Here is a 144,179-nt window from a genome sequence, read left to right as displayed (position 1 = left end):
TGTTTTTGGCCTAATACAGTAGGAATATAAAACTGATAATCAGGGTAAGAACTGTAGAAAGTAGAAAACACTGTGAGTGTGTGTGGGTGTGAACACGTGTGCACATGCTGTTGGGGGGAGGGATTGCCAAGAAAAGTGAGTAATGCTTGAGATATGCTAAGCTCAGTTTCTTGCAGTACATCTTTGTGGCCATTTGGCTGTGAGCAAGCTAGCTTGCAAATTCAGAATTAAAGTCAGAGCTAGTCTCAAAGGCTTAGGTAACATCTACTTGGGTTAGGGGTGAGTCGTTGGAGCTGTGGGGGTGGGCAGTGTCTTCAAGGGAGAATTCAGAGTGAAGAGACAAAGTCTGAAGATCAAGCCTTGGAAATTATCAATATCTGAGGGGGTAAGGAAAAAATATATATATTTTTTTTTAAAAAAGGAGAGATTTCAGGAGCCAGAAGAATACAAAAAAGAATATGTTGTCATGGAAACCAAGGAAAAGAGGATTTCTGAGAAGGAAAGTGTGGACAATGGTATTAGAGGCTATGTGGGAGAGTCACTGGATTTGACTATAAATAGTGCAGTGGGGAAGCCTTAAGAAAGTAAATTCACTAGAGTGAGGGGCCTCTCATTTATTCACTCACAGCTATTTATTGAGTACATACTTGGTTATGGTCCAGTGCAAGGATTTGAGGAAATAAACTAAACAGGGTTCTCTGCCCTCCAGGAGCTCACAGTCTAGTGCTTATATCTGTGAATCAATACCCTGTAATGTGACAACTCATTGTTTCTATGATAAAAGCATGCACAGCGTATGATGGGGTTATATCAGGAAAGGATTCCTGGAAAAGGTGACTTCTGAGCTGAATGGATGAAGCTAAATAATGAAGGATGAATAGGAGTCAGCCATGTGAATGGAGGATGAGGGTTAATGGAAAAGGAGACAATTTTCTAGGCAGAAGCATCAGCATGAGGACAGTCTTAGAGCCAAGATAAATCATGGTGAGATTTCAAGGAGCCAGAGTAGTTTAGAAAGGTTGGAGGGGCAGATGAGTCCTGGTGAGCTGTGCAGGGTCCAGGCCAGGAGGTTCCTTTTGTGTTCCCATGTAGCATTTTGACTTTATCTTAAAATCCACCAGTAGCAACTAGAGCTATGTAGTAAAGAACTTCCTTAATGTGTTCAGCTTTGCAGTTTAATACAGGTGCATAGAGAAGCCCATATCTTTAAATCACTGTGTCTGCCATTTAGCAAATGCTCAAAAATATTTGTTGAATTAATGAAAAAATGTAAAAGAAATCTCAATCATTCATTCCAAAGTGAACTTATAAAACAGAAGTGTAGAACAGAGAGAAAGTAAGATAGTTCAATTTTTGTCTATTTCCCCATTTCAAAACCTAGTCACGTTTTAGAATTATATAAATACATATTCATTTTAGCAAATGTTAGCTCATGAAAGTATAAGAAAATTCAAGTCACTTAAAAACCTCTACTGAAACAACCACTATCAACACTTCTGTGACCATTTTTTTCTGCATTTCTTTATACACACTAGACATTCACATATTTACATTTATATGGATGAGATCATAGTTTATCTGCTTTATCATGGATATAATTTCTATTTCTTTTGTTGAGAGTGGAGTGGAGAAATACTGAGCACATTTATCTGTTGAAATAACTATCAAATGGAGGAAGACAAATGAGAGATGCAAGAGAAGAGATATGGAGATATAGTCAGCAAAATCCAGAATATGGAAATCTCTTCAGAACAAATTACCAGTTTCTTCAACAAATAAATTGCACAGGAAATTTGTCAATAGACATATCAACCAAATGCAATATGCATACATTGTTAGGATAGTGGTTGCAATAAATAATTTTTAAAAATTAGAATAATATAGAATATTTAAGTCCTGACAGGATAATTTACATAAAAGAAAACTATTACATAAATGGCCCGATGGAGCTGAAAAACACAACACGAGAACTTCACAACGCAACCACAAGTATCAACAGCTGAATAGACCAAGCAGAGGGAAGAATTTCAGAGCTTGAAGATTATCTTGCTGAAATAAGACAGGCAGACAAGATAGAGAAAAAAGAAAAAAAAAGGAATGAACAAAACCTCCAAGAACTATGCGATTATGTAAAAAGATCAAACCTACGACTGACTAGGGTACCTGAAAGAGATGAGGAGAATGGAACCAAGTTGGAAAATGTACTTGAGGATTTCATCCAGGAGAACTTTCCCAATCTAGCAAGACAGGCCAACATTCAAATTCAGGAAATACAGAGAACACCACTAAGATACTACATGAGAAGGTCAATCCCAAGACACATAATTGTCAGATTCTCTGAGGTTGAAATGAAGGAAAAAGTGTTAAAGGTAGCCAGAGAGAAAGGCCAGGTTACATATAAAGTGAAGCCCATGAGACTAACAGTGGACCTCTCAGCAGAAACCCTACAAGCCAGAAGAGATTGGGGGCCAATATTCAACATTCTTAAAGAAAATAATTTCCTGGCAGTGCGTGGTGGCTCACGCCTGTAATCCCAGCACTTTAGAAGGCCAAGGCAGGTGGATCATGAGGTCAGGAGATCGAGGCCATCCTGACTAACACGGTGAAACCTTATCTGTACTAAAAATACAAAAAATTAGCTGGGTGTGGTAGCATGCACCTGAGGTCCCAGCTACTCGAGAGGCTGAGGCAGGAGAATCGCTTGAACCCAGGAGGCAGAGGGTGCAGTGAGCTGAGATTGCACCACTGTACTCCACCTGGGCAACAGAGTGAGACTCTGTCAAAAAAAAAAAAAAAAAAAAAGAAGAAGAAGAAAGAAAAGAAAAGAAAAGAAAAGAGATGAAAAGAAAAGAAAATAATTTCCAATCCAGAATTTCATATCTGGCCAAACTAAGCTTCATAAGTGAAGGAGAAATAAAATCCTTTCCAGACAAGAAAATGCTGAGGGAATTCATCACCACCAGGTCTGCTTTGCAAGAAGTCCCGAAGAAAGCACTAAATATGGAAAGGAAAAACCATTACCAGCCACTATAGAAACACACTGAAGCACACAGACCAGTGTCATTGTGAAGCAACTACATCAACAAGTCTGTAAAATAATCAGCTAGCATCATGATGACAGGATCAAATTCATATATTACGGTATTAACCTTAAAAATAAGTGGGCTAAATGTCCCAATTAAAAGACACAGAATAACAAGCTAGATAGAGCGAAGACCCCTCTGTGTGTTGTACTCAAGAGACTCATCTCACACGTAAAGACACAAATAGGCTCAAAATAAAAGGATGGAGGAAAACGTATCAAGCAAATGGAAAGCAGAAAAAAGCAAGGGATGCAACCCTAGTTTCTGACAAAACAGACTTTAAACCAACAAATATCAAAAAAAGTCAAAGAAAGGCATTACATAATGTAAAGGGCTAAATTCAACAAGAAGAGCTAACTGTCCTAAATATATATGCACCCAATACAGAAGCACCCATACTTATAAAACAAGTTCTCAGAGACCTACAAAGAGACCCATGCAATAATAGTGGGAGACTTTAACATACCACTGTCAATATTAGACAGATCATCAAGACAGAAAATTAACAAAGATATTCATAACTTGAACTCAGTTCTGGATCAAGTGGAACTGATAGGTATCTACAGAACTCTCCACCCAAAAATAACAGAATATACATTCTTCTTGGTGCCACATAGCACTTACTCCAAAATAGATCACATATTTGGAAGTAAAGCACCCCTCAGCAAATGCAAAATAACTGAAATCATCAAAAACAGTCTCTCAGACCACAGTGCAATTAAATTAGAACTCAAGGTTAAGAAACTCACTCAAAACCATACAACTACATGGAAATTAAACAATCTGCTCCTGAATGACTCCTAGGCAAATAATGAAATTAAGGCAGACATCAAGAAGTCTTTGAAACCAATGAAAACAAAGAGACAATGTACCAGAATCTCTGGGAGGCAGCTAAAGCAGTGTTAAAAGGGAAATTTATAGCACTAAATGCCCATATTGAAAAGCTAGGAAGTTCTGAAATCAACATCCTAACATCGCAACTAAAAGAACTAGAGAACCAAGAGGAAACAAATCCCAAAGCTAGCAGAAGACAAGAAATAACCAAGATGAAAATGGAATTGAAGGATATAGAGACATGGAAAGCCCTTCAAAAAACCAACAAACCTAGGAATTGATTTTTTGAAAAACAAACAAACAAAAACAACAACAGCAACAAAAACAACATAGACTGCTAGCTAGACTAAGGAAGAAAAGAGAGAAGAATCAAATAGGCACAATAAAAATTATACTGGGGATATCATTACTGACCCCACAGAAATAAAAATAAAAATCAGAGAATGCTATAAATGCCTCTATGCAAATAAACTAGAAAATCAAGAAGAAATGGATAAATTCCTGGACACATATATTTGCCTAAGACTTATCCAGGAAGAAATTGAATCCTTGAATAGACCAATAACAAGTTCTGAAATTGAGGCAGTAATAAATAGCCTACCAACCAAAAAAAAGTCCAGGACCATATGGATTTACAGCTGAATTCTACCAGAGATACAAAGAGAAGAAGAGAAGCGTACCATTCTCCTGAAACTATTTCAAAGAATTGAAAAGGAGGGACCCCTCCCTAACTCATTTTATGAGGCTGGCATCATCCCGATACCGAAACCTGGCAGAGATACAACAATGATGAAAATCTTCAGGCCAATATTCCTGATGAATATCAATTTAAAAATTCTCAATAAAATACCAGCACACCAAATCCAGCAGCACATCAAAAACCTTATCCACCACGATCATCAAGTTGGCTTCATTCCCAGGATACAAGGCTGGTGCAACATACACAAATCAATAAACGTAATTCATCACATGAACAGAATAATAGAAAAAAACCACAAATGATTATTCCACTAGACAGAGAAAAGGCCTTCAACAAAATTCAACATCTCTTCATGTTAAAATCTCAATAAACTAGGTATGAATGGAACATACCTCATCATAATAAGACCCATTTATAACAAACTCACAGCCAATGTCATACTACATGGGCAAAAGCTGAAAGCATTCCCCTTGAAAACTGACACAAGATAAGGATGCCCTCTTTCATCACCCCTGTTCAACATAGTATTGGAAATTCTGGCCAGGGCAATCAGGCAAGAGAAAGAAATAAAGGGTATTCAAATAAGAGGAGAGGAAGTCAACCTGTTTCTATTTGCTATTAATATTTTATGTATGATGATGTTGTGGTTATTTTTAATAGTCCTTTATAGAGACATTATAGTATATAGGGATGAAATAATAATGTTTGAGATTTGCTTCAAAATAATCTGGTGGAGGTGTGTGCTGGGTGTCTATCAATAAGACAAATGTGGCCATGAATTTGTGATTGTTGTAATTAGGTGATGGGTATATGGAGGTTTATTGAATTATTCTCCTTACATTTGTTTTTGTTTAAAATACTCTCTCATAAAAATTGAAAAAAAGAAAGAATTTTAAGAAAGGAAAGAAAGGAATAGTAAAAAGAACTCAGTAGAAATCACACACACACACACACACACACACACCCATACACACACACGTACACAGAAAGGGGACTTTTTGACCATGCGGCTGATCAGGAGATAGGCAGTGGGTTTCCATGGATGAAGCTGGAAACCATCATTCTCAGCAAACTAACACGGGAAGAGAAAATCAAACACTGCATGTTCTCACTCATAAGTGGGAGTTGAACAATGAGAACATATGGGCACAGGGAGGGGAACATCACACACTGGGTCCTGTTGGTGGGTCAGAGGCAAGGGGAGGGATAGCATTAGGAGAAATGATGGGTTGATGGGTGCAGCAAACTACCATGGCACATGTATACCTATGTAACAAACCTGCACGTTCTGCACATGCATCCCAGAACTTAAAATCTAATACAAAATAAAATAATATAAAGCAAAAAAAAAAAAAAAAGAATGGGAATAAAACATCCTCTTCAGAGACATGTGAGAGGGGTGGACCCTGGGAACGTGAGATAGGAGATAAGTAGAAGGATTTAGTCTTGCATGAAGGCAGACAGCACAGTCCTCAGCTGAAGTGCAGGGAGTGGTTACATGTGGGAGCTTAAGTAGAGCAGGCTCAGAGAATCCACTGTCAGGACAGCAATAGGATGTCAATTAGGCTGGAAAAAAGGATTGTGAAACAGCACTGGAGGCTCCTGCTGCGGTGAGGCCGTGTGGACTGGAGATAGATGCAGGCAGCACAGTTATGACTTTAGTACCAAGTCCTAAAGTTAGCAAAGGAGAGTAGAGAAAACAGCAATTTTTTTCCACTGTTTTTATTCTGAACAACTTTTCCATTTCCTCGGTGTTCCTAGTATTTAGGCTGAACCGTAAAATTTGTCAGTAGTATATACACTGCTACTCAAAAAATAGCTACAATTCTCTGAGTGCTTACTATGTGCCAGGCACTGTGCTAACTGCATTGTGAGGATTAACTTGTTGAATCCTTACAACCGTATAAGATGTGGTATCACCCTCAGGAATAAATTCAAGACCTCCTGTATGCCTGGCATTGAGCACATTGAGTGTACAGAGGTAAAGAAGACATTTACGAACTTCTGATTTTATAGAGCTTGCCATCTAATAAGAGTGATGAAGTAATCACAGAAAATGTATATTTAATTATATTTGTGATAATTGTAAAAGTGAAATACAAAGTGCTATGAGAGTGAACAATAAGAAGATGACTTTCTCCAAGGTTTCCCTGAGAAAATAATACTGACAGAGACCTGAAGCATGAATATCAGTAAATGGGTAAAATGGCTTGTGGGAAGAACATTCTAGACAGAGAGAATTGAAAGACCAGGGAGCTCAAGATCCCTGAGGTAAGACTAGTGAGTGTAGGGGCCAGCTCAGATACCTTTAGAGTCCTTTTTAGGCTTTGGGACTTCAGCCTAAGGGCCAGAGAAAGCCAAGGAAGAAAGTAAAAATATCATATTTACAATGGATAATAATCCGAGAGAGAGAGAGAGCAAAGAGTGGGTGAAGTCTAAATATATTTAGGATACAAACACAGCCATCAGGACTTGGCGATTGACAGATTTAGGGGTTATGGAAGAGAAAGAGAGAGAGAGAGATCTCAATAATGCCTCCCAAGTCTGGCATGAGAAATGAAAGTTCAGAATGGCTAAGTCCCATGTTGAAAGTCATGTAGGTGGCTAGGCAATGAGAAAGGAGAATTTGAAGCCTAGGTTCTTAAGCAGTAGTTTCCATTACTGGCTATCAGTGAATACTTGTGAAATGCTTATGAGACCAACATTCCACAGTGTTTTCACTGAGCCTTTATTTCTTGAGGGAAATGACAAGCAAGCTCCTTTGAGGTGATCAATTCAAGACCCACAAATGACAGCATGCTACGGTGAATAGACAGCACTAAATTGTTTTTCTATTGAGTTGGCCTGCAGCAAATGAATCATGGTTTGCGTTGAAAACAACCACCTCCATCCATGCAGAACAAGTAGCCTCGTTTGGTGATATGGTTAGAGTTTAAAAATTCTGGTTTGAATCCTGGGTTTTCTTTTAGCTGACTTACATGCTAAGATAAGATAGGATACAAGTTGTTGAGAAAAGCCAAAGATTTAGCTACATAACAAAGTGAACCAAGATCCAAAACTTGAGTGAGGTAGTCTGGAATTTCCAGGTTGGTCTATGCATAGAGCTAGCTGATGAAACAAATCAGGGATTAACATACAAATGAATTTCTAATGTGCCTACTATAAGCCACATACTGCAAATACTGAAAATTTCTAGAGCATACATTATCTCCCAAAATCCATGCAAAAATGACCCATCTATTCCTTTAACTTTCTCATTCTCCTACCTATTGAGCTGAATGGAACACAGGAAATCATCCAATTTAATCCTCTCACATTACAGATAAGAAAACAGACATCTGCAGACAGAAATGATTTCCCCAAGAGCACATAGCAAGTTAATAAGAGAACAGGGACTCAATTTCTGGTCTCTTAGACTCCTACATCAGTGTTCTTTCTGGTAGACCAGGCAATTCCTTATAGTGTATGGTTGCCTAGTGGTGCACCCAAAGTAATATTCCTAAAAACAATTGATTCATGCAACAAACATACATTGAACAGCTAATTTATGTCAAACACTATTTTACCAGCTCAGGAAACAACAATGAATAAAACAGACAAATATGCTTGCCTTCATAGAGTTTATATTTTAGTAGAAGAGGCAATAAACAAGATACATAGGTATAGTCTAGATTATGTTAGACAGTGATATATTTTATGGACAAAAATTACCACAAGATAAGGGGATATAAAGTGTTAGGAATAGAATGAAATTTTAGATAGAGTAGCCAAGAAGACCTCATTTTGAAGATACATTTTGAGTAAAATCCCAAAGGAAAAGAGGAAGCCAGCCACGCAGATGTCTAGAGAGAGTATCCCTGACAGAAGGAAAATGAGAAAAAGGGCTCAGAAGTGCAGGCAAATCTAGAGTGTTGGGGAATAGCAAAGAAGTTTTTGTGGGTGACCTGGAGAGAATGAAGGGGAAAGGATCAAGATATGAGATCAGAGAGAAAATAGGGTCCAGCCCATGCGTGGCCCTGTAAGCCAGAGTAAGGACTTGGGTTTTAATTTTTGTTACAATAAAAAGTAATGGGGAGGGGGACTAAGGGTCACTGGTCAAGCCAGTATATTGGAAAGAGGCTAAAGGGGGTAAGGGCAGGAGTTCAGAGACTAGGTAGGCAACCACTGCAATAATCAAAGAAAAAGCTGATGATGGTTTGGAATAGAGTGGTAGCAGGGAGGTTGATGAAAAGTTGAATTCTGGGTATATTTTGAAGGCAGAGCAAATGGGATTTGTGGAAAGGCTGGATGTAGGAAATCAGAGAGGCATCAAGGAGTACAACAAGGCAACCAGAAGGATGAAACTGCCATTAATAAAGCATGCTTTGTGGGGTGGGGAGAACTTTGTGAGCTCATTTTTAGACGTCTATTTAATTTAAAATGCCCATTAAACGTTCAGGTGGAGAGGTCAGGTAGGAAGTTAACTATGAGTCTAGAGATTAGGGAAGAAATCCAGTCTAGGGCTGTGCATTTGGCTGCATATTGATGGTATTTAAAGTAACGAGACTGGCTGAGATAACAAAGGAGTGAGTATAGATGTAAAAGCGAAGCAGTCTGGGGACTGAGCCACAGAGCGTTTCAACATTCAGATGTCAGGGAGATGCAGATGATCCAGCAAAAGAGACAAAGAAAGCACTCAGAAGCGTGGGTTGAAACCAGGTAAGTGTGGCATCCTGGAAAGCAAAGGAACAAAGTGTTTCAATCCTTTGTATCAAATGCTGCTGATAGGAAAAAGGTAAGCTTAGGTCTGAGAAATGTTCATGGACTTAACAACATAAAAGTCGTTGTTAATCTTAATGAGAAGAGTTTTTGCAAGATGGTTGAGAAGAAAAAATAAACCTGATTGGTGTGAACTGAAGAGAGAATAGAAAGAAAGTGAAGACACAGTTTAGACACATCTTTTAGGGGGTGCTGCTATAAGGAGAAATAGAGTAAAGGAGTCATTGATGACAGGGAAGATAGGAGTAATAACAGTTTGTCTGTATGTTGCTGGAAGTGATCTAATTGAAGGGGGAGGGAAGAGTACAGAAAGTTTTTCTGGAATAAAGCTATTAGGTAGGTGAGAGGCTCATGATGTTCTTTTCCAAATACTTCATTCCTGTCAAGTGGGAAGCAAGGTCAGAAGCTGTGAGTGAAGATGAGGGAGAAGGTGTTGAGGTTTGAGAAGAAACGGAGAGTGTGAAATAATTATCTGGGAGAGTGGGAAAGAGAAAAAAACCTGGGAAATACAGTATGATTGTATTAAGAACACACTTATTGATCACACATTTAAAGAGAAGTCAGAAATTTGGTTGGGGGTTATTTTCTGGCTCTTTGTGTTGTGCATGTTCTGTCCCTGAGTGGATGAAGAGTTAAATTGATTTAGTATTGTAGTTTTGGCAAGTAAATATGATGCATTTTAGTGTTCAGGACACAGGGAAGGAAATGAAGGAGTGTCAAGAAGAATTATTATGATGGTTGATCATATGATTTAAGCTGGATAAAGTGAGGCCATAGCACAAAGGACTAAGGACAGTATAATCATGATAGAACCCAAGAGAACTGGGTTCAGAGAGCTTCTGGATAGATAGCTGAACACGTGGAGGCTCCTGGAAGGTGGTACACCCAGGGAGTGCATGGAAGCTCCATGCCCCTGCTCCATACCTTGCCCTATGTGTATTTTCATCTGTATCTTTTGCAATATCCGTTACAATAAACCAGTAAGAGTAACAAAAATGTGGTAGGATCAATGGATTGAAAATACAGGTGGGGGACAGGCATGGTGGCTCACACCTGTAATGCCAGCACTTTGGGAGGCCAAGGTGGGCAGACCATTTGAGGTCAGGAATTTGAGACCAGCCTGCCCAACATGGGGAGACCTCGTCTCTACTAAAAATACAAAAATTAGCCGGGCATAGCAGCACATGCCTGTAATCCCAGCTACTCGGGAGGCTAAGGCAGGAGAATCGCTTGAACCCAGGAGATGGAGGCTGCAGTGAGCTGAGATTGCTCCACTGCACTCCAGCCTGGGTGACAGAGTAAGACTCTGTCTCAACAAAGAAAAAAAAAAAAAAAAAAAGAAAAAGATAATACATGTGGGGTCAAAAGTTTGCTGGAGATAGGGAGTCCAGGGAATGAACGGGAGATATAGGAGGTGATAAGTTGGCTTAAAGTTGATATTTTGGAAGATTTGAAATAATAGGACCTGGCCAACCATGGTGGCTCACATCTGCAATCCCAGCACTTTGGGAGGCCAACGTGGGTGGATCATTTGAGGTCAGGAGTTCAAGACCAGTTTGCCAATATGGTGAAACTTCATCTCCACTAAAAAATACAAAAATTAGCCTGGCATGCTGGTGGGCCCCTGTAATCCCAGCTACTCTGGAGGCTGAGGCAGGAGAATAGCTTGAACCTGGGAGGTGGAAGTTGCAGTGAGCCGAGATTGCATCACTGCACTCCAGCCTGGGCAACAGAGTGTGACTCTGTCAAAAAAAAAAGAAAAGAAAAGAAAAAAAAAAAACAGAAAAAGGAAATAATAGGACCTGATGAAGCCTAGGTTATGACTATAAGAATGAGAAGATGAGGAGGGACAGACCTATGAGAAGAGAAGAGGTTAAGAAATCGGGTTGCCATAGTGCTGGGATGACAGTTCCCTATGGTGACTGTGCACTGTTCAGCTCTGGAGATCCTGGGACACTAGAATTAGAATGGCACTCCTTTCCAGGCAATCTGTATTCCCTCCAGAGCAAGGACCACTTAGCACTATCTTTTAAAAAATGGAATGGTTTACTTTGCCTTCCACAGACAATTGTTGTCTTGTTTTGATCCTCTTTAAACAATAGTTTTATGATCAGCTGTGAAACTCTCACAGGTGCTCTTAGATGCATGTTTCTGATTGATAACTCTGGAGATTTGGCTTTTCACTTAAAATGTTGCTGATCCTTTTGTTCTGTTTTTCAGAGTCAAGGAAACTTTTCTTTGAGCTATTTACAGCTTTTAGCAATTGAGTAAAGTATACTTCTGTGAACAAAATTTGGAGCATATTTGTTTCTCTCTACCTGTTTTCTCCGGAATTTTGAAACTATCTGTGAGTATTCTTAATTTACAGCAATAGTTATTTGTGTAAGTGCAATAAGAATGTGTCTTCTCTTGCAACAGGACACAATTAGAGAAACTGGTTATTTTACCAAGACTTTAACTGGAATGGCATGCTTTCCTTTAAGGAATCAAACTTATAGAGTCAATAAAAGCCCTTTGGGAAAACTGGCCTCATACCTTGTCTACAGAGTCCTTGTACAGGGTTTCTGATCTGTGGTAAGTAAAGATTGTTACTTTCTGATGCCCAGAAGCCCCAAGTTACCTTAGGACCTCAAGAGGAGAGAAATTTATTCAACTCATAGGTATTTGAGGGCATAAACCCATGGCTGGGATTGGCTTTTAAAAAGTCTCATCTGACATTCCTTCTATGGAACAGAGTTCCAATGAAGCCAATTTAAAAAGCCTGTGTGAAAAAGAATTATTCTTGCTGCACTTTATACAAATAATTAGGCCAAGTATAAAGCTAAAATTTATTTTGCAACCAAATCAATCTTATCATGATTTGCCTTTAGTAAAAATGGGAGAGTGGAGAGAGAAAAATTAGGTTTCAAAAATTATGGTATACCTATTCTTAAATTCTAGTCTCATCAATTGTTTTTGAGGTTTCTTTTTTTCTGCAATTTAGACTAACCCTGCTCATTCCTGTAAACCAACCAGTGATCTCTGGCTGCTGCTCAGAAGAAACAAGAGGAATGGGTAATGTAAAAATTTGGATCAATATTCTAATTCTAGGCATGTACTGGATTTAGCTAGCAACCCCATGTAAGCTTGGTTCCAACAATTGCCCAGTTCATGGAAAGCCTTCCAATTCAGTTTACTTGGAATAATTTTGCTTATTTTGCTTTACTGTTGTGGAATATATTACAGTTGCACTTTTCATGTAGAAATGCAAAATAAAATTACTAAATAATTTTCTTAAATTGAACACGTATTAATCTTCCAGATGTCACCTTTTGTTCGAACTCAGAGTTATGAGAGGCTCTCACCATACTGACACTTTCTGACAGAATTCCTCTCTACCCTGAATACAAGACATGCATCTGATATTCCAGTCAAAGCCTTGGCAAAATTGTTTTACCATGGCATTCACCCCTATTCATCCTGAAGAGGTTATAAAAGATGGATCTTTGTCCCTTTACAACCCTTAGGATTAAGGATTCTGTTATAAAAGGGAGGGGGGTGGGAAATGTCAGAGGCATTTGAACCAGAGCAACTGCATCTTGAATAGGGGCTTGGTAAAATAAGACTGAGACATGCATTCTCAGGAGGTTAAGGCATTCTTAGTCACAGGATGAGATAGGAGGTCGGCACAAGATATAGGTCATAAAGACTTTGCTGATAAAACAGCTTGCAGTAAAGAAGCCAGCTAAAACCCACCAAAACCAAGATGGTGATGAGAATGACCTTTGGTCATCCTCGCTGCTACATTTCCACCAGCAAGATGATAGTTTACAAATGGCATGGCAATGCCAGAAACTTACTCTATATGGTCTGAAAAGGGGAGGAATCCTCAGTTTCAGGAATTGCCCACCTCTTTCCTGGAAAACTCATGAATAATCCACCTCTTGTTTAGCATATAATGAAGAAATAACTGTAAAAATGGGCAACAAGTAGTCCTCTGGGCTGCTCTGCCTATGGAATAGTCATTCTTTATTCCTTTACTTTGTTAATAAACTTGCTTTCACTTAAAAAAAAAAAAAAAGTCCCAGAGCAGTGGCTCATGCCTGTAATTCTAGCACTTTGGGAGGCTGAAGTAGCTGGATCACCTGAGGTCAGGAGTTCAAGACTAAACTGGCCAACATGGCGAAACCCAGTCTCTACTAAAAATACAAAAATTAGCCAGGTGTGGTGGTGGGTGCCTGTAGTCCCAGCTACTCAGGAGGCTGAGGCAGGAGAATCGCTTGAACCTGGGAGGCGGAGGATGCAGTGAGCTGAGATCGCACCACTGCACTCCAGCCTAGGTGACACAATGAGACTCTGTCTCAAAAAAAAAAAAAAAAAAAAAAAAAAAAAGAAAGAAAGAAAAGAGGGATGGTTTATTTATATGTTCATGTCTGGGGCATCCATTCCTACTATTTACTAATAGCCACTTCTCCATTTCTAGAAAAATGGAGAATTTCATATATGTTTTTGTCTCCCTGAAATTAAGCATGGCCATGTGAATTGCTTCGGCTGATGAAATGTAAGAGTGATGGGGTCAGTAGACGGGTACACTTACTTGCTCGAGTTTGTTCTGCCAAGCTTACTCTTCTTCTGTCATTTTGAGCTTGGAAGCACGTGTTGACATGGAAGTTGTTGTCACATGTATTTGACCATGGCATGGAGACCAGCTACGTTGGAGAACCAGTTGCATTTGCAATGAACTTTGCATGAGCAAGAAATAAACCTCTGTTGAGATTTGGGTGTGATTTTTCAATGTAGCATAACCCAGGCTAGATTGGCTGATATTTGCAACACTCTTTAGCTAGCCCTGTGCCAGTCGTTGAGGATACAGAGGAAAACAAATCATTGTGTGTGCCCTTGACATGGCAGGGAGTGAGAAACAAGATGGCGGAGAAGTCTCATATCAGGAGCAATGAAAAAGAGAGCAGCTGCAAAGGGGCCGTGGGAAGGGTTTGCAGATATGTTTTGGGTTTCAAGTTTTCTCTCCTTTGCTTGGTATTTGGAGCCCTCCACAATTAGATCTTATTCTCATTTTTCTGACTCTTCATTTTAGTTCCTGGGTTCCTCCATGCAACAAATATGTGTTGACTGTCAGGTACCATGCCAAAAGTTAAATGCAGCAGTAAATGAAGCAGACAATCCCTGTCCTCATGGGATTGACAGTTTAGTGGGGAAAGATGTTAAATTAATTTCTCACCAGAGTGAGTGTTACGAAGGAGCAATGTACCAACGGGAAACTAATCTGGATTTACCCAGGAAATGAGCAGCAGAAAAGGAGGAAATGATTTTAGCTGGAGGAGACCGATTTTTGTTTAAGTGTCCTTATGTGAAAAACTGTATGTCCTGCTCAGGACTCTGAGGTCAGTCTGTAGAGCTAAGGAGAAAGTTGAAGGCAGTGAGTGGCTGAAGGTGAAGCTATAGGGATAAGTGTGGGCAAAGGCCAGTCACTGAACGCTTCGTCACCAGGTCAGCCAAGCGTTGTGCATCTCACTCCTAGAGAAAATGGAAAGCAATCTAAAAGTCATATCTTAGAAAATAAAACGCTCAAATTTTTATTTTGAAGATTGTTCTATCAATAGAGTTCAGAATGGATTTTAAAGATATTAACTAAATACAGATAGAACTGTAAGGAAACTTCAGCAATTGGCAGATAAGAGAAGGTGGTGGCTTGGAAAGAATGCCTTAAAAGAAGGCTTGATAGAAGAGGGCAGCTTCAAAACATGTTTTGAAAACAAGTTTCAGTTGAACATATGATTATGGTTGATAAATCACAACCTCATTATATGGATTTGAGGGAAAGGAAAGCTCCAAGGATAATTCCAATTACCTAAACCACCAAAGGTACAGTAGTGCCACTGCTGATAAAGTAAGCTCATTCTAGGTAGGTGTGGAAGAGGGAATTAAATTTGAGGCGTGAGAAATCTAAAGGATTCAGGTGCACCCATCTCTCAGGACAGATCCTTCTGTACTGTGTTTGTATTGAAGATTGTTCAGTTCCCTCTGCTTGACTGTTAAAGCTGTGAGAGCAGAAACAATATCTGATTCATTCATCTCATACATCAATCCTCTACCACCAGGGTTTCAGGGATGAGCTTTGCATGGAAAAAGCACAAGGACGTGCTCACCCAGTGAGTAAATTCAGCAAATCTGGTTTGTTGAGCCCAGGTTGGAGGAAGCTGTTCACGTTGCCTTCACTCCAGGTCTCACTGCTGGGTTCCTGGTCCCACATCATTGTGGTTTCTTTGCAAATTGTACCCAGATTTGGTTCACCTGAGGTGAGCACACAATAAGTGGTTATTTCTCATTCATCTGAACTATTTGTGCTGCTCTGATCTGAGGGATTGTCCTGAAACAGGCATTAAAAAATCTGTCTCCTTGGGAGATTTCAGATACATTCTGTTTCAACAAGCTGGAAGTATCTGGAGTCAGAACTCTTTCTGACAGCAACTTTACGCAATACACCCTTTGTCTCCTTAAGACCTCAGCAGCAAAGAGAACAAATAACTAAGTCAAAATGAAGACATTTACCATTACCTTTGCAATGTAGTTTATGAGCTTCAGAATGGACAGATGTCCTTTTTAAAACCATATATGCACCAAAGGATGACTGAAATACTACCATTAATACTCTGTTCTTCAGCTTAAGCCTTTGGTTTCCGCTAAAAGGTAAATCCATCTTGCCTGCCCTCCAATCTTTCCTCTCAAAAATGCTGGGAGATCATGCTCGAGCTATTTGCATTTATTTACACTTGAGTTCATATAAGATTTAAAATCTTTCTTGAGGGCAGGATTGCTTTAGGAAAACCATCTGGTGTTCTAGCAAGGGCACTGGGACTTGGAGTCAAAGTCTGGAGGACTTTCAGTCTCTTACACTACGTGCTTTGGGGAAATGAATGAAATATTTGAGGCTCAATTTTGTTATCTGGGAATTGGACATTCTCATCCCCACTCTGCATATCTATAACAAACTTTAATAGAGAGTTTCAGAGTGTCTATCTAAATCATCACTTCTCCTTTTCTTTAAGAACTGTCTTCCCATTTTCCCCCAGCCAAGAAGGAAAGCTCAAGCAGCATATATCATCTAAGTGACTCACCAGCCAAAGTTGAGCAGACGGAGGTAGCCCCCAAATCTAGTTGAACCAATTATATTCTCTCTTCCAGAGCTTCAGAATTGTGATTTAAAGGTAACAGCTCATCTGCTCTGGTGGCTGAAGCTGGACTTTGCCAATCTGGGAGCCACAGGATGTCCTTAGTCTTTTTGAGTCAACTAAGGAGTCCCAAAATTGGATTTTCAGGGAGAGGAAAAGAAGCAGAGGTGCCAATAGGAGCAAGGACTGGAAACTAAGCATGCATTCTGGGTTACTGCTCACATTCCAGATCTTTATTCCTGATTTCACTCCTGGTCTAGGAGTGACATTCCTGGCCTTGGGCTTTCTCAGGAATTCCTGTATCGTTATAATAATTTCCATCTTTTTGCCTAATCTAGCACAGGGTGATTTCTATTTCTTATAAGCAAAATGGCCTTATCAGATTAATACACTGGTGTAGACAGCCAGCAGGATGAGGGGAAGGATGCCCTGTCATCTTATGGAGTTGATTAGGCAGAAAAACAGACAATTGGAAAGCCCGTTCATCATTGGTGGATTTCCACTCACCGATTTGCCTTAGGTTCCCAAGTACCTGAAAATAGTAAAAACTAATGGACATTTTTCACTCTGACTTTCTTGAGCTTTTGTACATCTTATTCAATTCTTTCTTTTTGCCTACAACAGCATTTCTATTTGCTTTATACTTTAATATGTGTATGGCTTTAAGTTATAATTGATGTATGATAAACTGAATATATTTAAAGTGTACAATTTGATAAGTTTTGATATGTGTATGGTCTGTAAAACCATCACCACAATCAAGCCAATGAATATAACCATCACTCCTAAAAGTTCTCTATGGTTCTTTGAAATCTATCTGTCTCCCACCCCCAACTCCTTCCAGGTTCCCCAGCAATCACTGATCTGCTTACTGTCATTATAGATTAGTTTGCATTTTAAAGGATTTTATATGGACTGGATCATATAGTATGTGCTTTCTTCAGAAATCAGTCTGCAATAAATATTTATGCACTTGGGCTCTGGGAATACAACCAAGAGCTAGGCAGTCACAGTTCCTGCCATCATGGAGCTTCAGTCTACCAAGAAAGGCAAGTAATGAATAAATAATTACCATAAGGCTTGTTGTGTGATTTAATGAGAGGAGAAGCATCTGTGGAGGTCTACACTAGGGAGAATCTAACTTAGGGACTTATGAGAAGGTCTAGTGGGAGTTAGGCCAGTAAGGAGTGCAAAAGTAGGGGTAGGGTCCAGGCAGAAGAAACAGCATGAGAAGGTTCAAAGGAAGGAGAAAATGTGGCCTATTTAAGGAAGAGAAATGGCAGTGTGGCTGGAGGCCTCCAGGAGAGGAGCAACAGAGGGGGAGTGTGGAGAGGCAAGCCAGTTACTGAGGTCTTATGGTTCAGATTCTCCTTCCTTTTCACTTCTGTGAAATTACCACCCCTTCTACCCTGGCACTCAGCCAACGTTTCCACTGGTACCTTGTCTTCTTTCACTTCTTCGCCAAGAAATGCTCTCCATTATGGTTGTGACAAAGGAAAAATAAAATTAGAAAAGGAATTGAATTACCCAGAGTTGTACAGCTAACTGGGGCCAAGGTATGGTTACAACTCAGCTCTGCAAACTCCAAGGCCAATACTTCTGCACACCCAGAGGGTAGAGTAGAATAGAATGTCAATTACCCACTGCTTTTGAGCACCTGACATCACAGCAGACCCAGGCATCATGGTAGAAACCAAGAACTGTAGTTTTGTCAACTGTCAAAGATAGGATTGAAAGAAGCGTTCATTGACACACAAACCCCATGCTACTTAGCACTTGATTACCTACTGGAAGTAAAGCCTGTTTATGCCATCCCTTACATTTTTCTTAAATTTAATGAAGTAATTAATGCTATAAAAAGCTATGAAAATATAAATGTAAGAAAGCATGTTGCATAATTAATAATATATGCATATGCATAGCAGGGTGTTTCTTTTTGGCATACATATGCATATGTCATTAATTGAAACATAATCACTTTGTTTTACTGCCAGGATATTGGTACAAACCATATTGCCTGTATGTTAGCTCCCAGCCTGACACCAGGGTTATATTACATTGATCACACAGGAGGACCAGCAAAAGGGACAAGGGGCAAGAGTGCAGGGCCAGAGAACTGGGATACCGGCTGGCTTCTAAACTCAGTTGTGCATTAACTCACTATGTAACTTCAGTTATTTTTTCTCTGGGCTTCAGTTTCTCTGTAAAGTTGAAGGTTGGACTACATTCGTTGTTTACATAAATAAAAGCAGCACACATCTTTAAAAAAATGTTAAAGGAAACTGATATATAAAGTTTGGAGTAGGGCTTTGGTCTAGTTCAATGCTCTCCTACTCCATGCTCATCCTGTGCTCCTCAACCCTCTCTAATTTAGTTTGAATCATCCTGGAAAAGTCTCTGCAGTAATTTTTTCCCCTTACAGGAATACTAGTTACAAACAATCATATTAGGCCACCTAATACAGTGTGGAATACTCGATAGGAACTCAAGGAACTTGGTTTCACATGTGGGCTCTGTCCCCATTAGCAGTGTGACCACACATCAGGCTTCTACTCAACTTGCATGTCTTGCACTTCTCATCTATCAAGAAAGAGGGTAATCCTTGTCCTCCTTTATCATATGGAGGTATTAAATATTTCATATCAAAATGCTCTGAATGTAAAGTGTACAGTAAGAAGACAAAACAGTCTTTTCCTAAGGGTCAAGGATGTAGACGCTGAACCCAATTGCTCTGCCACTCACTAACTGTGTGACCTTGATAAGTTACTAACCTTTATGTGTGGCAATTTCCTTATCTGTAAAATGGACATCGTAATATTGTCTATGTATAAATTATCAGGCTGATAAAGCTATTACACTTAAAAGCAGTGTTTACACACAATTAATGTGTATCATTAGTATTGTTACTATTTTTATCGTCATTATCATTGGTGGAAAGCAGCAGGTCACTGAGGGTGAGGAGGCCTGGATTCTAACCTTGAACCTACTACTCCCTAAATGTGAGTCTGAATGAAATGAAAAGGCCCACATCAGAGAATTCGGCAGGTCACATGGGAGGAGAGACGAGATTAAATGTTGATATTAAAATGCTTCCAGAAATTAGCACATCTTTACAAATATCGAGTTTAGTTATGTTTTCCAAAGACAAACCTCAATAAAACAACAGTATTGAAAAATGATCTTGCAAGTTAAATGGAGGTTTAACAGGACATTCAAATTTCCTATTTCAGTTTTGGCTGAAGCATGAAGAAAATAGATGCTAGATTTTAAAATAGGCCTATCATACAGGATTTGCAAAAAGGAGATGGCAGATAAATCATTTACCACCTTGAGTCACCCACCCACCTCATGCTATGCAGTTGGAATGTCTGAGAAGAGACTGAGAGGATTTGGGGAGAAAAATGCCAGTGTGCTGTGAGTCTTCCTGCCATAGGGAGGCTTGGGCAGGAGCCTGCCCCTCACCTAGGTAGAAGGCCTTTGAGATTACTTTCTACTAAGTTTCTCTTTCTGGTGGAGTCTGAGGAATGGAGAGTGGGGGTAGGGAAAATTTTAGTAGAGGAATAGACTGGTCATCATTCCTGAGAAAGTGGCTGACCAGAGCAAAGTGTAGATTATGAAGGTGGGGATCAAACGGTATTCTCAGAGTAAGGCTCTCAGTGCAAAGGATCCCTAAGCAATTCTAGTGAATCAGATGTGGGCTACATGTGCTAAATCCTGGAATGGCATCACTTTAGGCATTTCCAAGAGGACCTCCTGAAAATAAAAAGATCTCATCTAAAACAGGCTGGAGATGTACTGCCCAATTCCCAGGGACTCAGCAAGGAGCTGCAAGTCATGAGGCAAAAGAAAGGTGCATAAGTCCCCTTCAAGGGAGCTGTGGATGCCAGGCACTCACTGATAAAAGCTTTCTGAAGACCCCCCTCAAAGTAGACAGTCACATGTCCACAACTCTCAAGGCTGGGTAATGCAACGTCAGTGCATGACAATGTCAGTCAAGCCAGAACTTTCCTGTTCCACTCCGCCCTACACCTGCAATCCTGAAGAGACTGGAAATCTTGGCTAGCAAAATGTAGGAAGGATTGACGCACAAGGTGGGGAAAGAGATTAGAAACCATACATGATCTGTACTCCTGTCAATCATTTGCAAGTTTTCACCTATAAAGTGTACAAATTAGGTATTCAGAGAAGTTTTCCTATTAAATTTAAAGTTCTGACTACCATACCATGTAGGACTAGATGTTTCATTCTCTGGATTGAGCTGTGCATATTACCTCAAAAAAGCCATAAGGCCACTATGGGCAGAGAGGAGCTAATAGCACTATTCAAAAAGACAAAATGAGACAAAAGTACAGTGCATTATAACATTTCTCAGATCATACTTAACAAATTAATTGTTATCAGGTGCTAAACTACATATTATGGAAATCAGATCTTTTATGCAAAAGTTGGAGAAATTTGTTGTTGTTGTGTTAAATTGAGACAGATGAAATTAGTTTCAGCCTGTAAGCTGTGTAAATCAAAAGGTTGTGACCAAGATGTTCAGATCTCAGAATTAAGTTGTGATTCCAGGGTTATTCTGGGACAGAGCTAGCCTCACATATAGGTTAAATAGTTTACTATCCAAATTCTGTAATTGTGGAGGGATTTGAGGCTTCCATCATATCCTCTACCATCTGCTTAAAAGTATATATGCTTAATATTTCATTTGATGCTCACGATTATTCTTTTTGCTTCAAAACTTTGGTTTCTGCAGCAATTAATATCCCACAGTCACACTTTGTCATCTTTAGTCACTTACACCTCAGCCTAACTGGGCAGGAAGCATTTTTGAATACTAGCTTTGGAAGGGGAGGTGGATGGCTTCTGTGTGCTTGGGGGAAGTCAAGGAGGAAATTCTCTGAAGTCAACATTTGCCATTGTCTAACTGACTCAGCTATGCTCTGGGTCCCAGAAATGTCCTACTATTTCCTTTACTATTATTTGAATTTCTTTAAACCATGACAGAGAAGAGAAGTTGAATTTAACAATTCTGTTAGAACATTGGAATATCAGAAGAAAACCTAAGGGTCATCCAGAATTGGGAAGGTAACTACATTTCACTTTGCATGTCAACTCCCAATATGGTACTGATGGACTGCAGCATATGGCTAAAAATGACTGTAAGGTCTGTCCTTACTGAGGGGATCATGATGACATTTATGGGTGAAAGCAGGAAAGGTAAGCCATCTCTTTTCCAATATGGATCTCTGCAATCTGCACCTACCCAGGTTCTTCACCTCTAACCTGCCACTCTCCACAGATAGGGCTATTTGACTTCCAGTTTCCTCCTCTGTAAAAGGGTGACAATAGTTCCTGTAGCTTAGAATAATTGTGAAGTGCAAGAGAGCTAACGTGTGTAAAGTGTTAACACATACCTTGCCTATACTAAGTGCCCAATATTTGGTAGTTATCAAGTGTTTCCACAGCTTTACAAGATGAGATTTATTCTCATCTTTCAGGTAATTTTAAGATATTATTAAAGGGTTCCAATTGAGAATCACAACACCATTCAGCTGTGAATTACCAAATGAAGGTCTGAATCTAGACCTTTTCTGGCTCTGAACTCATGCATTTTCTGCTATACCATTCTGCCTTGTAGGAACTGAAATCTGATTATTTAGATTATAGCCTTGGACCTAGGATCTAGTCACTTGCCCGTGATTTCTTGGATGATATGTCTGAATTCAGAAGCTTATCTGTTGCTGGAGTTCTCATTACTATTGATCCCTCTCCCCCAGCCCCTCATATCTAAGCCTTGAAGGTTGACTTATGGGCTGACCTAGGATCTGATGTCTGTCCCAGTGACCTCAGGTACCCAACTCCTGCAAACAGAGCTGTCTTCCCAACTGCTATGCCAGTCAGCAAATCTAGCTTACTCAGTCAGTGATTTTTTTTTATGGAGCCCTAACTATGTGCCAGGCATTATTCTACACAAAAACAGTGAGCAAATGGTTACAGCTCATGCCCTCAATCTAATGTGAACAAAGTCACAAAAATATCTAGCTATGAGCTTCAATAATCAATATGAAGGAAAAGTACAGGGTATAACAAGGGGATCTGACCTTGTTTGGGAAGTCAGTTTTTGAACCTCTTTCAAACCACATCTCTTTATTAGTATTTTGGGGATAAGAAAAGTTGTCACCTCATGCTGGTGTTATAAGGATTAAATGATGGGATTATAAAGCGCTAAGCTCAGTGACTGGCACAAAGAACATTCACAAATGTCACAATGGCTGCCACTATTATGACTTTTATTATTCCATCTTTTATGGAATAAGCATTTATCTTGAGAATCGAAGACGGTAGAGACTTTGGTCAGGAATTTCTCAGTTCTAACTTGCCTCCCTTTCCCTCTCCTGCTATAGTTAATTGGGCCATGCATGGCTAAATCTCAATATATAAAATGTGATACATTATCATCTAGTTAAAGAGCCAACTGAGGAAGTTTTTCAGTCCCTAGGAAGGTCATAGCTGAGATCCAAACTTGTCTCTGAAATCCCCATCTGAGGTTCTATTCCACCACACATCTTGTTATACTTTTTCATTTTAAGATGATATCCCAATAAAAAATAAATTTTCACAAATTGATAAAATAGCCTAACATGCAACAATCTAGACTCCAAATATGCAACACAACTTTAGCAATTTCTGTTTTTGCTACTTTTTTCTTTGTTACATAACCAAATGCTCAAGCAGCCCAGACTGTAATCAGCAGCCCACGATATCTTTGATTTCATCAGTTGTTTGAACCCAGAAGGTCCTCTCACCTGAATTTCCTCAGTAGGAATCCTATCGGGAAAGTCAATGACAGGTTGAGATGATTGGGCTCTGCAGATCTAAAATGCTATTTGATGCTTGTTTTTAATTCCTAGCATCAAAACCAAGCAGAGCAGAAAACAAATGTGAAATGAGAAAGATAAAAGGATGCAGATTAAAAAGAGGGGGCCGGGACAGGAGGAGCTTGGAGCGGTAGCAATTGCCACAATTCGAAACGGCTGGCGTAGATACCATCTGCAGTGGTGGCAGCACCGTTTCCCAGATTCCCTTGCAAACTCACCAGATAAACATGCACGTGGGCCTCGCCTGAAGTGACGGATCATGGACTCTCTAATAGGCAAAAGAATCAAAGCTCTCAATGAGACTTGCTTATTCAAAGGGAAGGAGTATCAATTTTTATTCCTTGCAGCAGCCTGAGATCCCATTCTCTTTTATCATCGCTATACTTAAGATGAACAAGACATCCAACTAAATGCAAACTGTCACACTGTACACCATGCGAGCCCCTTGCCTGCTCCTGGTGCCTACCAGCTGTTATTAAAATCCACAGCCTACTCTGCCTCAAGTCTTGCTATTGTTCCATAGATGCTCAAGTAGTTTTGTACCCTAAACAGAGCAAACATGGCTTTGTCAGTGGATTATTTACTGTTTGTTCATTAGCTTGTTCATTCATTCATTCATTCATTCATTCATTCATTCAGCTGTTGAGCATCTACTTTTGCCAGGCACAATTTTAAGCACAGAGAAGTACAGAATACAAGAGAAAAAGCCATTGCTTCACTGCTCTCATGGAGCTTACATTTTGTTGGCCTCGGACCATTTATGAATCTTACATTTATTGAACACTTTTTATCTGCTAAGATTTATACCAGGTGCTGGGAGAACAAAAGTGAGTAAGAACATGTACCCTGTCATCTAGTGATGCCAAAAGCTCAAGCAGAAAATTGTATTACTAAGTGGCAGGGACAGTATTAGAGAGGCCTAAGAGAGGATAATTAAATTAGAATATGTAGAAAAAATATATAAAATAAAGCTTCTCAAAAGGACTTGGATTCATTTTTCTGTTTTGTAGTTATTTATTCATGCAATAAATAGTTGAATACCTCAAAATGCTTAGAAGAGTATCAGGCACACAAAAACCCTAGATAAATATTAACCTTTGCTGTTATCCATATTATCTTTAGCCAGGCATGGTATTAGGCACATAGTAATATAAGGAAGCTAAAGGCAGCTGAACCTATAAGGAAAATGAGACCTGGAAAATTAAGTAACTTTTTCAAGCTGGAAGTAGAATGCAAATCTCCAGACACCTAGTCTGGTTCCTTTCCAATACGATGCTGTTTCACATACTACGAACATAGAAGTGGAATTCATTGTAGAGGTCTCTATTTTTAAAAATGAATAATGAGTTTTTAACACACTTTTTGTAGACAGGCTCAGAGAGAAAATGTGTCTGAATTCATCCTTTCTCAGCTGTATCAGACCCAGAAAATTCTTCTGGAGTAATGCTCAGGGAGAGAAAGCTTGGGATTGTGTCACCATCTGTTCTAAGTAAATATCACCGCTGGCCTTGATTTAGCATCCTCTTTTCCTGGGATCTCCATGTTCGGGTTTAGAAAAGGATACCAGGACACAGGGCAGTCAGCCAAGGTCAACTGGGGAATAGCTAAAGAAAAAAAAATCAACCCCATCCACAGTCTCTCATGAATCCACAGAGCCCACTGAACACATAGGCACTTGGGTTTGGAAAGACCCTAGAGAACATGATTCCTCAATTCCTGCTGCAGAGAGAGGCAGTTTGGATATTTAAATCCAGGCATCTCTTGCCCGTGGGTTATGTTTCCAAAGGCAAATATTGTCGAAGGAATCATTCCGTCATGCTGTGCCGTGGGTGGCAGCAGGCTGAGGGCACTGGGAACAGAGCCAAGACTGGGGAATATAGCACAAGGGAGACGTGGGTTGTAGGGTGTGGAGGAGTGATGGGGTCAGAAGCCTGGCAGTTAAGTCACAAATGTTACTGGGCGGAGCAATGTAGGATGGCCAGAGCTCATGCAAACATGAACCCACCGGAAATGAAGTCTTCAAAGTTTAGTGGCGCTAGAGAACCCAGAAACTGAGCTACACGAAGCAAACAGCTACATGTTGCCAGCAGCAAGCAAAGGTTCATAACATGGAGACGATTTCTGACCTAGCCTCACCTGCCTTCCATCACTTTTTGTTTTGTTGAAAGCCAGTTGTAAGCAAGCTGGCCAAAAGTCCCTAGGATGTGACCTTTTAGTTGTCACTGGGTTAGGTTTTCACGCAGAGGTGGGGCACAGACAGAACTCTGGCTGTAAACTTACTTATGATGTTCAGCCTTGATGAAAAACTCACAAGGAATAAGCTCTTAGTAAGAAGTGGAAAAAGAGCATTTATTCATTCATTCAAATATTTGTTCAGTACCTACTATGTGCCAAACACTATGTTCAGTACAGAAGATAACATTGGCAGAGAAAGGCAGTCATACATAGTCTCTGCCCTCTCATAGTTTACAAACTGGTTTAGGAGAACAGATGAAAATCAAAGAAGTGCAAAGAGATAGAGAAAGAGAAAGATTGCTGCAGAATGCAGAATGTGCTCCAAAAGAGAAGTACCCAGTGCTGTCAACAGAAAATGAACTATTCAAGGTGGTCAAGGAAAGCCTTCTGAGGAAGTGACAATTTGAAGTTTGCAGAAAGAAACTAGGATGAGGTAGGGAAGAAGAACACCCAAGTTCTTCTGCTAATGGGCTTTGGCAGGAGGGGTGTGGGGAGAATAAATGCCTAGTTTATTTCAAAATTTAAGTTGTATGGTTAACTAATCAATTTACAAAGCAATTTATATCTGGCAGTAGAACCCACTGAACCTACTGAATTTTCTCAGTAGGAATCCTATCGGGAAAGTCAATGACAGGTTGAGATGCTAGATGTTGTATGCTAGAGGTTATGCAGAGTCCAAGTTTAGAAGTTACAGATTCTGTCCTCAAGAAGATATATTGAAAAGAGGTGTAAATTTACCTAAAGTTTCTGTTGAATTCTTCCTATGTGCTAGATGCTTTACATTTGCTATCTAACATCTAGAGGTAGCTACTTTTTTTCCCAATTAACAGATGGGAAACTGAGGTTCAGATACATAACTCACAGACCTCAGCCTGCTAGTTACATATCTGTCTGATTGCCAAGCCCATGCACTTTTCATCTAATAAAATGCCTCTTATCAGAACCCTTTATGAAAACTTACCAGAAAGATTTTGGGTGCCAACTGCTTTTTCCCCTTCAGCAGAGCTCTATTTAGACCTGAACTATGGATGTATGTGTGTGTGCAACCACACATATATACAGTTTAAAACATTCATCTTTCAGTAGTACACACTAAGGGTACACATAAACTCTGTCTGTCTCTCTCTCTCTGTCTCTTTCTCTCCTCCTCCCTCTCTCTCTCAGGGTACTAATATGCAAAAGATCCAGATATGAAAAGGCACTCAGTCCTTAGCCATAGGAACATAAATTCAATCTTTCTTCATTGGCTCAGTCTGCCCTTCAGGATCTTAAAAAAGTACAGGTCATCATTATGCACATCAGTTATCGCAGTATGGTAACTGGCTTGATGTGCTGCTTAATGGAGTGTTACCAAGTCATAAAAGGCCAATATTTAAAAACCACCAAGGTCTTTAATTATCATTTCAATCTAGGGTTTGTCAAACTATGTCCCTTAAGAAATAGTTCTACATTAGGTTAAGATGTGAACCAGAGGAGGGAAAAAATATATGTGTGTATATTTTTATTTATATACATTATATATTTTTATACGATTATTTAGTGCTATATATGTACATATTATATATAATAACATAAACATATATTATATGATATATAATATTATATATCATATGTATTATATATTTTTCCTCAAATAAATTCAAGAAATATTTTGTTTTATTTTACATCATCATGGATCATCTCAGAACCTATAATATAGCAATGGGAAAGTGATCCCATAATGGGAGTAAGAATAAACATGTTTTCCTAAATTTATTTAGTGCTGTATTTGAATATTTGTCCACTCCAAAACTCATGTTGAAATTTAATCCTCAAGGTTGCCGTATTGAGAGATGGGGTCTTTAAGAGGTGATTGGGTCATGAGGACTCTGCCCTCATGAATGGAGTAATCGATTCAGGGATTAATGGATTAGTGGGTTAATGAATCAATGGCTATCATGGGAGCGGGACTGGTAGCTTTATAAGATGAGGAAGAGAGCCTGAACCAGCACAGTCAGCCTCCTCGCCAGGTGATACCTTACCCTCCTCAGGACTCTGCAGAGTCCCCACTAGCAAGAAGGCCCTCACCAGACATGGACTTCTCAGCCTCTATACATTTAAGAAATAAATTCTTTTTCTTAATAAATTTCTCAGTTCAGGTATTCTGTTATGAGCAACAGAAAACAGACTAAGACATTTAGCTATGAAATGGAACATAATATCCTTTCCTGGAACAATTTTTCAAAACAAAATGCACTTTTTATAACAGAGGTTATTCCAAGCTACTTGTTTTCACACACAGGTATATAGACAGAGAGATAAGCTCTTCTTTCACCCAGATTACTGCCAGTTTTTGTCACAACTAGGACCAGAATCTGGGATTGAAGTTATTGCCTTGACCACCTCACACATCCTAACCTGAACTGACGAATCATATTTGTGTGCGTGTTTGCAAATTGGAACATATTATGTTTAAATTCAGGGTTTGTTTTCTCACTTTTTTTTTCTGTCTGTTCTAGGGTCAGAAATTAAAATGGCAAAGCTCACAAATAATACCTCTCCCAGCTTTAAGAAAACTAAATGGAAGAAAGGAGTAGAATTTTAAGATTATTCAAAAATATGAATAATTTGCTATTACTGCCCGTGTTTTCTAAGACACAAAAGTTCCCTGGGGTTTTTGTCTCCTGGTCTGTTAGGTTACTGTCCTTAGGCCTCAGAGTGGGCAGTGCCTGGAGGCTTGACAGCACCATCAAAATTCCTGGTGATTTATGGAGAAATCCACTGCTCCTCCAGCTTTGCTAGTAGGGTTTTTTTTTTTTTTTTTTTTTTTTTTTTTTTTTTTTTTTTGCTCCAGACTCTGTGATTATGAAATGTCACCGTGGAAACAGTTCAATATTCTTTTAAAAATATAAACGCGACTAAAATGAAAAGCTACCCAGAATCTCAAGCTCTCTTAAAGTCCAAGCTTTCTGTAAAAGCAAGCAGATTGATTTTGTGTAGGGCGATGAGTATGCTCGTCCTCTAAAAATAATCTTGCTTCCACTGACCGATGACGAGTCCGAAATTTCATTGTTAAGGATGCAAGAGACCCCTATTAGAAGGAAAAATACCAGAGAACAACTTGCTGGAGACACTGTGACAGCCAAAGGATAATGCAGACTCACAGAAACAGAGCAAGACCTAGTGTGTCCAGAAATTTGCTCTATAATGTGCACATACCTACCCCCCACTGGGCAGCATTCTACATACATTGGAGTAGTTTATCAGACTTAAAACTTGACATCCAGATTGATAAGTTCAGTGGGGTCACATACAGGGATTTAACTGACTAAATTGAACTCTGCTTATTTGGCAAACTTGAAAGATTGAGAGGCAGAGAGAACAACTGAGAAATTTAAATAGTTGCCTTTTAAATGTCACTCTTCAACTCACCCTCTGCATGTCCAGGAGTCAGCGTGAGTTGGAATAAATCCATGGGGTGTTCCTAGAGTTGGTCTTGGACCTCTTGGTGCTTTCATGATGAGAGCATCTTACCTCACTGGGACTTTCATGGGTAAAAAAACACACACATTTTTGTACAGCACAGGAAAAGGCCAGTGGGAAAATCTCCATTCTCCATGATTAAGTTAAAAGATTTTTAAGGGTAATTTTAATAGTTTAAGATTTTCTTGTGACACACTGATTATATTCTCAGCCCCATATAAGATCAGAATCTACCAAATCAGCCATCATTTGTATAGATACATAACCTGATGATCCAAGTGGTTAGTTGACAAAGTCACACAGGTGATGACATGAAGAACCAAATTTCAAAAAGTTTCTACTTTTAAAAGCCAATTCTGATCTGTGACAAGCTGGCATCAAGGGGGTGCTTATGAAGGATGATAAAGGTTTCCCTCTATGCATACCCATTCCCTCTTCTTCCTTAGCAAAACATCCTTATATTGTTGAGTATGGCAATTTGCCTAGCTAGCTTCAAGTCTGTATTTCTAAGCCTTTCTTACAGATATTTTATATAGGAAAGTCATTGGTAGAAATTTGAAAAGAGACTTACTCGCAAAGAAGCTATGCTCTTTTGTTCGTTCTCTCTTTCTTTCTTTCTTTCTTCCTTCCTTCCTTTCTTTCTTTCTTTCTTTCTTTCTTTCTTTCTTTCTTTCTTTCTTTCTTTCTTTCTTTCTTTCTTTCTTTCTCTTTCTTTCTTTCCTTCCTTCCTTCCTTCCTTCTTTCTTTCCTTCCTTTTTTTTTTTTTTCTGGGACATTCACTTAATGACTGGAGCTTCAGCAGCTGTTAGAAACCACAAGGCAACCTAGAAGAGAGGAGTCATTCAGTAAGGATAGTAGAACAGAGAAATAAGAGATACTGAGTCTCTAATGACTACATACCCATCACAACATGTCTTTTATAGTAGGGAAAAATGAACTCATGTATTGTTTAAGATGCTGTTACTTTGGGCACCTGTCACTATTAGTCAAAAAGAATGATAAGCTGCAGTTTTTATAAACACTTCTATTATAGGTCATTGAGCAATCAGAGAAGAAAATTTCAATTTTAGAGATGCAAGTGATTCTATTTGGTCCAGCAGCCTTTATTCTTTAGAGTGAAATAATGAAAGCTAGTTATTCATTTATTTGAAAAGCATCTATCAAGTGTGTAGGACAATGGCAAATTCAAGGAAACTGAGATAAATAAAGACAGTACTTTCCTACAAAGTACTCGCCATTAAGCTGAGGAGTTCCATTAAAGACCTTTAAAAATTCAGCCAGGTGAGAGTTATAATGGAGGAATGTACTAAGGCACCTTAAGAATATAGAAGTTGATCTGTAATCCCAGCACTTTGGGAGGCTGAGGCGGGCAGATCACGACGTCAGGAGATCGAGACCATCCTGGCTAACACGGTGAAACCCCGTCTCTACTAAAAAATACAAAAAACTAGCCGGGCGAGGTGGCGGGCGCCTGTAGTCCCAGCTACTGGGGAGGCCGACGCAGGAGAATGGCGTGAACCCGGGGGGTGGAGCTTGCAGTGAGCCGAGATCGCAGCACTGCACTCCAGCCTGGGCGACAGAGCGAGACTCCGTCTCAAAAAAAAAAAAAAAAAAAAAAAAAAAAAGAATATAGAAGTTGATTATCTAATTCAACTTTGGAAAGGCTAGATGACATTAAGAAATGTTTTTAAAAGAAATGAGCCCATGGAACAAAGCTTCAAGAAGCAGTAGAAAGTTAAATAGAAAAGAACTGACTGGTCAGTGGCACATAAAAAGCCTGTGACAAGTTCAGGCTTTCAACCCCAGAGTCTTAAATACTACTGCTTTCTGCTTGCTACTAGTTTAATTACTGAACATGTTTTTATATAGGAATTTATTCATTTTTGAACATACGATGATTCTTCTTCTCCACACTGACTAACCACACTGATGACCAACTGAGGTTTCAGGGCAAACTGGGGAAAATATTAATGAGATAATTTTTAAATATGAAATTAAACTGATTTTGATTTTAAAAAGTATACATGCTTATAAAAAAAAACAATTTGGAAAAGCATAACAAAGAAAGAAATACCTGAAATAGTACCACCACAGCAGGCCCAGTTTAAAATAACAAAGTCTCTTAACTTCTTACTTTAATAGATGCCCACCACATAAAGGAAGAAAGGAAAGAAAAATATATCTTTACATTTTCTGTTACCTGCTTTATTAAAGAGGCAATGGCTTTCCCAAGCACTGGAGCTGACATCAAGGGGTGCTTACAAAGGATGGTAAAGGTTTCCCTCTATCTATACATACCCATTCCCTCTCCTTCCTTAGCAAGAGACCTTTATATTGTTGAGTGTGGCGATTTGGCTAGCTAGCTACAAGTGCTGGCTACATTTTTCCCTCCTATAAGAGACATTTTGAGATGAGTACGTAGTCATTAGAGACTCAGTAAGCTATAGATCAGATTCTGCCCACCACCCTAAAAAACATAACATTTCTACTTTAAACAGAGCAATTCAAATTTTATTCATTTTATTCATTTATTTATTTATAAATGGGGTTAAGAGCCATATCTCAAAATTGAGCAGGCTACTTGAAAAACCAGGGACATACAGATGAGTAGGCAGGCCAATAAGTTGGTATTCCTTGAAAATAATTCCCTCTGAACATTGCCAGTTGCTTACAGAGGCAGAACATTGCATAGGTAAAGAACAGAGCAAAAAGAGATCTCATGGCATCTACACTTAGCCTCTCTTTAATTGTCCAGGAAAATTCAACTTTGGTTCAAACCAGCATGTTACTCAGCCACCTCTTTAGCAAGAAGCTGTGTCTGGTAGACTGCTTTTGGCTACAGGTAACAGAAACTCTATGTCATGCTGTCTTAAATAATGAGGCTATTTGATGTGACAGGAAATCCAGAGGCACATGGAATTCAGGATTGGTTGATTCAGTAATCCAGCACTGAACTGCTTTCTCTTTATTGGCTCGTCATCTTCACTGTTGTCCTCAGGCCGTCCACTCACAGTGCCTAGATGTCTTCCAATAGCAGCTGAGTCGCACCCTGCAAAGCCCAGGAAAGAGAAACCTATTTCATGTGAAGAGAAAATGTTTTTCCTTCATGTCTAATTGGGTCAACAAAGCTCAAATACTCATCCCTGGCCCAAAAACAGACTCTAAAGGAATGCCAGACTCTAATTGGCTTAGAACAGGGATCTGCAAACTTTCCCTGTAAAGAAGCAGATAGTAAATAATTTAGGCTTTGTGAGACATATGGTTTCTGTCACAACAATCCAACTCTGTCGTTGTAGTGCAGAAGCAGCTATAGACAAAATGTAAATGAGCATGGACGTGTTCCAATAAAACTTTATTTATGTGTATAAAATGTCCAGAACAGACAAATCTACGAAGACTGAAAATAGATTATTGACTGTCTAGAGCTTGAAGTACTAGGGGGATAGAGGGGTGATGGCTTAAGGGCATGAGGTTTCTTTTGCAGGTAATGAAAATGTTCTAAAATTGATTGTGGTGATAGTTGTATAGCCCTGTGAATATACTGCAAGCCATTTAATTGTATACTTTAAATTGGTGAATTGTGCAGTATTTGAATTATATCTGAATAAAGCTGTTAAAAAACGTTATGGCCACAGAAATTAGAATTTTGTATAATTCTTATGTGTCAAGACACACTATCCTTCTTTTGGTTTATTTTACTAGCCATTAAAAAATGTAAAAACCAGTCTTAGCTTACAGGCAGCAGTGGCTGGCCATGTTTTGTCCGTGGGCTTTAGTGTGCCGACTCCTGGCTTAGACTAATTAGGATGCCATTCTGGAGGCAGTGGATGGGTGGGACTCTCCTGTTTCAAATGAGGGAAAGGTTGACATCTGAAAATAATCAGGACTCCTTTAGAGAGGAATAACAAGGAAATAGCTGACTGTAAGGCAGACAGCTGTGCCCCTTGAGACAATTTAGGAAACTTGCTGGTCAAACATGATCTTCGGGCATCAAACCCTTAGCCTCAAGCCCCTTAGCAAAACATTATTTCCAATCTCTCCATGCGAAAAAAGCAATACCTTTTAAAATTCTATTCCCATATTTTAATTTTCTGATTGAAATTCAAAAACTCTCATCTTGACCAATTACCCACATGATAGGCAGTCCAGGATGGCCTGTCTTGTGGATGGGGTGTTAATCTCTCTGCCTCTTACTCTCTGTCTCTGTCCCTAGGAGCAATTCTAGTATATAAAACTTTACCTCCTTAGATTTTCAATGAGATATGTGCATCCTCATAGATGGTCCCAGAGGAATGGGAGTCAGGGATACCTTGCTGTCAGAGGGAGACAAAGAAGCTCCACCTATGTGCACAAATAAACCATTCTGAGTGACTCCCTGTGGTCCTCACTGTTAAATCAAGGCTTCTGTGGCTTAGGTAACTGCCTTTTTGCAGTTTCTCTGGCAACTAATGTAAGAAACAAAGCTGCCTCCTTTTGATTCTATTCTGACTTCAGATTTTGGCTTCCCAAGTTTGAGGGGAAGTATGAAGCAGTACAAAGATCATAGGACAGAAAGTCAAGAGACCTGGCCTTGAATTGCTTTATGACCTTGGGGCCATCCCTTCACCTACAAGATAGACAGTAATGAGAGCACCAACAGCAGTAAAGATAAATTGCTCTTCTGAGTCTGGAGGTTGAGAAGATGATCCCTTCTAGCTTGGAGGAGAGAAACAGGCTCTTAAAGCAAGAGCCTGTGAGATCAGACATCTGGGAGAAGTGGGAATTGAGAGGAAAGATAAAGGGCCAGAAGTGGTAAGAGTCTGACATTGATTTGGAATTCAGGGTGTGTGCTGGAATGCTTAAGGGTTGAAGGACAGAGTGTGGAGATAGGGCTGGAAAGGGAAGCTAGGAATGGATCTGATGCTAGCCTTAGAGAAGGAGTATGTGATTCATCTGAGGAGCTCTGACCAAGGCAGGAGTAGATTCTGAGGGATAAGGAGGCTCACCTGGCACTCAGCCTGCTGCCCCTTCTGTGATCCCAAATTTCTGCCTTGCTGAGCACAAACTGGGGAGAAATTCCTGGCCACAAAATCTGCCATTGCTGTCTCCTGGTTACAGTTCCACTCATGTTCCCTTCTCTACTATGAAGGATGGATTTGTCTGCTTCAGTGTGTTAAGGCAAGTTCATTTCACTTTAAAGTGGACAAAATTGAGTTCACTGACTTTACAAAGCTTCTGGTGCACACTCCACGTGATATTTCATCACCTTCCTAGAAAGGCCCTCTAGAAGGCCGCTCAGTGTTTCTAAAGGGAATTACCAATCTCCCTCCAGGAAAGAGAGTACCCTGTAAGGTAGTGAAGAACAGGGGATGATGGGCGGTAAGCAGCTCCCTCAGGAATAATCGAAGCTGCCAAAATAATCCGAGCTGCCATTTCTTCAGGCTTGCAGGGAGTTGGTCCTGAGGAGAGTATGCTAACAACCCCAGGAAACTGCCTTCACCTTAGCGAGTTTTACAATGAAGCTTCCCTTCTATGTAATGGAGCAAGCCTGTTAGTCATCTATTTGGAAAGAACTGTGGGTGAATAGGAAAAAGGCCTGGGGAAAGCAGGTATTAGCAAATGCTGGTGCACCTCAGGTGAGCCTGGAGGGGGTGTCAGCAGGCTGCCTCTAATAGGTGGAAAGGACACGCTCTCCCTGCTCCAGAAAAGCCAGAAAGGACACTTTCTTCCTGCTCCTAAAAAGTTTTGCTCCATCTGGTGACATTGACCTGTGAATTCACCTTGAGAATTGAACTCTTTGGCTTCAGCCTGCTCTACAGCATGCTCTTTCGAGATGCCAGTGCCCTTTGAGAAGCAGCATATGCAGGTGCGTAGCTGTGTGGATAGCACTGTGGATAAAGGCCAGGGCTTTGGGGTCACATAGCCTTGCATTTGAATATTACTTCTACCCAGTGGTCAGCAGAGAAATCCCTGTTGAAATAGTTGCTTAATGTTTCTAAGCCTCATTTATAAAATGAGATAATTATAATCCACTTCCTAGGGTGATTGTGAGGATAAAATGAAGGTATGGGCACATGTCAGGCACAGTTCTACATGTCTTTACATGCACTACCTCATTTAATCCTCCTGACTACCCTATGAAGCAGGGACTATCAGCATTCCCGCTTTACAGATGAGAAAAGTGAGGTACCCAGATACTCAGTAGAGTTGAGATTTGAACCTAGACTGACTCCAGAGCCTGAGCACCATGCTATGCACCTTGGTACACCATTGGGGCTCAACAAATGGATATTTGGTATTGTTAGTGTGTAAGATTTTATAAGGTGCTTTAGTGTCAAAGGTTCCCAGACTCTGGAAAACCCTAGTGGCAAAAGGAAGAGTAAAGAGATGAAAAGGAATGTCAAAAGGACGAGCAGCAGGGCCCGTGGCTTCTCAGGAATTGGGCGGTAAACCTGTCTCATGCAGTAGTGAATGCCCCCAGTTTAGGGCTGACAGCACTCCTGCCTGCTTGTCCAGTAAAGACCCACATTACATTTATGGGGCTGGGCTTGGCAGTCAGCAGGCTTGTGTGCCAAGCTCTGCTCTGATGCACCTCGGCTTAGGGAATTCAGAAAAATCATAAAATCACTGTGAGCCTCCATTGTGCTGTTTGTTAAAAGAAATAATCCTCTTTGCTTCCCCTCACAATAAGGTTTTGACTGTTCAGCTCCAATATGGAGATGAGAAGTTTTATGTTAGGAAAACACAACACTCACCCAAGTAGAAGGAGAAGAAAGTTGAATTGGGTTACTCAACTCTTTTACCTTATTTATTCATCCATTAAATGAATATTGATCTAGCACCTGCTTTGTTCCAGGCCTAGTGTTAAGACCAGTGGTGACGTGAACAAGATAAAGTCCTGTCTTTAGGAGTTTTCTTACAGTGATGGATATGCCTGCAGGGTGCATCAGAGTGTGATATACACCCTCTAGAGTCAGGCTATACAGTACCCTGAAAAAAGAAAATAATTCTGACAACTGGATGGGTACTATTAAACCTAATTCTCATGAATGTATCAATTCCTTTGTACTGTACATAGAATGAGCTAATATTATTAGTTAGAACCCACTCCTAAGTTTTTGGGGAAACAGACAGCAAATTCAAGAAATCAAGGTGACCCTGTGAAGTTAGCTTAGCTTTAAGGACGCTTTACGAAGGGACTGGAAGGCAGCCCTTTCTCTCTTACTTTCTCCAATTCTACATCTATTTGCAGGAAATGATCATAGACTTATTAGTTATTCAAGACAGACTGTCTTTTGGGGATCCCTAAGATCAGCATTTCTAATCTTAGACACAAGGACTCTTGGGGCTCACAGGACATGCCCTGGGGCAGGAAAGAAAGATACTTTTATTTCACAGGATGTTGCATCTGGGTGCTTTAGACAGGGTTTTGAAGAAGCAAAAATGTTGAAGGGTTTTATGTTTTATTAACAAAAATAGCCAATTCAATCAAAATATCGTTTCTCTAGCAGTTTGGTGGTTGAGTGTTGATGATGTGTGTAAACTGCACAATAACTAGATAGCAACAGGTCTGGGGAAACTAAGCCATTACTTTTTTTTTTTTTAGACAGAGTCTCACTCTGTCACCTAGGCCGGAGTGCAGTGGCACATTCTTGGCTCACTGCAACCTCCGCCTCCTGGGTTCAAGTGATTTTCCTGTTTCAGCCTCCAGAGAAGCTGGGATTACAGGCATGCGCCACCATACCTGGATAATTTTTGTATTTTTAGTAGAGACAGGGTTTCACTATGTTGACCAGGTTGGTCTTGAACCCCTGACCTCAGGTAATCTGCCCACCTCAGCCTCCCAAAGTGCTGAGATTACAGGAGTGAACCACTGTGCCCAGCCCTAAGCCATTACTTTGAAAGGCCAAATGGGTCAGCCTGAGACCTTATGCTGAAGTTTAGTGTCAGAGTTTAATGTTCTTTTCCCAACCATTGACACAGACCAGAAGACTTCCTCCATTTGCCCAGAACAAGACATCCAAAGGTGCCTTCTTTCCCAAGATGGCTGCCAGAGCCCTATTTCCTATTACTATCACTTTTATTGTGGAGTAAATCAAATTATTGCAGTGAAACCCCACTATAAATGACTGTGTTTAACAAGGAAAGGTATAATGATGAATTCTCATTAATTCAACACTTTTACTGGATCCCTCTGAGGTGGAGGGGACTACTGGAGGGCTGAGGACACAGCGATAAACAAGAAAGTCCTTGATCAAACAGAACCTATGATAGGGAAGAGAGATAAAGGGATAAATAAACAGATAGATATTTTGGTTTCACTCACTGATAAATATTTAACAAAGAAAAATAGAGTAAAAATAGACCAATAGGAAGGGAGAAAGTCATCACTTTAGATATGTGGTTAGCAACACCTATTTCAGGATCGAGAATAGGTCATTTGAATAGGATCTGAATGAAAGGAGGTGCTATTTAAATACCTGCGAGAAAAGCTTTCCAGGCAGAGAAAATAGCAAGTGCAAAGGTCTCAAGGCTAGTGCAAGCTGAGTTTAGTGTTCTGGCAAAGCAAAAAGACCAGAGTGGTTGGAATAGAATAATCCAAAGAAAGAGAAGTAGGAAATGAAGTTGGAAAAATGGCAAGAATCCAGACCATGTAGGGATTTGAAGACAATAGTAAGGATTTGTATTTATACAAGTGAGTTGGGAAACCATTAGAGAACTTAATCTGGTGAACGGTATAATCTAAACATAGGAAAGATCACTTTAGCTTCTGTGGTGGGAATAGACTGTAGCAGGATGAAAGGGAGAGGTTAATCAACTATGGTCTTTCTGAAGTCAGAATCAGAGAGCTGCGATGGATTGGTAATGTCTGTTATCAAAAGGTAGCGGGGAGGTTGGAGTAGAGGGAGGTAGGTAGCTTGTGTCTCCACCTTAGGAGAAAGTACAGACCAGGCAGTCAGAAAACCACTTCCTAAATGCCTGACCATGTGCAAATCACTTAAGTTGGGTGTCAATTTTCTCATCTGTCAAGAGGATGAAATCATCTCTTAGGAACTTCTAAGTGTCACAAGAGACAACATGTTGTCTGGCACATAAATGTTCTATAGCGACAAGCCATTATTTATCTCACCTCTCATTTACAGAGAAGCAAACTGAGACCCAAAGAAAGAACAGGCTTTGCTCAGCCACCCAGTTAATACCTGGCAGGACCAGGTCTAGGTCCAGACTCCTATCTTCCAATTCCCTATGGCAGGAGGGAAAGGGTAGAGAGGAATGTCAGGGCAAAGGGTATCAGGAGCGGCTCAGAGAGATGCAGTATATCTTGAATTGGACCCTTTTCTCCCAGTCCCTCACTTTGGGTGTGTGAAGTTGGCAAGAATGGTTTCATCGTGAAGCAATTGCTCATTCTCTGTGCCTTTTCACTGGTGACATCTGAATATAACATATCAGCACGGAGCCCGTTTGCTCAGGATCTTCTCACTTGGGCCTTCCCATCCATCTGTTTTCCAACTGCTCTTTCTGTTTATAGCAGGCTACACCTCTGTCCCAAGTTAGAAGAGGTTTGACAGCTCCTTCCAAGCCACGTGGTTGCCTCCTCTCAGCGTGTGTGTTGCGGCTGGGGGCGGGGGAGGGCGGGCGCGGGGTGGTTCCTCATCACTGAGTCTCCTTACTGGTAACATTTTCTTCTGTCACTGACTGCAAAAATACTTTTCCTGAATCATAGCATGCCAGTCCAACCTGCTTAGTGGATAAATGAGAAAAGAGAGGCATAGGGTCACATAGCACAGGGTCACACAGGGTCAGCCAAGGTCACATAGCAACTCAGAGGCAGAGCTAGGACTAGACCTCTGATTTCTTGATTGCTAACCCAGTGCTCACTCCATCACGTCATCCTGTGCCAGGATGGGTGACCCAGCCCTCTTCTCATCTTCTTCTGCAAAGATAGAACTGTAGAGACCCAAGGGGGACTTTCAGAAGAGATGCTGTGAGGGTGGCTAATAGATAAGGTAAGAGAGAAATCATCTTTGTAAAGCCTGAAGAATGAAAATATTTATTGTCCACTGTGAGGCTAAATCCTACAGTTTCTCTTGCTCTCTCTCTTCCAGTTACCCTCTGTCATTTTGCACTGGTGACACACAACCCTGTGTTGTATCATATCTCCTCATGAGGGATGACACAGGGAAGACCATTTATCCTTCTCTCCACATAGCACCATGACCAGGTACAGATGGACAGTTAAGAGGGGTTAGAAAGGAAGTCAGCAATAGTCTCGCCAGAAAAAAGAATAATGTAGTGTCTTAAAGGGAAAGACTTTCATCTCAAAATCTCCTCTTTCAACCTCTTCCTAGCTGACAAGTCATTTACACATTTCAAGCTTCCAAGGGCTCCTCATATGTCAAGCAGGAATAAAAATTTCTATCCTGCCTGAAGCCAAAGGACAAAGTCCAAGATTGTATGTCCCCCAAGATCAAGGGCTAGAAATCCTAGTGAACATATTAAGACAGAGGCAGGAGAGGCACAGAGGAGCATGGGCCCAGGAGCAGGGGCACTGACTCAACATCCAGCTCTGTCCTGGCCTGTCTGGTGTCCTTGGAGAGGCCACTTAAGCTCTTTGGTGCCTCCGTTTCATCCGAAAATGGAAATAGCCTACCTCATAGAGGCTTTGTAAAGCATCAGTGAGGTGAGAGTTATAAAACAATTAAGCATCATTACCACTGCTATTGTTATTATCCTTCCTATTTTTTTCTTAATACTCAATAACTTTTGGAGATTATTCTTCTTCCACATATGATGAGAATCAGAGAAATCTGCTCATTGTTTAATGCTGCCTTAAATGTCTGCTGTCTTATGACATCTTCTTCCACTGTTCTTACCCTCTGAAAATAAGAAACAGAAGTATTCCTCCTTAGAGCTTGTATAACACTTTACCAATACCTCAAGACTGCAGTGCATACTGTGTTAAATCATGGCACAGTTGACTGTCTTTCTTGGTGCTCCTTGAGGAAAGCCAGACAAATTATGTTGTACTCCTTCCGAGCTTGATGATCCTTGTACAAATTACTATCCAAGTGTAATTTTCAAAAATAAAAATAAAAAATTAAAAAACCATGACTTCCATACAAATATAGAGTGAACACACATCAGAGATTATCTCATTAATGAAGTAAGCAGAAGGACAATAAAGCTCAAAGAAGGATCTGAGAGGTGTATATGGAGTCACCGAAAAAAAAAAAGAAACATGGAAATAAGATGGCTAAATTATATACAAAGGTAGTTATTGTCCTTCAGGCTAGTGAAACCACAGCTTCTGGGGTTATCTTTTCTACTAGACAGAAATCATTTGCTCTCTACCAGGCAGAACTTATTTGTGACTTATTTATCATTTACAAATTAACATCTTGCATGAAATAATCTGGACCTAATTAATTAGAAGCCAAATGAAGTCCATTCCCCTTAAGAATCAGATAAACCTTGGGTGAGCCCATTAGAGCTCCAGTACTAAAAGGATGTGTGGTTATCCCTTTCTCTGAATTCCCAGGTTTTGGATAATTTTTAATCATTACAAACCTCTCTAAACCTCAGTGTCTTCTGTCTGTAAAGTGGGGATAACAATACCTATGTCCGAGAGCTGGTTTTATGGTTACATGAAGCCAAGCACATAACGTACCCAATACACTGTCTGCTCTGCTCAGTGCTGGCACATGATTAGCCAAATACTATGGTCCAAGCTTTGGAAGGAAAATGAATGTCTACTTTGTGTCAGATACTATGCTATGTTTTACGAATGCTTTTACGTACTTCACTTACCTTAGAAATACCTGTCAGGTGAGTGTGAATTTAGTTCAAATTTATATGCAAGGAAATTCAAGTTATCAGGAGTTAAGTGACTTGACTGAGATCTCAGAGGTAGGGAATACAGAGTAGGTCTGTGATTCCAAAACTCTTTCCGTAAATGTTGCTGCTGCTTTAAAAGAAAAAAAAGAAAGAAAAAAACCACAGGACAAGTATTTTGTACAGCATTTGCAATGAACTCAAATTTGATTTAATGACGTTTATTCATTTTCCTGTAATTCATCCAGATTTTGTTCCTTCCTTTCCCCCTCCCCACCCTTCCCCACTCCTAAACCAAAAAGCTTTTCTCTTTACCATTCACTTAGCACTTCAAAGCGGGAAAGATGTGCCTCTGAGTGAAACATTGTGCTGGCAAAATGACACTTCATTTTCCAGGAGCCCTAACAAAGCCTTTTGATTTGAATGTCAATGCAGCAAGTATGATTAAATGTAAGATTCACTTTTACATTTCCCAGCTGCAAAATAAGTTGTACAGTTCAATTAGTTTGCCATGTGATTGAGGATGCAGCCCCTAAAAGTTGCTATGGTGATGCAACAAATGAGAGTGGTGTCAGAACTGGGGCCCAGGGTATTTCCAGATACTGAAATTGAAAAGGTTACAGGTTGGGAAGATGATGCAATTTACTTGTCTGTAGAGTCCTCTAAAGAGGCTGTGTTTCTACTCTTTCTGTGATACTTGGACTCTCCATACTGACATGAAGACACACATCTTTTCTTCTTGGAGAGAAAATTAGCCACAGGCAGGACCTTTGGTTAGTCTCTTTCTCTTTTTTTCTATCTCAAATCATGTGCTGTCCTCAGACAATTCAGGATCTGGAAAGAGTAATCCAGAAAAAGAGTCAAGATCTTATAATTTTATCTATGATGGCTTAAGGCCCCCATCCTCTCCTTTTGGGGTCCTCTTGTTCCTGCCAAACAAAATACCCTTCAGTTCTTACCAACACTCTGTTGGATAGCATGGTCCCCTTGGCTCTGAAGTGATTTGAGCAGACACCTGAGCGAAGTCAGGGAGTAATACTTATGAACATCTATGGGAAAAATATTTCTCCTATTTGTTTCCTTCAAGGCAGTTTTCAGAAAGTGTCATAATTTATTTTATTTTCTATTTTCTGTATTCCCTTTACTGAGCTCTATCTAAGCCCTAGACAGCAGACATATTTACTTAGTTTTCTAGTGTACTTTCCCACACTTAGCACAGAGCTTGGGACTAGTAGGAATGAATGATGTCTGGATATGAATTCTGACTCTTTCTGGATCTTTGGGAAGGACACTAGTTTTGCTAGATGCTAATCCCCTCCTTTGTAAACCGAGGGTGACCATCCACCTCTGCATACTTCTAGGGTTGTGTCAGGAAAGAGTTAGTAATGAACATATAGGAGCTTTTTAAATGGTAAGATGCTACAGAAATAAAGGACTTTTTGGTTGGGATGGATGGGGCCTTTTGGATGTGTGAGTGTATAGAGTAATAGCAGAACCAAACAAGTTCTTTTCTTACAGGAGAATTCACTTGAAGATGTGTATAGCAAGAGGTTATCAATATCCTCATTAAAACGTCCCCAGAGAGTCACATTAGTAAAATCTTCTCTTAATCTCTTCTGTAGGAGCATTGTAAGAATTCATTAAGGTTGGTAGAAGGATTTGATAACCACCAATAATAGGTGTGACAAGAGTGTAACCTTATGTTATAAAACATGGAATGGATTGTTTTCTGGATCAGTTAAGCAGGCAACAAGGGAGGACAATTTGAGGAGGTGCATTGCAATGCCTGGTGAAGAATGAGTACTGGATTTAACTGTTGTCCAGCTAGCTAGCTATCTTTCTTTCTTTCTTCCTTTCTTCCCTTCTTCCCTCCTTCCTTCCTTCCTTTTTCTCTCTCTTTCTTTCTTTCTTTCTTTCTTTCTTTCTTTCTTTCTTTCTTTCTTTCTTTCTTTCTTTCTTTCTTTCTTGCAGAAGGGTACACTTTAGGCAGGACAGGAGGCGGGTAGAATCTAGGACAGTAGTTAGGAGCACTGGGTTCTGGTCTGACAAGATACTGAGGAACTTCAGGCAAGGCATAGACCTTCTCAAGGCCTCTGTTTCCTCCTTGGATGCATAAAAACACTTTGAAATCTATTCCACAAAACCAGATCTACAGGCTACCAATTAGAAAGACATGGGGGGAAGAAGGGGGGTTCTTTGATCTAATAAGATAGGCAGGCTTTTGAGTTTAAAATTAAACAAGCTTACCTTAGGACCACACTTCTGAATGCTTTTAATATGTTCCTGTCAATCTCGGGGAAGGGGAGATGGAAGGCAGATATACTGTATATCTTGAAAATATTGTACTATGAATTTTTTTTCTTGCAGATAACATGTCAGTGAATAGTACTCTCTGATTACTTTGGGAAATACTGGACTCCAAAATGATGTGTTCAGTGACTAGCCTCAAGAGTCACTCAGGGCAATATCCTAATACACTGCTCTAATTTCATTGAGAAATTTCAAACACATTAGAGCAAGTGTTAAAAACAAGCAAGCAGGGAAAGAAACTAGCAAATCCAGCATCCATATCCCTGATGTCTGCCCTTTGGAAATCTCCCTTTAAATATATTAAATGTGTTGAAAATCAGCCTGTCCAGAGACAAACTCAAACTTCTCCCCTTTGGTATCAAGACTGTTCCAGACCCCCTCCAGTGTACACTCTCTCAGAGAGAGGCACCATCAGAAATAAAGGGGCCATCTGCAACAGCACTTTATTCCTCACTATGATCTCCAAATTCTCTTTAGTTGTATTTACTTCCCATATATCTCTCCAAAACCAATCTCTTGTCTCCATCTCATACAAGGTGAATGCAGCAGGAAAACCTAGCTTTTGATGACCTAGTTTATACATCATCTCACATAATCTTGCAGGTGAATATTTATCCCCAGTGAACAGATAAGGAAATTGGGCTCCAGGAGCTTAAGCAACTTGCCCAAAGTCACATAGCCAGTCTTCTAACAGTTAAGCTTAGAGACAGGGTCAGATCTAAAGCACAGTGTTGAGTAAGTACATCATTGCTGCTTCCCTGAGAGCAACTCAAGTCTAAGATTTCCCATTGTTCAAATGTGATTTTTAAAATTCCTGCTTTGCCTACATTATAGTATTGATGTAAGTATAAAATTCAGGACGGAAATGGAGAGCACTTTAGAAATGAAAAAAATTGTTGTACAAATGCAAGGTGTTATTACTCTACTTGGCTGCAGAATTCAAACTGACCAGGAGAATGCATCTCGATTGGAATAATCTCTATGATAACAGCTTCAGTCAATCTTTGGAAAGATGGTACTATCTGAGAGCTCTGTCCATCTCCTCAAATAAGAACTCTTATAACATTCATGAAAGACAGGCAACATTAAGCCATTTGAACTGCATTTGTAATTTCCCAGATGGGTCAATCTAGAAACCAAAACCCAATTTTAGAGCTTTAATGTTGTTAAAAGAATCTAATTCATCTCCCTTATTTTACAGATGTGGAAACTGAGGTCTATAGAAACCTCAGTGAAAGTCAAAACCACTAGGCAAGTCACAATTGTATTTCTTTTCATCTCTCTTTCTTCTCTTCCCCTAAATCTCAATCTAGGATGCATTTCAGAGGCTTTTTTTCCACCTATATAATCTCTAAATTCCTAAAACTGAGATTAAAGTTCCCCTTTGTCTGATAAGAGGCCTCTCGAAACCTAAGAGGAACAGTTTGTGGGCGTTTGTCTTAGGGAAAAGGAGAGATCCTTTGGGGTTATTAGATGGAGCCATATGGACTCTGTAGGGTTTTTTTCTGGGCAAAGCATTTTGTGTGTTTCCCCGTGTCCATGAACTTGGAGGCTGGGTTGTAAATTGAAGTCACAGGGTAGAAAGGAAATAACATGAGTGAGAGCTTTTACTAAGAGCATCTCCTCTTTGCAGCGTGTTCTACCTGTATTCCCAAAAGCTCAAGCTACAGCCATCCTCCTAGGTGTGGGCCAAATATTGCCTACAGGTTCTATTTTTCCTCCCCAGTATTTCCAATTTTATCTTATACAACCAATAATGCCTTCCACAAAAGATGAGCAATATTTAAGTTTATAAAATGAGCCATGAAAACTGCTAACCAGAGTTCCATCCTTACCACCCTCACAACTCACTTTTCCTTCAAGTGAGTAGTTCAATGTGCATACTTCCAGTTCTTGGTGCACCTTCACTGGCAAGGGAGGGAGATACAGAACTCAGATACCTAGATTGGCCAAGAAGTAGTGCAAATATGCTAAGCAGGGGTGTTTGAAGTACATGCTCTGTCTGTAGGGGGCGCCACAACCTTGTTCCCAGGAATTGCTGCTTCCTGAGAATGCAGAGCCCCCAGCATTGTAAGATGCTTCAATTTCTTAAGCCTGGCACCAAATTCAGACTTTTTCATAAAAGCTTCCGATTTTAAGATATTAGCAAAGAATTCTAAATTTTTAGAAATGCTACTAGGCCATATAAGACATTTGTAAGGCAGATACAGCCCACAGATGTACAATCTCTGATTTATGAACAGATGTACATAAATAGGAGCACACTTTGTACATATTTTGTGATTGCTTATTGCCTCCAACTCCATACTATTGGTACTGATCTTTCTTCTTTATTCTTATTTAACTTTTACTTTAAGTTCAGGGGTACATGTGCAGGTTTGCTATATAGGTAAACTTGTATTGTCGGGGTTTGTTGTACAGATTATTTTGTTACCCAGGTATTAAGCCTAGTACTCATTGGTTATTTTTCTTAATCCTCTCCCTCCTCCCACCCTCCACCCTTCAAAAGGCCCCAGTGTGTGTTGTTCACCTCTGTGTGTCCATACATTCTCATCATTTAGCTCCCACTTATAAATGAGAACATGCAGTGTTTGGTTTTCTGTTCTTATAATAGTTTGCTAAGGATAGTGGCCTCCAGCTCCATCCATATTCCTGCAAAGGACATGATCTCATTCTTGTTTATGACTGTATAGTATTCCATGGTGTATATGTACCATATTTTCTTTATCCAGTCTACCATTGATGGGCATTTAGGTTGATTACATGTCTTTGCTATCGTTACTAGTGCTGCAACAAACATGCATGTGCACGTGTCTTTATGATAGAATTATTTATATTTCTTCAGGTATATACTCAATAATGGGATTGCTGAGTCAAATGGTAGTTCTGTTTTTAGGTTTTTGAGGAATTGCCACAGCATCTTCCACAGTGGTTGAACTAATTTATACTCCCACCGTAAGTGTTCCTTTTTCTCTACGACCTCGACAGCATCTGTTATTTTTTGACTTTTCATAATAGCCATTCTGTCTAGTGTGAGATGGTATCTCATTGTGGTTTTGATTTGCATTTCTGTAATTATCAGTGATGTTCAGCTTTTTTTAAATATGATTCTTGGCCACATGTATGTCTTCTTTTGAAAAGTGTTTGTTCATGTTGTTTGCCCACTTTGATGGGGTGTTTTTTTTTCTTGCAAATTTGTTTAAGTTCCTTGTAGAAGCTGGATATTAGATTTTTGTCATCTGCATAGTTTGCAAAAATTTCTTCCCATTTTGTAGATTGTCTGTTCTCTGTGTTGATTGGTTTTTTTGCTGTGCAGAAACTCTTTAGTTTAGTTAGATCCCAGTTGTCAATTTTTGCTTTTGCTGCAATTGCTTTTAGCATCTTTGCCCCTTCCTATGTCCAGAATGGTATTGCCTAGGTTGTTTTCCAGGGATTTTATAGTTTTGGGTTTTACATTTAAGCCTTTAATGCATCTTGAGTTAATTTTTGTATATGGTGTAAGGAAAGGGTCCAGGTTCAATCTTCTGCATATGGCTAGTCAGTTATCCCAGCATCATTAATTGAATAAGGAGTTCTTTCCCCATTGCTTGTTTTTGTCAGGTTTGCTGAAGATTAGATAGTTGTAAGCATGCAGCCTTATTTCTGTGTTTTCTATTCTGTTCCATTTGTCTATGTGACTGTTTTTGTACCAGTACTGAGATTTCTATGTCAGTTTCTATACATCGTGTCATAAATTTTAATGGTCAAGTAGTGATCTCCGATATGGATGTGTTACGGTTTGTCTTGTATTTGTCCTATTGATAGGCATATGTTCTGATACTTTTTCAATATCCTAAGGGCCTTCAACAAATCTCTTATACATGCATCTTGGAATGTGTATGTGTGAAAGCTTTTTAGGATGAATCACTAATTAGTTTCTACCCAAATACTTGCCGTCCTGTCTCATTTCCACCAGTAGATGTAGAGATCAGGAACCACATCTTACTTCTTCCCGTATTCTGTTCTGTATTTAATTAAGTATTCTACTTCTGAAGGCATAACAAAGTTAATGGACTAAAACAGTAAGTGACAAAAATAAAAGTAATAAAACATGACTTTTACCTCTGATTTTCTGAGTGACTTTAGGTAAATTACTTTTTTTGTACAAGCTTCTATTTCTCTATCTGTAAAATGGTCTTCATTTATCAGTTCAACAAATTTCTTTTTCAGTTTTTAATTTTTAACTATCTATTTAATTGATATATAATATACATATTTTTGGGGTATGTGTGATATTTTGATACATTTATATAATGTGTGAAGATCAAAGTAGGGTAATTGTGATATTTATCACCTCAAATATATTTTTCTTTATGCTAGAAACATTTGAATTATTCTCTTCTAGTTATTTTGAAATATGGAATCGATTATTGTTAGCTATAGTCCATTTCAAAAAATTTCAAATATTTATTGAGTATCTTTTATGTGTTAAATATTGTGTTAAGTGTGAAGGATGCAGCAGTGATATGAAAATTGTCTTCTACTAGGTCTGCTTTAAGTTCTCTTTCAGCTCTAACCTTCTTTGATGCTGTGGTATCCTGCCATACCTCTCAACCCCAAGCCCTACACAGATGTGAAAATGGAAACAGTGTGACAATCTTCCAGGAGCAAGCACTAAGAGGTCTCCACTGAGCATGTGCACCATGGGGATTATTAAATGCTATGTACTGACAATTGCTAAGGGTAAACTATTCATAAGCAGGTTTCACTGTCGAAATGTGCTATATTTTGGATAATTTCCTTTGTCCTATGAAAACTCATTACAGACTCTTTTCAAAGAGCCTGGCTTCCACTAGTTAAGTGATGGTAATTGAAAGGCGTCTTCTCTTTTTGTCTGTCAGCTAGGGAAGGTAGGTTGTCCCAACTTTGCTAAACGTTATTCCCAGAGGTCAGAACAGAATAAAAATAGGAAAAGTGAAAACAAGTAGGACTTCATACAATAGGGAATAAGGCAATAAACTCATTAACTGTCAAGAAAGGGCACAGGGGAGTCAGCATCTTGTAGTAGAAATAAAATCACATTGAGAAGGAAAGAAGTGCAGTATGGTGGCTTAAATCTCAGGCTCTGAAACCATGCAGACATGGTTCCAGAGGTTTCACTTCTGCTCCTACAATTAGAAATGATTAGTTGCACGAATTTCAACCAGTCAACTGTCCCATTTTCTTTATCTGTAAAGTGGTGATAATGCCATCTAATTAACTATTGAGTGCATTACATGAATACACACACACACACACACATACACACACGCACTAGCTTACTCCTGACTACTAATCATCAATACAGTTTTATTATTACTATAAAAGATGTGAATGATCTGTTGCCTAGTTTTATTTCTGACATGGACTAGATTTATGACGTTGGAAAAGACATTTTCTTTCTTGGGGCTTCTGTTGTATTACCTCTAAAAAGAGAAACAAAACCATCCATAGTTATCTCTAAGAACTACAGTGAGGCTCCAAGAGAAGAGATAAATGACTGTGAAAGCATTTTATAACCTCAAATATGAGTTGGCAATTAATCTAATGACTCAAGATACATATTAAAGAAAGTTGTAAATTGGAGTATTTTCCCAACATTTGAGGTTAATTTTATGCCACAATTTCATTAGGGAATGAAAACATAGCAGATGGGAGCACAGCACACGATAACTTAATTTGATTCAGTTTCTGGTCCTTCTTTTAAATATCTGAGAATCTACCAGGTAGCATCTAGGTGCTATTAAATACAACAGTGAAAAGTAAGGACTAGACTTTGCTTTCTTGAAGCTTAGAGTCAAACGGAAGGTACAGTTACTGATTAAATCATCACACAATAATGGCTAGAAACAAATAACTGCTAAAGCCAAACAAAAACAAAAGAAGCAGAAGAGACATCTAATTTTGATTGAGAGTTCTAGAGGTCCGAAGGATCATATTGTTAAAATGGAGTAAAGTTTGCATATATATTATTATTAACCCATTATTCATACAATCACTACCTCCTTAATGGTGATTTTATTATTCAAGAAATTTCTAGTTATAAGATGATACATGCAAAGGAGCTCTAAGTTTGCATTTAGTTTATATATCATTTATTCAGAGTTTATTATGTGCTTGGAAGTATTCTAAGCACTTTACAAATATTAATATTTGTGTCTCAAAAAATCCCATTTCTTAATCTTTATTTTGAAGATAAGAAAATAGAGGTGCAGGTAACACAAGTTCAAGTCATAATTCACCTCTTAGGGAGATTAAACCTTGAACAATGATTCAGAGCCTCATTTCTCTGCTCTGTATGTTAAAGATATGAGTCCCAGCCAGCATCTTAGGGTTAGCACAAAGATCACATAGAATAATAATAATAATATTTTTTTAAACCATGAGTATATAAAGGGTTGCTATTTGGGGTATCCAGGACATAGCATCACAGGATGTTGGATGCAGCAAAAATACTGCACATTAGCACCACTGCATTAATATTTACAGCAGTATCTTTTGTCCACACCTTGTAATTTTCCATTTCTTTTTTCCCCCATTACTATATATTTGTGCCATGGTATTCCTCAGTCCCATTCACACTCTTTTCTGGGGCATTTAAAACTGTATTGATAACTTGGGAGATAACTCAGCATCATCAACTGACTTTATGGGGGGATGTCTTATGTTAGTGAGTATCTGATAATTTAATTCCTTATAAAATACTCCATATATAACCTTGCCTTACACAATAGGACAAAAAACAAGACAATGAGCATCCATAGTGATGACTGCATGGGAAAACACTGGACCAGGGCCTAAAGCAATAGTCCCTTCCCTTGTGACAGCAGAACTAAGCAGTTCACATCTCCTTAGAAATGGAGAAAAATCAAAGTTGATAGTATCACTGGTAATATACTTCATGCCATCACGAGTAATTTTGCATACACTCTTCTCCTAAAATGACAGGAAGACCTTCAAGTCTGACATCTCTCAAATTATCCCTCTCTCATGGGGTGCTGTAGGAAGGCAGTGATAGCTACAGGTTTCTAATTTCAAATTTGCTGAGAGAGCAAGCAAAGATGACTTCTCCTGGGTCACCCTGCTAGTCACTGAGGATCTGCTAACAGAATAGGTGGCATGGCAGAATAATGTCCATGTCCTAATCCCTGGAACCTGAGAATACAAAACCTTAGATGGCAAAAAGGACTTTGCAGATGTGATTAAGTTAAGCATCTTGAGATGAAGAGATTATCATGGATTATTTGAGGGAGACAGGGGGGTCAGAGCAAGAAGAGGAGATGTGATAGCATAAGCAGAATTTAGAGTGATGCAGCCTTGAGCCAGGAAATGTGGGCAGCCTCTAGAAGCTGGAAAAGGCAAGAAACACATTCTCCCCTAGAGCCTCCAGAAGGAATTTAGTTTTGCCAACATTTTGATTTGAGCCCCGTAAAACCCATTCAGACTTCTGACCTTCAGAACTATAATGTCATACATTTGTGATGTTGTTTTAAGGCGCTATGTTTGTAGTAATTTGTTACAGCAGCAATAGAAAACGAATGCAAGTGGTCTGCAGTTACAGTCTGAATGCGAGAGAATTAGGCAAGTGAGTGCAGAAGAAGCAACTCCGTTACTTAGCGAGATAGAAAAATTGGACTTAACTTGAATAGAATTTACAGATTATGATGTTGCCATCCCTAGGTTTGAAAGATCCAACAGCATGTCTCTATACCTTGTGTGGCTTGCATTTCTGCCAACTTACACCCTACAAGCTACTTGCAAACTGCCAATCAACTCTTCTCCTGGTGTCCTAACTGCTGAAATCAGCAGGTTTCCCCAATACATGGCAGTATTTTATAAGCACTAAATTTCTAATCAAGTATTTTCCTTAGGTTTCCAGCAGTTGCTATGTTCTATTCAGGTCAGAACCTAACTAAGTTAATTAGGAAGAAGATTGGGATCCTCTTAAATTCTCTTCATTTTTTTCCCCATAAAGCTTTAAGTTTTTTATTTACAGAAGGCATGCTTAGTAAAAGTTTTAAACAACGAAAATATATAAAACATGAAACATCCACTTTCACCATCTGTTATTGATTCCACTTTCATATATGCCATCTCACTGTTTTTGGTACATATCTTACTGTTTCCCCCTAAAACTTGCTGGTACGTATAGATGTTCTCATTAAAATTAGTTATATTCAACCCATGAAGTAGATGTACCCTAATTTAATTAGTTCCCTGTGAGGGATTTGCAATTTGCTTCTTATTTTTCACGATTACATGCAATCTGCAACGAATCATCTTATAAACTACTCTTAATCCTACACAAGTACTTTAGGAGAAGAGAGCCCAACAAGTGGGATTGCTGGGTCAAAGGGTTTTACGTGATAGATTTTGTCAAAGGCTTTCCTGATTTACATTCTCATTAACAGTATATGAAAGCACTATTTCTTGGAATGCTTTTACACAATTGGTTAATTAGTTCAACCACTGTGGAAGACGGTGTGGTGATTCCTCAAGGATCTAGAACTAGAAATACCATTTGACCCAGTGATCCCATTACTGAGTATATACCCAAAAGATTATAAATCATGCTACTATAAAGACACAAGCACATGTATGTTTATTGTGGCACTATTCACAATAGTAAAGACTTGGAACCAAACCAAATGTCCATCAATGATAGACTGGATTAAGAAAATATGGCACATATATACCACAGAATACTATGCAGCCATAAAAAAGGATGCATTCATGTCCTTTGCAGGGACATGGAAGAAGCCAGAAACCATCATTCTCAACTAACACAGGAACAGAAAACCAAACACCACGTTCTCACTCATAGGTGGAAAGTGAAAAATAAGAACACTTGGACACAGGGCAGGGAGCATCACACACTGGGGCTTGTCGGGGGTTGGGGGTTGGGGGAGGGATAGCATTAGGAGAAATACCTAATATAAATGACTAGTTGATGGATGCAGCAAACCAACATGGCACATATATACCTATGTAACAAACCTGCACCTTATACACATGTACCCTAGAATTTAAAGTATAATTTAAAAAAAAAACACTATTTCTCCACATCCTAAAGATAATGCTCTGGATATGATCCATCTCTTTAAAATTTGCCAATTTGATACGTGAAAAATGCACTCTGGATGTTGCTTTTATATACATTTCCCTATTAAATAATAAGCTTGAACATCTCCATATTATGTTCACTGACCATTATTTTTCTTTTTATGTGAATGAGATACATTTTCAGTGGGTTCAACAATGAAAAGGTGATGGCAATGAATTGCTAGGTAGTGTCTGAACTGCAAATTGAGGCACTGGTGGCCAAGGCTTAAATCCAACACTTTCCAGTGATACTCATACTACAGCCAGGAGTAGCATACATATCTGAGAAATGCTGGGTGTACTTTATACCTTCTGGAAGAGAAATGCATTAATTTCATTGGCATTATTATTCTTCTACCATGCTGTTACTTTGTAACCTTTGGAATATGCCTTCTCATCTCTCCTCAGTTTACTTCTTTATAAAACAAAGCCTGGCAGAGGTGGCAGGTATAGTTTCTTTTGCTCTCAAATTTTAAGGTTCTAAAAACACTGATAGAATGAGCACCAATCTTTTCCAAGAACTAACCCTTGGCTAACTTATTAAGGCAGCCCCACTGGGCTTTCATAAGGCTCTGACAAGACCTAGACAGAGAAGGAAAAATATTATTCTAGTAAGAATAATCTCATGGAAGATGGGATGTGGAACATATGAAGAACACAACTACCACAAGGGTATGATCCATTGAGAGTCATACAGAATGAGGCTTGACGAGGCAGTCAGGGCCAAACCACAGGGGCCGTTTAGACCAAGTTGCAGATTTTATTCTATAACCAAAGAGCAAATTAGAGTCACTGGGTAGGTGGGGGATTTTAAGTAGGGCAAATGGTTGATTAAATTTGCCTTGCAAAAATAACACTTGGGCTGCAGCACTGAGAGTGAATTGGTCAGTGAAGACGCAGTGAGACAGACCCATTAGGAGGCTTTTGTCAAACATAAGAAAGGATGGCTGCGAGGACCAGGGAGGCAGTGTTGGAAATGAAGAGGATGAGACTTTAGAGATATCTGCCTTCAGTAAGTTCATTAAATTGATTGGGGAGGTGAATACAAATGAAAAAAAGAGCATAAGCTGCCTTGTACTCTTAAGCTCTCAACTCTAATCCTCCTGCGGACAAGGACCATCATATTTCTAGCAACTGGCACAGAATGGGTACGCAGCAAGTATTCAGTAAGGGAATAATATGGCTAAAAGAAGAGTTTAGAACAGTAAGACATCAGTGCTCCTCAGTGAAATTTCTTGGGAGAGATGACACGGAAGCTGGTTTTGGGGGGACAATAAGAGCACAATCATCACCCCACTTAATCCTCTTCCACCTGATGATCCAGCACTGAAAGGTATCCACTATACAGTTTGAGAAATTAGCCTCACTTTAATTTCTCAAACAGAGACTTACATAAACTAAATGACATTTAAAAATCTACAAGAAATATGTGACACAATTATTTGAATCCAGGTCTAACTGCAAAGCCCTCCCCTCAAATGGGCTATATAATCTGACATAAGAGTCAAGGTCAAGGGACTCTAAGAAGAAAGAGTACAGTTAGCTTGGCTGAAGCTAGGCTCAATATCTATGTATCTGTAGTGTGGGCTGTACTTTTTATTTCTTGTATGACTGTGGCATAACATACATGTTCCCCACCCAACTACCAGAGCTCCCCAAATGCTTCCCTTTCTGTTGGCGTTTACTATCTAGGAACAGCATAAGCATAGTAGTTAAGACCATAACAGAAATATAATCTGAGTTTTTTCCATTCCTATCTCTGTGACCTCCTTGGCCAAATTATTTAATAATAATTTGGCCAAATTATTTAATATCTGAATATCTTGTAAATGCTGAAATGCATTTACAAGTTGAGGATAATAGTCAAGCAGCCCTTATAAAGCAGTTGCAAAGAGTTGGGTGCCTGGCACAGAGTCAGCAGGCATTCAGTACATGTGAATTCTCTCTCTCTCTCTGGGATTCTCCTATGGCCATCATTCAAAAAAATAATTATTGAGTGTCTACTGTATTTCAAACATTGTGCTAGGTGTTCAGAATAGAAGGGTGTCCTGGTTATCTACTACGGCGTAACAGATCAGCCCTAAGATTATTGGCTTAAAAATCACAGTGTTTTATTATATTTTATAATTTTGAGGATCAGGAATTTGGGTGGGGCTTGGCTGGGTGATTCTTCTGGTATTCAGTTGGCAGCTGGGCTACCCTGGAAGGTCCTAGAGGTTTCATTCATATGCCTGGAGCCTTGGTGGGGACAGCTGGGGGACTGGGCTTAGCAAGCCTTCCCGGTCCATGTAGTCTCAGTGCCTCTCACACAGAGAGACTACAAGGTAAGATAATAGAAGGCTGGGAGGTGGGAGAGCCAGGAATCAAACCTGATTTGGATGGATTAAAAAACCAGTACTCTGAAACTTACCTACACTATATTAAGATCAAAGCCTTTCTGACACCATTTTCTGTGCTTGTATATAATCCCCAGGTCTTCTTACTCATGGGAATGTATCACCAGGGTTAGGAAGCCTAACCCATTTCAGTGGCTGGAAAAAGCCACTTCCCTTCCCAGCCCTCATTGCCATCATTTATAAAATAAAGATATCTTTTCCACATGCTCATTTCTCAGGTTCACATGGCAGGTGATATTTGTAGCAAAGACATTACAGGGAATCAGGAGAGCCCATTTCTGGTCCTGACTCAACTCACTTACTGTGTACCATTGAGATTCTTTCTCCATTTCTGGAACACAGATTCCCCAGTTCACAAAATAGTCTTTATAGGTCCTTTCAACTCAGATTTCCAAGATCTTCTTTGTCAATATCTTATTGACAAAAATACCGTGAATAAATAAAGTCTGTGAAACTGAAAGGGAGCATTACCATGGTTAAGATTACATGAGATGGACTGTGCTAAGTGTATCTTTGAGAAAGGCTGATCAACATTTTCTTGTGGTGAACATCCTGTAAATGGCCAAGGCCAGAGAGGGCATCTATGGGCCTGGATCAGAACAAAACCAAGTACCCATATGGGACTGTATTGTTAACCTTAGCCATGTACTATGGTATAATCAGCCAACCCATTAACCACTAAGCATCTGCCTATATGACTTGACATCACAGATTTCAAGCTTTTAAAGTCATTGTCTGAACCATTTGGGTACACATATTTAAAATTAATCAGTGCAGTTTAAGCCTTAAGGCTAGATGATGAATGAAGAAATGCACTTGAAGTAATTATTATAAATAAGGAACTTTTCTGTTTATCCACTTCAGTGTCCCTAGCATCTGGAATGGGCCCTAGCACTCAAACATTTGTGACTGGAATTAAAAAAAAAAAGAATATTTAATACAAATATTATTGAGTGCTACCCTTTATCCATGTAATGGGCCTCTTTAATTCCATGCTTAATAGCAGCAACTGTCAATTACAAAAAGACCCACTTCAAATTACTTTGTCTGCTTAGTTGGTTATACTTAACTGATCCTTAATTAAAGGAAGTATCATATAAAGAAGTGTTTAGATTCTAGGAAAATCAAGGCCATGAGCCAAGGAGGGCCCATTATGGGTTTGTGGCCCATGGAGAGGCTACACACAGCAATGAGCAGGTAACCTTGGATTCACTCCGCCTTTTCAGTCCTCAGTTACTACATCTGTAGAATTAGAATGAATTTAAAGTTCAGCTCCAAAAGTCTATGATCTTAAGAAAATTCTTATTTTACTGACATATAACATGATGTGACAAAAATTAAGTGAGATTCTTCTGCTCAAAATAAAAAGTTTGATGTCATAACAATAAGAAATAAATTAACCTTGGGTGATTAAACTCAAGTTTTAGATTTGGCTTTTCCATTTGTCTATAAGACCTTAGGCAAGTCGCCTTACCTCTCTGGGCTTTTTTTTTCTCATTTGTCCAATCACCCACCTATATTAAAGGGTTCTGGGGAGATAAATAACAGGACTGCCAGTGTCTCCTTCCTGGAACAGCTTCTCACTTGTCACCATACAGCCCCTTAGAGATGATTTTTCTGAGTCTTTTCACGTTCTTCATGTAGAAAGTAAAACCCAGAAAAGGAAAGTGATAAACAGTAAGTTCAAGAAGATCTGGGGGAGATATCTTAGCTTTTCATCTGTTTGATGTATTTGTTCAATGAGCACCTTAGTAACAGGTAACATTTGAAGACTTAATATACAAGACAGGCACTGTACTAAGAACTTAAGGTGAATTAATTATAATTCTCAACATAATTCAATGAGGTGGGTCCTATTATTGTTCTTGATTCACAAATGAGGAAACTGAGGCTTGGAGAGTCTAAATGGCTTTCTCAAATTTACACAGCTAATAATTGATGGAATCCAGAATTAAACACAGGGAGTTTACTGTCTTAATCTCTAACCTATTCAGATATCTAACGCTATGCTAGGTTCTAGAGATGCATATTAAGGCATAATTTGGCACACTTCACAAATTGTTTACCTTACATAAGCCTCAGTCACAGTACAAAAAAAAGCAGAGCTATGATAAAAGAAGGCCAAGGTGCTCTGGGATCATGGGGCAGAACCCAGGGGAAGGGAATGAAAGCCCATGTCACTGTCACACAGCTTTTGAAGAAGTTCTGTCTAGGATGTGGCTTAAAAGTGGGGGAGAGTGAGAAGAGGAGAAAGGGATGTTCCAGGCACAGGAACAGCATGTGTGAAGACCTGGAGAGAAGAAAGGGCACAGCTCATCTGAGGAAGTGCAAGAAGTATGGTCAGGATGAGAGAAATAGGGGGCTGGAGAACAGCAGGGACTGTAAAGAGGATGGCCTCGAGGGCTCTGGTTCAAAGCGTAGACATCATCAAGGGTAGTAAGAGGATATGGGAGGGTTTTAGACAACGCAGTGGCACAACATGACTTTTGCTTTTGAATGATCCCTTGACGACAGTGAGGAGAATGGAGGATGAATGCAAGATGGGAAGCTGGGAGAGAGGTTAAGGAGTGTGGCAATAATGGTGTGTCCTTTTTCAAATTCCCTAGACCAAAGAGAGCTTTGAGAACACAAGTATCAGGCATGACCTTAGTATGTACGAACTTCTGTCTGAAAATCTGTTGCTGTGGCCCCAGTAGGGACTCGACAAATCCATACCCAGATGGTTTCACTGGTGTTTTCTGAGACAGAACTACAGCCCCGCTTTTTTCTACTGCTCCCCATCTGCCCACAAATGTGAGGGGTGCCTAAGCCTATACAATGATTTGTTGCGAAGGCACTGGCAAGCTGGCAGGGTCTTTATCTCCCACCATGTTCCTCATACTGTAGATAAAAGGAAAACTTCAGGATGAGTTGTATAGAAGCTGACAGAGAAGAGACCAGACCCTGTTTGGAGGCATTTAAACTTATTTCACAGTTAATGCAGCATCTGGGGCACATTTTCCTACTTTTATGCCAATTTTTATATGTTTCTGCCACACAGTCAGAAGCCAGGATGATAAAAAAGAAGGAAAACGGTACAAAAAATAAAAGTAAATAAGCACATTCTGCTTTAACACTCCCAGGAGCACTGAGTCCGGCAAGTTTATGAGTTAGAGAAAAGGAAGGAAAAAAAAAAAAAACAACTATACCACTGTATATAAAGGGAAGGAAATACTATTTATTTGTCTTAGAAAACATCAAACACACACAGAGTAGAAGCTCTGACCAGAGAGTAGGCAGAACAGTGTTTAGTTCAGAATTTTTCACTAATTGTTCAAGTGGCTTGGTGTCAATCAAACCTCTCCTATGGATTCACTTCTCACTTATACAATACAAAGTTTTGTGCTAAATGCTATTCAAGAGTCTCTGTTCTACAGATACATTTATCATCCTTCACACTGTGCTAGGCACAGGGGATCTGGGCAGATATACAAAACCTGATTTATTTTGTCAGGGGGCAGACAGGGTCTCACTCTATTGCCCAGGCTGGTGTGCAGTGGCACCATTGTGGCTCACTGCAACCTCAGACTCCTGAGCTCAAGCAATCCTTCTGCCTCAGCCTCCCAATTAGCTGGGACTCTCGGTGTGCACCACTACTCCCAGCTAATTTTATTTTCATTTTCTGTAGAGACAGGGTTTCAGTATATAGCCCAGGGTGGTCTCAAACTCTCAGCCTCAAGCGCTTCTTTCTCCCCAGTATCCCAAAGAAGGTCTGATTTCCAAACTCAGGGAACTGAAGTATATTATAAAAGCAAGACTAATTTTATCTTAACACCTTTAGAGCAGGGAGTTCTCAAACTACACTGCTGTACAAAAGACTGAGGTCTTCCTCAAAAATTGAATAATGCGGTCTTACTTCAAATGTAGGAAGAAGGTAAATTAATAGATAGCATTTACAGTATAGCAGACTCCCCAAATTGATGACCTCTGAACGTCTGTTTACATTATATAAATTATTTAAAATGTTATTTGATTTAGCAAAAGGTGAAAATGGCTATTTTGATTGAATGTAACTTTTTTATGGTTTTCCATAAATAACTTACATTTTTAAGTAAGTAAAAGCTCAGAGGTTAAAACCCTAAACTCCTGGCCGGGTGCGGTGGCTCACGCCTGTAATCCCAGCACTTTGGGAGGCTGAGACGGGCAGATCACGAGGTCAGGAGATCGAGACCATCCTGGCTAACATGGTGAAACCCCGTCTCTACTAAAAAAAAAAAAAATGCAAAAAACTAGCTGGGCGAGGTGGCGGGCGCCTGTAGTCCCAGCTACTCAGGAGGCTGAGGCAGGAGAATGGCATAAACCCGGGAGGCGGAGCTTGCAGCCACTGCACTCCAGCCCAGGCGACAGAGCGAGACTCTGTCTCAAAAAAAAAAAAAAAAAAAAAAAAAAAAAAAAAACCCCTAAACTCCTGTATTATACTTGAATTTTGGTCTAAGTTCTGACACTTTGGCTGTGAGTCTTTAAGAAAAGTTATTCTTGGAAAAACACGTATTTAACTACAAAATGGGGGCAGTAATGGTACCTAACTCACGTAATTTTGGGGGGATTAAGTTATAAGGACATAAGTCACTTATCACAGTGTTCAGTAAAATAAGCGTAACATAAAAAGGCAGTGGGATGTAAAGCACAAGAAAGTAAGTTGATGAATTTGAACTGGACCTTAAGGAAGATGTAAACAAATAAAATGAGGTAATAAAAAATCCATTTTCCATAGGTAGACTGCAAAATTAGCCCTAATTGTTCACCACATTATATAGGCCCTTCCATAAAGAGGTGAGCCTATTTTCTCACCTGTTGTGGGTAGCTGGCTTTGTGATTTGCCTTGGCAAATAGATTATGGCAGAAACATTGTGCCAATTTTATGCCTAGACTTCACACACCTTTGGAACCCCGACTTCACTTTAGAAGCAAATCCAGTCTGGCCAGCTGGAGAATGGGGTCACATGGAACAAAGGTAAGTCAGCCAAGCTGTCCAAGCTGAGGTCCCAGGCATCTGAGAGGCCGAGCTAGAACTAGTTGACTTTAGTCGACCTCAGGTACATGAGTGAGTCCTGCCAGCCCAGCTCAGATCAGTAGAAGCCACATGGGATTATGTTAGTTACATAGAAACAGCTAACAGATACTATGTCAATGACAGAGGTGGTAAGAGAGAAAGAAGAATGGGAAAATGGCTTCAACTGTATGAGAAGGTTAAGTTGAATAAAGTGGATGTCACACATCTGTGAGCTGGAGAATATTAAGTTTTGTAGCAGAAATAAAGACAAGTTATAGAGTATATTAAAGTTCACAAAAAAGAAATAAAGAGTCATTTATTATAATTTGTAGGAAAGCAAAAAAATTCTAAGTGAAAACACCATATATTACAGTGTAAGAAAAGAACAAATGATGTTGATAACAAATGACATTAAAGATGAATACCTTTAATATGTAGAATTCTAAGATATTCATCAAGAAGAATAAAACCTAAAGAAACAAAAACAAAAAAGAAAAACCCTTAAGGACTGGGTGCAGTGACTCACGCCTGTAATCCCAGCACTTTGTGAGGCCAAGGCAGGTGGATTATGAGGTTAGGAGATCGAGACCATTCTGGCTAACATGATGAAACCGTATCTCTACTAAAAATACAAAAAATTAGCCAGGCAAGGTGGCAGGCGCCTTTAGTCCCAGCTACTTGGGAGGCTGAGGCAGGAGAATGGCATGAACCCGGGAGGCAGAGGTTGCAGTGAGCCGAGATCGCACCACTACACTCCAGCCTGGGGGACAGAGTGAGACTCTGTCTCAAAAAAAAAAAAAAAAAAAGTTTCCCTTATCTTAGTGCTGTTGAATATGTTGTTACCAGCCTTCTCCCTTTATCTGATTACTTTTTATTCAGCTTTTTGATCTCGTCTCATCCTCAAGGAAGTCTTTCTTGAACTTCCAGATTATAATAGGTCCTCTTGTTATATGCTCCAAAGCAACCTGCTCTTCTCATTTCACTCATCATTATTTGCAAATGAAAACAAAATATTTCTTATAGCTGAAAATAAAGGCTAAAAATATTAATAATAAGATAATGCTAGTGAGGCTGTGGTAAGTGTGTAGCAATGAACTGATTATCAATTGATGCAATCATTACAGAAAGAAATTTAAGTATTAATTCAGATACTCATATTCTTTAAGTCAGCAATTTCACTTCTAGAGAAAAAAAATCAGATGTAGACCAACTTTTATGAACTAAGATGGTCATTGATTCTAATTGTAACAGAAATAATATCTATGATCAATCAGTAAAATTATTGTATTTAAAGTCAGTATAGTCTAGAGGTTAAGAATGTGAGTTCTAGAATAAAATAGATAAATTCTAGCTAATTCTGGATCCATCACTTATTCATATTGTGGCTCCCTAACCCTTGTGTCTTCATCTGTAATGGCAGTACATTAATCATTACATGTCTGGGTTTCAGGAATTAGTCGTTTATCTCATTTTTCACTTACACACCCATTGCTTTTTGAGGAACTAGTAGCTTCCATTGACCTTTCAAATTCCCAATTTGCTTTTTTCTATCCTTTGTGGCCCTAAGCAGCTGAAGGAGGCAGTTCTGTGTATCAATGTGTGTAAACATAGCTTAGAACTACCACGGGCAACAATGAGTAAGGAATGGGACTGTTCTCTGTGTATACATATACACGTGTGTTTGTGTGTGTGTGTGTGTATGAGCATGTGTGCATGTTGTCTTTTGCTGCTCTAACTTCCAATGTTCTGAGCTACTTTTGTTCTCACAAGTAAGGTCTAAATTTGAACACAAAGTATTCCTTCCTTAAAAGAAAAAGAAAAAAACAAAAGTAAAAAGTAAACTAATGGCTGAGATGGTATAATGATAACTAATAGGTTTAATGGGCTGTGTGGCGTGTCTGACTAAGTTCTTGACAAAAGACAAGACTAAGCCACTAAAAATAGACAAAAATGACATGTCTTTGGATATTAGAGTTACAAAACTAACTTAATAGCTCCATCTTTACAAAGTCTTTTTGGAGCCCAATTTTGTATAGAAACGAACTTGAGGTTGGAAATTAAGATATCTAGCTATCACTGTTTCACTGTTTCCAAATTTTTGTGACACAATTTTATTTTATCCAAGAGCAGACTACAGGAAGAAAGTATTATGTAATTCATGGTCAATAATCTTAAGTAGTTTAATTTTGGCTCCTATTTTGTTTGTTTTATAATTTACTTCTTGTTTATCAGAGAGCTTAAATCCTATGTAACACAATGTTTAATAGGGTATTAAATACCGTTGTTTAACAATTGGGAATTAACTGAACTGTTTTATTTAATCTTTTTAGCATAAAATTTTGGTGTTGGAATAATTTTCAATTTACAAAAAGATTACAAAGATAGGACAGAGAATTTCCATATATTCCCCACTCACTTTACTACATTATTAACATTTTACATTACCATGATGCATTTTTCAAAACAAAGAAATATCATGAACTATTGACTAAACTATATACTTCATTTGGATTTCACTGTTTTTGCACTGATGTCCTTTTTCTGTTCCAGCATCCAACCCAGGGTACCACATTGTAATTAGGTGTCATGTCTCCCAATTTCCTTTGGTATATAACCGTTTCTCAGTCTTTCCTTGTTTTTCTTGACTTTGTCATTCTTGAAGAATACTGGTCACGCTTGTGATCCCCTAAAGATTCAGACTGTACAGGCAGTCTGGAAAACGTCCCTCAATCTGGGTTTGTCTCATGTTTTTCTCATTATTAGACTGAAGTGTTAGGCTTATAGAAAAAATAGCATAGAAGTGTCACATATCATCACTTTTTTTTTATCATATATAAGAGGGTACATGATATCCACAGGACATGACTGATGATGCTGATCTTTATTACTTTGTTAAGGTTGCGTTTGTCATATTTTTCTATGGTAAAGTCACAGCTTTCCTTTTTCCTACTCTATTCTATGGAAGTGAGTCACTAAGTATGGCCCATATTCCAGGGAAAGCAAGACATGCTCACCTCTTCTAGGAGGAAGTATCAACAGAGATTATTTGTAATTATTCTATAGGAAAGATTTATTTCCTCTCTCCTGTTTATTCATTTCTTCAATAATTTATTCAGTATGGACTCATGCATATTTATTTTATATTTTGGGTTATAATAGAGTTTTACACTATTTTGTTGCTCAAATTGTTAAAGAGTTTGTTATTGGGAGCTCTTTCAGATTGGTTCTCATGTTTCTTTGACATGCCCCATCCTTTTGATTTTTGAATACATCTTTACTTTCTAGTACTACAAAATGCTTGGGGCTCATCTTGTGTTTTTTCCTGTCCTAGCACTGGAATCAGAATTTTTGGCTTTCTAAGTAAGCTTTACTAGGGGTGCCCTGATTTCTACCATTCATTCATATAATTTAAGTGATTTTACCATGGATCAGTCACTAGTCCTGGATGTTGTGGTGCTGAGCATACAGAGATGCTTATCTTTGAGTAATCTCTCACTATCCATCTCTCTCTATTCCCAATGAAATGGTTAGACTAAAAGCACTGTACTTAAGAATGATCCTAATTTTAAAAATAAAATTTTAATAGCACTAAGCCAAGAGCTAGCTTCTCACTAAGCTCTTTTTCTAATGACTCTAGTACTTGAAGCTTGGATAAGTCTTCATGCTGTGGCTATCCCTAGCCTATTTTAAACATGGACCAGTACCTGCAAAAGAAAGAGGATGTTAGAAGGATTCTAATCCAATAGGTAACAGTGGGTAGCCGATGACTCGCCATTTGATTGATCATAGGCCTTACCTGGGATGAGGCAAAGTGGTGTCACAGAAGGAGAAGGAAAGCTGAGAAGACACACTATTATTCACCCCTTTATTCCCCTTGATCTTTCATTACTATCTCCCACCCTTCTGATCCCCTAAAGATTCAGGCTGTACCAAGCCCATGGAAACACTAATGATGCTGAGTCATACATGCTCTCTATCAGATTCTGTTCTCTCAACTCACCAACTGCCCTTTGAGGAAATGTTCAGAACCTGCTTTATCCACCTGTGTTTCCTGATGTCAGCAAAGCCACTGGTTCCTTCCCCTTGTTCCAGGCCCCCCATGGCATAATTCAGAGAATGTACATTTTAAGCCACCCCCTTTCCATTGCTGTACATTTGGTCAAAGACAGGGCAGGATTTGGGCATTCTCATTACAAGCAAGGCTTCACTGCAGTTATAGTGTGCCCTGGAAAACCTGGTCACCTGCTCTTTATTTTTAATGAAAAAGACATGGCCTTAATCTTCTGGTTTAAAAAAAACAAAAACAAAAGGTAAGTCCTGGCCTGGTGTCAAGAGACCTCAGTTACAGGCAACAGTCAGCCCTTATATTATGCATGGTATGGTATAGGTGGACCCAGTTTCTTCATCTGTAAAGGAAATGTAACTACATCTGTTTTGACAACCCTACAGCTTGTGGGAAAAATAACTGAAACATGAAAAAGTACTAATTTTTATCATAAGAAAAAATTATCTACCATTAGAAAAATTTGGCCAATCCTATAAATTCTGTGGCTTAGATTAAATAGATAATAATGTTGAAGATTAGTGACTTTTTAACATATAGAGAACTGATAAAGAGGAGGAAGTAAGGCTCAGAGAGGATTATGGCATAGGAGTCTAGCTATCAAAGTCAGGTCACAATCAACCTTCAGGGTCAGCATCACATAATTATGATCTTTGAAGTCTATTTCTGGAGCCTCCAACTAGTCCCTGTTTCCTTCAGTCCCTTGTCCATCTAACCACCAGAGTAATCTTCCTCAAAGACTCATTCACATATTCTCTCAAGTCCTTATTGCACAGTTTCTCAAGTTTCAGGGTGCATCAGAGTCACCTAGGGGTCTTGTCAGTATGAATTCTAGTATGAATTCCTAGAATTTGGCAGGACTGGAACCTTCACTCCAAACAAGCAGTCCTGGTGGGCTAGGTGGTTTGAGAGCCACCTAGAAGAAAGCTGGGCTACAGGATGAAATCCAGATTCCTTGTCCTGGCATTCAAGACTTCTCTAAATCTGATCCCTGCCTACCTTTTTCCACACATTATTTATCCCTCATTCCAATTACCTTGGCAGCTAACAGAAATAAGGAGTGCAGAGCTCTCTTCTTTAGAAAGCATGCCAATATCTGAATATATTCTTCAAGCCTGACTTTAGTCCTTGCCCATCCAGGCTGCACTCCCAGTCCTTATCAGCCCATAACAAGATTTCCCTCTGCCAAGCTTCCATTGCATGAGACTTACTGAATCATTTTTTTGGGGAGACTGAAGGGAATGACAATGAGAGAAGTTTTCCTAGAAATACTATCAGATCATTTGCATTGGGATTACAAAGAAGAAAAAGTTTTCACCAGGAGAGTTTGTTCATACATGAGAAGAGTCATTTTTGGTGGAAAAAGCACAAGCAAAAGTGGGATCTGTGCATGTTTTAAAAACTGCGTGTCTAAATCATGTTTACTGAACATGGAAATTGAAGATCAAGGTTAGATCATAGAGAGGACTTTGCATGTCTTTCAAAATATCATGGGCTTTGTTCTTGACCGCGAGTGGTTGAAGATTTGGGGAATATTATGATGCTGCCTACAAAGCACTCATGTCATACAGACTGAGGAGAGGCAACAGAGCCTGCTTAGGTTCAAATGTCAACTAGTCTGTTTCTTACCTGTATGATATTGGATCAATTGTTTTACTATTTGAGCCTATTTTCTCATCTATATTAGAGCAGAAATAATAGATGTCATTTTGTAGAGTTCTTGCATACACATGACAAAGAAAGCAGCCCTTAGTAATTACATACCAACACATATTTAATGCCCATATAGTATACAGGAGATGGGTATTATCCCCCTTTCCAAAAATAAAAATTATCTCTGAAGATGATAACTTGCCTATAGTAACACAGCTACTATGAGCAGAAATGAGTATTTTGCCCTACATAAAAACTGGATGGGACTTAAGGAACCATCTACTTCAATTACCTTATTTTGTAGCAAAGAAAACTGAGGGTAAGCATGGTGAAGTAACTTGACCAATGTCACACAGCAAACACTATGAGCACATCACAGTGTGAGGTAATATGGGACACATAAAAATGAGTAAGACAGTCCCTGCCCATAAAGAACTTTTGGACCGGCAGGGAAGATGACGAGTATGAAAAACAAATCTGAACAGGAAGAAGGCATAGGGTCGGGGGAGGTAGCTTGCACCTGCGCCTTGAGATTTGGGCCTACTGACTAACTGGTAGATGAAGGAGGGCTAGAGGTCAAAGTTGGATATGTGCTAGAAACGACTTACCGTGCCTTCTCAGCAACACACAGTCCAGTTTTTGGAAGAAAGTGACATTGGAGCAGCCACAGCTTCTTAAAATTGCTGTCTATAATTACGTTTGCTAAAAAAAACAAAAACTGGAGCAGCAGGGAACAGACCCTGTAGTTAGTCCCAAATCCTCCCCCTTACAATTCCCCAGTGCACATGCAGTGACAGCTGTCATTCTCCAAGCAGCTTAAAATCCTGAAGTGGCCTTGAAGCGGAGACTAGAGCCAGAGAAGCTGCATCCGCCCCCGCCACCAGGGTGGCCTCACACAATGTGCTGGCAGCAGCCTTTGAAGAATGGCACAGAACCTAGAGGCACCGCAGGCCTCAGCAGCTCTGCTCTTTCCCCTGACAGGCAACTGCTGTGCTTCAGTTTGGGCCCCTCTCCCAGCTGGCAAACTCAAGACAGATCTGAGGGCTGGAATTCCTCTCTAGAGCCTTGTGAGGCCACCCGCATCTCTAATCACTCCCATGGCCTCATGGAGGAGCAGGGTAGGCACGGAGGACTGGTCATTAAAAAGAGACCTTGCTGAGATCAGGCTTCTGGGGCAGAACACCTTTGCTTTGGTTCCGGGAGCTGATGATCCAATTGTACATTGAAAGAGGCTGGCACAGGCTAAATGTATAACTTAAAGAGGAAAGGCCAAGTAACCCCATGGAAATTAACATTTTTGTGGCTGATAAGGAAATCCTTGCTTCCCCTATATTTTATAATCTTGGCTAAAATTCCACTGAATTAGAGGCATGAGCCTAGCTCCTTTAGGTCTTGAAGGTTTTCCAGGAATGACAGCCCTTGAGGCAAGCATTGATTGTCAGCTAATAACATAATAAAGAGGAATTTCTCTTAGGTTCCCTTCCAAACTCTGACCACTAGTTGAGAAGGAAGTAGCCATGCTGAATGCCACTGGGGCTTGGAGGTTTCATTAAAACATTGAGTAGGGCAGGTGGCAGGTACCTTGATTACACTTTGCTATGACCATTGGTGGATCTTGTGTCCCTGTTACTGGAACTGCTGCCAACTTCTCTAACTCAACAGAAATCAGGAAGGTTTTAATCAGACACATTCTTTATCCATCTCTTCTACTGGATACACCCTGTCATCTCAGCAAGGTGGTTAATTATTATTAGTTGGTAACTACAGAAAATTACCGTCCATATTGTTCTTTTTAGAGAAGATTGTGACCCTTAATCCTACACATGCTTTGAAGTCCTATAGTCATACCATCTCTCTAAGGGAACCTTCCTCCAGCAGCCATAGGGAGCTCTCTCTCCTCCAAAATACTATAATACTTTGTCTCGTTAATAGAAATTTTGAAAAAGTTAGATTTTGTTAAGAGTTAGCAGAATATTTACTGCATTTTTTTTCACCTTTGAGTTAGTCTGGGAACAAAAATCATGAACCCAGAACCTTTACTAATTAATTGAACTCTTATCAAATCTGTGTCCATGCAACCATCTCTATTCACTCAAAACCAACACCAGTCCAGACAAGGGATTGGTAAAATTTTTTTCTGTAAAAAGTCAGATGGTTAATATTTTGGGCTTTGTGGGCCCTGTGGTCTGTTACAACTATTCAACTTTGCTGTTGTAGTATGAATGCAGCCATATGCAATATATACATAAATATGTATGGCTGTGTGTCAATAAAACTTTATTTACAAAAACAGGCAGTGGGCCAGATTTGCTTCTTGAGCTGTAGTTTGCTGACTCTGATGTAGACCATAAAATATCACCTTCAAATGACAAATTTCTGTTGATTATCAGAATTTAGAGTTATAACAAAATGTAAAGCAGCTGCAAAGTCAATTTGCAAATTGCAAGACTTTATGATATCTGTGAAAGTGATGTTGGATAGCTCCTTTAACTGTCCTTAAGCTGTGGGCAAATGAGGCGCTGGCAGAATTAAATTAGTGAAAGAGGAAAAAGAAATGAATAACTATCACAACAACCTAGAAGTTTCAAGTGAGAAGGATTTGGATATCAAAAGATGGAGAAAAGTCCTTGAGAAAATTGATGAGCTATCAAATATTCTTGTAAAAATTACTTATGTTATAATCATGATTTAAGAATCCAGCCTAAAGCAAAGGGTGGTGTATCTTGCTACCACAAAATTATAGAAAAAATATGCCAACAGATAATGTAGTTCATACTTAATTCATCCATGAATTAAGACATTGCGCTAATTTCAAATTAAATGTAGATTAATCAAAAATAAACTTGGTTTTATATTTAAATTTCTTTTTTTGATTTTTTTTTGTTTTCTATATTTTAATTTCGTATTTCATGATCAGTTGCTGGCCAAATGTTTTCCATCGTCTATTACTGTAAGAAAAAGTGATCCCTATTTTGAGTGTTTATGTTAAGGGGACATTTATTATGTAAATTATCCTCATGCCATACAGGTTTCCTTTATGTAAAATCTTTATCTTCTTAAAGGAGAGCTCAAAGTTCATGAGGGTAACAACCACATCCAATTTTTTCTTCTTTCTCACAGTTCCCAGAATCACATTTTATAGCCAGTAGGCACTATAAGAATACATTCTTCCTTTGTGACTCATGTCACCTAATTTCTCTCTTTTAAAAGGAATAGATATAAATATACAGTCTTCACTTTAGAGGGTAGTGTGGGACCATAAAATGACTGTGCAAACTGCAACCACATAATGCAGTCTTAATCATTAGCACAATAAGTATGATTGTCCCATGACCTTTAACAATTTTTGTCAAAACTTTAAAAACTCTCCTGCTGTTGGTTATAACTGTATAAGGAAATACAAAAAATAGTAAAACTAATATTTAATTGATACACTATAATTAAAATACAATAAATGTTGAGGATTAAAGTATTTCATTTCTTTGTTAAAAAAAAAAACCAAAAAAACACAAAACAGACAAACAAAAACATGTGGTTTGAACAGTGTTCATCTTCTGCTTGTCCTATAGCTTACCACAGAGAACAGACATGTTTCCTACGTCCTATGCCTTGGTGAACGCTCACCCTCCTTCATAAATTTTCTCCTTTTCTAGTTATTTATTTATTTGAGACAGAGTTTCCCTCTGTTGCCCAGGCTGGAGTGCAGTGGCGCAATCTCGGCTCACTGCAACCTCTACTGGGTGCAAGCGATTCTCCTGCCTCAGCCCCCTGGGCGCTCGCCACCACACCCTGCTAATTTTTGTATTTTTAGTAGAGACAGGGTTTCACCATGTCAGTCAGGCTGGTCTTGAACTCCTGATTTCAAGTGATCCACTCACCTCGGCTTCCCAAAGTGCTGGGATTATAGGCGTGAGCCACCGTGCTTGGCCTAAATTTTCTTTTAATGCCATGAAATATATCCAAGAGTTTTCCTAACGTGAAGCATTTTACTGGTATCACCCTCTCTGGGATATACTCATCCTTTTTGTCACACTTTTCTCACTAATTTTAATAATTTCACCTTTGCTAAGTTCCTTTAGCAGTATATTTGGAATCATGGCAATGACAACCTTACCATGTTCAGCTATTTCTTAACTCCATTATGGTCTGATTCAAATTTCACTTCTTGCCTATTACCTTTGTTCTACTACTGTTGAACTTTCATCTATGTTGGCCAATTTCCTCTTTTGATTATCCATTTTTGTAAAGTGTCATATGGGTTTATTACTGGGAGATATGAAGGCAACACAACTACATGCTTTGCTGTCTGTGAATAACAGATATATGGTGACCAATTACCAACAGATTTCAAAAGAGGTGACATGATCTCTTATTGATTATGACCTCCATCTGTTATTTATGCAGTGAGTTGTGGACTGAAGAGCTAGCAACAAAGTATGTACTCTATTCAGTTAACCATAGTTAATATACTGTGGTAATTGCAATCTAAACCACGTTGTTAGGAGACTGGCATTATCTAACTAAACTATGGCAACAAAAGTCTGTGTATATTGGAATTGTGCAAAGTGAAGGACAGCTTGTATATAATATTTTTATTATGTAAAATATATAAAATAATAAATTACTATAAAATTTCTCTTTGAACCATATAAAGTATTGTCATTCAAAAACTCAATAACAGTTTTTGAGCTCCGTTACTCTCTACAGTTACACCCGAAACAACCTCATGAGACTGTGCAGCTCTGTGAATTTTTCATCCAGTGAAATAAAATTTGCTTTTTGGCCAATGATTCATCCTATGTCTCACAATGGGGAATGCAGCTGTCCTTGTGCATGAGCAGATGGCCCTGCCCCACCTTCTGATGATCCAGAACACAGGGAACTGCCTACACCTCCTTCCTGGGCAAATGCCCTGGGTGAGATGTTTAATTTGGTGGTGCAGGACAGCGAGATGCTGGGTGGTGCTGGGACATGGTAGGAACTAACACTGGGCTTGGGAAGGGAAACAGGCTTAGGAGAAGGTCAAGCAGACTGTGGTAGCTCACACATTGTGATTTGGAATATGATCAAGAAGACCTTTAGTACCATTTTGGTACCATTTGACTATGTAATAATAATATCAGGGATTGTTTCTGTCTCTAGAACTCCACAGATGATACCCACACATCTCCTGACCCTAAAGTCTTTTTCCGGTATAACATCACCATTCAACAGCTCGCATATCTAACTCATTTAATTTTTTATAGCCAACCTGAAAGAGAAAGTACATACTGTTTTATGTTCTTTTTCTTTCAGAATAGGGAACTGAGATCCACAGCAGTAAGCCACATGCCCAAAGTCTCACTGGAGTCTCACCAGAAGTCCATGACAGAGTCACAGAAGCCCTAAAAATAAGCTAAAAAGTCAGACCTCTGCTAGGATAGAGATGATATTTCCCATAGGTTTATGGAAGGGACTCGATGATAGAACTACGTAGCAAAGTGGAAGGTACATTACAGAAGGTGAAACTTTTTTATTTTTTATTTTTGAGACGGAGTCCCACTTTGTTGCGCAGGTTGGAGTGCAGTGATGCGATCTCAGCTCACTGCAAGCTCTGCCTCCCGGGTTCACACCATTCTCCTGCCTCAGCATCCCCAGTAGCTGGGACTACAGGCACCCGCCACCAAGCCCGGCTAATTTTTGTTGTTGTTGTTGTATTTTCAGTAGAGACGGAGTTTCACCATGTTAGCCAAGATGGTCTCGTTCTCCTGACCTCATGATCCACCCACCTCAGCCTCCCAAAGTGCTGGGATTACAGGCATGAGCCACCGTGCCTGGTCGAAGGTGAAACTTAAACAGGAGTCCCCAAAGAATGTTCCACTGGTCCACAGTTTTTAGGAATGTGTTTTCATGACTCTTATAATTTCTACAACATGCTAATTTGCAGTAATGATAGATAAAAATGAGAATATAGAACAACAGGGCTGTAAGCCCCTATTCTAGAGGGCCAATAATTTACTTACTCACGGATGAATTCTCATACACGAATGATTTTCTCCCTTGATGAACTTCTAAGAGCCAGATAGTCCTGGGGAAAGGCCTGCAGCAGTGCGTCTCAAAATTCTGAGGCTGAGGTATCTGCTGCATGGTCAAAAGTAGGCATTGGTAGGTGAGACTAATGTTCTTTTTTTATTATTATTATACTTTATGTTCTAGGTTACATGTGCACAATGTGCAGGTTTGTTACATATGTATACTTGTGCCATGTTAGTGTACTGCACCCGTTGACTTGTTATTTACATTAGGCATATCTCCTAATGTTATCCATCCCCCCTCCCCTTCCCCGCATAGGCCCCGGTGTGTGATGTTCCCCTTCCTGTGTCCAAGTGATCTCATTGTTCAATTCCCACCAATGAGTGAGAACATGTGGTGATTAATTTTCTGTTCTTGTGATAGTTTGCTGAGAATGATGGTTTCCAGCTGCATCCATGTCCCTACAAAGGCACGAATTCATCCTTTTTTATGACTGCATAGTATTCCATGGTGTATATGTGCCACATTTTCTTAATCCAGTCTGTCACTGATGGATATTTAGGTTGATTTCAAGTCTTTGCTATTGTAAATAGTGCTGCAGTAAACATATGTGTGCATGTGTCTTTATAGCAGCATGATTTATAATCCTTTGGATATATACAAGTCATGGGATGGCTGGGTCAAATGGTATTTCTGGTTCTAGATCCTTGAGGAATCACCATATTGTCTTCCACAATGGTTGAACTAGTTTACAATCCCACCAACAGTGTAAAAGTGTTCCTATTTCTCCATATCCTCTGCAACAACTGTCGTTTCCTGACTTTTTAATGATTGCCATTCTAACTGGTGTGACATGGTATCTCATTGTGGTTTTGATTTGCATTTCTCTGATGGCGAGTGATGATGAGCATTTTTTCATGTCTCTGTTGGCTACATAAATGTCTTCTTTTGAGAAGTGTCTGTTCATATCCTTTGCCCACTTTTTGATGGGATTGTTTGTTTTTTTCTTGTAAATTTGTTTGAGTTCTTTGTAGGTTTTGGATATTAACCTTTTGTCAGATGAGTAGATTGCAAAAAATTTCTCCTATTCTGTAGGTTGCCTGTTCACTCTGATGGTAGTTTCTTTTGCTGTGCAGAAGCTCTTTAGTTTAATTAGATCCCATTTGTCAATTTTGGCTTTTGTTGCCATTGCTTTTGGTGTTTTAGACATGAAGTCCTTGCCCATGCCTATGTCCTGAGTGGTATTGCCTAGGTTTTCTTCTAGGGTTTTTATGGTTTTAGGTCTAACATTTAAGTCTCTAATCCATCTTGAATTAATTTTTGTATAAGGTGTAAGGAAGGGATCCAGTTTCAACTTTCTACATATGGCTACCCAGTTTTCCAAGCACCATTTATTAAATAGGGAATCCTTTCCCCATTTCTTGTTTCTCTCAGGTTTGTCAAAGATCAGATGGTTGTAGATGTGTGATATTATTTCTGAGGGCTCTGTTCTGTTCCATTGGTCTATATCTCTGTTTTGGTACCAGTACCATGCTGTTTTGGTTACTGTAGCCTTGTAGTATAGTTTGAAGTCAGGTAGCGTGATGCCTCCAGCTTTGTTCTTTTGACATAAGATTGTCTTGGCAATGCAGGCTCTTTTTTGGTTCCATATGAACTTTAAAGTAGTTTTTTCCAATTCTGTGAAGAAAGTCATTGGTAGCTTAATGGGGATGGCATTGAATCTATAAATTACCTTGGGTGGTATGGCCATTTTCACGATATTGATTCTTCCTATCCATGAGCATGGAATGTTCTTCCACTTGTTTGTGTCCTCTTTTATTTCATTAAGCAGTGGTTTGTAGTTCTCCTTGAAGGTGTCCTTCACATCCCTTGTAAGTTGGATTCCTAGTTATTTTATTCTCTTTGAAGCAATTGTGAATGGGAGTTCATTCATGATTTGGCTGTCTGTTTGTCTGTTATTGGTGTATAAGAATGCTTGTGAATTTTGCACATTGATTTTGTATCCTGAGACTTTGCTGAAGTTGCTTATCAGCTTAAGGAGATTTTGGGCTGAGACAATGGGGTTTTCTAAATATACAATCATGTCATCTGCAAACAGGGACAATTTGACTTCTTCTTTTCCTAATTGAATATCCTTTATTTCTTTCTCCTGCCTGATTGCCCTAGCCAGAACTTCCAACACTATGTTGAATAGGGGTGGTGAGAGAGGGCATCCCTGTCTTGTGCCAGTTTTCAAAGGGAATGCTTCCAGTTTTGGCCCATTCAGTATGATATTGGCTGTGGGTTTGACATAAATAGCTCGTTATTTTGAGATACGTTCCATCAATACCCAATTTATTGACAGTTTTTACCATGAAGGATGTTGAATTTTGTCAAAGGCCTTTTCTGCATCTATTGAGATAATCGTGTGGTTTTTGTCTTTCGTTCTGTTTATATGCTGGATTATGTTTATTGATTGGCGTATGTTGAACCAGCCTTGCATCCCAGGGATGAAGCCCACTTAATCATGGTGGATAAGCTTTTTGATGTGCTGCTAGATTCGGTTTGCCAGTATTTTATTGAGGATTTTTGTATCGATGTTCATCAGGGATATTGGTCTAAAATTCTCTTTTTTTATTGTGTCTCTGCAAGGCTTTGATATCAGGATGATGTTGACCTCATAAAATGAGTTAGGGAGGATTCCCTCTTTTTCTATTAATTGGAATAGTTTCAGAAGGAATGGTACCAGCTCCTCCTTGTACCTCTGGTAGAATTTGGCTGTGAATCCATCTGGTCCTGGACTTTTTTTGGTTGGTAGGCTATTAATTATTGCCTCAGTTTCAGAGCCTACTATTTGTCTATTCAGGGATTCAAGTTCTTCCTGGTTTAGTCTTGGGAGAGTGTATGTGTCCAGGAATTTATCCATTTCTTCTAGGTTTTCTAGTTTGTTTGTGTAGAGGTGTTTATAGTATTCTCTGATGGTAGTTTGTATTTCTGTGGAGTTGGTGGTGATATCCCCTTTATCATTTTTTATTGTGTCTATTTGATTCTTCTCTCTTTTCTTCCTTATTAGTCTTTCTAGCTGTCTATCAATTTTGTTGATCTTTTCAAAAAACCAGCTCCTGGATTCATTGATTTTTTTGGAGGGTTTTTTGTGTCTCTATCTCCTTTAGTTCTGCTCTGATCTTAGTTATTTCTTGCCTTCTGCTAGCTTTTGAATGTGTTTGCTCTTGCTTCTCTAGTTCTTTTAATTGTGATGTTAGGGTGTCAATTTTAGGTCTTTCCTGCTTTCTCTTGTGGGCATTTAGTGCTACAAATTTCCCTCTACACACTGCTTTAAATGTGTCCCAGAGATTCTGGTATGTTGTATCTTTGTTCTCATTGGTTTCAAAGAACATCTTTATTTCTGCCTTTATTTCGTTATGTACCCAGTAGTCATTCAGGAGCAGGTTGTTCAGTTTCCATGTAGTTGAGCGGTTTTGATTGAGTTTCTTAGTCCTGAGTTCTAGTTTGATTGCACTGTGGTCTGAGAGACAATTTGTTATAATTTCTGTTCTTTTACATTTGCTGATGAGTGCTTTACTTCCCAGTACGTGGTCCATTTTTGTTATAAGTGTGATGTGGTGCTGAGAAGAATGTATATTCTGTTGAATTGGGGTGGAGAGTTCTGTAGATGTCTGTAAGGTCCGCTTGGTGCAGAGTAGAGTTCAATTCCTGGATATTCTTGTTAACTTTCTGTCTCGTTGATCTGTCTGTTGTTGACAGTGGGGTGTTAAAGTCTCCCATTATTATTGTGTGGGAGTCTAAGTCTCTTTGTAAGTCTCTGAGGACTTGCTTTATGAATCTGGGTGCTCCCATATTAGGTGCATATATATTTAGGATAGTTAGCTCTTCTTGTTGAATTGATCCCTTTATCATTATGTAATGGCCTTGTCTCTTTTGATGTTTGTTGGTTTAAAGTCTGTTTTATCACAGACTAGAATTGCAACCCCGCCTTTTTTTGTTTTCCATTTGCTTGGTAGATCTTCCTCCATCCCTTTATTTTGAGCCTATGTGTGTCTCTGCATGTGAGATGGGTCTCCTGAATACAGCAAACTGATGTGTCTTGACTCTTTATCCAATTTGCCAGTCTGTGTCTTTTAATTGGAGCATTTAGTCCATTTACATTTAAGGTTAATATTGTTATGTGTGAACTTGATCCTATCATTATGATGTTTGCTGGTTATTTTGCTCATTAGTTGATGCAGTTTCTTCCTACCATCGACGATCTTTACATTTTGGCATGTTTTTGCAATGATTGGTACTGGTTGTTCCTTTCCATGTTTAGTGCTTCCTTCAGGAGCTCTTGTAGGGCAGGCCATGTGGTGACAAAATCTCTCAGCATTTACTTTTCTGTAAAGGATTTTATTTCCCCTTCACTTATGAAGCTTGGTTTGGCTGATATGAAATTTTGGGTTGGAAATTCTTTTCTTTAAGAATGTTGAGCCGGGTGCAGTGGCTCATGCCTCTGATCCCAGCACTTCGGGAGGCCAAGGCGGGCGGATCACGAAGTCAGGAGATCGAGACCATCCTGGCTAACACGGTGAAACCCTGTCTCTACTAAATATACAAAAAATTAGCTGGGCATGGTGGCAGGCGCCTGTAGTCCCAGCTTCTCAGGCGGCTGAGATAGGAGAATGGCATGAACCTGGGAGGCGGAGCTTGCAGTGAGCCGAGCTTGTGCCACTGCACTCGAGCCTGGGTGAGAGAGCAAGAATCTGTCTCAAAAAAAAAAAAAAAAAAAAAAAAACCTTTGAATATTGGCCCCTACTCTCTTCTGGCTTGGAGAGTTTCTGCCGAGAGATCTGCTGTTAGTCTGATGGACTTCCTTTTGTGGGTAACCCGACCTTTCTCTCTGGCTGCCCTTAACATTTTTTCCTTCATTTCAACTTTGGTGAATCTGACAATTACGTGTCTTCACATTGCTCTTCTCGAGGAGTATCTTTGTGGCATTCTCTGTATTTCCTGAATTTGAATATTGGCCTACCTTGCTAGGTTGGGGAAGTTCTACTAGATAATATCCTGCAGAGTGTTTTCCAACTTGATTCCATTCTCCCCATCACTTTCCGGCACACCAATCAGATGTAAATTTGGTCTTTTCACATAATCCCATATTTCTTGGAGGTTTTGTTCATTTCTTTTTACTCTTTTTTCTCTAAACTTCTCTTCTCAGTTCATTTCATTCATTTGCTCTTCAATCACTGATACTCTTTCTTCCAGTCGATTGATCCATTACTGAAGGTCGTGCATTTGTCACGTAGTTCTCGTGTCATGGTTTTCATCTCTATCAGGTAGTTTATGGACTTATCTGAATTGGTGATTCTAGTCATCCATTCGTCAAATCTTTTTTCATGGTTTTTACTGTCTTTGCGCTGGGTTTGTAGTTCCTCCTTTAGCTCTGAGAAGTTTGATCGACTGAAGCCTTCTTCTCTCAACTTGTTAAAGTCATTCTCCGTCCAGCTTTGTTCTGTTGCTGGTGAGGAGCTGCATTCCTTTGGAGGGGTAGAGGCACTCTTATTTTTTGAATTTCCAGCTTTTCTGCACTGCTTTTTCCACATCTTTGTGGTTTTATCTACCTTTGGTCTTTGATGATGGTGACATACAGATGGGGTTTTGGTGTCGATGTCCTTTCTGTTTGTTAGTTTTCCTTCTAACAGTCAGGACCCTCAGCTGCAGGTCTGCTGGAGTTTGCTTGAGGTCCACTTCAGACCCTGTTTGCCTGGGTATCAGCAGCGGAGGCTGCAGAAGAGAGAATATTGCTGGACAGCAACTGTTGCTGTCTGATTCTTGCTCTGTAAGCTTCGTCTCAGAGGTTTACCCTGCCCTGTGAGGTGTGAGGTGTCAGTCGGCACCTAGTGGGGAATGTCTCCCAGTTAGGCTATTCAGGGGGTCAGGGACCCACTTGAGCAGGCATTCTGTCCGTTCTCAGATCTCAACCTCCGTGCTGGGAGAATCACTACTCTCTTCAAAGCTGGCAGACAGGGACATTTACATCTACAGAGGTTTCTGCTTCCTTTTGTTTGGCTATGCCCTGTGCCCAGAGGTGGAGTCTACAGAGGTAGGCAGGCCTCCTTCAGCTGCAGTGGGCTCCACCCAATTCGAGTTTCCAGGCTGCTTTGTTTACTTACTTAAGCCTCAGCAATGGTGGGCACCCCTCCCCCAGCCTCCCTGCTGCCTTGAAGTTAGATCTCAGACTGCTGTGCTAGCCATGAGGGAGGCTCTGTGGGTGTGGGGGCTCCGTGGGTGTGGGACCCTCCAAGCCAGGTGTGGGATATAATCTCCTGGTGTCCCGTTTGCTAAGACCCTTGGTAAAGTGCAGTATTAGGATGAGAGTGACCCAATTTTCCAGGTGTTGTGTGTCAAGGTTTCCCTTGGCTAGGAAAAGGAATTCCCTTCCCCCTTGTACTTCCCAGGTGAGATGATGCCTTGCCCTGCTTTGGCTCTTGCTCCTTGGGCTGCACCCACTGTCCTGCACCAACTGTCTGACATGCCCCAGTGAGATGAACCCGGTACCTCAGTTGGAAATGCAGAAATCACCCATCTTCTGTGTCGCTCACGCTGGGAGCTGGAGGCTGGAGCTGTTCTTATTTGGCCATCTTGGGCATGCCCCTGCCTCAATAATTATCAAGGCTAATGTTCTTAAGTGATGGCTGCAGAGGTGGGAATGAGATTAAAATACTGGTTTGTAAAGCAACATTTGCACCAAAGAGAGAGCTGCTTTTCTATCTGCAGTAACCTCTCTTCTTGTGTCCAGCAAAGTATATGTTCTTCTTTCTTCTATTTTAGCGTCTTCATTTTCCTCTTGGAGAATTCTCCCATCTCTCCATCTCATATCATATTGTCTTAGTGGTCTCTGGGGTCTTAGAGACTGTAGTTAAATCAACCCATTGTCCTGACCACGGTGGCTATTAAAGGCCAGGTACATGATGCAAGACAGGAAATGATGCTTAATCCTAGGATGTGTGCTGAAAATGATGAAATGGAATATTTTCTCTCTCTACCAGGATTGCACCTGGGAAAACAAAAGCCTTCATCTGCTAGGCTCAACCACGCAGACAGCCTATCAGAGGAAAGCTTTCCTTTTATGGACTCACAGAGTTCTGACAATATTGTTAGAACCCCTGGATCCAACCATGTCTTATACCCTTACATAAACTTTTCTGTTTTATGATCAAATACTATTTGTAGTGTTGGGGGAGAATTAGGCACAGCCAAAGGAAGGGTTTTACCCAAGTCACATGGCTGGTCTGGTGAGTGGCAGAGTTAGAATAACAACCCAGATCTTTAAACTCTGAGTTCAGGGCTTGTTTTAGTCTTATGATACAGAGACAAGGTTTTCTGAAGCAAAGAAAACATGTGAGAGATAAAGTTAGTAGAGCCACAGTTCAGGGTAGGAGACAAATGTAGTAATAGGAACACACAGAGGCTAGTACCTCAAACCAGATAGCAGTACAACCACAGCACAATGTAGAAATCTTGCACTGTAATTTTGGTCATTCAAGCATGACCAAACAATGCAGTTGATGAAACATCTATTTCTGCTTCAGGAGGCTGGAGCAAAGGTTTTATGATTTATTCAGAAATCACAAAGAGAGGTAATGAGGGTTTTTAAATGAAGCCATTTAGATTTTCCATTGTTCAGGATAGATGGTAACATAAGAAAAAACCCTAATTCTCTTAAGTTTGAGAAAGTGCCAATGTCATGATGTTAAGCATAGGCTTTGCTTGATTGATTGAAAGATTGATTGAAGGAACCAACTTTGATTCAAGTGGCCTACAGTACTACCTTTCAGACATTGCAATAACTTCCAATTGCTTTTCTAATCATTTATGTTTTTCCTTGTTCCCAAACCTTAAAGAAATTCTAAAGGATCATTTTACTTTTCCCTTAGATTATTACCTTGTAAAAGCCAAGTTCCAGCAAATTACATAGAAATGTGATAGAGTTAGGTTAAAATGATTCCTTGATACAAACACGTAATTCTACCAAGAAAGTCAGAGTTAAACATGTCTTTCCTTTTTTGGACGTGCATATCCTCAGTCGTTCCTCTAGACAGCTCCAAAGGAAGGCACTAAAATACCTTGAATATGCCCTTGTCACTCTCAGGAAAGTATTGTGTCTTATCTGTCATTTTGTCTTCCAGCCAATTCTATGTGATATGATGAGGTTGAATGGCAACAAACATTTTTTTTTTAAGGGCAAAAAAAATCTAGAAAATGATTTCATGTGTTTGATGATTTTAAAAAAGCCAAGTCCATTCTTTTTTTTTTTTTTTTTTTTGGTTTCTGACAATGATAGTAATTCTTATAAATTAAATGGTGGAATGGTTTTTGTTAGCGGAGAAAGAAAGCTCAATATATAAGAGGGATGATAAGAATTGTTTTCAAAAAGTTCAAATTTTCAGGCTTGGAATAAACACACTGAGGGAACTGTTAAATAGGATTACTGAACTCTTGGCTAGTTTTTGAAGAACCTCATTACAGTAGAAAATGTCATAAATTATTGGAGATAGGCAAGAACAGTGAATCAACTTCTGGCCAATGAGTACAATGCCAGTTTTGGAGGGAAATTTAGAATAAAGTATTTGAAGATGTAGTTTTTGATCCCTGTTAAGAAGCTATAATAAACTAAGAGATAAGATACTCTCTGTTAATGGTAAATATTATAAGGAAAAGCATATTAAGTTTATGATGTAGTAATATAAGTTAGTCTTCATTTTTTAATGATATCATTAATTCTCAGTTGGTGAAAATTTTGCCTGCCTCTTGATCTCAAGGCATTTAGCATTGTCTGGAGGCATTTTGGGTTATGTAGAGGAGTGCTACTTGCATTTGGTGGGCAGAGGACAGGGATGTTGCTAAACATCCTGCAATGCGCAGGATAGCATTTACCATAAATAATTATTTGTCCCGTGGCGGGCGCGGTGGCTCACATCTGTAATCCCAGCACTTTGGGAGGCAGAGGCGGGTAGATCACGAGGTCAGGAGATCGAGACCATCCTGGCTAACACGGTGAAATCCCGTTTCTACTAAAGATGCAAAAAATTAGCCGGACGTGGTGGTGGGCGCCTATAGTCCCAGCTACTTGGGAGGTTGAGGCAGGAGAATGGCGTGAACCCGGGAGGCAGAGTTTGCAGTGAGCCGAGATCGCACCACTGCACTCCAGCCTGGGCCACTGAGCGAGACTCCGTCTCAAAAAAAAAAAAAAAAAAAGAATTATTTGTCTCAAAATATCAAGAGTGCTGAAATTGAGAAATTCTGGTCTAGAGAATGCATTCTCAATAACAGTAATAGTGCCTCTGAGGGCGCAACAATTGGTTTTTAGGGGATGAGAAATCTTACTATTTTTATGTCTAAAGAACAAACACACTCAGGGTACACACACAAATATCTGGTATATCTGTGGCATTAAAATTTCACAGGGCAGGGTAATGAAAAAAACAAAACAAAACAAAATGTCTCAAAAGGTCCCTTGTGGGAACATTCATGGAAAAAAAAGATTGGAAACACTTACCTAGAACGGGGATTAGAGAACATTTTCTGCATAGGGCCAGAGAGTAAATCTTTATCCTTTGTGGCCATGTAATCTTTGTGGTAACTACTTGACTTTGCCATAGTAGCACAAAAGCAGCCACAGACAGACAATACATAAACAAATGGGGATAGTTATGTTCCAATAAAACTTTATTTAAAAAAGAAAGAGAAGGGCCATATTTGGCTAATGGGTCAAGTTTGCTGAACCCTGGTTTAAAGATTAGCATACAAACCATAAAAAACCAACATAAATGCCTTACTAACATGTAGCTATGTTAAGATGATTGTGTGTGTTTGTGTATGAACAGTAAGAAAGACTCAGTTATTTGAGCAATTAAAGGCAATTTCCCTTTGAGTACAACTGAAAAATTGTCTCTGCAAATTTGATGAATGGATTAATATCAAACTTGAAGGAAATCTCTGACCGGAAGGTGGTGTATCTGGTATTTCAGGTTTTAAACAGTATTTAAAACATAAAATCTTACAAATTCAAATGCATGGGACATGCTTATCACATAGTAAAAGGCTGGATGTGAGGATGGAGAAAAACTGCAATATCCATAATTATGCATAATCCATTCTGGCAATGCAAGTTATGTGGCTTATACCTGCTTTAAAAAAGATTGGCTGGGCCTGGTGCAGTGGCTCATGCACCAAGGCCCACAACAGAGAGGAATTGGGGATTGGATTTGGGATGAAGAAATATAATGAGGTTTCAATATCAAACTGCTGCTGCAAAAAACAACTGATCTGCTTTGTGAGCTATCACATAGCACAATAAAAGCCACCAGCTTTAGTTTGCAAAGTTTATATCTTCTCCATTTACTCCTCAAATGCTAAATCAATAACTTAAATTTAAGGTAGTTTTTAATCTATTGAACTTCATCACTGGTACCAAAATATAGGGAACTTGTATTAGTAGACTGCTTTGGTTAGGTTTTTTTTTTTTTTTTTTTTTTTTTTTTTTTTTAAACGGAGTTTTCACTCCTATCACCCAGGTCGGAGAGCAATGGCGCCATCTCAGCTCACTACAACGTCTGCCTCCCAGGTTCAAGCAATTCTCCTGCCTCAGCCTCCTGAGTAGCTGGGATTACAGGCACCCACCACCATGCCCAGCTAATTTTTGTATTTTTAGTAGAGATGGGGTTTCGCCATGTTGGCCAGGCTGGTCTCGAACTACTGACCTCAGGTGATCCACCTGCCTCAGTCTCCCAAAGTGCTGGGATTACAGGTGTGAACCACTGTGACTGGCCTACTAGGAGACTGTTAATCTAGATGCACGTAATTGTTTCAACTCAACAGTGGCTTAAATTAAGGTACACATATTTATTGAGTAATTGTCTAAAGGTGATCCGTCCAAAGCTGAATAACATCTCTACTCTGTAAGATTATCCAGGGACCCAGTCTTCTTAATTTGTTGTCCTGCCATTCCTAAGGTGAAGTCCCTCATCTGCATGGTCTAAAATGGCTTCTACCTTATCCATAATCCAGGCGGCAGGATGAAAAGGGAAAGAGAGAGTAGATCCCTTTAGGATCATGACTCAGAAGTTGTACACATCACTTTCATTCCCATTTTATTTTCTAGGATAGCCACATAGTCATAACTTACACAGGAAGGCTGGGAAAAGAAGTTGCTACCTGGTGTGGGGTCAGGAGTGAACATGTGCCTACATTATATATAGGACATTATGTATAAGAAGAAATGGTTTATGGGTGTTGAGGATTTTGAGAGCAACTAGAAGTCTCTGCCACAGAATTTAAGTAAAAACAAACAAGTTGTTGAATAGCTCAAATAGCATGATCAATGTCTTATAGGTATCTGAAATCACATCATAGAAGGAGAAAATAATATTTGGGCTATAAAAGAAAAGACATTGAGGAATTATGAAACAGTCTTTCAAAAGACATAGAGGCTCTTTTTCACATAACCAAGAGACTAGTCCTAGTATGAATGGCTAGAAGTTTTAAGGAAGTAATTAAGAACAGGGAAAGAGAAGATATACCAGACGTTTTATTTTTTTGTGCTGAAGATACAAAGATGAATAAAACAATTATGACCTCTGTCTTACTGAATAATAGGATAATAATTAAGGAGAGAGTAGAGTTGTGTGTGTGTGTGTGTGTGTGTGTGTGTGCGCGCGCGCATAGTGGGATAAACTAGCAGAAATATTTGGAAAATCATACACAATATTGGGGATTTTTCTGGACTCTCAAGCTACTTTATATATCAAAGAAGTATGAGTCTGTCAGATATAAATTTTTCATTCTCAAGTTCCACCAACCACTTGGGATCAAAAGAAAAAAACAGTTTAAAGGGTGGTGGCCTTAAAAAAATCAGATATTTAAACGAAAACAAACTTGTTTGTTTTAAGGCCTCTAAATTAAATCTAGTGTTGAAGGAGTCTAATTGGTGGTTGCATTTATTCGCAAGCCTTGGCCCTTCTCATGCCTGTAGAAAACTATAATCCTCATGCTGGAGCACTCTGCAGTCTGTCACTGGGGTTTCTGACACCCAGTGGGGAGCAATTTAAATGCTCACATGCCCTGGCAGCAGCAATCCCATACCATAAGCACTGCTCAAGTCCCTATATTAATACATCTTTTCAGCTCATGAAGAAATCAGAATTTATTTACAGAAATAAAAGCAAGAGGTTTTTTTGACGAGTGGGAGGAAATACATCTAGGGCAGGAGTATGACACAGAGCCAAAGATGCAAAGAAGCCTAGGTTCCATGTAAAATCCCACCGCTGAGGAACGGAACCCTCACAAGTTTCTCTGCTTCTCTGAGCTTCAGTTACCTCATTGATAAACACAGGGCTCATAATCTCAATCCATTCTGGCAATACAAGTTTTGTGGCTTATACCTGCTTTAAAAAAGATTTACTGGGCCTGGCGCAGTGGCTTATGCCTGTAATCCCAGCACTTTGGGAGGCTGAGGTGGGTGGATCACGAGGTCAGGAGTTCGAGATCAGCCTGACGAACATGGTGAAACCTTGTCTCTACAAAAATTAGCTGGACATGGTGGCGTGCACCCAGATACTCAGGAGGCTGAGGCAGGAGAATCTCTTGAACCCAGGAGGCAGAGGTTGCAGTGAGCTGAGATAGCACCATTGCACTCCAGTCTGGGTGACTGAGCAAGACTCCGTCTCAAAAAAAAAAAAAAAAAAAAATAAGAAAAAGATTGGCTGGAAAACGTATACACAGAGTATGACCTGTATATTAATAGTACACCACAGTCCACACCACTCCTTAATGCAATGCCTAAGCCCACTCTACTCCTGACATTACTTTCTAGTCCTGCTAGGCATATGATTTTGAAACCTAAGCTCATAGTAGTTGGGCACTTTCTATATGCCAGGTGTTTGCATACATATCTCATGTAATCCTTACAGCAATCTTCTGAGGGGATGGTTTCTATGGGAAAAACAAAAACAAAAACTCAGAGAGCTTAAAGAATTTGCTCAAGCTTATACAGCTAAGAATTTGTTGAGACAAGATTTAGATCTAGGCAGTAAGTCTTCAGAACCTGTACTCTTAACCACTGTGTTCTTTTATCTACAAAATTTCCAAGGTCATGAGAACCACCAGCAGTAAGGGAAGGATTTAAGAGCTTGGCGGGTAAATAAAATCTGAATCCAAATCCAGGTTTTACTACTACTCATCTTCATACCTTATAGGGTCCCTGTGAAATTTAAATGAGCCAAAACATGTAAAACACTCAGCATGGAGAAACTGCTCAAAAAGTAGCCATTACTATGCTAGAAATGTTTCTGTAATGAAGATATGAGAATAGTTATTGAATAAATGAAATATTATGTTATTGATCCAAAGAGTGGTTCAAAGCTCTGGTTTCCTTTGTAAGCTGGTTATTGGCATACTCTAGGGTGTTCTTTGTTCAGTTTCTGTCAATCAGGAGTGACTTTGACCGTCATAAGACATTTGTCAATGTCTAGTGACATTTTTGGTTTTCAAACTTTGTGGCAGGGGAGGTGGTACTGGAAACTCATAGATAGAGGCCAGGGATGCTGCTAAACATCCTTCAGTGTACAGGAAAACCCTCCACAACAAAGAATTAGCCAGCACGAAATGTCAATAGTACCAAGATTTAGAAACCCTGGTTTCAGTTAGTGCAAAATCCTCTAAAAAGTCTTTAATCTAGTTAAGTGGACTTTATGTTGAACAATTTTTAAGCAATTTTATAGAGGTCAATCTGTGTACAACATGTATGCTACCTGCCTCTTATCCTGAGCCTAGATGGGCCCACATTACAGGTCTCCCAATGCAGAGAATTGTAGCAACCATGTGGCACATACTAAGTGCTCTTGAAAGAAAGGAGTACCTCTAGATGGGGCAGTGTTCTTTAGCTCCCAGGCAGAAATTTGAAGTGGGTAAGCTTTTCTTGTTTTGAGATGGACTAAATCCCTATTTAACCAAAGTAATGACCAAATCCCCATTTAACTTGAATCTATTTTGCCTGTTTTATAAGAAGCTCTGTGCTATGCACACAGGGAAATTTCAATCCATGGGAGAGTTGGTTGAGAAATTATAACGTCCGAAAATATACGTAAATCATTCACTTGATTCACCCACCTGGCCTCTGTCTATCCGAAGTAACCCAACTTCATTATCCAGATCTAGAAATATCAACGTTGTGTAAATACTGTTTGTTCTACTTCAGACTTGGAAATTTTCTTGTTATTTGTTGATTACCTTCTTTCCTGTATTTTTCTGACTTAAGAGCCCTATAAAGTTTTTGACTTTGAGTTGGTCTTTTGAGATAAGAGCCAGAGCTTCTGAGAGCCAGAGAAATATGCCAGTTTACTGTGCAACCCATGTGAAGACCAACCTCAAGTTTCTTTTGTCACTTGGTGAACTTGATTCACAGCTTCTGTCATTTAAAATAAAAAATAAAATAACATAAATCTCAGCAAATTTATTCTCAGTGGCATTGTAGAGCAGTTTAGAATACAATAGCCATAAGTTGCTTAACTAGATGCAAGACTGTATGTTTTATTCTAGAGCTATAAACTTCAAAATGTTCCTAGCAAAAATAATAATAATAATAAAATACCATTATGGATATAAAAAAGATTCTGTTAAAGTAGTACCCTGGTGTTTCGTATTTATTCTTTCATTATGTGGCATTTGGAATCAATTTTACATTCCAAAGTTAAAGTAGTTTTCTCTCTAATTGGTAATAACGGTGCATTGTGAGACTCCAAAAATGGGGGGTAGAGGGTGGAAGACACTATGAGATCACCTGATTCAACCTTGTGATTTTACAGATGAGGAAATTGGAGACTAAGTTAAAAATGGTGCTTTGTTCTAGGTCATGGCAAAAGTGAGCAATCTATCCCAATCTTTAGACAAGAAATCTTTCTTTCCTATCAAGTTTTCCCCAAAAGAAGAAATTTTCTTAGTGTAATTGGTTCCTTCTCATATCTTGATTGATTTGTCCTTAGAATTTAACTGAAAGATAGAGTATACTTGTAGGATTCTAAACCCAGGAATGTTATTGATACTAAGTAGAATTCTCATCATTCATCTATCTACTATTGTACATCTAGTATGTGCTAATAACTGTGCAGGCCAAGAGAATATAGAGATACATAGGGCTAACAGGGTCCCTATCCTCATGAAACTCACATTATACTGGAAGAAACAAATAAAATGAGTGACACAAACATTGTAATTGTGGAGTTTAATAAAAACTGTGAATGAAAAAAACCCATAATGTAATAAAGATAACCTAGAGGTGGGAGGGCTGTATATAGGGTAAGTAGAAAGAGCTTTTTTGGAAAGAGTGGTCAGGGATAGCCTCTCTGAGAAGGTGATATCTGAGGTGAGACCAGAGGGATGAGAAGTTTCTTCTAGGGGAAGGAGAGTCCAGACAGAGAGAATACCAAGCACATAGGCTGTGATGAGTAAATGACTTGGAATATTCGAGGTGTGGAAACGGAGCCATAGGAATAGTTCATTGTAAATTAGGGAAAGCTAGATAGGACATAACTTTTAAGAAGAAGGCAAGGGGCTCAGATCATAAGCCATGATAAAGACTTCTGATTCTATAAATCTATATAATCTATACAAACAATAATGTATATAGTTTGTGACATCAATATAAATATAGTTTGTGACATCAGATAAAATAGAGTATGGATTTATGAAAAATCATCTTATCTATAAAAGCAAAAAGCACATGGGAAAATTTGTCAGAATCAACTTTTTCAAAACTCTAAAAATTAACCAAAGACCTCTATAAATCTGAGGAGCATTTATTCAAGAAAAATGACTGAATATTGGTAAGAATAGCAGTTGTATGGCATTTTAATTTGTCCTATTTTCACCTCCACCCCCAGCTCTGCATCAGCTTTGAAAGTAAACAATGGAAACCAGTCACCTGGCAGCCAGTGGAGGGGGCAGGACAGGGTTAAACTCCTTCAAAGTTCCATTGTAAGAGAATTATTATTATTTCACATACCTGGTGATTTCTTGGAAGAAGTGATTCACAAGACTGCCTTCATTAAGCCTGACATGGAAGTCACCCAGTGTGAAGAGTATTTTTCCTGAGTGTTTGTTAAAAATAATCAGAGGCAACTTTTTTTTTTTTCTAACATTGTAGCATTTTGAGGTAATGAGTAACAGCTGAGGCAAACAATAGGCTAACCAAAAATTTTAAAAAGAAAACTGGGGAATGAGATGTCCATAGAGGTCTTTGAAAGTCTTTGACATACTTCTGGAATCTAGAAGACCATGCACATGCATAGAGCTGTGTGCATGTTGAGGGCTGTGTAAATATTCAGCCAAGACCTGGGAAGGCCCTGGGCTCTATTTCTGGCTGACCTTGAGGCTATGTGCAAGCTGAGCACTAAGATACCTAAGCTGAGACTTCAGTGGCCACACAAAGGATAGAATACAGGTTTTAGAGAATTAGTTCAGAAAAGTCACAAAACAAGCCAACAAAGAACAGCAAATCCTGGGGATGAGGAAGAAATTGATTTTCAAATTTGCCACTTTATATTACTTAAAATATCCACTTTTTGTTTTGTTTTATTTTTGAGACAGGTTCTCATTCTGTTGTCCAGGTTAAAGTGCAGTGGCGCAATCTCAGCTCACTGCAACCTCCACCTCCTAGGCTCAAGCTGTCTTCCCATCTCAGCCTCCCAGGTAGCTGGGACTATAGGCATGTACCACCATGCCCGGCTAATTTTTGTATTTTTTTAAGTTATCATTTTGGTAGAGACAGGGTTTTACCATGTTGCTCAGGCTGGTCTTGAACTCCTGGGTTGAAGTGATTCACCTGCCTTGACCTCCCAAGTGCTGGGATTACAGGCATGAGCCCCCATGCCAGGTTAAAATGTCTAGTTTTTAACAACAATAACAACAACAGCAACAGCAAAACAATTACAAGACATACCTAGAAACAAGAATGTATAGTCCAGAAATAGAGGAAGAAAAGCAACTGTTCCTAAGGGAGCCCAGACACTGTACTTATTAGACAAGACTTCATACTGGCTATTTTAAATATGCTCAGAACTGAGGGAAAACAAGTCTAAACAAACAAAATATGAGAACAGTATCTCAGGAAATAGGGAATATGCAGAAAGAGACAAAATTATAGAAAAGAACCGGTCAGAAATTCTGATGTTATAAAGTACAGCAGGTGAAATAAATTTAACCAGAGGAGCTCCACAGCAGATTTGAGCAAGCAGAAGAAAGAGTCGGCAAACTGAAAGATAGGTCAATTGAGATCATACAGTTTGTAGAATAAAACAAAAAAAGAATGAAGAAAAATAAACAGAGCTACAAAGGCAATGGCATAAAGTGAAAGCCATACATCTGTGTCAATGGGCATACAATGTATAAAGATGTAATTTGTATGCAAATAACTGTGTGAAAGAGGGGAAAGGGAATGGAGCTGTATAGGAACAACGATTTTTGTACTCTTGAAGTTCAGTTGGTATTAATTAATCAAAAACACAAATATAAGCGCTAATGCTATAAAACTTTTTAAAATTATACTTTAAGTTCTAGGGTACATGTGCACAATGCGCAGGTTTGTTACATATGTATACATGTGCCATGTTGGTGTGCTGCACCCATCAACTCGTCAGCACCCATCAACTCGTCATTTACATCAGTTATAAGTCCCAATGCCATCCCTCCCTCCTCCCTAAAACTCTTGAAAGAAAGCATGGGGTGAATCGCGGTGACCTTGGATTAGACAATGGTGTCTTAGATATGACACCACAATTAGAAGCAACCCATGAAAGGATAGATAAATTGGGCATCATCAAAACTAATACTTTTGTACATGAAGGACATTATCAAAAAAGTAAAAAAAAAAAAAAACCCCACATACTGGAAAAAAAATTTGCAAATAATATATCTGATAAGGGTCAAGTAATCACAAATATAATAACTCTTACAAATCAACAGTAAAAAAATCAATGGTTAAATTCAAAAATGGGCAAAGAATCTGAATAAACACTTCTTCAAAGAAGACATACAAATGGTCAATAAGCATGTGAAAAGATATTCAATATTATTAGTTATTGGATAAATGACAACCAAAACCACAATGAGATAACAGTCATACCCACTGGGATGGATATAAGCAAAAAGAGAGACAATAGCAAGTATTGGTGAGGATGTGGAGAAATTGGAACCCTCAGACATGCCAATGCCAATGTAAAGTTAAACAGAGTTACCTTACGTCCACGTAATTTCACTCCTTGGTGAATATCTAAAGAATAGTCAACATTTGACATTTAAAACTTGACTTGAATGTTGATAGCATAATTGCTTGTAATAGCCAAAAATAGAAACAACTCAAATGCCCATCAACTGTTGAATGAATACAAAAAATGTGGCATATCATACAACGGAATATTATTCATCTATAGAAAAGGAATGAAGTGCTGATACATGCAACAACATGGATGAACCTTGAAAATATTGTGCAAAGTGTAAAAAGCTAGACATAGAAGGCATATTGTATGATTCTACTGGTATGAAATGTCCAGAATAGGCAGATCTATAAAGACAGAAACTAGGTTAGTGATTTCCAGGGGGTGGGGTGGGGAAAAGGAGAGCAAGGAATGGAGAGTGACTGCTGATGGACATGGGGTTTGATTTAGAGGTAATGTTGTACAACGTTGTGACTCTATAAAGTCCACTAAATTGGGCACTTTAAAAGTGTGAATTGTATGGTATGTGAATTATGCCTCATCACAAAGAAAATGTAACTTTCAGTGTGGGACTTTATCAGTGACTGGGTCCAGGAAAGAATTTTCACTAATAGATTCACTCACATGAACAGATTCTTCATGAACACTCAACAAAATAGTGTTGAGATGGACAAATCTAGTACAAATAGTTTATAACTGAGAAATTTTAATGGTACAATCATATTAATATGAAAATTGGGTATCCTGGGTTCTGTTTAGCTAACCATCATTAGGGCAAAGTAAACAGATTTCAGTTTTTACACTGATTTTTATTGATTTGAAGTGGCCACCTGGTTTACTGTGTGGAAAAGGATTCTGATGCTCATTTAGGCTTTACAGAGAATTGGTAATGATTGCCATGGGATAGTGCTTGCATGTGTTTCATACCTTCCATGAGTTATTCTGTGACTTGAGATAGAGGTATTCAACGTAACTGGCAAAAGGAGGCTTAGATGTACTGAGTGATCTTTAAACATCACTTAGTTTTTAAAGTTTTGTGATTATGTGATGTAATGATCCAATTGCCATATATTTAAAAATATAATACACACATTTTGTCTGAAAATATTTTTAAAAACAAGCAATGGGAGTAGCAAGTGTGTATGGTCTGAAATATTTGAGCTGGAGGAGTATATACATAGCTGTGGTTGATAATCTTGCCTTGTTCTTTTCTAAATACAGTGCTTCTCAGTGCTAGCATTTAATTATGCACCGTACTTGGATAAAAATGGACATTAGTACAAAGATTAGCTTTTATGATGGATATGTTTGGGTCCAAAATATGATTTAAATCTTTGCTACTGCAATTAGAAAACCAACAACCCACAGATGAATGTTCTTTTCTTATGGAAGTACATTGTGATATATTTGTTCTTGTATTACTTAAAAACAGATCTACATGCAAACAGAACAGATGTTAACACATAACAAGATAGATGTTTCATTCTTTAAGAGGTCTCTATTTCCAGCCAAAATGTCCCACAAATCATTACAAGTTGATTGCTTTGCCAATCTCTTACTAGATACTATGATCAAGTCCACAGAATGCTTAGAATGGTAACTTTCACATTCTTGTCTTCATTAACATATGGGACAGATGCTGTTCAGATGGGTGACACATTCACATCAGGGTATCCTAGGGTATGCATAAATTTCTGTGGGGATAAATGTAAGTACAAACTTTTTGCCCCAATTCAAGGATAATAACAATAATAATAGTGTCAATTGCTAATGTCTATGTAGCACTTAGTATATGTCAGATGCTATTCTGAGAATTTTGTATATATTCATTGAATTAATACAATCTTGATAAAATAGTATTACTGTTATAATTCCAAATTCTACAAGCACAATTGAGACATATATTAAATAACTTGCTTAATAGTATACATCTAATAAGTAGCAAATCAAAGTTTCAAATTTAGGCTGACTGTTCAGGTGACCATCTTTCTAACCATGAGGATATACAGTCTTTGGGGATGTGTACTAACAATATGGCTATTATACGGGTGACTAAAAGCCCAACTTGGTGCATATAAAAGGAAATATTTTATAAACCATAATAGCTTATCTATTTGAGATGAATTTCTCAAACTACCTTGCAAAGGACTGTGATTCCAACGCAACACAGCTTTGATTGAGAAGCCATGGCCTTAAGCATTGACTTCTATGTTTCTCTCTTAGAATTTCAAGCACACATCTGACCAGTCTTTCTTCTTTGATATGATGTTCTCCACCTCCTGTTGTCCCTTGTGTCAGTGAAACCGCTAACTTAAATAAGAATAGATTTTCTTATTACCACCAACCATGCTCTTAACTATTCTATTTTATTCCAGAGATCTTATTCCTGACCACCTTACCTTATTTATTATACGAGATGTACTGATCTGACAACCAAAAAATCATCTCTGTTTATTTCACACAAATTCAAACACAACAGGGTCATAACATCCAGTTAAGATGGCAGAAGTTATTTATGGTTTCTTCTGTCCATAGGTCACTTACATTTTAAAGTTAATTACTCCTCCTGCACTTTCATGAGCCTCTGTCCAGTATGCTTCTAGCCACAGAGGTACACATATGATCTATTTGGGCATGATAAAGTGTTCCTGGTCACAGTGGTCTAAGGATAGGAACATGATCTAAGGTAGACAAGTTGCAATTCTTTCCTGAGATTCTTTAAGACAGAACTGTCTGGTAGGGGAGAACTTTGGTCTCTGGTTACACAGCTCTGAGTATGAAAGCTACATTAAAAGATTATAATTTTCTGGGGACAGCAGATTTGAGAATAAAGCAAAAGCTAGGTTAGAAAAAAGTAGAAAAAAGAGACAGAGAGGTCACGTATCATTTAAGTCCCTGGTTTCAGCTGTGTCTAAGGCCAGATCATCTTTTTTTCCGGAAATTTGATTATATGAGACAATACATCTCCCACTTTTATGCATATACTGTCTGAATTTGGTTTCTGTCACTTTCAACAAAGAGATTTAACTTGTACAGACCGACACTAAAAATGGTATTTACATATAAGAATGGTTTCATGATAGAGCAATAAAGTAGAAAACTAAACCACATGAAGAAAGAAAGCAAATGTGAGTGTTTATTCAACTACATGATTGGGAGTAGCTGTCTTTAAATAACAAAAAGGCTAAGTACTAGATATCCAAGCTATGTAACACGTTAGCCCAAAACTCAGTGGCTTGAAAGAATCAGGATGTATTGTCTTACACGGTTTCTGAATGCCGAGAACCTGGGAGCAGCATAGCTAGGTGTTTCTGGCTCAGGGTCTCTCATGAAGTTGTAATCAAATTGCTGGCTGCAGCTGCTGTCCTCTGAAGACTTGGCTGGCAATGGAGAATCCACTTCCAAAATAGCTTACTCACACGGCTGTTGGCAGAAGGACTCAGTTCTTAATCATGTAGACCTCTCCACAGGGCTTCTTGAGTGTCCTAACAACATGGCAGTCAGTTTTTCCCCTAGAGTGCACAATCCAAGAGAAGAAGATAGAAACTGCAATGACATTTATGACCTAGTCTTGGAAGCCTTATTCTGTCATTTCCATAAAATTCTATTGGACACATAAGTCAGCCTTATCCACCGTAAGAGAAAACTCTACCAGGGCATAAATACTAGGAGTCAGGGGTCATTGGGGGCCATCTTGGGGGGTGGCTTCTACAGGCTCTCCTCTAAAAAAGACTTTAAATATGTATTGTATAGATTCAGAAGGGAAGTTGGTCACCAGTGGAAGATTCCAGTAGATTCTGATTCTACATAAATAAAATCAGAATCATACAGGGATGACTCTGCAGCAAGAAAACAAAACAAAAAAATAGACAAGAAACCTATATCTGCATGTGATGTGCTTCATAACATTGATGAGAATAGCAGAGATCACTATTTTAAGGGATATTATGGAGGGTATCTTTGCGTAAGTTGTAGAAAAAGGGTTGTGACATCAGATGACTTCTGAGTTCCCCTTTATTCCTAAAATGTTCTGATCCAACAGTATTTTAGTCCACAGATACAACCTTCTTAACTCCTAAAACACCTTTTAGCAGATGTTGTGAAACGCTGTCCATATGCCCTTGGCCTACCCTGGGAATTACAGGTAGACTATTTCCATATCTACCTGAGGTTCTTTTATGGCCAAGGGAAACCCTCACCTGATGAAAGGCAGAAGTCAGAAGATAAGGGACCCATCTTAGCTTCTCTGATGGGATAACTCTGAGCCCACCAAGGTCCCCAAGATTGTGCTATATTTGCCTACAGTGATATCCCTCTTACTAACATTTCAATTACTGATGTGTTCCTTCCCTGTCTCACTCTCCCCATTCTCATAGTGCTCCCAAAGTAGATTAGACTACTTATATCCAACCGCTTCTCTCACATCTCTTTTTGGAAGAACTCGAACTAAAATACTCTTCTATTCAAAATTTTTCCACTGAGTACTCTATCATACCGTTCTGGCTATTAAGATGTAAATACACTCAATACATAAACTTCTTACTCTTAAGCAACACATTTTATGTTTAAAAAAATTTTTTTTATTATTTTTCATACCCTAGTTATAGGCTCTAGATCAAAGGTAGCCAGAGAAGAAATACCAACATTGTTGGTAGTTTAGAAGCAGCATGCTAGCACTGGATTCAGAATGGGAAGACTTGGTGTCCAGCAGCTCCTCTTCTCGCTAGCCAAACAATCCCATGTGATCACTTGACTATCCTGTGCTCACTTGTATGCTCACATATAAATAACTGTTGATATAAATCAGTGGCCTTTAAACATTTTGAATCCTTGAAAAGCATTGATGAACATTTTCTACCGTCTTCTCTAGAAAAAATAACTAATAAAACCAATGTTTAAAAATGAACATAAATGAATCTGCATAACCTCTCGCTATTAATGAGACCGCTGAGGCCTATCCATGACCTCTAAGTAGAGCTCTGTGGACCCCAGGTTATAACATCCTGGTCTAAATGCTCTTTTTTTTTTTTTACCTCCTTATAAATTTCAGCACTTTTTGATTTAATGAGTAATTGATTTAAAAAATAATTTCTTCTAGAATGAGATTTCTCAATAACGCAAACTTATGGATAAAATTCAGCTGCTTTATTAAATCTGACATTGAATTCAACATCATATTTATTGGAAATTCGTGCTCATTCTCCTAGACAGTGTAGTTTCTCTGGAAAAAATAGGAAGCCAACCACTGTTGACTTGCTTGAAACTCTTGCTTGAAACACAAGTAAGAGTACCTTGCAGGCCAAATTCAAAAAGCACATTATTTTCTAAAACATACTTTTTAATTTGGCCAAACTGTTTAGAAAGACAAAGAATTCAATCCCACTCTCAGAAGTAGAACATCTCTGGATATTGCTGAAGTCTTTGCTCTGCTACCCCCCCCCCCCCACACACACACACAGACACGCACGTGGACCTTAAGGGGTACAATAGAATAGGAGGGAAGGATGTTTTAGGCCTTACAAGACACCACATTTCAAGTACCACATGGGTTTCCACAATCTTCTTGTTGACTATTGCAAAATGAGCATATCTGAGTTGCAAGATTTACTGTGATTCGGTCTCTCAAAGAAGTAAAATCAAATCCTCTGGACAACTTAATATCTCAACTAAAAAATACAAGCCATTTTTTCTTTCAGTATTATTTTGGTTACTTCTGTGTAGTGCCCACAGAAGAAATCAGTATTATTTAGGTTACTTCTCTGTAGTGCCCATATAAGAAATATTAATTCAGATTCTTACTAAACTGACCTGCAGAGAATAAAAATCTAGTTGCAGATGTTTAGAAAGATATTTGGCAGCAGGTTCACCAGCCATAATTCTTTGTTTCATCTAGTTGGAAGGCCATTCAATTTAAGCAATATCTAAATATTTAATTAATTAAATAGAAATTAAATAATAAGATTAGAATTATTTACTCAATGTCATTAATATATTTAATTCAGTAAATATAGATTAATTGATATAGATTGAAGTATTAAATATTAATTATTGCATTAATTAAATGTAAGAAAACAAGCTTACAGTTAAGCAAAGAAAGGTGTGGTAATGATTGTTATTAACTAGTTGTTTTTAAAGAACTGGCTTGTTTCTGTGAAGCTCTAGTGAATTCTGTGAAACTCTGTGAATCTATTGCATTCTGTGAATACAATAAATTTAATTTGTATATATACATATATACAGAGAGAGGGGGAGAGAGAGAGAGAGAGAGAGAGAGAGAGAGAGAGAGAGAGAGAGAGAGAATGAGAATGAAGTTACTAAGAAGATATAGCAAAGTGCTTATGTTCACTGTGGCAAGGTTCTGGCCCTGGATGGGTGATTTAGGGACTCAGTTGCTCTCAACTAAGTCTGGGCTTGTTTGTAGAGCAGAAGACAAGCAGCAGACAGGAACAGGTGTTGGCAACCACTTTATTATAGCAAAATGTACTCAACAACACAGTGTACAACTAAAGTAACTTAAAAGGAACCCTTAGACAATAAAGATAGAACTAGAACAATAGTGGGCATGGGCAGTTTTGGACCACAGAGCTCTGCCTCAAGCACGGAAAAATATAGGCTTAAATATGGAATCAGCAGACCCCCTCTACTAGAAGAATCCTAGGTAAAATGGGGTAGGGGGACTTTAGCATGAGGCTAATAATCATCTGTTCATGAGATTTTATGCGAGGCTTTTCAGTTGAACCAAATACTACTTTGTAATGTCTATTGTCCTGCACCCCTCCACCTGGGATTTTCTGCTTCCCCATTTCTGCTCACATAGCATTTTCTACCTCTTAATTTACTACTTATCCCATATGAATTTAAAGGTCCATTTACCCAAACAACTTCTTCCTTAGACTGTGAATGGCAGAATCATTGATCACAGTTGTTAACAACCTCCTCTTCACTCTATTGGTGAGGAGATGATTCCCACCATATGGTTATAGGGATGGCCAACAGGATGCCTGACACTGGAGAGATAAGATTGACAGTAGCCACATATATTCTCAGCCTGGGGAAGGAGGACACTGTATGATTTAAGGGCCCAGTTACTCTAGACCACTACTCTAGGGGTTGCATTAGAACAAAGTGAACAATCGGGAAACTGATACTCCCCCATCACTAAGTGGGAATGTTGCCAAGTCCTCTTATTGATGAGGGTTGTATGGCTAGGAGCAGAATGGGAGGGGAACTTGTGGTTAGGCCATTTGAGCCCTTCCCAATTGTATCAGATGTCAAGGCAGTCCATAATGTTGAACCTTAATTTCAGGCCTTACACCATACGTATCTTCCTTCAGGTTCTTCAAAAGAAATTCTGGCTGGGACCCAATACGCAGCTAAGCATAGTATGTATCTCAGTGTTCACAGAAAAAAGGAGTAAATGTAACTGGCGATGACAATAAAGATGATGACGACGATGATAGCAGCAACAACATTATATTATGAATCACTATCACTACCGTTTGTATAGGACTCAACATGTCCAGTCACTGGGCTCTTCTCTTAGCACTCCCTGTCTTATTTAATCCTTTCTGACAAACTCCTGGATGTAGGTATAGGCATTATGAGCCTGATTTTATGGGTAAGAAAATTAACAAAATTGAGACTTAGAGAAGTTTTATCATCACCTTGTGGAAAATGCACAGAATCGCTGGGGCTTCTAACGCCCTCCTCATGATGAACCTGAGGGAGGCCTTGCCACAGCTCAGTCACTAAGCTCTGGAAGAGGCTGAGACAGGAGGTGGTATTGGGAGATGAAGCAATGGAATTAGCAGCTGGAGTTTTGTAATTGATGCAATGATGTGAGCCTCAGTGGATTCTCTTCAGCCAGGAATTAGAGCAAGCAGTTGATAGTCTGAAACAACTTGGGGTAGTGCATAAACTAGGTCTGGTATATCCTGTGAAGAAGCCTGAGAAGGATTGGTAAGAGAAATGGGAGAAAACAAACCATGTCAAAGATGGAAAGAAAACAGCCTGTTTCAAAAATGGATCATCAGTGTCAAATGTTTCTTTCAAATCCAATAAAATAAAAGCTGGGGAAAAAAAAGCACAGAAGGATGATTTGAACCTGGGCTCTTGATAAAGAGCTCAGTAGCCTGTTATGCCATCACCAATTATTCTGTGCTAGCACTTGGGACAGTACATGAGTAAGAAGGCTATGATTTCCACTCACCCGGCAGCACTTGGGCATGGACATCTACAGATGATGCTAAATATGAACATGGACTAGATAGGAAATGGGGCCAGGAAAGTCTTTCTGTGTCCAAATATCTGGAATGTAACTGATGGCACAGGATAAAGTGGGCAGGAAGCATATTTTAGCTGATCTAAGGAAGCCAGTAGTCAGGATAATATCAACCACACAAATGGGTATCGAAGAGGAGGCAAAGGCCCTAGTCAAGACGAAAAAATTCTGGAATAATAATACTAATAAAAATAATGCCACAGAAAGCAAAAAGTCAGGAAATCTGAATCTACTTAAATTTTCTGGGTTTTAATGGTTAGGAACAAATCCAAGCATAGCTCAACTAAGTCCTGCAGGTGGAATCAGGTGATTTATCACATGGTTGGGGTGGTGAACAGAGATAGCCAATGAAGATAGGCAGATCCAGGAGAGCACAGCCTGGTAATATCTCTAGGACACTATTGCACATAAAAACATGATCCCCAACACTCACCATGGAATCATCTGAGACGCTGTTAGAAATGCAGAGTTCTTCTTGGTCCCCTTATCAATCTGATAAATCAGATTCTCTTGGAGTAATGCAGGGAGAGAAATCCAGTTGCAAAGAATCAATATTTTACTAAGTCCCTCAGATGATTTTTTTTTTGTACACTGAATTTTGAAAGCCACTGGCCCTAGGTATATTTTGGAGGCAGAAAATTGAGGTTAGGTGAACAGATTCTTCTAAGGGCTCCAGCCACTGCCCTGCAAAAGTAGAATTAGATGGTTCAGTTCTATGCATTGAGTAACCATTGCAGCTTTGTTGATCTTCACAACTATGCTTTTTCTACCTAATCCTTCAATCTACTCCCTCCCTTCTCTCTCTTTCTCTTTCATTCCTCTTTCTCTCTTTGCCAGAATTCTTCATTGCTTCCCTTCTTTTTTCTTCTTTCCTTCTCTTCATTTCTCTAGACATTTATTAGCATCTCCGTGCCAGACATTGTACAACTAATATGGGGGATATAAAGATGTCATGTACTTTTTCTGTATTTTAGGACCTTAGATCTACATGTGGAGATAATATCAGGACACAGACAGCTAGAATTCAAGGTGAACTATTCCCAGCGCTCTAAGAGAAATGCATATAAAACATTTTGAGCATTTAGAGAATAAAGGAATCTCATCTGACTGGAACAAGATAAGGGTAAAATCAAGGAATGCTTCCTGGAAGAGGAGCACTTGATTAACTCCTTAAGTATAAGCTGAATGTGGATATGGGGAAAGAACATTCAGACTGGAAGAAACAACATGAACAAAGGAAGAAAACGTGGAGATTGAGGACCAAGTGGGACCAATTCTGTTTGGCTCTAGTAGGAATATTTAAGGAAAGTAATGGGCCTAGGATGAGAAAGGTTGACACTCCCAAACACTCTCTTTGATTCAAGTAGAATCTGTTTCATTTGTTGCCCTGAAATGTCCTAGAGCTTTGTTCAATAATATTCCACTGAGAATAAAAAAATATAGAAAAGCTGTCCAATATTTATTAACCGGAGGTGGAAAGATTGTGCTGTACTGAGTTTTAGCAAATTTTAAAAAATGGTTTGAGGAAAGAATAGCAATGACATTTACATTAGTTGTAGCTAATGTACATTGATTGGATTAAAATATGACATTATGAATAAAAAAAGTCTCTGTTGGAAAATGAAATGCCATTGCTTTCAGAGAGGGGGCGGGAAATGTAACAAGCAGCCTAGATTCTGTTTTGCCTGAATGCTCTGGATTTAGTAGGGGTAGGGTCATTGATTTAAGCTCCTTCCCTGAAAATGCATTAATAAAATACAGTTTTAAAGTTAAATAGAACCCATCCAGGACTTTTTATTCCCAAGGATGATTATTTGTACATGCATAATGCATACATCTGCAATGCCCACCTCAATTAATTTTTAAAAGTACAGTTTCTATGTAAGATAATTTATCTATTGCATTGCACAATTGAAAAATGTCTGCCTGTTTGTACAAGGAACTGCGTACTGTGAACTAATGCAAGTAATGAATTACAATCACTGTCACTTTCAAAGCTATGGCTTTTTCCCAACCTATGTCAGGGATGCAGGTGCACTGAATGTCACTGTCTTGGAGCTGGTGGTTGGCTGGCTAAAAACCTGAAGGTTTACAGAGGGCTAAGAGTTCTTTCTGTTGGGCTCAAGATGCTGTGGGGCAGTTGCTGAATTCTGGGTTTGTATCTCCAAATGAAAAAAGAAATCTCCGATCATAAAAATCCTGCTACCAGGTGAAAAATACACATGCTTTCTACACTAGGTAAACATTTTCCTGAGCTAGAGGCTCTGATAAACATAAACGTTAAAAAGGAAACCTGCTTGAATGTTTTTCCTTCTGCCTAATTATGTAAATATGTATTACTCACTCCCTTTTTTCTTCCCAGCTGCTGGCAGCTTGTACACTTGAGAAGGTATGTTTTATTCAGGAGAACAAAACAGGCAGGGACCTGAGACTTGGGTGAATAATAAATTGATTTTGACTTGGCCTTTTAGCTCATTATGAATCTTTAAAATGGTGAAATGTGCTTCTTTTACCTCTCTGCTGAACTCCCCAGTCATATGCTAGGATGAAGGGTTTGGGGCCACGGGGTTTAATATCCAAAAGAGAAAGTTCAGATTGAAAGGTGAACTTGAGATTGTATTCAAAGGATGCAGTTATCGTGCTTCAGTCTATCATCCATCCATCCATTCATCCATCCATCTGTATATCTGTCCATTCATACTTCCTTTGTAATGGTTAAGACTATGAGCTTTGGATCCAGCCAGCCAGCCAAAATTCAAATCCTGGCTCTGTCACTTAAGATTGGTGTGATCCATTAGAATGAAATAACAGGTGGACATTTCAATTGGTGAATATAGTATCTCAAGTTGGCTCTTACAAAGTGTTATCTTGCCAGCTGTGGTGGCTCATGCTTATAATCCCAGCACTTTGGGAGGCTGAGGTGGATCACAAGGTCAGGAGTTTGAGACCAGCCTGGCCAACATGGTGAAACCCCATCTCTACTAAAAATACAAAAATTAGCTAGGCGTGGTGGCAGGCGCCTGTAGTCCCAGCTACTCAGGAGGCTGAGACAGGAGAGTTGCTTGAACCCAGGAGGCAGAGGTTGCAGTGAACCAAGATCGCACCACTGCACTCCAGCCTGGGCAACAGGGCGAAACTCTATCTCAAAAGAAAAAAAGTCTGTTATCTTTGCAGAAATTTTTATATGCTTTTGTTTCTTGATACTGGGATGACGAAAATAAAAATCTCAGCATCCTGGTGATAGGAAGGGATTTATACCAAGATAATTATTTTACTTTTGGAAAAATGAGATCAAGTATGAAAACATGTAATAGCTGTGCACACTTAGAGGATAAAGAAGCTTTATAACATTTTTTTACAATTGTTTTCAATCAGTATTCTGGCATTACTCACTTAAAATTGAAAGAGAGAATAAAAAATAGGGCATAAAAATCAGGAAAGTGTATAAACATGAAGGTTGGCCAGTTGGTTTAGCCTTTCTTTTTAGCCTGTGAAACTCATGTCTGTTATTAAGAAGTTAATAACAAAATTAAAATCTGTTAACTTTTTTTAGGTCACAGGGTAGTGCATCCTTTTGTAGAAGAAAAAAATACCAAGTGTTCGTTCTGTCATTAGCAAGGAACACCAATGAGGTTTCCTTTTTTTTCTCTATTTAGGGCATATTAAAATTATCCTTCAGAGTACTTGTATTGAAAATCAAGTTTATGCTTCTGAAAAGAATAAGTGTGCTCTCAGAATTGGAATTCAGATTTGAAGGTTGAATCTTAACCTGAGACATTTTATATTTTGTGTGAAAAGGAGTGGTCAGAGGAAACTGTTAACTTGGATACCAAATTTTTATTTAATGATGATAGAGATATGACATTTGCCTTTATGTATATTTTATATTGTTACTACTAAAGAGATCACTGAGGAAATCTTGTAATTGAACTTAAGGAAGTTAGCTCCTTTTATATATTTATAAAATGAATAGCATTATCTTTACCCCCTTTTCACTGAAAAGATGCAAGTCCTAGGACTATATAAAATATAAATATTATGATATTAAATAATACATGTAATATGAGTATCTGTTGGGGGTATGTGTGTGTAAAAATTGGTCTTTTCAAATATATATATTTAAACCTGAATTCTGGAAACAGGTTCTGAACCAACTTTAGGATGCAGTTTTTGACTGGGATGTAAGAAATGAAACATGTTTGCTGGTTTAAGAAAAAAAAAAAGATTGGTGTGATTTTGGGCAGTTACTTAACCCCCTTAAGACTTTGTGTTCTCATCAGTAAAATGTGTAAAATTGATATCTACCTTTCAAGTTGCGAGGAATAAATTAGATATATAGGTAAAGAGCTTAAACTTTGTGCAGTGATTGGCACCAATAAATTTTCAACAAATGATTGTTATCATTTTAACCCAACTGGGTTTTATTAACAATCTACTCTGTGCCACATACTAGGCTGAATGTACTGTGATATAGAGTTTTCATTCACGAGCTTTATAGTTTAATATAGTGGATAAGATATTCATACCTGTGACTTCAGAGTAAGGTTGGAAATCATGAAGACGAAAAAAAAAAAAAAAAAAAAAAAGATCAAACAAGGGCCATATTAGTTCAGAAGGGCTAGACCTTATTCTGGCTGTGGAGAAATGGTGAGGCTCTGTGGAAAGGATGTTACTGGAGCTAGAGTTAAAGGATATGTTGGTTTTGTAATGGAAGAGTTTAGCAGGGGAAAGATTGTAGTAAGCATTCTGCTTATTATAAATCTGCTACTCTAGTGGAACTTCACAAACACTTTTTTCCCTTAATCCTCACTACAATTTGTACCATGATTGAGTGTACTATGATGATTGGTATCATTTTACTACCCTGCTGCAACTTAGACTGAATAACACACCTGAGGTTACACAAATGGATTTAAGCCTAGTTACCTTCTTGGTTATACAAGGACAGTAAAAGCACCTATCTTAAAGACGTCTGGGTTGATTAAATGAGGACATGCTCCAGAACACCTCGTATGATGTGAACACACAATAAATAGAAGCTAGAATATTGTTTTGGGAATGAAGATAATCATAATGATAAGCTGATACAGATGTGGTGAGGTCACAAATCTGTTTCAGTTTTGTCTGATCTTGAGCCCTATATTCTCTCCATGGGCTTTGAAAATTAAGAAAACTATGAAGTGATTTGTTGAGGGGATGTTTACACGAATGGTGGAGGGACTACTCCTTAATATAGGCGTTGCCTATTATGCCCTAGGATGGAACACAGCCTTTAAGTCTAGTCTGAGCAAAGGTCTTTTATAGAAACTCAAAATCTGAGCAATAGGAAATAGCTCACAGATTGTCCAACCTTATCATTTTCAGATAGGAATTTGAGATTCAGAGTGGTTAAGTCACTTGCCTAAGGTCATAGAGCTGGTTAGAACAGACCTTGGTTGAGAACCATGTCCTTGAATCTTAGACCTACAGAGAAACTTCTCCTAAATTATAAAATCTTAAGGTCCTTTGAGGTGTAGCTCAATCTTAATCTTCCCTCCCAACTGGATTGAGGATTGGACAGTGTGGTCCAATAGAACAATCTACAAATGTAAGCCCATAGGTAATTTAAAATTTTTCAGCAGCCACCTTTATAAAAGTATAAATAACAGGTAAAATTAATTTTAGTAATATTGTATAAAATATATATATTTGAGACAAATTAAATATATATATTATATATGTTTTGAGTATATATAATATATATTTTGAGTGTATATATACACATATATATTTGTTACATCCTGTCACCCAGGATGGAGTGCAATGGTGCCATCTTAGCTAACTGCAGCCTCCACCTCCTGGGCTCAAGCAATCCTCCTACCTCAGCCTTCTGGGTAGTTAGGACTACAGGGGCCTGCCACCATGCCCAGCTAATTTATGTGGTGGTTTTCTTTTTTTTTTTTTTTGGTAGAGATGGGGTATTGCCATGTTGTACAGGCTGTAATAATATGTTTTAATTAGCCCAATATATCTAAAATATTGTCAATATAAATTATTAATGAGATTAATTAGATATTTTACATTTTTTTCATGCTAAGTTTTAAAAATCTGCTGTCTTAGTCCATTTTGTGCTGTTGTAACAATAGTTTACCTGAGACTGGATAATTTATGATGAACCAATATTTATTGATTCACAATTCTGGATGCTGGGAAATCCAAGATCAAGGAGCCAGCATATGGCAAGAGTCTTCTTGCTATGTTATCTTAGAGTGGAATGGCAGAGAGAGGGAAAGAGAAGGCAAGAGGGGGTCAAACTTGTTCTTTGATAAGAAACCCACTTCAGCACAAATGGCAGGTATCCATTTATAAGGGTGGTATCCCCATAACCCACATACCTCCCATTGGGCCTCACTCCCCAACACCGCAGCAAGTTTCCAACACATTCTAGCATGAACTTTAAACCACGTTGAAACCATAGCACCTGGTATGTATTTTGCACTTACAGTAGATCTAAATTTGGACTAGCCACATTTCAAGTGCTCATTAGCCACACGTGGTTATTCTACTGAACAGGACCATATCTAGCCCCTCCTTAGACATTCAGTGACCCACACGATGGGTTTTCAATCTATACAAAAATGTGTTCTTTAGAGTCTTCTCTTATTAACCCATAATTTTATCCCCTATCACATATTCACATTTTGGCCAATTTCACCACTTTGTATCCCACTGGACAATGCTTGTTTCTCTTCTGTGGCCCAGCCCCTTAGAGGGTGCTGATATCTGTGTGAATCACGTTACCTGAACATCCCTCGTTCCTTTAGTCATTTCTCAAAAACAGGGCTTTGGACCCCTTCTTCGTTCAAGACTCTCCTCTCCATGTGCTCTGTTTTCGTTGTCTCCCAGGCACAAATAGACCCGACATTGCAAGGCAGTCCTGGCCAATACAGATAGTTCTACCATCTTTTCAATGTAAATATTCTATTTTTTCTAATGCACATTTGAAAGAATTAAATTTTCTGTTGTCAGCCTCATTACATTTTTCATTTGACATTTATTGCCTATTAAATCTCTCTAAGTATATTCACATGAGATACTTCTAAACTCCATATCTCCCACTCTGTATTTATGCCATTGGTATTTGGACCTCAGTGTAGGACTTTACATTCATTTGTTTCATTTCATCAATCTATATTCAGTTCACAACTCTAACATATTAAGATATGAGGATGCTGCTCCTGTCATTCTATGAATTCCTTATTCTTTTTCTGCTTGGCATTCTTCAGTGTGATAAGAACACCTTCTATAGAATCATCCAAGGAATTAATATGCTGTTTGGGGCAGGATCTGGTCCAAGAAGTTTATTTTTATGGCTTCTATCTTTATACTTCTTTCCATTTCACTCTTTTCTATCCTTGGTTCCCAGTCTATTCTCTAATGAGTGACAGAATTAAAACCAGGATAGTTGAGCCAGGGCTATGCATCAAAAGCCACATGAATAATTCCATTGGTTGGTGCTTAACTATTGAAAACCTTGGTCTCACAGTTTCTTTACTTCTTCTTATTCATTAAATTTTACCTTCTCTCTAGCTCAGCATCACACTCCTACCATATCTTCCCTTCTTCCAACTCTGATATTTTAAGTGCCAAAGAATTGCTCTCCAACCAAAACCTCCCATTATTCTAGATCACTGGGTCCTTCTTCAAGTTCAGTAATATTTTGGGGCTTGAGCCTTTCTGTTTATAAAGAATACATGGAAAATTTAAAACATTTATAAAAGCAGGAAATAGTATAATAAACTATGTGCACCTGTCATATTTACTCAGTGTGAATCTTGTTTCATCTTACCTCAACACATTCTGTCTTCTATTACTTGGGAAAAAAATCTAGTGATATGGTTTGGCTGTGTCCCCACCCAAATCTAATCTTGTAGTTCCCATAATCCTCATGTGTCATGGGAGGGACCCGGTGGGAGGTAATTGAATCATGGGGGTGGTATTTTTCCATGCTCTTCTCATGGTAGTGAATCACTAGACCTGATGGTTTTATAAAAGGCAGTTCCCCTGCACACGTTCTCTTGTCTACTGCCATGTAAGATGTGACTTTGCTTTTCCTTTGCCTTCTGCCATGGTGTGATTCCATATGACTTCTCTCCAGTCATATGGAACTGTGAGTCAATTAAACCTCTTTTTCTTTATAAATAACCCACTCTTGGGTATGGCCTTATAGCAGCATGAGAATGGACTAATACATCTAGATACAGTGTTAAGTTATGCTTAAGTATTTTTGAATATATTTATAAGGCATAAGGATTTTTATAAAACATAACCACAGCACCACATCTAAAAAATTCATAGTAATTATCCATATTATCAAACATCCTGGGCTGTTTTTGACATGTCCAGCCAAATATCTGAGAGTAGGCTATGCTATGAAAAATATTCCTTTGACTGTAGCTCGACCAGATGACATAAGAGACTTTCCACTACTTAAGCAGAACAGCATAATTTAAAAGTCTAGAAGTCTATAGCTCTTTTGAAATGTGTTGCCTTGGCCATTTATCTATGGAACTTGAAAGAAGAAGGCAAGGGGGAGTGGCAAAGGAAAGATATTTAAAAGTTTCATTTTTTCCTTTGGGAATACCCAGTATGTTCTATTAGCGAAGTGTGTTTTATCCCTAGAAATATACAAACTCTCCTTGGACCAACTCCTGGAAAATGTACATGTGAAGTAATAGCTTTTTGTGAAATCTTTCCCAAGCATCTCATATTTTCCCAGTAGGAATAGAAATGTGTAGTTACTTACCAAGAAGAGCAATTTGCCTCAGGCTGTCCAACAGCTGAATTAGTGGATCCGGAAAGAAAAGAGTGAGGGGGCAAAGATCCATTTGGAAATAACTTTCTTGGATAATTATACACTATGTGACCATGGAGTTGAGTGCAATCACAGATGTTTCATCTTCTCCTTTTTTTCCTTTTTTTTTTTTTTTTTTTTTTAATCTTCGTCTGCCGTTCCCCAGGCAGGCAGCAATGTGAATTGAAATTAGCTCCTCAATACAGTTTACCACTGTGGCAATTAGGACACAGCATTAGTTCTGTGAAGTCACTTTTGCCAGGAATGGTATGAGTCAAGGTGTCTACAAACTTGTAACAATTTTATAAGTCACTGAGTTCGTAATTTACTAGTGACATCTGGATGGGAAGAAAGTCTATTTAGTGTCATTGGTGCACAGATGGACCGGCCTACTTTCCAACTTGCTCAAATCTCTCATCTACCCAAGGAAACCACCTTATATAGCCCCAGTTAGAATTAATCCCTCCTCCTCCATTCTGCCATTACATGTGGTTCCTCTTTTATAATGGTTGTAACAGTCTACCTTGAATTACTTTATGAATCTGTCTCTTCCACTTATGTCCCTGTAAAACAGGGACTCTATCTTACTCATCCACGCACCTGTGCCCTGCACATAATAAACACTAACATTTGTTAAAATGGCATTTAGAAATACATATTTGATGATATACAAGAGGTAAAATTACCAGATAAATCTCAAATATAGAGGCTTTGAAAATTCAATTCAATAAGCATTTGTTGATATCTACTATAAAAAATAAAAAATAGCAAAATTTATTGAGCATTTACTATGTGTCCAATAATGTGTTAAGAACTTGGCATGTCATCATATTTAATTCTCGAAATAACTCAATGAGATAGGAACTACAATTATCTCCACTTCACAGAGCAGGAAATGGAGGTGAGGCAAATTAAGCACATGTGCAACTGAAGCGGCAGGGGTGATATTTGACAATTGGACTCCTGAAATCCAGAGACAATGTTACAGCTCTGTTCCACTGGGTCCTTTGCTATCTCTCTTAGTTTTAGACAGCAGATAAAATGACACATAGAAATCCTGTCTGTGCCAGTCTGTTAGAATACAGATTATACGTGATTGTTCAGTTTCCCATGATCAACCCATGCCAGCTATCACAGACAAAATGATAAGAACATTCTTGATTTAAAAGCTGGAAGAGATCTTAGGAAGAATCCAGTCTAAGTTCCTTTTCTACATATATAGAATTGAAGGTGAAACCATTGCACTCAGATTAAGCCAAAACTCTCAAGGGTTTGCAATACTCACGACCCTCTTTACCCACTTCTTATCTCTGTGCTCACTGCCAGCTAGCTACACTGGCCTCCTCACATGTCTTAGACAAATCCTCTCAGGGTCTTGATATGTACTTTGATGCCCTTCATCCATATATCCACTGGCTGGCCCCTCTCTTCTTTGAAGTCTTGGCTCAGATTTCATTTCCTCAACGAGTGTATATAAGGCTGTAACCTGCCCTGCTGGACTCCAGCATTCTCTTCCCTTTACCTTGCTCAAGTGAGTGTCTTTTAATTTGCTCTATAGTACTCATCACCTCCTAACATCCTACACAATTTACTTTTTTATGTTAATTTTTTTGGTTAGTTTTTTCTACCAATAATACATTTGTAAGTGTCACAAAGGCAAGGGTTTTTGTTTCTTTTTGCCTCTAATATATTTCCAAGTGATGAGAATAGTATCAAGCTGTCAAACAATAGCTGATGAATGAATGGCCCACATCAGGCTGTACAGCTAGTCAGTGCTGGAATCTGAACTAGAACCTAGGTAGATTCCCAGTCTAGCATTCTTTCCATTTCACCCTGCTGAAGATTGAGGTGGCAGAGATAACCCAGCAGAGCACCACTCAAGACCAGAAACTGAATCACAGAGAAGAATAACCACTTACTTCCTCTTTTAGCCTTTAGAGAGAAAAAGTTGGAAAAGCTGACAAATCAGTGAAGGGAGAATGGAGATTTCAGTAGAAAAGGAAAGGTAACATTAATTGAGAACCAACTATCAGCAAAGGCTATGTAATGCCCTTCATATATTTATTTGATCAAATTCTACAAAACATTATTCAAATTCTATAGATGAGGAAACTGAGCCTCAGAGAATTAGGTAACTCTTCTCTGGCCACAGTGTTAATATTTAGATTCAAATACAATGGAGTCTATTAAGACTCTCAAGCCCCTGATATTTCTGTATACCCAGTGCTGTTGGTTTAACACCCTAAATGGGGGTAGAGGTGTTTTTTTTTTTTTTAATGTCTACTAGTTAAGATATAGCAACAAATATTTAGGGCAGACATCTAAGCAAAAAGAGGTGTTTTCATATTCATTGAATGTGTAACAAATCTTTGAGTTCCCAAGACATTCAAAAGGCTGTGCCAGGAAGCTATATGTAAGCTATCCGTCAGTTAAATATTTATGAGTACCTAGTATGTGCCAGGCTAGGGATTGAGGAAATTAATAAAACATGATGCCTACTTACAAATATTTCATAGGCAGGGTCAGCTTCTCAATGATAAAGGAATAAAATGAAACTTAATGAAAAGTCTCTGTTGAATTAAGGGAGGCATGAATCATCAAGTCTGTTTTGTAGGTGGGGAGACAGACTTAGGCCAAGGTCTAGAATACAGCTCCTTAGATTTGTAGCCTGGAGAATTTTTTATTATAGCAGAATCAGAAAACATGTCAAAAGGCCATCCAGCTGGTCTTAGGGTTGATCTCCACAAAGAGCGGCTTAATTGCCCTTTGCTGGTTTTAGCCTGCCCCACCTGTACCCCAACCCCCATCCTGAGTTATTCCACAAACATATTCCAGGTGCTTAGGGAGGGTCAGGAAAATGTGTATCTGTTTCACTGGGTTGTGTATCTGCTTGTGGGAAAGATTCAGATAATGATGATGAGTCAGTAATCACATCTTGGAGCTTGCGCCAATCTACACCCCTTCAAGTTTTCTCAGTGAATTGCCTGCTTGTCTAATTCCTCCTCAGTCTTTCAGATCCAGCTCAAATAGCACCTCCTCTGTGAGGCTCTCCCTGGCTCTCCTATTAATTTAATAGCATTTAATAGCCAGCCTTTTCTGTTTTGAAAGAAATCAATTCATACATCCAGTAGAGCCATTGTCACATTGCATTATATAATTACCTGCACCTTCCCAGTCTGGCTATTCTATTTGGGAATGGACTGATAGAATCATATTAACGAAAACGGGTATTAACTCCTTTCTCATTCTCAGTATTTCAGGTCTCCCTGCTGCCTGCAAAATTCTACTTCAGTCTTGGAAACCCCATTGGGGTGGTGCATTTTCCTTGTGCTCATGAATGAGTTCAGTTAGGTTTCACCTGAGAGGTGCCATCCGCTTACTCTGCCTCGCTTTGGTCATCTCACTCGGGGTCCACACTTTCTGTGATACTGTGTGAAGCTATTTCCCCTCTGACTGTAGTGGCTTGTTGAGGGTTGGGTTGTCTGGGAAGTAGATGATGAGACAAAGTTGGAGGTATCAGAGGTTCACTGGGAGTAAGACTGTGAAAAAGGACAGATACACGAGAGGACAGGAAGAGATACTAGACTGACCTGATGACAGTTTCTGTCAGTCCAAGGGGGAATTTGGGAGCAAAGATTGCCTATCAGAGGAGTCATTGTTCAGAAATGACCAGACTTGTACCATTATTGCTCAGTCATTGGCTGGGAGCCACCCCAAGAAGAGCATAACTTAGTTTAAAAATGGAAGCAAACACTTACGGCTTTTGACACACTACATTCCTCAGAGCTAGGAGTGAGTCTCTTTTGAAAGGGGGTTTGAATAGCATACCTCCATGTCTGCCACATCAGCAGTGTGCTAGAGCCAGTTCGTATTGAAGCTCATTGTTACATTTCTAGGAATTTTGTAAGGGGATTGTTAAGCATAGTCATTATTAAAATTAGACATATTATATTTAAATAATTTAAATTAAATATATATTATATTAAAATTAAATATTAATATACTCGCAAATCAATATACTAAACACAAAGATACAAATACTTGAAAGTCATTATTGCCTAATTATTTTGCTCCATTTTGCTGTTATCTATGCCCCTGATGTTATATATGTTGGTTGTTTCTCCATGACGATATTAAACTATACAATAGTGTGCAGTGCATTGCTACTCCCTATACCACATCCAGTGACATCACGTTGGTAGCTTGAAATTGGCAACATTGGGAGTAAATTCATCATGGAAACTGGCAAACTCTACAAATCAGGGCTTGATTTATTGTTTTACTGATTGTCTTAACTTAAGAAAATCACAAAGAAAATGTCAATAATAAAGCTTGTGAGTGTATCACATACGGAGTTATTACATGGTGAATAAAATTTAACAATCTGAGGAAATATTCTTCTAATATTTAAAAACTATGATCCAATTCATTAAAAAAATTATTAACAAATGAGTGAAGTTCTTACTCTTAACTTTTTTTCTTGCTTGTTTCACTTTCATTTTATTCATTAGCATAAGGAAAATAACAACTAATATTCAGCTCAGAACTGCAGTCATTTGTCGACTACAATCATAGGTTGGTTACGGAAACAACAGTTCCACAAAAATCAAAAAAATGCATTTTGTGAGGATTAACTGGCTATATGGAATTTATCTTAAAGAATATTGTATATTTTATTATTAATTGTAAATTGTATGATGCGTTCTTAATATATATAACACTTTTAAGGAATTTATGTTTTACATATACACATACACATTTTCTTTTCCAGAAGAACCAGTTGTTACACATTTACCAACACAGCACAGTTCATAGGCCTTTTCCCAAGTCACTGCAGCAGTCTCTGCGGTGTACCTTACCTTAGATGCTCCCGCTCCCTAGAGGTGCCCAAGGGCTGTAACCACCGATTCTCTGGATGTGCTGAACCAAGCAATGGCTCAGATGGGGGCTTCTACAAGACTTCAGTGACATGGGTGTAAAGGAAACACTGCCTGTGTCTCAAAGGCTTAGAGTTTTAGTGAACACTCTTCTTTCAGTTTTGACTCACACCATTTCTGCACTCCCTTCCTAGGGACTCAGGCATGGGTCCACGGTGGGCTGGATGAGAACACAAAGTTGGTGGAGGATGCACATTATATTAAGAATTGCCCACTCCCCTCTACTGACTGAGGCTTTATTTGTCATTTAACCAAATGTCTCTTTCCCAGGAAACTTGTCAGTACTTTATATTAAGATATCCCAATGATTTTAAGTAATTTGTCAGATCTGTTCCAACCTTCTTTGAGCCTTGCTGTGGCCATAGCTTAGGACCAACTGGGCTTCCCTCCCTTCACATGTCTAATCATCTAACGATAATATGACCTTCCCAAGCCATCTCCAGCACCCACATGTGGCCTAGGCGGCAGCGGAAAAATTATTGTCTGATGAATGAACGCTGTGCAGCAGATGAGGGGAACATAGCAGGTGTATAAGCTTCCAATCATGGAATTTTCATTAGTCCATAGCAAGGGACATACTTTCCTATCACTAAGAAGATATTTTTGTCTGGGCCACATTACATGCAAGAAATGGCTGAGTCAGAGGTTTAATGGGCTTCATCCTGATTGTAGGGCATAAGAGTGAGAGCAACGTGAGTCTTTCTGTTTTTCTGTTTGCTCCCTTCTAGGTGATTTATGGTCCCTGAGTCCCATTTAAATGCCTTTCAGTCTCATTTTTTAAGCTGGTATGCCCTCTGCCTGGAAACAGTGAGGCTATTTTGCTCTAACATTTAAAAATCCACCTGGCCCTTCCTGTGAGTATAGGTCCTCATGCCTTGACCTGGCTTTTATGATATCTTTTGTAATATTTTATAAGGCCTTAGTGTCAATGGGCCCCTGTCATATCCCTCCCATTAACAGGAGTCACAGGTTGACCCAGATGTCCTCAGATGGGGAGACAAACATCTCAGAAACTGTTTGGATCATCGCTCTTTCAGGTGTTACCAAGGGCTGGCAAGATCACCTTTAAGATGCAAGTACTATGGATATCAAACCCCCTAAAGTGAAGCAGTCCCCATATCTTTTCCAAATTCAGAAAAGCACCATTGTATGCAGGTGAAATCCCAATTCATTTATCATAGCTTTCACAGAAATTATCATTTTGACCTTGATTTTCTCAAAAATAAATAATAGATTTAACTCCTATTCTGAACCAGCCATTGTATTAGAACATTCAAGTAAACTGGTGAGCAAAATAGATGTGATTCTTGCCTGTGTGGGATTTATCATCCAACCAGAAAAAGGGATTACAGTAAAATGAGTTTAATAAATGAAAAACAGAGTGAGTTCAGAGAGTGTTGGCCTAGCCTAGTCTTAGGGCTCAGAGAAGGAACATACATCTACCCAAACATCCTGAAAGTAGGTAAAATTCAGCTACAATATTTATGACAAACACTCATACAGCCCTTTCTATGTTCGATGTTGATATCTGCCTTGCTTTATACTCACTTAAGTTTCAGCCACATGAGGTAGGTGCAATTATAATACAATGGAATCAGAGAATCTCAGAAACTTGCTAAAGGTCACATAGGAGGTAAGTAACAGAACCAGGTTTATTAACACAGCAATTTGGTTTCATAATCCTTGTGTTTAATGACTGTGTTAACCCTGCCTCTCTGTTGCATTAAAAAATCACTCAATTATTATTCTTTGAATAAATGAATGAAGGAAGAAATGAATACAGAGAGAAACATTGCAGGCAGAGAAATCAATCAGTGTAGATTCCCTGTGGTCAGAGAGGGTTGGATGCTTTGTATCACCTGGAAGACATTCAGTGTGGCTGGAGCTTGGTGAGCAGAGGACACTCAGTGGTGGTCTTTTTCAAGGACACTCAGATTTGACTTTTTCAAATATCACTTGGGTTGCAATGCAATAAATGGATTGCAATGCAAGAGAGGATGTGGGAAGAATAGCTAGGGGCTACTGCAGTAGTCCTGGTGAAAGATGGAAAGATCAGAGTGAAGGCAGTAGAGGAGGAGAAAAATGGAAGGGTTAGAGCTATGGTTAGAAGGCAAAATTGGCAAATACTCTCCCTTCAGGCCAGATGTGTTCCCACAGCACACCATGTCTGTCTGCTCTTTTGCCCATGTTGTTTCTGGCGCCTAGAATGCCCTTTTCCTCTTCCTGCCTATTTGAACTCCTTCTTTTTTGATGACCCCAGCCCAAGACTGCTTTAGTAACTACTTCATTTCTGTCTACATGAAGCTGATCGTTGCATTTTTAGTTACCATTGTATCTGAATCCATCATATCTCCCCAATTAGATAAAATGTCTTGAGTGTCAGGCAAGCTACTGAACCATATGTTCCTCTATGTTTCCACAGCTGCTCTCACTCTGCTTCGTGGTGAGTGGATGCGGTGTGCTTTGAGAGAAAACTGCTGTACTGTACAGAACACTAAACTAAGAGTCAGAAGTGCTGTCCTCACTGTATAACCAAATAATAAGTCATTTTTCTGCACTTCTGTTTTTTCATCTGTGAAATGGGTACAATTTCCTCTACACTAACTTACTGCCAAGGAGTTGAGGATTGTTGTGAGTGTCCAATAAGATAGGAGATGTGAAAGGACTTTTTCTTAATGAAAGATTGTTTTACAACTTTGTGGGGTTATGAATTATATAATTGTATAAGAAAGTAGCTTTGAGAAGAACTCAACTTGAATATGCTTAAAGAAAATATGGGCTTTACAAGAAGAATACTGGTATATCTATCTCACACAGTCAAAGAAGGCAACTTTGCACCCTCAGGGAATGGAAACAGGGACTGAAATGCCTCTCTCATATTCTATCTCTCCCTCTTTTCTCCCCCTCCCTTCCCTTTCTCTGCCTCTCATTCTCTCCATGCTCTTATTCTGTTTCTATTTCCATTGGTTGTCTTTATGTAACCCTGGACCTCTTTTCTCTGCCCTTCTATGTTGGCTGCATTCTCTGTATTGGCAGTATTCTCTGTATTGTAGATGGCCCTTTTCCTCACAGCAAAGTATATGGCCACAGGAAATACTGGGCTTATATCACTTTATTTTAAGAGGTGAGAAGAGAAAATACCTTTTATGTCATCTTCACTTGGACAACTCCCAAAAGACTGATCTTACTTGTATAGTGGGCCCATCCTGAATCAAGCACTGTGAACAGAAAATAAGGCTACAATAGTAGGCATTTTTTTCTTTACTACCTGTTTCTATGACCAAAGAAATTCTGGTTTTCAGCCCAAACCATAACTTTATGGTTGGAATCCCCAAAGGAATAGGATTTATTTTAACAGAGTGAGGGGGAATTAATGATAGACACACAAAACCACTCATGTACACTACAATGCATAGTAAGAAACGTTCATGGCATTGACTTGAGTAGGCAAAGCAGTTGGCATGCTAGAAAGGAAGCAAGATGCTATGTTAAACATAAGAGGTAGACCACAAAACTAAGTCACCTTGCACAGATGATATGCTCAGAGAAGATGAGAAGAGATGACCTACAAATTTCATCCAAAGACAACTGGATTGATAGCAACTCACAACAAAAGATGGAATTTTGTCAAAGGGAATCAAGACAGATTGAACCATGTAAAGTGGTGAGGGGTAGCATGTTAGAAAATGACCAAAAAAAGCACAAATAAATCAACGCGTGCAAGGTACAAGACTATTAATGCCCTTCCCCTGATGGAGATGGATTCTAATTACAAACAGAAGTTAGTTGATTGTGGGCAGATTTTATTCATGATCAGATCTGATTAGACAAATTGTGACAAATGAGAAATAGTTGTAAATTGCCCAATGATAGGCTCAGTGTTGCTAGGTAACAAAGCAACAGGATTCCCAGTAGAACCAAAGAAAAGGGAGGAATTGGGGGAAAAATATCCTGACCTCCCTTTTTTTCATTTTGGGAAATTCCTCCAGTGTACTACATTTTTAGGATTTCTACCTAGGTTCTCACATCTCATTCAAAGTGAAATATTAGCTTAGTTTCAGTTTTATTACTTTCTCCTTTGAGAAAGAGAACCTAGTCTCTTTCTCAACCTAGGTCAAGTGAATGGGAAATGAATAGACTTAGGAAATGACATAATAGCTGTCTTCAAATATGTTAATTCAATTTATCGAACATTCACCTAGCTGCCCCTATGTGGAAGGCATAGTTCTAGACATCGCAAGGTGTGTTATATAAGCACCCGCCTTTGCGGTGCATGGGTGTTGGGACATGTAAACACCTACAAGCTTATATGAGAAGTATGGCCCATCTGACACACACCCAGGGGAGGATGGATATGTGAGAAATGATGAAAGGGAACATGAATGTTCAACTCAGAAGAAAAGGCTTTAGAAGGAAGCTAGAGCCCAAACTACTTTCAAATATGGAGGCAAATCTTACGGATGATGAAGAAACTTTGTTCTTTATGCCTCCATGGGAAACACTGCTATTAATGAGTGAAAGCTTCAAGAAGGGTATCTCAGTTCCAGAGGGAGAGACTGGCAACTAAAGGTGTCTGTAAGTGGAGTAAACTATCTTGTAAAGTTACGTTTCCACTCAGTAGTGGCTACCTGTCAACAAGGACCCTCTCCTGCTGTTTTAGTTTCTCCTTTCCTGGTCATTGCCATTGCAATAAATTGCACTGTCATCATCTCTTACAAGGACAAATATATTAGGTTCTCAGTTGTTCTCCCTATTTCTACTCTTACCTTTACAACCCATTCTTCACACAGCAGCCAAATTAATTTTTAAAACATAAATCAGATCTTGCTGGTGCTCTGCTTAATATCCTTCAGTACCTTCCCATTGCCTCTTGCATTAATCAGCTAGTGGGGCAATAATGCTGCATAACAAACTACCCCATAGTTCAGTGACTTAAAGTGACATCCATTTCTTCTCACATGCCTGTGAGTTGGATGAGTAGCTCTGCAGATCTTGATTGGACTAAACTGGGCGTGGCTCCAGGCTGTAGGTTTGATTCAGTTCTGCTTGGCATGTCTCTCCTTCTTTTGGGGCCAGTGGGCCACCTCAAGTGTATTCTTCTCGTGGCAATGGCAGAAGCCCAAGAGCAAATCCAATTGCACAAGCACATTTCAAACTCCTGTGTTGTGTCATGTCTGTCAACAGGCCACGGGCCCAGGGAGGTCACATGGCTAAGCCAAATACAAGAGTTTTCTCTTTCTCCCACCATGGGGTTCTCTCAAGGTTATGAATCTGAGTTATTTGTAGATGGAGCAAAGAATTTTGAGCAACATTTCCATCTACTACATAGAATAACATCCAAACTCTTTATCATAGTCTTAAGACCCTAGCTAATTTGGCTCTTGACTACTCCAATTGTCATCTAGTGCCATTTTCTGCCTCTCCTACAGCATTCTGGACATGCTGATCTTCTTTCTCTTCATCAAATATGCCAAGCTCATTCCTGCCCTAGAATCTTGAATCTGCTTTCCTCCTCCCTAGTCCAGATCTAATTAGGGCTGGCTCTTGCTGTCTTTCTACTTACATTTTACTGCCATGAAAGGCCTGGCCTTCGACTTAGAGACATCTTCCTTGCCTCATCTATTCCTTATTGCCTCAACATGTTTTATTTTTTTTTCAAAGCATTTATCTCTGCCCAATACATTGTTGTATATGCATGTGCTGGTTAGATAATTGTCTGCCTTCTGCACTGGAAAGCAAATTCCATGAGATAAGGCACCTTGTTTATCTTATTCAATTTTGCATCCTTAGTATCTAGAATAATGATTGGCACCTAGCTTTTGAATGATAAGAATATACATACACAGAAATTTTTCTCAGGAAATATCTCCCAAAACAGGTTAAATAAATACTCATTATGACAACGTTTATGCTCCCTTCCACATTTTTTTCTATTTATTTACGTTCATTGTAAGAAAGAAAATCACAAGAAAATGAGTAGATCAAAGGATCATTAAATCACCAGAAAGTACCACTAGGAAAGAGTTAGTGTATATCCTTCCAAACTTTTTTTCTGTATAAATATATGCATATAAAATTATTTTTATTTGCCCCATATTGCTTTTGCTTCATGTTTGTCCTATTTTTATATCAATAATCATGAATTTACATCATATTTTATTGACAGAATACTAAACTATTTCCTGCACAGCTGGGTATGAACATTTTTGTGTTTTAAGCTTTGCACACATATCTCATTGGTTTCTTGGAATAAATGCTAGAAGCAGAATTGCTGGCTCAAAGGGCCTTTGGCATCATTGAAGCCTTTTGGAGCACAAAGCCAAATGATCAAGGTTTACCAGTTTATACTCTCACAAGCAGTGTATGAGAATGCTATAGCTATGTTATTTATTTAACATCCCGCTGGTCACCTTTAGTCTAATTCAAACAAAACTGAAGTCAGCATTGCCAATGTGCCTGATGTTTTTTGGGCTCTGAAGGTCTGCGGTGCCTTGTAGCACACTTTGGGAATTGTTGTTTTAGGTCAAAGTTTCTTTTCCATAGACCTCCAAAGCGTCTTAGGTAGAATTTCAGGGGCCCATGAACTGAAATGGCAACAATATTACAGCTTTAATTTTATTCATCTCTAACTGAAATTTATATTTCCTTCAATTATGAATATAAACAACAGGCATTAGTACCACTGGCAGTATTCTACCAATAGAAATCACAGATATTTTTATATCATATTGCAGTTATTGCAGATATCTCAACTTTTTTTTTATGTTCAGAGCTACTTTGAAATGAATGACAAGGTTCAGTAATATGTCTATAACTACACACTGGTTGTATGCCTATAGACATACTAGTATGTCATAGTAGTGTGTCTATGTCTATTAGTATACTACCAGTAGGTAGTTATAGACAAACTACTAAACCTTGTTACTGAACTTATCAATACGGCTGTACACATATTACTATTTTCAAATTTATTATTTTTAAGATTTAAATCTGTATTTCAATATGTTTGATTTCCATTGTAACCATGTCTTTTAATTAAGATGTTAGAAACATTGCTATGAGAATAGGTCCATGGTTTCATCATCCTGCCAAACTCATCCATAGCACAACACAATTTAACGATACCTACAGTGGGGCTGGTGTTACTTGGCTTGGAGACTTGATCTACAGTCAGGTCTAGGGCTGCCTGGACATTGGGATAGGTGAGTTGCTTGGGGAAAAACCAGCTGCTGGCTGTAGGGAAGATGTAGCAGGAGGAGGTCAGCAGAACCATCAGACCAGGGTCAGGGAGGCACAGCCAAAGTTATAGCAAGAAGTGACTCTAGGCAGGGATTTCAAAGTAGTGACTCTGAAGAAAAATTCAGCAAATGTATCTTGCTTGATCTCCACATATTTACGTATATATATGAACTTGAATATCACCAGTGGGGAAAGTACTTTATTTCTCTACACTATAATATCATATTTCACTTTACCTTTAGCTTCCTTCATTCATTTGCCCTATGTCCTATGCCCTGCCCTGTAAGTACCTGAGTTTGCGTCCTCTGAGAGAAGTTAGCAAAAAGAGTTTATTGGAGAATACAGTAAGTCACTATGGTGAGGCTCTGTGTATTAATTCATCTCCCCTGTGGATTAAAATCTCCACAAAGGGAGCAATTCTGTCCTGTAAAATGTTGTAGCCCTGGTGCCTTGCATCCCAAAAGCATGTCTGGCAACAGCTTGAAGGGCCAGGGCCAAATCTCCAGTATCCACATGACAGGAACACCCAGGACCTGGAGTGCTGAGGACTCAGGCATAGAAACAAAGGGAAAGGAAATTGGAGCCAGGAAAAGGGTCTAAGCCAAGTCTCCACTTCCAAAAAATTCAGACACTGAGTTGGAAGTTTGCAGCTACAAGTTCAATGAAGGAACCAAACCCATGTATAACAGAATTGGCTAAATACTTTCCTTGTTTTTAATTTCCTCACTTGAAAATATTGGTTTCAGAGCTTCGGGTAAGATGGAACTTGCATGTGGGGACAAGAGCAGGAAGAAAGGAGCAAGATGGAGATGATGTTCCATGATATCAGAGAGTCCTTGCCTGATTAGAGCTTACCCTCTTGAAAGCATACATACCTATCTGTAGCTGTTGAATAAATGGCTGCAATGCACTAAGCACTATCCTGCCACAGCTCCTATGTGTTGTCTTCTGCTGTATCGGGGATCACAAAAATCACATGCCCACAGAGGCCAGTTAGGGCATACAAAGGAGAGGTGGTGTTGCCTGTGTCAAAATGTCCTTGCCCAGTGGCAAAGGGAACAGCAGCCACTCAGCTTTAGCCAGTTGATGTCATAAGGGGCCTACTGGGAAAAAAAAATAACACTTCAGATTTTTCACAGTTAGGTGTAATTAATAAAAACGTTAAATCTCCCTACTTTAAAATAAATCACTTCTGCAGGTTGTATATGTCGTCACAGCTGTTACATTTCAGTATTTGCCCAAATAAAAGGTGAGGTTTTACTTTCCTTGGGTGTAAAATTTAAGGTGGCACCAAAACAAAACTCCTCAAGATAATCAAGATAAATAATATTGTGATGCAGTATTTAAAGCAAATAATCAGTAACAATGCCAGGCTGAGCCCTACTGAAGCCTGAGAAATGAGAAAAAAAATCAATGATACTGATCTCTCTTTATTTAAAATTGATATTTTCTTCATCGTGGATTTTTTGGCATTAATTTTGATGGTTTTAAATGATTGCATTAGAATCTTGTTTATCTGATGACTGGGCTTTTTGGCACCCCTCACATTTGTAGCCCAGTGCCTCCCACTCTCTTGACACTTGTCTGTTCTCTGCTCTGTTCGTTTCCTCCACCTGTGAATTAAGGGGTTCCCTAAACCTGTCTAGTGACCAAAATGGCACAGGCGGCTTCAGAAAATTATAAATTCCCACGTGTGACCCCAGGAGAGTCTGACTCATGAGGCCTGGGTGGGTTCTGGGGAAAGATTAGTGTCCACAGGGATTAGGTAATTGTGGTAATTGGTTCAGTTTGAGAACAAGTTAGACCATTTTTAAGCTCCTTGCAGCTTTAATGTCATAGGATTTTACCTTATGTTCTTTTGCTTTTTAATTGTAAATACCCCTGGGTTCGTAGTCCATTAAATCAGTAACATTTTCATGTGTATTTATTTAATAGCGTATTTTTTTCTCTTGATAGGAAAGACCCTGGACACAGGTCCTGGGGGGAGGGGGCTAATGGAAGGAGAGTGGAGCTCACCAAAGAGCACCCCCCACAAAGAGGTTTCACTGATTTGAGGGGACCAGGAAGGCAACTTAGTTCAACTATGAACAACAGGAAATTGCTTTTAATCAATCTGAAAATAAATGGAAGTGCATGCCGAAGCACCCTCTCTTTGAGGAGACGTCAGGAACACTTTCAATCTTTTATCTTCCCTAAAACAGCGGGAGGAACACCACTGGAATCAGCCCTGTAATTTCTACTCAGTAATTATACCTGTCACCACTTCCGACAGAGCAGATATAAATAGCCAGTTATCTTACTTTTCTGCTTTTCTTTGTATTATTCTTTCTCCAACCACAGACTTCAGTGCCTGATGGTAAAACCCATACAGGACACAAAGCATTCACAGAAAGTGCACTGCTAGACATTCGACCAGTGTTCCAAAAAGCCACATGCGATAGATTGAGAGAATCTCATTTGCCCACAGAAATGTGGTCTCTAAGATTGATGACAGGTGACGGGGGAGACAGGCACCAAGGGAAAGGGTTTTTCTTTCCATTTCTATTTTCATTTCACTCCCGGTAGGGATGCGCACGTGTGTGCGTGCCTGCTGCTCTGCGTGTGTTATTACACCCACGTACCTGGGCTCCTCTGTGCCTGAGTGACTCACTGGGAGGAAGTCAGGGCTTCTGGGAGGTGGATTAACCCTTCCAGAAGGGTCCCCAAAAAGCCATATCAGGATATTACCATTCTCAGACCGAGCACAATAGGAACATGACCGAACATATTCATTATGATGGCGGTTGTTACTATTGCTATTAATAAAACTGTCACACAGTCACATAGCACTTTGACTTGTTTTGCAAAGGGATTTGATATAAATTATTTTGGAAACTCCCTCCAGAAAGAAATGTGCTATAGTGGGAAGAAGATGGGTTTTGAAGTCAGATTCTCCAGAATTCAAATCCTGGCTTTTCTACTTGCTTGTTGTGTTGACCTGAGGTGAGATAACTTTTCTGAGTCTCAGTCCTGAAATCTGTGAGATAGTAATAATAATGATGATGATGTTTACCTTGGAGAATTTCTCTTGGAGGATTATATAGAATAGCATATGTAAAAACCTGCCACTATCTGTGAGAATAGTTCTCAAACTCTAGCGTCCTTAAACTCACCCAGAGGACTTGTGAAAATACAGAATTTTGGGCCCCTTCCCAGCATTTCTGATTTGATAAGTCTATGGTAGGGCCTGATAATTTGCATTTCTAACTAGTTACCAAATGCCATCGCTGCTACTGGTCCAGGAACCACACTTTGAAAACCACTGATTAGTAATCAGTACATGTTAGGCTTTGCTGTTTTATGAATTTAATAAAAACTAATTATTAAGTGCCGTCCACATACCAGGCACTGTGCTTGATACAAAGAAGTGCCGGACAGATAATGACTTTTCCCTTACAAAACATACTCTAATGAGTAAGACAAGTATCTCACCTGTCCCCCTGCACTACTACCGTCAAAAGGAAAGAAAATGGTATATTTCAGGAAGAGGAAGGCAATCAGGGGTGAGTTACATGAGCTAGGTTGGAGAGCGGGGCATGTGAAATGCTGACACCGACCACACTGATTATAGTCTTGCTGTAGATTGCATGAACAGTGTTCAGATGAATGCTCAGAGATGGAATCAGGTTTTGTGGGGTCTGGAGCTTACATGTTTTGGAGATCCACTTTAAGAAAAATGGGGCTGGGTGCGGTGGCTCATGCCTGTAATCCCAACATTTTGGGAGGCCGAGGCGGGTGGATCACCTGAGGTCAGAAGTTCGAGACCAACCTGACCAGCATGGAGAAACCCTGTCTCTACTAAAAATACAAAATTAGCTGGGCATGGTAGCGCATGCCTATAATCCCAGCTAGTTGGGTGGCTGAGGCGGGAGAATCGCTTGAACCCAGGAGGTGGAGGTTGCAGTGAGTCAAGATCGCGCCATTGCACTCCAGCCTGGGCAACAAAGTGAAACTCCATCTCAAATAAAAAATAAAGGAAGAAAAACAGATATAAAATTATGAGTACAAAATTAGGAACAGAGCAGTGGACAAGGCCCATACAAAAGAGGGGCCCTGAAACTTTAATTAGTCTCATTAGCTTCTTGCAAGTCCTCCTTCACCTGTATCATAACATGTATGTGCAATCAAGGTCAGTGATAGCAAGAAGTCTACAGCATAGCTGGCAAGATGGATCTGTCATGCCTGACCTAGAGCTGGTAGCATCTGCGAAGAGTTAAAGCAGTGAAGCGGGAGGCCAGAGAGGTGCTGGGCAAAGGGACCTTAGCTGTCATAAGTAGGTGGGTGGGTGCTACTGGCATCTGATGGGTAGAGGTCTGAGATGTTGCTAAACATCCTATGATGTACAGAAATAAGGCCCCGCAACAAAGAATTATCTACCCCAAATGTCAATAGTAACAACCTTGAGAAATCCTTTTATAGGGCAGGAATGTTCTCCAGGTAGGAGACACAGTAGGAAATGACTAAAACTTGACTATTTTGAGAGACATGTCTACTTTCCCCTACTGTAGAGCCCTGGTTTCTCCCTGCTCTGTCTGGACCCCTCTTCTTCAGACTCCTGCATAGTAATCAGGTCTCTGCTCCTTCATGGTCTCTCTCAGGTCTCCCTCATTGGAGTCAGGTCTCTGCTCAGGGGTCACCTCCTGGGATGTCTTCCCTGACCACACCTGCTCAATCTAAACTATGCCTCCTAATCACTTTCTTTGCCTTAGTTTTCTAAGCTCTTGCTACCTGACATCATGACGTTCCTCTTTCAAATGTAAGTCTCACAAGTAAGGCTTGTGTTATTTATTTCTCTGACCTCAGAACCTGGTAGCTTGTGTGGCACACAGTGGGTGCTTAATATGTGTTAAAGGGATGTAAAAAGGTTTTATTGGCATGCTGGCTTTGTTGAATAACAACCTATTGATGCAACCTATTGTTATTAACATTGTAATTGGGGTTATTGTGTCCTACTTAGACTGCTACATGATACTGACCAGAGGATTCTCATTATTTCAGCCTTTGTGAGGAGACAGTGGATTCTCCCTGAGCCCTGTGGCTTGGCACCAGCCTCACATTTTTCAGTGTCTGCTTTAAGAATAAAGCTGATGGGCTCTGAAGGGACTGCCATCCATCACTCAGTCCTTCTATCACCCACTCTGCAAATGACAACCTCTGACAGGAAAGTAGGGGGAGCTGATTCGGAATTAATGCCGTGCATCTGGAGGGAGGCTGGTTAAGACAGCAAATATTCAGGGAGCAAATCCAGACTGTCGGATGAACAACAGGGAGAGAAATTCAGATGCCCTGGCTGAGCACAACTTTGCACCTCGACAACTGCTTTGGGTAAGGCACTTGAGTCAATGCAACTTGTATTTGTTTTTGTTTGTTTGTTTTTTAATTGGTAGAAGGGAAAGAGAATCCTGTGAATAGAAAATTGCCCGGATAACGCATTTAGACATGATCCCGAGCAAAGGGTGAAATAAACAAAGAATGGAATCAATGTCATTTATTCCACAAACATTTACTGAGTGCTTATCATATGCCAAGTCTTGTAAAGAAAGTGTTATTGTCATTTTCAGGAATGCGAAAATGAGGCCCAGAGAAACGTAATAACTTGCCCAAGGAAAATCAACCGGTGAGTGGCTACTCCTCACACATTCAAGCTCATTCTCACTTCAGGACCTTTACATGTGCTGTGCCCTCTGCTTGAGTCCTTTCTCTCCAGGTATGTGACTGGCTGCATCTTTCTGTCAGGATTCAGCACCATTGTCATCTTCTCCCAGAGGCCCTCCTTGATCGTGCTTTCCAAAGGTGCCGCACCCTTCACTCTCTCACATGACTTTGCTTTACTTTTTTAACATTTCTGTGACTTCTTGAAATTATCTATGTCTCTATCTCTCATTCATTCTCCCCAAATAGAATGTCACCTCCATTGAAGCTGGGTCTTTACAGTTTTGTTCAGTTTCCAGCACCCACACTAGGACCAGCACATAGGAGTTGCTCAATAAATACTTCTTAAATAAATAAATTGGCAGAGGCAGGCCTTAAACCAGATATATCTGAAACTGAATTTCCTATTCCTCAGTGCCAAGGGTCCTGCCTCTTGAAGAACTTTGTTAACACCCTGATCCGACATTAAAGAGCTATAGAAACTTGTATAAGTCCCTTTCCCTCTCTGGGCCTCAGTTTTCTCATCTGTGGAATGGGATGGGATCCAGAGTCCTCATTCTTCCCAACTCTAAGGGTTTCTCCAAGATACCTACAAATTAATGCTTCTGGTTATTATTATTTTTAAATTTAATGTTATCTATTGTAAGGTATTAAAACATTATCTGATAAAGAATGTGTGTGGGCTTAGGTAGTTCTGAGTTCAAATTTTGACTTTCCTGCTTATCTATGTGATCTTTGGAAAGTTTCTAAACTGCTTTGACATTAACTTGCTCATCCACAAGATAGAAATAATGACACTTTAGAAGATGGTTGCGGAAATTAGATGAAGTGTCACAGAAAAGACAGAGAAATTCTTGGCATTTGGGAGACAGTTGACAAATGTGAGTTGCTTTTCTGCTTTAATACGATCAAGCTACAAAGACACGGTCAGTGTCAGAACCCTGAGGACTCAAGACGGGTATGCAGTACAGGAGTAAATATGAGGGAAAAGACCTCGGGAGAAGAGGAGGGTTAAAAATGTATTTAATAATAATTATTAAGTACTCATTTTGTATCCTGCCTTATGATCAATGACATGCAATCTAGAAATCTAATGAGATAGACATGTAGACAGGTAGTGTTTTTGTATTCTTTCTTTTATGTGACTACTTCCTTTTTTTCTTTCTCTCTCTGTCCCTTCCTTTCTCCTTTGTTCCCTTTGCAGCCTCACAAAGTTTCTATGGATTGGGGATTGGAAGGATCTTAGATGAGCTGTTCTGGCTTTAGATTGTTCAAGAGGCTGCAGTTGTTTCAAAGCTTGATCTGGGTAGGATCTGTTTCTGAGAAGTAGCTGACTCACATGGCAGTTGGCAGATCTCGGAAAACCCACTTCACAACTCATTCCTGTGGACTTTCCACAAAGTTGTCTTATGGCATGTCCGCTGGCTTTCGCCGGAAGTAAGTGATCCAAGAGAGAGCAAGAGAACCCAAGATGGAAAACACAGTGTTTTTGTAACCTAATATCAGAAGTGACATCCTATTACTTGTGTGTTATTCTATGGTATTCTATTAATTAAAAGGTAGATAATAAGTTCAGCCCACATTCCAGAGCAGAGGAGCCTGTTACATCTGATTTACAATTTTATTTGATAGAAAAATGCCCTTGCTACAAACAAACAAGTAGAAAATGTTTGAGAGCAACTTTCATAGATTATGGCCATGATCATCTTAGCCTAGAATAGTGGTTTTCAATCTTGGCAACCCACTGGAATTACTTAAGCTGTTTTCAAGAAATACTGGTGTCTGGGTCTCAAGTCCAGAAATTCTTATTGAGTTGCTCTGTGATGTAGCCTGGAAATTGGGATTTTTTTTTCAAAAGCTCCCCCAGTTAATTCTAACATGTAGCTAAGGCTGAGAGTCGCTGGCCTAGAATATTTTCCAGGAAGTATTTCCCATCAACCAGTATAGCAAATTAAAAATACCTCAATAGTACACTTTAATAACAACAAACGTCAAATTATGTGACACCCTGGTGAACTCCCAGAGAAAAAACTAGTTGTGAAATGTAATAAAATAATCAAATGAATTGACCTGTTTGCAGAATTGTTAGTGCCGACCTAACTTGGTATTGTAGGGTGGCAGAAGGTGTCTGTCAAAAATGATTCTGGCTTCAAAGCGGTTATGATTCTGTGCCACTTATCTTCTACAACAATTTGATAGCAGGGCTAGTGGTGTATTGAGGACACTCCTGGCTCAGGAAAATAAACCTTCATCAGGAATGTTTTAGAAGTATGCTCTTCTGTCTACTCACTGTGGTGGGAGAACCTCCACCTAGCTTATCCAGGAGAGGTGTGAAGGCAAGAAAATACTGATTTAAAGAATAGATCCCTGTTTTATCCCCACTTGAATCATTAGTTGATCCAACTAGAAATTTTTTGTCTATCTGCCCTACCTCTCTCAGTGGGTTTAAGGTGACCATTCTATAAAAATATAACTGATGAAGTAGGAAGAGAGAGGAAATATGAAGTCAAATAACACAGCTGAGTTTTTGAGAGTTAATTGTAAATGCGCGAATAATGCTTCTTAGCGAAACGAAGATAGCTATGTGGGCAAAGCAAAGCTATCTAATACATAGCCAAAGGCAGCCAGAATGATGAAGGAGAGATTAAAAACTACAAATGGTAATGACTGCAGATACCATACATTAACTACAGAGATTGGATAATTACACTCAAGGGTCAGAATAGCAAAAGTGATACATATGCCTGCTTCGTGGATGCCCCTTGCTGCCAGGAAAGACATGGAATAAATGGGCGCAAGCAGAACATGAGTATTTTTCACATTAGAATTGCTAATTACACTGAAAATAAAAGTTTAAAAGAATTATTAACTATCAGATATTGATTATAAAATACACTATCATATTAATTACTACTACCAGGACCTCGTCACTGTATTATAATCTATAAGTATTATCTTATTTAATGAGTGTGATAGCTCTAAACTTACATATGAATGCTTCTATGTTGCTCATGAGGAAATTGAGGCATTGAGAGTCAATAACTTTTCCAAAGTCATCTAGCTAGAATAGGGTAGAGCCAGGACTTTAACTCAGGTCTGTTGAACTCCAAGCACAGACCCTTTAAGTTTTATGAGATGTAATGAGGGAAGTAACCTGAGCTATACAACTTCAGGAAAAATGTATTTCTGTGGGCTAGGTTTGAGATAACATTTTGCCCATCCCTGTGACTCTGAGTCTTTGAGTCAGTAGAATCTCAAGATACTGAAAGCCATGTTCTTCTGACCTCATGGTATCTCATGGCCCTTTGACTCTTGTTCATTGAATGGAAGAATGAAAGAAACCAATGCTGTGTATGTCGTGTATTATAGATCTCTTCACGGAGTAATAAAAGCACAACCATAGTAAAGAGTAGGTCTGCATCTAAAGCAGAGACTGCTGATATGAGAAACCCAAAACAACATATATTACAAAGAAAATCATCATGCATTTTAGATGGGCTTTATTGTTTGCTAACGTGTTGCCTAGGACTTAAGGTAGAATAAAAAATGTACTACAAATAGATTCAAGTCACATCCAATGAAAGGGCAGAACAGGGGAGTGAGTGATTCTAAATGGTCCAGAGTTAGCATAAAAGGTAGAATCACAGGAGTCTTCTAGAAGATGGAATCACTGGATCTGACATTTGAAGGACGTGTAGAATTTCTAGAAGCAGACAAAACAGGCAGTGATATGGTAGAGCTGGTTTATGAGAATGGAACGTGCATGTCTCTTCCCAACTCTTTGTCCAATGACATCAAATTGGTAGCTTGAAATTAGTCATAACGAGACTATTTACATCATGGAAATGGGTAAACATTACAAATCAGTACCAGCACACCAGTAAAGATAAGTTAGACGTCCCTTGTAGTTGGAGATGCTGGGAAGTGTGAGTGTACATTAGGAGAAATCAAGTGACATAAAATATCTGGAGGAAAATCAGGATGAATGAAGCTGGCAAGGTGGAATTGAGCCAGATTGTGGAGTCCTTGAATGCCAAGCCAAGGAACCTTGTTTTTATTTTATTGGCACTGGACCCATCCAAAAATGTTTTGATGTAATCCCATTTGTATTGTAGACTCATAATTCCAGTGCCAGAACCACATTTGGATTTAAAAAGTGAGGGATTGCAAGTGGGAAACTACTTAGGAGACTATAGTAGTAAATAGTATAAAAGAAAGCTGATAGAGATTTGGACAGAGCAGTAAGTTATATGAGAGATAAAGGAGGAGACAGAAATGACATGGATAAACCCTTAGAAAACTTGACAAAAGATTGAATGAGAATTATTGGGGTAATGTAGAGGGGTGTCAGTATTATCAAAGTTATTTGCTTTGGGGATTGAGAGGTGATCGTGTCATTTACAAAAATAGGAATAAAAGAGAGAAGAGTTGTGGGCATGTGAGATTTGAAGATGTTTTGGTCATTAAGATATTCTAGCCGGGCGCGGTGGCTCAAGCCTGTAATCCCAGCACTTTGGGAGGCCGAGACGGGCGGATCACGAGGTCAGGAGATCGAGACCATCCTGGCTAACACAGTGAAACCCCGTCTCTACTAAAAATACAAAAACTTAGCCGGGCGAGGTGGCAGGTGCCTGTAGTCCCAGCTACTCGGGAGGCCGAGGCAGGAGAATGGCGTAAACCTGGGAGGCGGAGCTTGCAGTGAGCTGAGATCTGGCCACTGCACTCCAGCCTGGGTGACAGAGCGAGACTCCGTCTCAAAAAAAAAAAAAAAAAAGATATTCTAGTCTAGATCTCCAGAGAGAGGTCAGACACAGAGATGGTAAATGCCAACTGAATAACATTCTTTGTATTGAGGATTATAAAATTAAAGTAAAAGTTATGTTTTCTTCATCATCATGCAATTTGCAATCTGGGGGAGGGGATGTCACAATACACCAACACAATAATTTAGATACTAAATGGCAGGGTAAAATAAATGCCAACACAATAGCATCAGTCGATAAGCACAAAAGGACTGGAGAAAGGGATTGATCAATGGCCTGAAGAGTTTCATTTTGCCTCTCCAGATTGATTTTCTGGCTTCTCCACTCTGCTATGTTGACAGGGAACCTGTAAGGCCTGGGCCATGTCAATGAGCTCCTTTGTTTTCTGGCTTACAGTGAGTTTGGCAAATGGAAGGCATCAAGAAGAGATCCCAGGAGAGGGAGACTGGAATATTTATTCCCGTGATTCCCTTCATGCTAGGCCACTACAGATTGGCTGCATCCTTCCCTATAGCACAGCTCCATACTGGTATATTTGGGGGTTCCAATAACTGCTCTCCCCTCTTGCCCCTGAATGGGTAGAGTTATCAAAGCTCAAACATGGACTGAGCCTTGAACTTCCATATCCTTCATTGCGTAGATGCCTTCCAAACCCTGGAAGGGACCCTAGCAATGTGCTGATATGGTCATATGTTGCTTGGATACTTTGCTAAATAAAGTCTCCTAGTAGGCAGGATTCTAAAAGTGATCCCCAAGATTTCATGCCCTATTTCCCATGACCTGCGACTATGATGAGATATGATGATGCTATGTTATACGTCACAGTTTATTTTAAGATAGGGAAATTATCTTGGTAAGCTTATCTAATCACATGAGCTCTTAGAAGTGGAGAGCTTTCGCCGACTGAGGGCAGAAGAGAAGGTCAGAGGAATCTGAAGCATGAGAAAGACTTGATGTTCTATAGCTGGCTTGGAGGTGGAGAGTGTTGAGAAATAATGCAGGCAACTTTAAAAAGGAAACAGAGGCTCCAAGTTGACAGCCATCAAGGAAACGAAGCCCTTAGTCCTATAGCTGCAAGGAACTACATTCGGCCAACAAACTGAATAAACTTGAAAGCAGATTTCTCCTAGAGCCTTTAGGTGAGGAATCAGCCTGGCACTGTGAGTTCAGTCTTCTCATGCCCTGAGCAAAGAACCCAGCCACGTGGTACTGGGTTTCTGATTTACGGAACTGTGAGCTAATAAATAGGTATTGTTTTAAGCTTCCAAGTTGGTGGTACTTTGTTAGGAAGCCACAGAAAACTAATACAGATATTACAATTCATATTGAATGAGACTGATATTTCCTTCTACTCTAACTTTTTTTTTTTTTTGGTCACATTTCCCTTTGTATCTGATAATATGGAGTATTTCTCCAGTGGGAAATTGGAGGATCTGACTCAGGGGAACTTGCATTGAATATACTTAGTTACTTAGATACTAAGTCTCAACTTGGGATATAATTTTACACGATTTGCAGTCACTTTAATGATCCACTCTACTAGTTCACCTGGCATCACCACATGGAAATGCATCACCAGAGGTTGAATTGCCACATGTCCTTCAGAGCCTGACCCAAAAGGACCTGGGTCCTGGTGGAAAAGTAACATTTGAAATATGCAGAGCCAGAAGCTAATCTGTGAAAAATTCTTCCAAATTTTTATAGGACACGTGTAAAAAGAAAAGCGGTAAATATTTTCCCAGCTTTCAAAATAATTCTGAACATTTATGTGACATTACCTAAAACAAGTTATAAAATTAAAATTAATCCTAAAAAGAAACTTCGACTTTTCCCAATTTTGATTTAAATTGTTAAAATATGCATGACATTACCAACAACAACTTACGAAGCAAACCACTGTCATTTGAGGAGGTAATCAGAGTATGTAGCCAAAAATGTAGGGCAAAAGTGTTATAGTACTTCATTAAGCAATTAATATGTCTATATATGTTTTTAGATTTTATAGTATTTGTGGTAGTTTTATCTAAACTTACGTTATTGTAATGTATTTTCTCATTTGAATGCATTCATTTGCATTATTAATTTTGTATTTGGAATTTTGTATCTTTTTTTCTGAAACAGAAAAGTAATATGAGTAAATGAATACACATCAGGTCCCACAAACCCTGGATCTGCTCCATAAGTCTCCTGCTGTTACTAGTCTTGAGATACTATACTATTTCTTGTTAGTGTCCCTGAACTTGCCTACAACTTGGTAAAAAGTGCTTCATTAAGTTGCCCTCAAAGTTCACCATGAAGTGTCCCATCTGTTTCTACATGGGACTCTTCCAGTTGATACCCTCAGGGTTGTTTTGGCAACCTTGAAAAATGGTTGGGCCCTCATGGTAAAGAGAAACAAGAAGGAGACTATTTTGGTCAAGAGAGCCGCGAAAGCTAAGGAAAGTACAGAGCATCCCAAGCTGGCTGGAGCAGTAGTGGCATTCACTCTGGGAATTAGCCACATGCATATTAAAATCAATCATTTTAAAGTTCCATACCCATAAGTCAAACTTTGCCAAATTTGGCCAATACTACTATTTTTGCCTTTGGTCTGTGTAGTCTTATATTTTATTCTCATTTAGTATTGATCTTGGAGACAATAAGTGTTAACAGATTCCAGTGCTTCTTTCTGCTAAGTTGGCTGAAAATCTAAAAACTTATTGGAAGAATCAAGATAGCGTTTGTCATTTTATGTGTGTGTGTATGTGATACGTATGTGTGTGTGTGCATATATATGTACATGCGCACACATACCAGATGGGGTCACACCACTACAGGGGCCATTTCACAAAGCCTAAATTAGGCCTCTCAGTGGGCCACGGAGGGTGCTGTTTCCTTAAATGATGGCTGACATTTTTGGAATCTTTGCAAAGGGTGCTAAAGGGAATGGCCTGATAAGTTTAACCAATCCTTAGACAGGGCTGTTTGTTACAATAGAAATGCCCTGATAATGGCATTAGTACCCCTTGGTTCTGGAAAAAAAAAACAAAAACAAAAAAAAAACCTCATGTTCAGTGCAGAAAACTTGAAAAATATAAGAAAAGAGAAAGAAAAATATAATAAATATAATTACCTATCAACATCTTACCACATTCCTTTTAAATAATTTTTTCTGGACATATCTACATTTTAGATGACATTGTCCTGCAAAATACTCTTTATACCCTCCTTTTTCACTTAGTAATACAGAATTGTTTTTCCGTGATCACAAATATTCTTCCCTACCCACTGTTAACAACTTCTATTGCTTTGCCTGCCACAACAGTTAAACATGACTATTTTAGAAAATGCAGAAATAGATCAGTAAAAAAAGAAAGAAAATAGAAAAGAAGCCACAATATCCAGAACTATTATCATTCTTGTTATTAGTGATAGTTTCTGTTAACATTTTGATATAGTATAATTTTTAATGGTTGTTCTATATTTCATCATATGGATACAATGTAATTTAATAAAAGAATTCTGTACATTAGATATTAAGTGGTTTTCAATTAGGTTGTTTTCAGTGTTCAGTTTTTTGCTGTAATATATAAGCCTAAGATGAACATTTTTATTCATCCACATTTATATCTGTATATAAATGTTTGTATGTGTATGTGTATATATGTGTATGTGTGTGTATATATATGTGTATGTGTGTATATATGTATATATGTTTATTTCCTTAGGATGTATTCCACTTTTAATGCTTGGCATGTTTTAATACTGTAGAACACTAAAATGATAAATGGCTCTTAATTATCCAGGTGCTCAGGGCTTTGCAACCTTCCTCAAAGAATGAGCTGCCTGGGGCAGCTGCATTATCTGTTGACTTGCTGGGAAAGCACTGGAACAAAGAGCCAATGATTTTCAAGAAGCATAATATAGTGTGTCTTAAAGTCTAATTATATATAATCTATTACCAAACATGTAGCTGACGTTCTAAAATGTTTTCCTTAGTATATTTAAATTATGTATGTAGAAAAAAAATCTATTTTTTTTCTGTAAAACTCCTTCCTTTTTTTTAGTCTGTCCTATTCCTGGCATCCTTAATGTCTAGTTAGTTTATGAAACAATTTTATGTTGCAGAATACTTAGAACCTAAGGACCCTTGCTCCAAACAAAAGCACACATATATTTACTGTTTCCAAGCCCAGAGGCTTTCAGAGTCATGTTTCTCTTTAGTACCTCACTAATTTTGAATAAACCCCATCCTTCATGAATGTGAATAAATTTCTCTCCATGTGTATTTTGGGGCCTCTTTTGGGAATTTATCTACTTTCCCTGGTTGCTGTTTATCAACCACTTCTCTAGATGTCATCAGTCTCTTCTTACAGCTTAAGAACATTTCTTCATACTGCTGCCACTCTTTGTAGTTTCCTTTGACCCAGGCCATAACAGAGGCCTTCTGTTAGTTTGCAATAGCTAGGCATAGAGACATTATAGCATTATAGTACAGAGATGAAGGAGAAATGAAACTGATTATTGGAAAGAATTGCTGTAAAATTGAATAACTGTGACTCCCATGGAAGGTCCTATGATAGTCATCTCTCACTTATCATCTCCAGTCCACAGGTGCCAGTTGGCCCATATGGATTAGAGACCCCAATCTAGTCTTCTCAACTCTGATTCTAGACTCAAATATCCTTCTCTTTTTTTTTTGGAGGGGGGAGTTCAGGAGTGAAGGATGTGGTCGTCAGTGAAAATGTAATAAACTTTTCAGGGGTACAGCTGTATGCCTCACGAATTATGTTTTTATATTCAGAATGCTTGGCCTAAAGCATTTAGAATATGTCATTGTCTCAGTGTTTTCTGAGAACAATGGGTAGATGCTTGCCAGAAATAGCTATGACTAAATGATTCATCACAGTGATATCCCAAAACAAAGAATACACCCGCATGAAAAACAAATTCTAGCTTCAACATAGAATGCAGAAAAGATTTTTGATGTCCTTTTCCATGCCATCATTTTTATAAGTTCAATGATAATTTGAATAACTCACCTACAACAGCTAAAATAAATTGCTGACAGATTTAAAAACCTATTTGTCTCAATCACACAACTACTTCATTGGACTGAATATTTTAGAATACTTAAACTCACCTCTCACCAGCTCCAATTACAAGCTCCATCTCAACTTCTTTTTATTTTTTTTTAGTTTTCTGACCTGTACTGATGCCTCCTTATTCTGAAAAATGCCTAGCTAACATATGATTATTTGCACGGGTGTGTTATTAGATATTACTCTTACTTCACAAATATTAGTCTAGATTTTTGTTTAATTGGAAACTCTTTGAAGGCAAACATCTTGTTTTTACTCTTATTTTTAGCAATGCCAAATGCATCATCCAATAAATGCTGCACCATGTTTTCTTACATCAAAGATGCTATTGATGGTGAGACTTCACCATTGATTTAATAAAAGCTTTTTAGAAAACAAACAAAAATTAACTATCTTAAATGTACACATTGATTGGTAAACTCTTCCCAATTTTAGAAGCATTAATTTGAGAATGGAGGGAATAAATAAGTGCATCTTAGGTAGAGGAAATGTGGCGTGGTAAAATGTGGACTATCACACCTCTGAGGACCTAAAAATATAACCCCAAGTGCAAAAATCTTTCCAGAGTAGACATGCTTAATCTAGGGTTAATGACTGGAAATCAGAGGATATATCAACTGAACTGAAATTATAAGCACAACTGTATTGGTATGTATGTACAGTGATTTTTCTTAGGAAAGGATCAACATATTTCATTAGCCTCTTAAAAACTTTACTGACCTCAACATTCCTAAGGTCAACTAACCTAGAGCACCCCTTGTGAGCGATCATTCAGTCTGTGTTAGAATATCTCTATGGGCACGTTCATGTAATCATTCAATGCTTCTAAGAATTAAATTACACTGGCAACACCACAAAGCCACTATAGCCAGGTTACCTCTCTAGATTCCTCCTGTCTGAGCAGAGCATCTCTGAAAGAAAGGTAGTAGCCTCAGTCAGGTGCTTATAGATAAAACTCCCATCTCCCTGGGACAGAGCACCTGGGGGAAGGGGCAGCTGTGGGTGCAGCTTCAGCAGACTTAAACGTTCCTACCTGCCAGCTCTGGAGAGAGCAGATGATCTCCCAGCACAGCATTCGATCTCTGCCAAGGGACAGACTGTCTCCTCAAGTGGGTCCCTGACACCTGTGCCACCTGACTGGGAGACACCTCCCAGCAGGGGTTGACAGACACCTCATACAAGAGAGCTCCAGCTGGCATCTGGTGGGTGACCCTCTGGGACGAAGCTTCCAAAAGAAATAGGCAGCAATCTTTGCTGTTCTGCACCCTCCGCTGGTGATACCCAGGCAAACAGGGTCTGGAGTGAACCTCCAGCAAACCTGCAGCAGAGGTGCCTGACTATTAGAAGGAAAACTAAAAAACAGAAAGGAATAGCATCAACATTAACAAAGAGGACATCCACACAAAATTCCCATCCAAAGGTCACCAGCACTAAAGACCAAAGGTAGATAAATCCACGAAGATGAGGAAAAACCAGCACAAAAAGGCTGAAAATTCCAAAAACCAGAACGCCTCTTCTCCTCCAAAGGATAACAACTCCTCACCAGTAAGGGAGCAAGGCTGGACAGAGAATGAGTTTGATGAATTGACCAAAGTAGATTTCAGAAGGTGGGTAATAACAAACTCCTCTGAACTAAAGGAGCATGTTCTAATCCAATGCAAGAAAGCTAAGAACTTTGAAAAAAGGTTAGAGGAATTGCTAACTAGAATAAGCAGTTTAGAGAAGAACATAAACGACCTGATGGAGCTGAAAAACACGTCATGAGAACTTTGTGAAGCATACACAGGTATCAATAATTAAATTGATCAAGCAGAAGAAAGGATGTCAGAGATTGAATATCAACTTAATAAAATAAAGTGTGAAGGCAAGATTAGAGAAAAAGGAATGTAAAAGAATGAACAAAGCCTCCAAGAAATATGGGACTATGTGAAAAGACCAAACCTACATTTGATTGGTGTACCTGAAAGTGACAGGGAGAATGGAACCAAGTTGGAAAACATTCTTCAGTATATTATCCAGGAGAACTTCCCCAAATTTGCAAGACAGGCCAACATTCAAATTTAGGAAATACAGAGAAGACCACTAAGATACTCCTCGAGAAGAGCAACCCTAAGACACATAATTGTCAGATTCACCAAGGTTAAAATGAAGGAAAAAATGTTAAGGGCAGCCAGAGAGAAAGTTCCGGTTACCCACAAAGAAAAGTCCATCAGCCTAACAGTGGATCTCTTTGCAGAAACTCTACAAGCCAGAAGAGAGTAGGGGGCAATATTCAACATTCTTAAAGAAAAGAATTTTCAACCCAGAATTTCATATCCAGCCAAACTAAGCTTAATAAGAGAAGGAGAAATAAAATCCTTTATGGACAAGCAAATGCTGAGAGATTTTGTTCCCCTGAGGCCTGCCTTACAAGAATTCCTGAATGAAGCACTAAATATGGAAAAGAAAAACTGGTACCAGCCACCACAAACACATACCAAATGTAAAAACCATCGAAATTATGAAGAAACTGCATCAACTAATGTGCAAAATAAACCACTAGCATCATAATGACAGGAACAACTTCACAATAAAAATATTAACCTTAAATATAAATGGGCTAAATGCCCCAATTAAAAGGCACAAAGTGGCAAATTGGATGAAGAGTCAAGAGCCATCAGTGTGCTGAATTCAGGAGACCCAGCTCACATGCAAAGGCACACATAGGCTCAAAATAAAGGGGTGGAGGAATATTTACCAAGCAAATAGAAAGAAAAAAAAAGCAGGGGTTGCAATCCTAGTCTCTGATAAAACAGACTTTAAGCCAACAAAGATTAAAACAGACAAAGAAGCACATTACATAATGGTAAAGGGATCAATGCAACAAGAAGAGCTAACTATCCTAAATATATATGCACCCACTTACAGGAGTGCCCAGATTCATAAAGCAAATTCTTGGAGGCCTACAAAGAGACTTAGACTCCCACACAACAATAGTGGGAGACATTAACACCACATTGTCAATATTAGACAGATCAACAAGACAGAAAATTAACAAGGATATTTAGGACTTTAACTCAGCTCTGGACCTAGCAGACCTAATAGACATCTATTGAGCTCTCTACCCCAAATCAACAGAATATACATTCTTCTCAGCATCACATTGCACTTATTCTAAAATCGACCACATAATTGGAAGTAAAACACTCCTCAGCAAATGCCAAAGAATGGAAATCATGACAGTCTCCCAGACCACAGTGTAATCAAATTAGAACTCAAGATTAAGAAACTAACTCAAAACCGCACAACTACATGGAAACAGAACAACCTGCTCCTGAATGATTCCTGGGTAAATAATGAAATTAAGGCAGATATAAATAAGTTCTTTGAAACCAATGAGAACAAAAACACAATGTACCGGAATCTCTGGGACACAGCTAACGCAGTGTTTAGAGGGAAATTTATAGCACTAAATGCCCACAGGAGAAAGCAGGAAAGATCTAAAATTGACACTCTAACATCACAATTAAAAGAACTAGAAAAGCAAGAGCACACAAATTCAAAAGCTAGCAGGAGACAAGAAATAACCAAGATCAGAGAAGAATTGAAGGAGATAAAGGCACAAAAACCCTTCAAAAACGCAATGAATCCAGGAGCCGGTTTTTTGAAAAGATTAACAAAATAGATAAATCCCTAGCCAGAATAATACAGAAGAAAAGAGAGAAGAATCAAATAGATACAACAAAAAATGATAAAAGGGATATCACCACTGATTCCACAGAAATACAAACTACCATCAGAATACTGTAAACACCTCTATGCAAATAAACTAGAAAATCTAGAAGAAATGGATAAATTCCTGGACATGTACACCCTCCCAAGACTAAACCAGGAAGAAGTCAAATCCCTGAATAGACCAATAACAAGTTCTGAAATTGAGGCAGTAATTAATGGCCTACCAACCAAAAAGAGTCCAGGACCAGAGAGAATAACAGCCGAATTCTACCAGAAGTACAGAGAGGAGCTCGTACCATTTTTTTCTGAGACTATTCCAAACAACAAAAGAGGAGAGACTCCTCACTAACTCATTTTATGAGGCCAGCATCATCCTGATACCAAAACCTGGCAGAGACACAACAAAAAAAGAAAATTGCAGGCCAATATCCCTGATGAATATTGATGTGAAAGTCAATAAAGTACTGGCAAACCAAATCCAGCAGCACATCAAATAGCTTATCCACCACAATCAAGTCGACTTTATCCCTGGGATATAAAGGCTGGTTCAACATATGCAAATCAATAAATGTAATCCATCACATAAACATCCAATGTCAAAACCACATGATTATCTCAATAGATGCAGAAAAGGCCTTTGATAAAATTCAGCACCCCTTCATGTTAAAAACTCTCAATAAACTAGGTATCGATGGAACGTATCTGAAAATAATAAGAGCTATTTATGGCAAACCCACAGACAATATCATACTGAATGGGCAAAAGCTGGAAGCATTCCCTTTGAAAACTGGCACAAGACAAGGATGCCCTCTCTCATCACTCCTATTTAACATGACATTGGAAGTTCTGGCCAGGAAAATCAGTCAAGAGAAAGAAATTAAGCATATTCAGATAGGAAGAGAGGAAGTCAAATTGTCTGTGTTTGCAGATAGCCTGATTGTATATTTAGAAAACCCCATCGTCTCAGCCCCAAATTTCCTTAAGCTGATAAACAAATTCAGCAAAGTCTCAGGATACAAAATCAATGTGCAAAAATCACAAGCATTCCTATACACCAATAATAGACAGTCAGAGAGCCAAATCATGAGTGAACTCCCATTCACAATTCCTACAAAGAGAGTAAAATAACTAGGGATACAACTTACTAGGGATGTGAAGGACCTTGTCAAGGAGAACTACAGACCACTGCTGATGGAAATGAGAGAGATCAAAAACAAATGGAAGAACATTCCATGTTCATGGATAGGAAGAATCAATATCGTGAAAATGGCCATACTGCCCAAAGTAATTTATAGATTCAATGCTATCCCCATCAAGCTCCCATTGACTTTCTTTCCAGAATTAGAAAAAACTACTTTAAATTTCATATGTAACCAAAAAAGAGCCATATATCCAAGACAATCCTTAGCAAAAAGAACAAAGCTGAAGGCATCACACTACCTGACTTCAAACTATGCTACAAGGCTACAGTAACCAAAACGTCATGGTACTGGTACCAAGACAGATATATAGACCAATGGAACAGAAAACAGGCCTTAGACATAACTCCACACATCTACAATCATCTGATCTTCAACAAACCTGACAAAAACAAGCAATGGGGAAAGTATTCCCTATTTAATAAATGGTGTTGGGAAAACTGGCTAGCCATATGTAGAGAACTGAATCTGGACCCCTTCCTTACACTTTATATAAAAATTAACTTAGGACGAATTAAAGACTTAAAATGTAAGACCTAAAACCATAAAAATCCTAGAAGAAAACCTAGGTAATATCATTCAGGACATAGGCATGAGCAAAGATTTCATGACGAAGACACCAAAAGCAATCTCAACAAATGCCAACATTGACAAATGGGATCTAACTAAACTAAAGAGCTTCTGCACAGCAAAAGGAACTATCATCAGAGTGAACAAGCAGCCTCCAGAATGGGAGACAATTTTTGCAGTCTATCTATCTGAAAAAGGGGTAATATCCAGAATCTACGAGGAACTTAAACAAATTTATGAGGAAAAAGAAAAACATCAAGAAATGGGCAAAAGACATGAACAGACATTTCTCAAAAGAAGACATTTATATGACCAACAAACATATAAAAAATGCTCATCATCACTGGTCATTAGAGAAATGCAAATCAAAACCACAATGGGATATCATCTCATGACAGTTAGAATGGCGATCATTAAACAATCAGGAAACAACAGATGCTGGAGAGGATGTGGAGAAATAGGAATGCTTTTACACTGTTGGTGGGGTGTAAATTAGTTCAACCATTATGGAAGACAGTGTGGCGATTCCTCAAGGATCTAGGACCAGAAATACCACTTGACCCAGCAATCCCATTAGTCAGTATACACCCAAAGGATTATAAATCATGCTACCATAAAGACACATGCATACGTATGTTTATTGCAGCACTGTTCACAATAGCAAAGACTTGGAACCAACCCAAATGCCTATAATGATAGACTGGATTAAGAAAATGCGGCACATATACACTATGGAATACTATGCAGCCATAAAAAAGGAGTTCATGTCCTTTGCAGGGGCATGGATGAAGCTGGAACCCATCATTCTCAGCAAACTAATACAGGAGCAAAAAACCAAACACTGCATGTTCTCACTCATAAGTGGGAGTTGAACAATGAGAACACATGGACACAGGGAGAGGAACATCACACCCTGAGGTCTGTCTGGGGATGGAGAGGGGCAAGGGGAGTGATGGCATTAGGAGAAACACTTGATGTAAATGACGGGTTGATGGGTACAGCAAACCACCATGACACATGTACAGCTATGTAACAAGCCTGCACGTTCTGCACATGTATCCCAGAACTTAAAGTATAATTTAAAAAAAAGAATTAAATTACAAATTAAACCTATACAAATTTAAAATTTTTTTAAAAGAACACTTTGCTAGCCTGACCTAACATTTTCTGCTATATACTCCTTGGTCCTGGTTGACAATATCTATTTTTTTAAAATGTTTTTTATAGGTAATGATTATTGATTAGTATCTTGGTTGATATAGGTTGGCTTACTAATGTAAGAAAGACCACTTTGAATAATATGAAATCTGACTGATTATTATTTTTTTCCAGTGAATTTTAAATTTTGTTATTCTTTTTCTTTCTGATTTAAGATGTAAACCATTTAAGAAGTAAGCTAATTTGGGGAAGGAATGTCATATAGTTAGTGCTCAATAAACGTTAACTGAGTGAGTTAAGTAAATCATGAATGAATAAGTGAATGAAAGAGAAAATAACTGAAATTCATGGAATTTGAATTTATGAATGAATTAATTATGTAGATTATTATACAGAAAACTAAAAACATGTAGGTTAAGGTCCTGGGTTTTATATATTTAAGTTATTGAAATTTCCTTCTGGACTATGCCAACATTATTTATTATCACAAACAATTACAGTGTAAGAAGTCCACTCCTTTTGAAGGTAGATGCATCCAACCCTCCATCCGCTCATTATGCAGTCATCCATTCCACAAACATTTACTGAATTTCTTCGTCGGTGCACATCTTAGGTGAAGGAAATATGATATGGTGAAATGTGTTAGACCCTGGAAAAAAACAAAGTAGAAGACACACCCATGCTCCTGGTCAATAACTACCACAAAAATTACTAGGACCACAGAATTTTCCACTTAAGAAACTCTAGTGATTAAATTTGTTCAACTTACTCATTTTACTGAGACCCTGAAAAAGATATAACTAGTAGAGACTCTGTGTTCAATAGATTTGCAGTCCCTAAAGTATAAAACAAGGAAAACTGATGAGGCACACATGATTGAGAAGAATGGAGACCTCAGAGGGTCTCCATCTGAGAAATCCAGAGGAAAGCACCCCTGCTTTCTGGGGAGGGTTTTTTTGTTGTTGTTGTTATTTTGGGGAGGGGGAGAATCACTGACCTCAAACTAGGGAATGGCAGGTGTGAGCTCTGAAAGGTAGTCTCTCATTTTTCCACAGGCCATGGAACTCTTACTCCAGCTATAATTGTGACCACTTTTAGATGTCACTGGAAAACCAAGTCACATGAAATAATCCACTGAACTTTGCATTTCTTCGAAATACTTGATAGAAATTTTCTTCTTTTATTTATTTTTCTTTCTCTCTTTCCCCTGGCATATTAGAAGCCACCCACTTGGCTCCACATCTTGGGGAAGGATGGGGAAAAAGCTCTGGAGTCTATTAGCAATTTATTTAAACCATGGAAACCCCATAAGGCATTGATTGGCAGCAATGTGACTGTTTTTTGCTGTAGTTGCTAATTGATGTTATTACTTCAAAAGGTGAGTACAGATGATAAAGCAATTCAAAGCAGAAAATTGACAGACAGTGATGTGTATTTAAAAACATCTTAGAGTTTGGGGTTCTCAGGGAGAAGGGATGCAGGACATGAAGCAAGAAAGGGTCCTAGAGACCCCGGGTCCTGTTCAGCCACTCCAAAATTACCCAGAAAAGAGGAAATGAACAAAAGAGAGGGAATTAACTTTTGATATCATTAGAGCATATCAACTTTGTCAAATATCTCAGTATAAATTCTTTATGAGCATCAGTAGCTAAGGTCAAATTCATCTGTTCATTTATTTATTCATTTACCAAATTGCAGTGAAAACTTGCTATGTGCCAGGTATTGTACTGAGTGCTGGGTATTGAGTAGTGAGGAAAACAGCCCTGGCACTTCTGGAGTTTAACAGTGTAGCTTATGACTTCCCTCTTTATTATTTTAAAAAATCATTTTCTGGGATAGGCAAGATGGGTTTATTGCTAAGCAGGGCCAGAGGTAAATATTGTGTGCAAATGGATCTATGTGGAAGTTCATCCCAGAAATCCCAGTGAGGGGATGGGAGAGTGAGACAAGAAAGGGAGGTAAGCTAAGAAGGGAATTTTAAATAAGTACGTCATTAGTGTGGGCAAATGGGTCTCAGTCCTCTGGGGAAGACACTCTGAGACCCTCTGAGAGACTGTGTAGAATGCATGTCAGAATTGAAAATACCTGAGATAGACCGGGCACAGTGGCTCACGCCTGCAATCCCAGCACTTTGGGAGGTGGAGGCAGGTGGATCACTTGAGGTCATCAGTTCGAGACCAGCCTGATCAACATCGTGAAAGCCCTATCTCTACTAAAAATACAAAATTAGCCAGGCGTGGTGGCACGTGCCTGTAATCCCAGCTACTTGGGAGGCTGAGGCAGGAGAATTGCTTGAACCCAGGAGGCAGAGGTTGCAGTGAGCTGAGATGGCACCATTGAACTCCAGCCTGGGCAATAAGAGTGAGACTCATCCACCAATTCCTGTCCCCCATTGGTTGCAGTTGCTTGTGAGTCATGAATTCTCTGGCACTTTCAGTATACCTTGCATGCTGCCATGTGCAGAGAATACTCTCAGGGAGAGAGATACAGGAAGCCATAGGAGTATCTGGGAACTATTTGGTAAGACTCAAGAACACATGGGCAGGGTACTGCCTACCACAAAGATTATGTCCATTTTATAGGAAAGAAAACTGAGGCTTGAGAGGTTACCCAGCTAATAAGTATTAGAGTTAAGACTAGAAACTAATCCTCTTTTACTGCACCCCGATCCTAAAACAGGAAGCTGACCTCTGAAACATGCTTCCCTTCTCTACCAGTCCCAGATGGAAAGGCTTGGCTGTAAGCGTCTAAATGACAATGGAGCAATATCTCTGAAGAGAGCTGAAGATAGGTTGGATTTTTGGTCCAGAAGTTAGGCTGACATCAGATGGAACCTAATAGGCTTTCATACCAAGTCCTTTCTTGTCCATGGTGACTGAGTGAGCAGACCCGGGTTCTGAGCCCTTTGTCGGCATGGAATGAGGCTGGGAGGAAAGAATAAACAAACTTTCTTTT

Source organism: Macaca fascicularis, chromosome 6 (genome assembly GCF_037993035.2).
Source record: "Macaca fascicularis isolate 582-1 chromosome 6, T2T-MFA8v1.1".
NCBI classification, from domain to species: domain Eukaryota; kingdom Metazoa; phylum Chordata; class Mammalia; order Primates; family Cercopithecidae; genus Macaca; species Macaca fascicularis.
This window is presented reverse-complemented; position numbering follows the sequence as displayed.